Source organism: Urocitellus parryii, chromosome 3, assembly GCF_045843805.1.
Source record: "Urocitellus parryii isolate mUroPar1 chromosome 3, mUroPar1.hap1, whole genome shotgun sequence".
Classification (NCBI taxonomy): domain Eukaryota; kingdom Metazoa; phylum Chordata; class Mammalia; order Rodentia; family Sciuridae; genus Urocitellus; species Urocitellus parryii.
The window spans coordinates 56,265,832-56,371,478 of record NC_135533.1 but is presented as its reverse complement, the minus strand read 5'-3'; the positions used below and the strand labels follow the sequence as shown (position 1 = coordinate 56,371,478).

The 105,647-nt window shown below is 37.3% G+C and overlaps 3 protein-coding genes across 6 annotated transcripts; 1 reads left to right on the top strand and 2 right to left on the bottom strand.

Annotated features, from left to right (window-relative positions):
- Window positions 1-11,885: 11,885 nt before the first annotated feature.
- Window positions 11,886-62,266, bottom strand: Pus7 (pseudouridine synthase 7). Its single transcript, XM_077796719.1, has 16 exons — window positions 62,040-62,266; window positions 55,835-56,267; window positions 53,937-54,021; window positions 53,723-53,824; window positions 48,945-49,089; window positions 41,141-41,252; window positions 39,875-39,952; window positions 32,235-32,363; window positions 31,488-31,613; window positions 24,121-24,182; window positions 22,831-22,991; window positions 21,695-21,821; window positions 20,117-20,218; window positions 15,698-15,827; window positions 14,205-14,296; window positions 11,886-13,032 (listed from the first exon to the last, which is right to left on the bottom strand). The coding sequence occupies exons 1-16, from the start codon at window positions 62,164-62,166 to the stop codon at window positions 12,896-12,898; spliced, it is 2,148 nt and encodes a 715-aa protein (XP_077652845.1). The 5' UTR covers window positions 62,167-62,266; the 3' UTR covers window positions 11,886-12,895.
- Window positions 62,267-69,988: 7,722 nt separating this feature from the next.
- Window positions 69,989-100,359, top strand: Rint1 (RAD50 interactor 1). 2 transcript variants are annotated; one of them, XM_026395765.2, is made up of 15 exons: window positions 69,989-70,176; window positions 70,815-70,860; window positions 75,071-75,255; window positions 76,717-76,958; window positions 79,643-79,816; window positions 79,918-80,067; window positions 80,631-80,787; window positions 82,923-83,033; window positions 83,151-83,376; window positions 84,398-84,535; window positions 86,504-86,703; window positions 93,907-94,121; window positions 95,697-95,877; window positions 96,427-96,545; window positions 97,524-100,359. In XM_026395765.2, exons 1-15 carry the CDS (start codon window positions 70,150-70,152, stop codon window positions 97,714-97,716), a joined length of 2,364 nt encoding a protein of 787 aa, XP_026251550.1. In that variant the 5' UTR covers window positions 69,989-70,149; the 3' UTR covers window positions 97,717-100,359. The 2 variants fall into 2 exon arrangements, with proteins under 2 accessions (XP_026251550.1, XP_026251549.1); XM_026395764.2 differs by having other exon boundaries at window positions 69,989-70,191.
- Efcab10 (EF-hand calcium binding domain 10) lies at window positions 95,822-105,092 on the bottom strand. 3 transcript variants are annotated; one of them, XM_026395766.2, is made up of 4 exons: window positions 104,984-105,092; window positions 99,584-99,748; window positions 99,383-99,469; window positions 95,822-95,868 (listed from the first exon to the last, which is right to left on the bottom strand). In XM_026395766.2, the coding sequence occupies exons 1-4, from the start codon at window positions 105,090-105,092 to the stop codon at window positions 95,822-95,824; spliced, it is 408 nt and encodes a 135-aa protein (XP_026251551.1). The 3 variants fall into 3 exon arrangements, with proteins under 3 accessions (XP_026251551.1, XP_026251552.1, XP_026251554.1); XM_026395767.2 differs by lacking the exon at window positions 95,822-95,868 and adding an exon at window positions 97,849-97,903 and having other exon boundaries at window positions 99,382-99,469; XM_026395769.2 differs by lacking the exons at window positions 95,822-95,868; window positions 99,584-99,748 and adding an exon at window positions 97,849-97,903 and having other exon boundaries at window positions 99,382-99,469.
- Between the last annotated feature and the right edge of the window lie 555 nt (window positions 105,093-105,647).

Here is a 105,647-nt window from a genome sequence, read left to right as displayed (position 1 = left end):
TGGAAACACAGCTTGTCTAATTAAGGTATACCTTAAGTGTAAATTACCCATTAGAGTTTGAGGATTTAGTACAAAAAAAGAGAATGTAAAAAATTTAGTTTTTAATATTAAACTTGAAAAAATATTGAGGGTATACTGGTTTAAATAAAATACTTAAAATTAATTTCACGTGTTTCTTTTCATATTCTTAATGTAGAGATACTAGAAAGATTTTTCAATTATATATAGTAGTCCCCCGTTTGGTTTTGTTCTCTGCAATTTTAGTTACTTGCATTCAACCAATACTGGCAGGGGAGAGAAACCACATCCATGTAACTTTTATTAGAGCATATGGCATAATTGTTCTGTTTTATTATTAATTTTACTGTACATTTATGTTTGTATAAAGAAAAAAAGAGCATCCATAGGGTTGCTACTATTTGAGGTTTAGGTATCCACTGACAGTCTTAGAGTGTAATCCCTACAACTAAAAAATACTGTACATGGCTCACATTGTAGTTCTACTGACAGAACTGCTCTAGAGAAACATGGATAGTTTCTGATGGGACAGTAAATATGTATTAAGAAACAAAGGGAGAGAAGAAGATGGCGGCGAAGGGACTGCATCACCCCAGGGCGCCGCGTTACCAAGTGGGAGAAAGACGATGCAAAACGGCTGAAGGATATCTTTGGGAAGTTCCAGTGAAATTGAGGTGCTCCAGAATCTAGTGGACAGATTTCCATCGTGCGAAGTTCGGCTCTGAGAGCTCCATTTCCCCGCACGGAGGGTCGCACAGCCTGACAGGCGATCGCCCGGAGGCTGGAGTCTGTGGCGCGCGCCGAGGAGCGGCAGGGTGCCGGAGCGGGGGAACAGCGATACGGATCCAGGGGGGCTCCCGCCAGTGGTACATCGGAGCCCTTAGTGCTGAGTTCCAGCTTTGAAACAGAGGAGAGAAGCGGCCCAGTTTGGTTCCAGACACCGGTCGGACCACAGTGGAGAACAGCAGCCGCCATTTCGGAGAGATGATGTAATCATCCCCCTGTTCTACTGATCTCAGCCCATTCAACTACGAACAGGTGATATCAGGCTGGTATTTGCCTGCGTCTAGCAGACAGAGTTCTTGCTCAGGCTCGGGGCGGGGGTTCTTGTGGAGAATACTCCTAGAGGCTCGTGCCGGCAAGGCGTGTGCCGGGCACTGAGCAGCTGGATTCGGGTTCCCGGGGCTAACCTGGCCCAGGTCTGAGGAAACTGCGGAGACTGCCGGCGGAGGCCAGCTCCAAGTGGAGCGTGCGCTGAGCTTGGGGCGACTGGGTTCTAACTCCTGGAACAGTTTTGGCCTGGGGCTGGGGAACCTGTGGGGGTCGCTCCTTGGAGCTAGCTCCCAGCGGAGAGTGTATCAGATCGGAGAGGCGGGGTTCCGGCTACCTAAGCTGCTTTGGCCCAAGGCTAGGGAACCGGCGGAGACTGCTTCTCAATCAGGGTCCGGCAGGGTGTTGTAGGGGCAGAGTGGAACTTCCTCCTGCGCCCAGAGCAGGCCAAGTGACCCGCCGGCGTGGTACCATGACACCCCAAACGCAGCTGGGGCTGAAGAGAGCAGCCGCCCACGCCTAGAATAGGACCAGCGATTCCGCGGCGCAGTAGCCAAGTAACCTCATTTGGAGTAGGGGCTGTGCGGAGCTGCCATCCGAGCAAGCAGGGCAGGCAGACCTGCCGCCAACTGGCAAGACAGGCCAGGTAGCTTGCCAGCGTGGTGGACACGTAACACCGTGGCAGTCGCGTCACACTGGTTGGAGTGGGGGTGGAGCAGGGTCGCCGCCCGGGTCCGGAGGGGGCTCAGCGACCCGTTGGAAAGGTAGTTAGGTATCCCCATTGGGAGTGGGGGCTGTGCAGAACTGCGACCCACCGGCCTAGAGGTCTGCCAGCGCGGTAGACTCGTCACACCAATTGGAGTGGGGGCCCAGCTGAGCCGCCACCCACATCCAGATCAGGACCAACGATCTCAGGGCGTGGTAGTTACGTTACCACAATTGGAGTGGGGGCAGAGCAAAGCCACCACCCGTGCCCGCAGCGGGGGCAGACCTGCGACCGATCAGCGGGGTAGACAGACCACCATAATTAGAGGAGGAGCACAGCCAATACCCGCCCTGCAAGGGAGAATTCCCAACTATACAAGAGCAACATAAATAAATAGGGGGTAAATTTCAAAAACACAACAGTGGCACCAAGCAGAAAGAAACGCCAGCAGTATGAAAAGACAAGGAAAGAAAGGACCACAAGCAATGCAGGTCAACTCAACTTTAGAAGAGGTAATAGCTGCAACAGATGGAATGTCAGATAAAGACATCAGGATTTATATGCTTCAGATGATCTGGAGTCTCAAGGAAGACATGAGACAGCAAAATCAGACAATGAAAGATCACATTGACAAACAAATCCAGGAAGTAAAAGATCAATTTCACAGGGAGATAGAGGTAATAAAAAACAAACAAATAGAAATTCTAGAAATGCAGGAAACTATAAACCAACTTAAAAACTCAATTGAGAATACTACCAGCAGAGTAGATCACTTAGAAGAGAGAACATCAGACAATGAAGACAAAGTATTTCAACTGGAAAAGAACATAGACAGCGCAGCAAGTCTGCTAAGAAACCATGAGCAGAACATCCAAGAATTATGGGATAATATCAAAAGACCAAATTTAAGAGTCATTGGGATACAGGAAGGCACAGAGCTCCAAACCAAAGGAATAAAAAGTCTATTCAGTGAAATAATACGAGAAAACTTCCCAGACTTGAAGAATGAGACAGAATCCCAAATCCTAGAAGCCTACAGGACGCCGAATGTGCAAAATCATAAGAGATCCACACCTAGACACATTATAATGACAATGTCCAACATACAGAATAAGGAGAGAATTTTAAAAGCTACAAGGGAAAGGAAGCAGATTACATTTAGGGGTAAACCAATCAGGATAACAGCTGATCTCTCAACACAGACTCTGAAAGCTAGAAGATCCTGGAATAACATATTTCAAACACTGAAAGAAAATGGGTTCCAACCAAGAATCGTGTATCCGGCGAAATTAAGCTTCAGATTAGAAGATGAAATTAAAACCTTCCACGATAAACAAAAGTTAAAAGAATTCGCAGCTAGAAAACCATCTCTTCAAAAAATCCTTGGCAAAACATTACAGGAAGAGGAAATGGAAAATAACATTGAAAACCAACAATGGGAGATAGGACAGTAAAGGGGGGAAAGTAGTCAAAGAGGATAACAAATCAGAGTTAGTAACATCAATAAACAAATATGGATAGAAGAACAAACCATATCTCAATAATAACCCTAAATGTTAATGGCTTAAACTCACCAATTAAGAGACACAGGCTAGTAGAATGGATCACAAAACAAGACCCAACAATATGCTGTCTACAGGAGACGCATCTGATAGGAAAAGATATTCATAGACTGAAGGTGAAAGGCTGGGAAAAATCATACTACTCATATGGACTGCGGAAACAAGCAGGAGTGTCCATACTCATATCTAATAAAATAGATTTCAAGCCAAAGTTAATCAAAAGGGACAAAGAAGGACACTTCATACTGCTCAAGGGAACCATACACCAACAAGACATAACAATCATAAATATATTTGCCCCAAATAATGGTGCAGCTGTGTTCATCAAGCAAACTCTTCTCAAGTTCAAGAGTCTAATAGACCACCATACAATAATCATGGGAGACTTCAACACACCTCTCTCACCACTGGACAGATCTTCCAAACAAAAGTTAAATAAGGAAACTATAGATCTCAATAACACAATTAACAACCTAGACTTAATTGACATATATAGACTATACCACCCAACATCAAGTAGTTACACTTTTTTCTCAGCAGCACATGGAACCTTCTCAAAAATAGACCATATATTATGTCACAGGGCAACTCTTAGACAATATAAAGGGGTAGAGATAATACCATGCATCTTATCTGATCATAATGGAATGAAACTGAAAATCAATGATAAAAGAAGGAAGGAAAAATCAAGCATCACTTGGAGAATGAACAATAGGTTGCTGAGTGATCAATGGGTTTTAGAAGACATTAAGGAGGAAATTAAAAACTTCCTGGAGTTAAATGAAAACACAGACACAACATATCGGAATCTATGGGACACATTGAAAGCAGTTCTAAGAGGAAAATTCATTGCTTGGAGTTCATTCCTCAAAAAAAGAAAAAACCAACAAATAAATGATCTCATACTTCATCTCAAAATCCTAGAAAAAGAGGAGCAAAACAACAGCAAAAGAAGTAGAAGGCAAGAAATAATTAAAATCAGAGCTGAAATTAATGAAATTGAAACAAAAGAAACAATTGAAAAAATTGACAAAACTAAAAGCTGGTTCTTTGAAAAAATAAATAAAATTGACAGACCCTTAGCCATGCTAATGAAGAGAAGAAGAGAGAGAACCCAAATTACTAGCATACGGGATGAAAAAGGCAATATCACAACAGACACTTCAGAAATACAGAAGATAATCAGAAATTATTTTGAATCCTTATACTCCAATAAAATAGAAGATAGTGAAGGCATAGATAAATTCCTTAAGTCTTATGATCTGCCCAGATTGAGTCAGGAGGATATTGACAACCTAAACAGACCAATAACAATAGAGGAAATAGAAGAAACCATCAAAAGACTACCAACTAAGAAAAGCCCAGGACCGGATGGGTATACAGCAGAGTTTTACAAAACCTTTAAAGAGGAACTAACACCAATACTTTTCAAGCTATTTCAGGAAATAGAAAAAGAGGGAGAACTTCCAAATTCATTCTACGAGGCCAACATCACCCTGATTCCGAAACCAGACAAAGACACTTCAAAGAAAGAAAACTACAGACCAATTTCTCTAATGAACCTTGACGCAAAAATCCTCAATAAAATTCTGGCGAATCGGATTCAAATACATATCAAAAAAATTATACACCATGATCAAGTAGGATTCATCCCTGGGATGCAAGGCTGGTTCAATATACGGAAATCAATAAATGTTATTCACCACATCAATAGACTTAAAAATAAAAACCATATGATCATCTCGATAGATGCAGAAAAAGCATTCGACAAAGTACAGCATCCCTTTATGTTCAAAATTCTAGAAAAATTAGGGATAACAGGATCATACCTCAACATTGTAAAAGCAATCTATGATAAGCCACAGGCCAGCATCATTCTGAATGGAGAAAAATTGAAGGCATTCCCTCTAAGATCTGGTACAAGACAGGGATGCCCTCTCTCACCACTTCTGTTCAACATAGTCCTCGAAACACTGGCCAGAGCAATTAGACAGACGAAGGAAATTAAAGGCATAAAAATAGGAAAAGAAGAACTTAAATTATCACTATTTGCAGATGATATGATTCTATACCTAGCAGATCCAAAAGGGTCTACAAAGAAGCTATTAGAGCTAATAAATGAATTCAGCAAAGTGGCCGGATATAAGATCAACACGCATAAATCAAAGGCATTCCTGTATATCAGCGACAAATCCTCTGAAACGGAAATGAGGAAAACTACTCCGTTCACAATATCCCCCCCAAAAATAAAATACTTGGGAATCAACCTAACAAAAGAGGTGAAAGATTTATACAATGAAAATTACAGAACACTAAAGAAAGATATAGAAGAAGACCTTAGAAGATGGAAAAATATACCCTGCTCATGGATAGGCAGAACCAACATCATCAAAATGGCGATATTACCAAAAGTTCTCTATAAGTTCAATGCAATGCCAATCAAAATCCCAACAGCATTTCTTGTAGAAATAGATAAAAGAATCATGAAATTCATATGGAATAATAAAAGACCCAGAATAGCAAAAACAATGCTAAGCAGGAAGTGTGAATCAGGCGGTATAGCGATACCAGACTTCAAACTATACTACAGAGCAATAGTTACAAAAACAGCATGGTACTGGTACCAAAACAGGCGGGTGGACCAATGGTACAGAATAGAGGACACAGTAACCAATCCACAAAACTACAACTATCTTATATTTGATAAAGGGGCTAAAAGCATGCAATGGAGGAAGGATAGCATCTTCAACAAATGGTGCTGGGAAAACTGGAAATCCATTTGCATCAAAAAGAAGCTGAATCCCTATCTCTCGCCATGCACAAAAGTTAACTCAAAATGGATCAAGGAGCTTGATATTAAATCAGAGACACGGCATCTGATAGAAAAAAAAGTTGGTTATGATCTACATACTGTGGGATCGGGCCCCAAATTCCTCAATAGGACACCCATAGCGCAAGAGTTAACAACTAGAATCAACAAATGGGACTTACTCAAACTAAAAAGTTTCTTCTCAGCAAAAGAAACAATAAGAGAGATAAACAGGGAGCCTACATCCTGGGAACAAATCTTTACTCCACACACTTCAGATAGAGCCCTAATAACCAGAATATACAAAGAACTCAAGAAATTAGACAATAAGATTACAAATAACCCAATCAATAAATGGGCCAAGGACCTGAACAGACACTTCTCAGAGGAGGACATGCAATCAATCAATAAGTACATGAAAAAATGCTCACCATCTCTAGCAGTCAGAGAAATGCAAATCAAAACTACCCTAAGATACCATCTCACTCCAGTAAGACTGGCAGCCATTAGGAAGTCAAACAACAATAAGTGCTGGAGAGGATGCGGGGAAAAGGGCACTCTTGTTCATTGCTGGTGGGACTGCAAAATGGTGCAGCCAATTTGGAAAGCAGTATGGAGATTTCTTGGAAAGCTGGGAATGGAACCACCATTTGATCCAGCTATTCCCCTTCTCGGTCTATTCCCTAAAGACCTAATAAGAGCATGCTACAGGGACACTGCTACATGGATGTTCATAGCAGCACAATTCACGATAGCAAGATTGTGGAATCAGCCTAGATGCCCTTCAATAGATGAATGGATTAAAAAAATGTGGCATTTATACACAATGGAGTATTACTCTGCATTAAAAAATGACAAAATCATAGAATTTGGAGGGAAATGGATGGCATTAGAGCAGATTATCCTAAGTGAAGCTAGTCAATCTATAAAAAACAAATACCAAATGACCCCTTTGATATAAGGGGAGTAAACAAGGACAGGGTAGGGACGAAGAGCTTGAGAAGAAGATGTACATTAAACAGGGATGAGAGGTGGGAGGGAAAGGGAGGGAGAAGGGAAATCGCATGGAAATGGAAGGCGATCCTCAGGATTATACATAAGGACATATAAGAGGAAAGGAGGGGTAAGACAAGATAATACAAATCGAAGAAATGATTTACAGTAGAAGGGGTAGAGAGAGAAAAGGGGAGGGGAGGGGAGGGGAGGGGGGATAGTAGAGAATAGGACAGACAGCAGAATACATCAGACACTAGAAAGGCAATTTGTCAATCAATGGAAGGGTAACTGATGTGATTCAGCAATCTGTATACGGGGTATAATTGGGAGTTCATAACCCACTTGAATCAAATTGTGAAATATGATGTATTAAGAACTATGTAATGTTTTGAACGACCAACAATAAAAAAAAAAAAAGAAACAAAGGTTTTAGATAACTTTTATTACAATTTCCTATGACAACTTTTTACATACTGGTACCTTCTCAGGAGCACAGGTAGAAAAGCTGTTAACACAAACCAACACTGTACTCTTATAGGCAAGTGCTGTACTACTGAGCCACAACAACAGCCCCTCTACCCATTCTTGCTTCTTATAGCTGCTGCTTTCCTAAGAAGTTCTAGCAAAGAACTTGGTTCTAACAGTTAAGACTTTTTAGGGGATAAATTTTCTGAATGGACAAATAAGGTCAGACAGGGCATGTCCAACAGCTGGTTGAGAGCAAGGGTGGAAAAGAAAGAATGGACTACGGTTGATCCTGGAGTGAGTTTAAGGAAGTTTCCTAGAAAGGTATCTATTTCAAGAGTGAACTCCTAATCAGCGTAAGCCCTGAATCTCATTACTTGCACCCATATTCAGTGGGCATTTGCCTCTGGTCATTGGCATCACCAGGTGTCACACCCGATCAAGCAGATTCTTCTCTGTATCTTGGGTGACTCATTTGGTAACTAGGGTACTGTTATGCAGTACAGAGTCACTAACATGTATTTGTGAAGCAGCTGAAATGTGGCTACTGTGGCTAAAGAGATTTCATTAGTTGAATTCAAGTTCAGCCACTTGTAGCCACTACAGGTCTAGAATCTTGCTTGCTACTTCAAGAGTGTAGAGACCAACAGCATGTCTACCCTCTGGGAGTTGGTTAGAAAGTATTTCAGATTCTAAGATTTCCTGAAATATATTCTGCAATTTATGAAAATTGACAAGTGATTCCAAGTTTGGAAAGAACTTATCTATAGTAGGGGATCGTAATCTGAATACACTGAAGCTCCACTTTTTTTTTTTTTTTTTTTTTGGTGCTAGGGATTGAACCCAGGGCCTTGTGCATGCATGGCAAGCACTCTACCAACTGAGCTATATTCCCAGCCCTGAAGCCTCTTAAATTCTAAGGGATCTGTGAGCAAGTGTTGCATACACTCCCCACTTTTCTTCCTCTGGAGACAGTGTCCATATTTCTTTAGTATTCATCATCCAAAATTAAGCAGTCCTATCCTATAGGAATATAGCCCCACAAAGTGAGAAAGCAGATTCCATTGAACAAAGAGCACTTTCTTTTCAAGAAATGAAGTTTAGAATATGAACATACTCATAATCCCTCTACTATGCTTAACTTTTTCATGTCTGAAACAAAAATGGTTTACACTACCAATCTGTTTGTTTTTGTACCAGGGATTGAACCTAAGGGCACTTCACCACTGAGCCACATCCCCCACCCTTTTTATTTTTTATTTTGAGATAGGGTTTGTTTAGGTCAGCTTTTTTACTACTGCAACTAAAAGACCTAACCAGAACAACTGTAGAGAAGAAAGTTTATTTGGGAACTCACAGTTTTAGAGATCTCAATCCATAGACAGAAGGCTCTATTCCTTGGGGCTTGAGGTGAGACAGAACATCATGGCAGAAGAATGTGGCAAAGGGAAGCAGTTCACATGATGATCAGACAGCAGAGAGACTTCTCTACTTCCCAGCTACAAATATATACTCCAAAGCTACATACCCAGTCCCCACTTATTCCAGCCATACCCCACATACCTTCAGTCAGCACTCATTTAATCCTATCAGGTGATTAACTCACTGATTGGGTCGAGACTCTAATAATCCAATCATTTCTCCTCTGAACCTTCTTACATTGCCTCACACATGAGCATTTGGGCAACACATCACATCCAAATCCAAACAGTCTCACTAGGTTGCTTACAGCTTTGCTAAATTGCTGAGGTTGGCTTCAAACCTGTGATCCTCCTGCCTCAGCCTCCTGAGTCACTGGGATTACAGGCGTTCACCACCACACCCAGCTCCTCATCTGTTTTGCTCCAAGAAAGTACATATACATCAGCATAAACTGACATATATACACACATATATTTGCTATATATGTCTGTATATCCGTACATATCTAGATATACATATACACATAGGCATATGTATACAAATACATATACATATACATACACACATTCTTTTAAAAGTACAAATTGGCCACAAAATTAAAAATATATTCCACTAAAAGTATCATTTTGTGCTAATCTATACTACCTGGAGCAAATGGTAAAGTTTCAAGTACTAATATAGTATTGCAGCTACTACCAATTTTTTGGTTGATTCTAAAATCAACCATATATATATATTTTTTTTGGATATGGGGTCTTGTTATGTTGCCCAAGATGGCCTTTAATCCCTGGGCTCAAGTGATCTTCCTGCCTCAGCCTCCTTAGTATCTGGGACTACAGGTGCCTGCCTAGAAATTTATTTATTTATTTCTTAATGAGTACAATAGCTATATATCTAGTTATTACCTATGACATGAAACCATGAAGATTCCAGAATCAACCAAGTTTTTCTTTTTTAATAAGTACAATAGATGTCTAATTAGTACCTATAACATGAAATCACAAATAAAAACATTGCTTGATTATCTACCTAACTTTTCTGTGAGGAAATTTTTATTTGGCGGGAGTGCTGGGGATTGATCCCAGGGGTGCTTAACCACTGAGCCACATTTCCAGCTCTCTTTTAGTATTTTATTTAGAGACAGGGTCTCGCTGAGTTGCTAAGTGCCTTGCTAAATTGCTGAGACTGGTTCTGAATTCGTGATCCTCCTGCCTCAGCCTCCAGAGCTGCTGGAATTATAGGCATGCACCACTGCGCCAAGGAGGAAAGTTTTAATTATGCTAAAAATTAATGCTCCTTTATTATATCCTTTAAGCAAAAATTTAGGCAGCTATAACACTTTTATGTAGGATGAGGCTGCTGTCAGGTTTTGTAAATTTACCTTGGAGAAATTTCCTCCCATTGTTAACAATGAAAAATGTCCTGACTTCTATGCGAAGGTGATGACTTATTCCGTACTAAGTCCCTTGAGTTAGAAAATATGTCCCCAAGGCTCAAAAAGGAATGAAGAATTAACTTCAAATCATAACTTTTCCACTGGTGTTTAAAATAAGACATGCAGAAACGGATAATTTGCTAATGTAGCCAGTAAAATTAACTTATTACATGACACATAGGATTTACCAGATGAAGAAACCACATTTGGCCTCACTTTTTTTTTTTAATGTTGATTTATAAATGCAGGATCTGCTGGATACACTTCGCAATAGGAAGACTTAGATATTCTTCATAAATAATTTTCAATAATCATTCTGACAAAAGATAGGAACTGGATATTACTGGAAAGCACAGACAGAACCACTATACATTTAATAAATTAAGCTTTTTGTAGAACAAGAGTCTCTAGAAATCGGCCAGATAAAAGGATAATTTTACCGTGGCATTTCCAGTCCTTTAACTTTGGCAGTGTGGTGGAGGTCATTAAAAGAAAAGGGCTAAATGAATTGTTTGTTCTCAGTCTTCTTTCCATCACCAGAAAAAGGAGAAATGTCATCACACTGCATGTTCCTGATATGACAGGTCTTCTCTATTCCTTTCTTTTCTATTCCAGAAAGCATATTGGCAGGTGAGGGAGTGATACCACTGGAGGCATAATATTTAGTCCAGTCTAACAGTAAGTCAGTTGGTCATGCCATTTGATGTCTTTTATTTGTTTATTAAACATTTTTTTTTTTTTGGTACTGGGGATTGAACCCACCGGCTCTTAAACACTGAGTCACATCTCTAGCCCCACTTCCTTTTCTTTAATTTTTTTTTTTTTAGTTGTAGATGGACACAATACCTTTGTTTTATTTACTTATTTTATATGGTGCTGAAGATCAAACCCAGTGCCTCACACATGCTAGGCAAGTGCTCTACCACTGAGCCACAACCCCAGCTCCTCTGCCCCAGCCCTTTTTATTTTTAATTGGAGACAGGGTCTTCCTAAGTTGCCTAGGGCCTCACTAAGTTGTGAGGCTGGCTTTGAACTTGCAATTCTCCTGTCTCAGCCTCCCAAGCTGTTGGGATTATAGGCATGTGCCACCGTGCCTGGCTTGATAGTTTTTTATATTATTCTCAAATCTCACACCTGATCAAGACACACTTTTGTGTTAACATCATTTTTAATTTTTTTTTTAGTCATATATGGATTCAATGCCTTTATTTGTTTTTATGTGGTGCTAGGATCGAACCCAGTGCCTCATACTTGCAAGGCAAGTGCTCTACCACTGAGCTAAACTCCAGCCCCCATTTGTTATTTATTTATTTAATTTATTTTTTTAATTGTCGATAGAGCTTTATTTATGTGCAGTGCCTCAACATGCTAGGCAAGCACTCTACCACTGAGCCACAACCCTAGCCCTGTCAACACCATTTCTAAGGCTCTTTCATTCACTTAGTTTCTTACCTTTAGTCAGGGACAAAATTCTCATTTTCATTTAGTTTTATGCATTTATTTATTTACATAATCAGTAAAAAGGAGTTTTCAAAAGTATTTATAACATTTGACTCTAGAAATGACAGGAAAAAAAACTGATACAATTATGCTAAACAAGTTTGGAAAGGCATATTTATCTTTCACACCAGAGAAAAGTTTTATGCAATGCCAGAAATGTAAATACCTAAGCAGTTAATGACAACGGGTAAACGCTGCTGTTAGAAGGAGCCCTTGTAAAATTTAGAAGTTTTCTTCTGTGACATTATTTATTTTTGAGCAAATGCCAATCTGGTGGAAAGAATTCTGAACATAAAAAGGCACCTAGAGTAAAAAGTAGATCTTAACCAATAAAAATGGACACATTTTAAGAAAAAAGGCCCCATTCCTGTAACTCTCCTGCAAGGCATTGATAATAAATGCAAAAGCCATTGCAAACTATAAAGTATATAAATGCTTACCTGAATCCAGCACATGAGATGCATAATGACAATGAGTAGTGTATTTATATTTATAAATGGGGATTCTCAAATTATTTATCCATAGTCAAGATTTGTTTTGTTGCATTTGCTCTTAAAATGCATTGTTGTGCATTCCATTCATGATATGTTAAAAATTCCTGTTATCTTCATGTACTCAGCAAAACCTAAAACTTCTACTTTAAACCAAAATATTATAAAGCCAGTAAAGCTGATATTTTATTATGATTTAAGCACCTAAAGTATATTCTGACTAATTTATAATCTCTGTGCTAAAATTAGGATCCTCAGGATTTGTTCATATGTACAAATATTGCAAATTATTTCTTTAAGCTAATAAAAACTTTAAAAAATACAAAGAATCCTTTACTACAAAGATTCAAAATCCATATCTGGGTCTGTATTAAGAGATAAATGAATAGGAAGTCAGTAAGCAAACAGTTGTCTGCATTTCCTCATCTGTGGATAAGGTACTTAGCGCAGCCAGGTTGTATTCATCTGGGTCTGGTTCTTGATGCTGGTATCCATTTTTAGCACTTCTCGAATAGCCATGGTAGCATAAGTAGAAGGAGGAAGAGAAAAATCCATTTTGAGAGCCCTGTATTTGCCTTCTGAAAGGGAAAAAAGAACAGTCAGAAAATGACAGTAGCTGCAGATAGACTGTATAGAATCAGATAATCTCTCTACAAATACAAAGAATAGTGCTCCTTTCCTTAGGCTTCTACTTCCCATAGGGGCTCAAAGAGAATGAAACCATGGAAGTAAGAGATTTGTAATGGGGCTGGGGCTGGGGCTGAGTGGTAGAGCACTTGCCTGACATGTATGAGCACTAGGTTTGGTTTTCAGCACCACATATAAATAAATGAAATAAATAAATAAACAAATAAATAAATGAACTAGTTGACTATGTGAACTAGTTGAATTTATACAGTAATTCTACCCAGGAACCTTCATTAAAAGGGTAGATTACAGAAGAGCACAAGAGAAAAATGCATGTAAAAAGAACCCCCCAAACAAAACAAAACAAATCCCAATTAGGACTGGAAGAGGAAGAAAGAGGACAGAATACAGAACATAAAGAATTTGACATGATAACCTGTGAACTTTAACTCACTTTATTGCCTCTCTGTGGGAGATGAGGAGGAAAGATTTTATCACCTAATACCATAACAATCTATAACATTCATTCACTTTCAGTGGGATTGACTGTTTTAGTGACTTGCCTCCAATTATAATCACGAAACTAAGATGATGAAACCCAAAACAGAAATCATAGAGTGGACAGGTGGTGTTGATGTTTGTAAGAACAATTTTATTTATTTATTTTTTTAAAGCTCAATTTTTTTCCTCTCACAAAAGTGTTGTGCTTTTTTTTTTTTTTTGAGAGAGAGAGAGAGAGAGAGAGAGAGAGAAAATTTTAATATTTATTTTTTAGTTTTCGGCGGAAACAACATCTTTGTTTGTATGTGGTGCTGAGGATGGAACCCAGGCCGCATGCATGCCAGGCAGCGCGCTACCGCTTGAGCCACATCCCCAGCCCAAGAACAATTTTTTTAAAAAAGATTTTTTTACTTGAAGATGGACACAATACCTTTATTTTATTTATTAGCTTTGATGTGGTGCCAGTATCGAACCCAGAGCCTCGTACATGCTAGGCAAACACTCTACACTGAGCCACAACTCCTGCCCGTAAGAACAATTTATTCAAAAGAATTTACACTTTTATATGACAGACTGAAGTAAAAGTTGGTTGACACAAGAACTGAAGATTGAGTGGACTTACCAGAAGCAAAAACTGGTGGTGGTTTCCCTTCTAGGTTGTCTACGTCTGTGTTGAAAAGTGGAATTTTTGGATCATCATATGCAACTACTTCCCTTTAAAATATATAATTAAAGACAGGAGTGAATATGAACTGTCATAAATGGTACTAAATTGCTTATCATCATTTCTTTTTTGTGGCCCTAGGGATTTAACCTGAGATGCTCTACCACTGAGCCACACTCCCAGCCCTTTTTACTTCATTTTGAGACAAGGTCTTACTAAATTGCCTCTGCCTCAAACTTGTAATCCTCCTGCCTCAGCCTCCTGCATTACAGGCATGCACCACCACAAAGGTGTTCATCATCATTTGTTTAGCAAGAAAAACACATAAAACAACTGGGCATGGTGGCACACGCCTGTAATTCCAGCAGCTCGGGGAAGCTGAAGCAGGAAGATTGTAAATTCAAAGCCAACCTCAGCAACAGTCAGTTGCTAAGCAACTCAGTGAGACCCTGTCTCTAAATAAAAAATACAAAATAGGGCTGGGAATGGGCTCAGTGGTTGAGTACCCCTAAGTTCAAACACCAATACCCTCCCCCAAAAGAAAAACACATAAGTCTATTGTAAATAATTATAAATATATAAATAGAACTATTCAATAATAGAACAAGGCCAGATTTTATACAAGACTATTGTTTCCATATTATTATACAGTAAGATGACAGATAATGTCAACAAATGGAAATGATACAAAATACTTCCCTGGGATAGAAATTATTTTATATGAAGTTGAGACATAGTAAACTTTATTTTGTACAGATGTGACTGAATTAATCATGGCCTTACATTTCCTCCAGAGTGGTTACACTACCATCAATACCTTGGAAAAGATACTCTGTAAACTTCATTGCCCACAGCCAGAGAAAAGGAAGGAGAGAGAATTTCCTGGCAACGGGCAAATAATTCAGGATTTCATTTTAAAATTATCAAATAAAGTTCTAGATAATACTATTAAAGTATTTTAAAATTAATTGACACAAGTATCCTTTTCTCTGTGGAAACACAATATTACAATAACCGGACTATTATTGAAAACTCACAGCTAATTGAGTAATTTGTTCAGGGATAGCTCTGTATAAGAATCTTGGTTTTTTTAGAAATAATGAAAAAAGTTTAATCTTTACACATTTCTTCAATAATTCATTGATGTTAACAACATCTAAGAGTTGTTTTCACTAAATTTCTTTTCCTTTCTTTATAGTGGTAGGGATTGAACCCAGGGCCTTGTGCATGCTAGGCAAGTGCTCTACCACTGAGCCACATCCCTCATCCTTCATTAATCTGATGATTTGAAAAATACCAACTGGTAGCAGTAGTGATAATAGTACTAAGAACAACAATAATATTAAACACTTACATGCTAGGTTCTAAGCACTGAAAAATATATAAATGAAGAAAAAACTTAATACTTTATGTAGTAATTCAGTTCTACTTCATTCCAGACTATTACTCACCAACTGACATTTTGAGGACGAATAATGATCTTTCGGTAAGCCCCTGATAAGGAGTAATCACGTATTTTGTGTCTCATGTTGTCAATATCAAGATTGTCTGCTGTGAGCATTTCCCTGTAGGCTTCGCTAACTAATACAAAATACAAAAAGTTAGTTAAAATGAATTCTGTCAGCAAGTTAGCTTAACGTAGACTAAAACTAGTGTAACATGTAAATTCAATTAGCATCCTTATTTTATAATACTAAGTCTGCTCTCTGGAATCAAAACAGTGGGGCTGGGGTTGTGGCTCAGTGGTAGAGCACATGCCTAGCATGTGTGAGGTTCTGGGTTTAATCCTCAGCACCACATAAAAATAAATAAAATAAAGGTATTGTGTCCAACTACAACTAATAAACAAACAAATAAATAAATAAAACTTAGTGACTTAGTAATGGGGACTAGAAGATATCTTCATCCTTGGCTTGGCCAACTTGTAGGCTATCTTTGCAGCTAGCCATAGTACATGTGGTATAAGGTTCTCAAGCTACCTACCAAAGGTCATTTCACCCAAAGTTGCTAAACCATAATTTTGTGCTCAAAGTCAGAAGAAACCATATACATAGGCTTCAAACACTCTCTGAAGAGGTAGTTATAAATAAATGTATAAAAATAAGAGACCCTGAAAAACCATCTGTCTCACCCTCGCACCTGATGGAAAATCTTTTTTTACACGAGAGACAGTTTTTTAATGTTCACTTACAAGTTGTCATAACAAGTAGAACTACTTCTTTATGAGGCACCCAATTATTAGAAAGTTCTTCCTAATTAGGATAAGATATATCCCATGCTTGTATAACTATATCAAAATGGATCCCACTGTCATATATAACTAAAATGAACCAATTAAAAGGAAAGTTCTTCCTATTCCAAACTGAAATCTATTCCCTGGTAACTTATTTTTTAAATTTATTTTTTAGTTTTAGGTGGATACAATATCTTATTTTATTTTTATGTGGTGCTAAGGATTGAACCCAGTGAATCATGCATGCTAAGCAAGCACTCTACCACTGAGCCACAACCCCAGCCCTGTTCCCTTGTAACTGTTGTTGATTACTTTGGAACACACTGGAACTTTCTTCCACATGTATTCATAAAAGTCGGACCTTTAAGTCACATCTTCATTAGACTAAATAATGGTTCTGTCAATTGCCCTCACTTTACAATTCTGTGTTTTCCACCAAATCCTTTAACAGGCTTATGTTCAACAACTCTAATTGATTGGGCTATCCCAAGTGTATGTGAGGATGTTTCCTGAGGAGCAGCATGAGTCAGAGGACTGACTGGGGAAGATCTGTCTTCACTGTGGACATGACCTGGATGAAATAAAAAGGCAGACTAGCAAATGATTTCCCTCTCTCTCCTAGACTGGGATACCCTTCTTTTCATATCTTTGAACTTCAGAACTTCAGGTTCTCTGGCCTGTGGATTCTAGGACTTATACCAGCACCCCTATCACAACACCCTCAGGTTCTTGGACCTTCAGTCTCTGATTCAGAGTTACACCACTGGCTTCCCTGGTTTTCACGCCTTTGGATTTAGACTGAACCATGCTATGACCACTTAGGTTTCTCTAGCTTGCAGAGAGCCTATTCTGAGACTTCTCAGCCTCCATAATCAAGTGGACCAATTCTCCTAATAAATTCTTTTTCTTATCTCTATATATATCCTACTGGTTCTGTCTCTCCGGAGGACCTTTACTAAAACAAAGGGAAAGTGTGGGTTTTAGCATCTTAAGTGTCTTCCACTAGTTCAAGGTTCTTGGTTCCTGACCAGGACAGACAGATTACACCTCTCCCTTACTCACCTCACTTCCCCCCATCCACTCCTTTCCCTCAGTAAGTCAGCCTGTGCAAGTGTTACAGTACAGCAACGGGGTTGCTTTAATCAAAATACAAATGAAAGAGTCCTATTAAATCCTTGTAGAATATATGCATTAGCCAAGAAGAGCATTAGTTTTAATAATTTTCTAACTCATAAAGTTTCAAGAAATACAACATTTATAAGTAAAATAATTCTGGTCTCTTGAAAGAAAAAATATTTTAATAAGAAGTCACCCAATGGGCTGGGGTCGTAGCTCAGTGGTAAAGTGCTTGTCTACCATGTGTGAGGTACTGCATTTGATTCTCAACACCACATATAAATAAATAAATAAATTAAAGGTCCATTGACATCTAAAAATATATATTAAAAAAAAAGAAGTTATCCCATGGGGCTGGGGTTGTAGTTCATTGGCAGAGAACTTGCGTAGCACGCTTGAGGCACTGGATTCAATCCTCAGCACCACATAAAAATAAACAAACAAAACATAAAGATATTAATAAAAAAGTCACCCCACCCACAGATTAGTCCTGGACAGGAGTAACTTCAAGGGTCATTTCCACTAAATTGGACCCATGGTCAGAGCTGCTTTCTTTTTTCAATTTCTGAATCCCTGTTCCAATGTTCCAATGTCTACTTGCTTAAATGGCATCCATGAAGGTAAAAGAAGGAATTCTTTTTTTTTAATATTTATTTTTTATTTGTAGTTAGACACAATACCTTTATTTTTAAATTTATTTTATGTGGTGCTGAGGATCGAACTCAGGGCCTCACACATGCTAGGTGAGCACTCTACCACTGAGCCACGACCCCAACCCCCAAAAGAATTATCTTATCAGCCTCTGGGGAATAGATATAGAATAAAAGTATAGAATTCTATGTTTTCCTTTCTTTTTTACTAAGGATTGAACCCAGGGGAATTTTACCATTGAGCTACACCTCCCAGTCCTTTTTATGACAGGGTCTCAAAAAATTGCTGAAGGTCTTGTAAAGCTGTTGAGGCTGGCTTTGAACTTTAGATCCTCCTGCCTTAGCCTCCTGAGTTGCTGGGGTTACAGGCATGAACCACCACACCTGGCTAACTTGTCAGTTTATAAACTCCTATATTTATTGACTTTTTAAATACCATTATCATATATTACTTAAATTATGTGTGTGTGTGTGTGTGTGGTGGCGGGGGGGGGGGGGGACGGGACTAGGAATTAAACCAAGAGATGCTCTACCACGGAGTTTACAGTCCCCTAAGTCCTTTTAAATTTTGAGATAGTGTCTCACTAAGTTTAAGACTCACCTTGAACTTTATGACCTTCCTGCCTTAGATTCCTGAATCATTGGGATTACAGGTGTGTTCCACCACACCTGGCTTTACATAATTTGTTCTTCTTTTGCAGTGTTGCAGATCAAACTTAGGGCCTCATGCATGCTATGAGCTTTATCCCAAGTCCCTTCTATTCTTTTTTTTTGGGTACCGGGAATTGAACTTGGGGGCACTCAACCACTAAGCCACATCCCCAGCCCTATTTTGTATTTTATTTAGAGACAGAGTTTCACTGAGTTGCTTAGCACCTCACTGTTGCTGAGGCTGGCTTTGAACTCATTTATGATCCTCCTGCCTCAGCCTCCTGAGCCACTGGGATTACAGGCATGGGCCACTGTGCCAGGACCCTTATATATTTTTGTTTTATTTTGTTACTGAGGATTTAACCCAGGGGTGTTTTCCACTGAGCTACATTCCCAGCCCTATTTATTTATTTATTTATTATTTTGAGACAGGGTCTAAGTTGCTTAGGGCCTTGCTAAATTGCTCTCTTGGCCTCAGGATTTCAGGCATGTGCCACCATGCCTGGCACTTAACAGTTTTTAAAAAGCAATGCTGAGGTAGAATTATCTACCTACTATCTCAATGCAAAACAAGAACAAATTATGTAAAGCCAGGTGTGGTGGAACACACCTGTAATCCTAATGATTCAGGAATCTAAGGCAGAAAGATCATAAAGTTCAAGTTCAGACTCTTCCTATACTTAATATGAATTAATAAATTTTAAAAATTTAAGTAATGCAAATAACAATAATGATAATACAACTGTTACTACTATAACCATCTAGTTTCTTTTTCTTTTTCTTTTGTTTTTTTGAGATAGGGTCTTGCTATGTTGCCCAGGCTGATCTCAAACTTGGGGTTGAAGCAATCTTTTCACCTTAGCCTCCCTAATAGCTAGGACTACAGGTGTGTACCACCATTCCTGACTTTAGTTTCTTTAAATTGTTCATTTGAATGCATCCCTTTTTGGAGACTTTCATAAATAGTCACAGTTTACATATGTTTGAAATCTAAATATCTCTTTAAGTGTGATGGAAATAAATCTTTTAAATTATATTTTAGGTACTGATTTTTTTTTCCCTCTCTTTATTCTTGGCTGCCAGTTGCTTAATTATGTTAGACTACTTTCTCCAAAGATTTTTTTTTTTTTTTTCAGTGCTGGGTATTGAATCCAGGGCCTTGTGCATGTGTGGCAAGCATTCTACAAATTGAGTTATATTCCCCGTGCCAGAGAACTTACTTTTATGCTTTGGGTAGATAACATCAAAACCAGGCAAGGGCATTACCACATCATGAATGGAGTAATTGTCAACATCTTCTTCTTCAATATAGGTGGCTGTGGCTGCAAATGCACAAATAAACAATAAAAAAAGACATTATTTTCATGAATTCAAGCTTCTAAAGTTATATATATGTAAGCAAATCAGAAGTCAACTTTTACAAGTTAAGGGGCCTAGGAAGCTTAAAGATATAAATATACCAATACCATCCATACTCTTTTGTTTTTTTCTACTCTAAGAAATAAAAATTAAAGATTTCATAGAATTTTCAGTGAATAGTTTTAAAACATCTCCCAGCTGTATACTCATCTTCTGGAAATGTCTACTTTTAAAAATCAGCTACTTTATCCTTCATTTTTAAAAATTTTTTTTTATCCTTCTTAAACAATATCACAAAATACTTTTTGGAAAGCTATCATAAAAATATGTACTCTCCTAAAAGAATAAACAATATAAATATCAGTCTGTAGTTAGAGGATGAAATATGTGGCACATGGAACATTAAAATGTATTGGATGTTAGGCTGGAGTTGTGGCTCAGAGGTGGAGCACTTGCCTAGCATGCGTGCAGCACTGGGGTCAATCCTCAGCACCACATAAAAACAAAACAAATAAAATAAAGGAACTCTGTCCATCTACAACTATAAATAAACTAAAAAAAAAAAAAAAGCATTGGATATAACCAGTACTGCATGAGAAAAAAGGTGATACATCAGGGAAAAAACAAGCTAATGCATAGAGGTCAGGTATGCTACTGACCTGGAATATAGACCTTGAAATGAAACAAACTTGATTTTGGAGCCCAGATTTTTCTTTTTTATTAACCAGCTATGAAACAAAAGTGACTAACCTCCATGAAAAGCACTACTTTTTAGAAGTACTGGGAGGGTATAAACTAGAAGATGAAGGTAAAGGGTTTAGGGCAACACCTGGCACACAGTAAGGACTCCACAGCAGAGAGAATGAGTGCTGTCTTATGAATGCTTTGGGCTCAGTATGCCCTAAATGCCCATTCTATCATGGGCCACATGTAAGTTAGCTCCAGTCTGGTATTGATCTGAAGAAACACTTTTAAACTGGCTGACAACAAGATGAGAGGCTCAGACAAATCTAGAAGTATTACATATTTGCTAAACCCAGATTAACCTTTGGAAAGGAATTTTAGCCACCATTGTTCTAAATGCTATTCCACATACTAGTTGAGAAAATGGAGGCCTAGAAAGTCACATGCTTACTTAAACCAGATGTATATTTTTTTCAATAGAGACCCATTCCAAACTTACTAAACATCTTCCTCTCTCTTTTTTTAATGTCCTGGGGATTGAACCCAGGAGTGCTACATCTCCAGCCACCCCATCACCACCTTTTTGTTGAGAAAAGATCTCATTAAGTCACTAAGGCTGGTCGTGAACTTGCAATCCTGCTGTGTACCACCACGCCCAGCTCTTTTTAATTTTTAATTCCAGGCAAGATTTTAAAGCCACTAATGACAAATACCTGACTTCTTGTTTGTTTGAACAATGATATATGCTGTTTTACCTCCTTTAAGAACAAGGTCCCCTGGAACAGGTTTCAGCCCATAATCTTCTATTCTCTTGCTCACCATATTATTCCACACATAGCTCTGATAGCTATGAATATACATTAAACGATTATTTCTTGGTATCTGGAGGGAAGGAAAAAAATAGGAAAGAAAAAGATATTCTGAATATAAAAAGTACTGCAGTTTCCAAAATATCTTGTTTGTTTACTGATGATTCTAGTACAAGAAACTTATACTTTAAATCTCTTATTTTTTAATACCCTGTAGAAACAGTGGCTTTGAAACAGAGCATTGAATATTAGAGATGGAAGACCTCAAACTAAAGGACATTAACAGTCATCAGTAGCAGCTTTTCACATTTTGTATCTATAATGCATACATCCATGCAACTAAAACAAACATTATGGAATTTATACCCTAAATTGAAGATTCAAATCAAATTTCAAACTCAAGGAATCTACATAGAGGTCAGGTATGCTACTGACCCTGAAATATGGACCTTGAAATCAAACAGTCAATTATACAGCAAACAGTAGTTTCTCCTCCATAATTCTACAGAAGGAGAACACCTACAATGATTGAATGACAACAAATTTCAGAAAGAATCCTGTTTTCTCGATACATTTGGATAAAAGTAACTGAGGCTTAAGCTTAAGGGTTAAATTTTAAAGTGTCCTGGATTATACATAAACATCAGTGGTACAGGCTGTACTTGCCAAGATGTTATCCCCTCTTGACCCACCACGATGAAACCAGACTAATATAACTATTTAGATGGCTTACTGTCCAATTCTCTTCCTTAGGCAGTTTACAGTTCTGATGATGATCAAGAAATGACTATACAATGAATTCTGAATTTCTCAAAAACCCACTTAAATTTCCAAAGTAGATCAAGTTCTCCACATTAATACTTTTCTTGTGCCCTCAATGTTAGTAAATACTGCTAAGATTGCCTGCTCATCACCATTCAGGGTCTGAACAAAGATCACTCAGGTAAAATACCTCTTGGAGATCACCAAAGGATCCTTCATTAGTTTCTGCTCTTTTAAAATTTAGTAAAATCTTCCAAGATAAAGTTTAAAAAGCATTAAACCACTTCAAGCCATTGCCTGACTTCACAAATCGCACTCACTATGCCAAATGCAGAGACTATATTCTTCATTCCATATTTTGAAAGTCCTCGAAGCAGCTGCCCTTCCACACACCTTTTGACAGGTAGTTTTCTGAGGGCAGCAGCTGGGTCCTTGGTCTTCGCCCATTCTTCCCTGCATTTCACCAAGTACCCCTTTTCAGCTGTGGGGGAAAAAAACTATGATTTAACTATTTATCCAAAGGACAAACCTTCACAACTTAACATGCTTCCTGGGGAACACAACATTAGATAGAAAAGTCTAATTGTGATGAAGGTGCCATGAAGAGCCTCTGCTCACCTGGGGACAGGCACCAGAAAGGGAAAAAATGAAATGTGCAGCAAGAGTACAGAATTATATGACTCTATTGACATTCCTCCCAGGGCAACAACAAAAGCTATTTATTCATTATCACCATAGCTCATTCAACAGAAGACAAAAACTTGGTAGTCCTTCCTTCCTTCTCCTTTTCCATTGTGCTGTCAAGTTTTTTGAGTTACTTTCCTTAAATTGAGATTTTATTTTTTTTGGCTTAATTACCTAAAATGAATATACTTATTTTGACAATTTAGAAAATTCTACTTAAATCCCTTTTATATAGCATAGCTTTAGAGATACTTTCTTTTCCTTTTTGGGGGGTGGTGGTGGGATGGGGGATCTCAGGGACACTGGACCACTGAGCCACATCCCCAGACCTATTTTGTATTTTATTTAGAGACAGGGTCTCACTGAGTTGCTTAGTTTCTTGCTGTCGCCAAGGCTGGCTTTGAACTTGAGATCTTCCTGCCTCAGCCTCCTGAGCCACTGACATTACAGGCATGTGCTACTGTGCCAGGCTTTTAGAGATACTTCTGAAAATTTTTAGTGCACTCTTTAAAAATTCTTAGGGCATTTTGCCAAGATTTTATATCTCATAATACCATACCTTAACAAAATAGCCACATGTATGTGATCCCAATATATTCAGATATTTAGTAGCGAATGAAGGGAAATAAATTTAATTCTTAAAATATTCATTGATTAAATTAATAAATTAGATAAGTTAAAGAGCTAAAACCAGGATATAAATTTAAAATTGGAAATATATACATAAGATTTGTGAAAAAATATAAAGAAACAAATTGTACATTTATTAATTTTAGTTGTAGATGGACAAAATACTTTTATTTTATTTATTTTTATGTGGTGCTGAGGATCGAACCCAGTGCCTCACAAGTACTAGGCAAATGCTCTACCACTGAGATACAAACCCACCCCCTTATCTATTTTCTTAACATGAATTTTATTCTTACCTCCAGAACGGGGTTTCAGTATTAAATCCATGACTTCTGTCCAGGAATTTTGTAAAATAGCTCTAAAATTAAAAAGTATTTATTTACTTAACTTTGCATTAAGGTGAATCTTCTCTGCCCATATCTTTGAAGAGTTAACAAATCATACTAACTTCATATTATTTTACTAAACATTAGCAGAAAAACTATGATATTGATTTCAAATGTAAATGCAAAAGGACTTTAGAAATAAGGAGAGAATAAAATTAAGGACAATGCTTACTCATAACATTAAAGTTTCAAAAGCTGTAACAATATAAATACAATATAGTTGATTTTAATTCATTATACATGGTATGTTTATGTGAATAAAAGTTTGTTGTTAATTTCTAAAAAAAAAAAACTCTCCATGTTAATAAATACCTTCTTATCCAGGTAAACAGAATAAATACAATTAATCCTTCTTTATTTTTCTTGCCAAAATATAAACATCTTTATTTTTGGGGATTTTAGAATTTATAATTCTTGTAATCATATAATGGATTTCCTATTGTTAACCATTCTTAGTCCTGAAACAAGTCATATTACATCAGTCTTTTTTTTTCTGTTTATTTATTTATTTCTTTATTAGTTGTTCAAAACATTACAAAGCTCTTGATATATCATATTTCATACATTTGAGTCAAGTGGATTATGAACACCCATTTTTACCCTGTATACAGACTGCAGAATCACATCGGTTACACATCCACGTTTTGTACTCCTGGGGTGATAAATTACTCAGCTGGACAGGCTTTTAGCAACATCTTTTTCTCTTTTTTTAAATGGTGCTGGGGATTAAATCCAGGGCCTTGTACACATGAGGCAAGTGTTTGTCCACTAAGCTACACCCAGCGCACTTTCAGCAACATTTCAAGAAAGAGTTTAATACTAACAGTACTTGGCACTGGTCTGCCGGATATAATAGAAAGACTTAAATGATAAAAACCTTTATTCAGCATCAACTGTTATATAAACTATAGCCTGAAGTCAAATTTGGTTGGTCATTGACTGTAAATAAAGTTTTATTGGAAAACAGCTTTGCTCATTCATTTGCATATTGTCTATGGCTACTTAATACTATAACACAGAGCTTATCAGTTGCAACAAACACTAAATGTCACACAAAGCCGAAAATATTTACTACCTGTATAATATAATTCTTAACTGCATGACTTCTCAATATCTTTAAGATGCTACCATATATTGCGAAGATATCAACTTTTATATTAAATATGTACATATCTGATTTATGAAAGGTTATCTGGTATACTACACATGAAGATGTTTTGTCCTTTTCTTCTTCCTTTTTTTTTTTGGTACTGGGGACTGAGCCTAGAGGTGCTTTAATACTGAGTCACATCTCCAGCTCTCTCTCTTGCTTTCTTTTTAAACATTTTTATTTAGAGATAGGGACTTGCTGAATTGCTCTGGGCCTCACTGTTACTGAGGCTGGCCTTGAACTTGTGACCCTCTTGCCTCAGCATGCCAGGTCACTGGGATTATAAGCAAGTGCCACTGTACCCAGGTATCTTTCATTCCTCCACATTGTTTTATTTTACTATGGTAAAATAAACACAAAATTTATGATTTGAGCCATTTTTAAGTGTACAATTCTGTGGCATTTTACACGTTTGCTATTGTGCAACCATCGCTACCATTCATCTCCATAACTTTTGAATCTTTCCTACCTGAAACTCTGTACCTGTTAAACAATAACTCCCTATTCACCTGTCAACCACTATTATATTTTCTATGACTCTTCTCTAGGATCTCATGTGAGCAATCAGCCAGGCATGGTGGCACACTCCTATAATCTCAACAACGCAGGAGACCAAGGCAGGAGGATCATAAGTTCAATACCAGCCTTATTAACTGAGCAACACCGTCTCCAGATAAAAAACAAAAAGGGCTGAGAAGCTGGGGATGTGGCTCAGCAGTAGAGTGCTTGCCTAGTATGCACAAGGTCCCAGGTTAAAAAAAGAAAGGGCTGGGAATGTTGCTCAATGATAGAGCACCTGTAGGTTCAATCTTCAGTAACAGGAGAAGGGGGAAAAAAAGGAATCATACATTATTTGTCTTTCTGTGACTGGCTTATTTCAGTTAGCAATCTGAAAGGTATAGCCATGTTATAGTATATATAAACATTTCCTACCCACTCCTTTTTTTTTTTTTTTTTTTGGTACTGGTGATTGAACCCAGGGGTGCTTTACTTACAGAACTACATTTCTAACTCTTTTTATTTTTTATTTATTTTTTGTGTGTGTGGTGCTGGGGATTGAACCAAGGGTCTTGTGCTTGCAAGGCAAGCACTCTACCAACTGAGCTATATCTCCAGCCTCATCTCTTTTTTTTTTTTTTTTGAGAATTTTAATATTTATTTTTTAGTTTTCGGTAGACACAACATCTTTGTTTGTATGTGGTGCTGAGGATCGAACCCGGGCCACAAGCATGCCAGGCAAGCACGCTACCGCTTGAGCCACATCCGCAGCCCTCTTTTTATTTTTTGAGACACAGTCTCATTGAGTTGCTGAAGCTGGCCTTGAACTTGTGCTACCACACCGCAAAATTTCCTTCAGTTTAAAGGATAAATTATTTTCCTTGAGTGCATGTATCACATTTTGTTTCTTTATCTGTTCACTGACACTTTGGTTACTTCCACCTTTTGTCTATTGTGAATAATGACATTATGAACATAAGTGTATAAACATCAGTTCACTGCTGCTTTTATATAATAATCAGAAGTAGATCTGCTGGATCATATGGTCATTTACATTTTATTTTTTGAGGAACCGCCATCCTTTCCCATAGTGGCTAAACCATTTTATAATTCCACCAGCAATGCATAAGGGTTCCAATTTCTCTACATCCTTACCAACACTTACTTAGCCTAGTGAGTATAAAGTGATATCTCATTGTAATTTTGATCTATATTTCCCTAATGACTAGTGATGCTGGGCATCTTTTAATGTACTTATTGATTATTTTTAATTATTTTTAAATTGTTAAGTTGTGGCCCTTTTTATATTCTAGACACAAGTCTCATCAAATATATGATTTGCAAATATTTTATTCCATTTTGCAGGCTGCCTTTTCTTTCTTTGATAATGTTGTTTAATGCACAAATGCTACATACAACTCCAATCCTTTTTATTTTTTGAGGCCAGAGTTTGCCTAAATTTAAGTTACCCATGCTGGCCTTCAACTTGTGATCCTCTACCTCAGACTCTTACATAGCTGGGTAACAAGTATGTGCCACCACAACTGATTGTTTTAATTTTGGTAAGTACAAACTATCCATTTTTTCTTTTCTTTCCTGACTGTATTTGGTGCATTACCTAAGGAACTACTAACAAATCTAACAGATTTTCTTCTAAGAGTTTTTGTTTTTAAAGAGAGAGAGAATTTTTTAATATTTATTTTTTAGTTTTAGTGGACACAACATCTTTATTTGTACGTGGAGCTGAGGATCAAACCCAGGGCTGCCGCATGCCAGGCAAGCGCGCTACCGCTTGAGCCACATCCCCAGCCCCTTCTAAGAGTTTTGATAGAGCTCTTATGTTTCTTTGATCCATTTAAGTTAACTTTTATATATAAGGGAAAAGTCAACTTTGGTATACGGCATGTGACTTTCCAGTTTTCCCAGCACTATTTTATGATTACAGATAGTCATATCACCCTTGTTTAGAATCATTTACCAAGATATGTGAGGATTTACTCCATCTTTTTAAAAAAAGTTTTATTGAGGTAGACTTTATATACCCTATAATTCACCCATTAAGTGTACAAATTCAATGGCTTTTGCCATTGTGGCCTTTTGTGCCATATCTCACAATTTTAGAAGAGTTTCATCACCCCCAAAGAAATCCTATCTCATTAGCTCCCTATTGGCCCTGCCTCAGCCCTGTTTCTGAAGATTTGCCTATTCCAGACATTTCATACAAATGAATCACAAAATGTGGTATTTTGTGATTGGCTTTCTTCACTTCAGGTTTTCAAAAATAATTCATGTTATAGAATGTGGCAGTAAGTCCTTCCTTTCTGTTGCTGAATGATATTCTATTGTACATCACTTTTCATTTATTAATTCATCAGCTGATGACAGTTGTTTCTACTCTTTTGGATGATAAATTTACATTTGTGAAAATTTTTGTGTGAATGTAATATTTCCAGTTCTTTTTGGTATGTATACCTAGGCATGAAATTGCTAGGTCAGGTGGTGACTCTATTTAACCTTTTTAAAAAAATGTCTTTTATTTTTATGTGGTGCTGAGGATTGAACCTGGTGCTTCACACTTGCTAGGAGAGTACTCCACCACTGAGCCACAACCCCAGCCCTCTATTTAACCTTCTAAGGAACTACTAGGCTGTTTTCCAAATGGCTGTCTCTTTTTATATTTCCATCAACAATGTATGAAGGTTCCAATTTCTATACCCTTGCCAACACTTGTTATTCTTTTTTTAATTTTAGCCATCCTAGTAGGGGATAAAGCAGTATATTATTATGGTTTTGATTTGCATTTATCTAATGATTAGTGATGCTGAGCATCTTTTTATATGCTTATTAAAAGGTATCAATGTTCTGTGGAGAAAGGTCTGTTCAGACTACTTGCTCAGATTTAGAATGGGTTGTCTTTTTACTGCGGCAAATAAGAATTCTTTCTGTATATATTTGGAAGTAATCCTTCCTTCTTAAAACTATGAGCTGAGACTTTGTTTATTCCCTCAGGAGGTCCTATAGTAGTAATAGTAGGTTTCTTTGAAGATAGGGAAACACACACACACACACACACACACACACACACACACACATAATTCTTTTTTGGTGGGGGGGATCTCCCAGATAGATCATATCATAGGCAACCAGACATAGTTTGACTTCTTTTCTGATTTGTGTCCCTTTGATTTCCTGCCTTATTACTCTGGCTAATGTTTTGAGGACTATGTTGAAAAGGTGTAATGAGAGTGGACAGCCTTGTCTTGTTCCTAGAAAAAATGTTTTAGTTTTTCTCTAGTTAGGCTTTGGGTCTGTTATAAATGGTCTTTTACGATGTTGAGAAAACTTCCTTTGATCCCTAGATTCTCCAGTGTTGTTTTTGTTTGTTTGTTTGTTTTTACTAATTTTTAGTTGTATAGATGGATACAGTACCTTTATTTATTTTTGTGTGGTGCTGAGGATCCAACCCAGTGCCTCACACACGCCAGGCAAGTGCTCTACCACTGAGCTACAACCCCAGCCCCTCTCCAGCATTTTTAACATGAAAGGATGTTGGATTTTTATCAAAGTGTGTTTTTGCAAACATTGAGATGATCATGTGATTTTTGTTCTTAATTCTGTTTAAGTGATGAATTACATTTATTGATTTGCTTATGTTGAACCAACCTTGCATCCCTGAAATGAAACCCACTTGATCATGGTGTATTATCATTTTTGGTTTTTTTTAATATTTATTTTTTAGTTGTAGTTGGATATAATACCTTTATTTTTATGTGATGCTGAGGATGGAACCCAAAGCCTCGCATGTGACAGGTGAGCACTCTACCTCTGAGCCACAACCCTAGCCCCTCATTTTTATGTGTTTTTAAGAAGCAGGTTATGGAAATGGCTTGGAATTTTGAACTGACTCTATACTGACCTTTAAGCATGCTATACAATTTTTGATCCTGGATAAATCTGGTCTCATTTAAATTAGCTATTTGTATCAATTATCTTTGGAGAGCAAAAATTACAGAGTCTAATGGCTCTCCTTCTGCTGAATTAATTACAAATGTATAGATTGATACATCCTTCCTAAATGTTTGTCTCATAATATAATTAGTATCTTTACTATGTTTACCCATGTCCTGTAACCATTAGCAAGGTTGATAATGTATTTTTCTCTATAGTTATCATCTTAGTAACATTTTTTTTCTATGGTTAGTAAACTTTAATTTTTTTTTTTTTTAAAGAGACAGGGGCTGGGGATATAGCTCAGTTGGTAAAGTACTTGCTGCTCAAGCACAAGGCCCTGGGTTCGATCCCCAGCAACACACACACAAAAAAAATAATAATAATTAAAATTAAAATTAAAAAAATAAAGTTAAGAGACAGGGTCCATGTAACCCAAGCTGGCCCCAAACTCCTAGGTTCAAACAATCCTTGTCTCAGTTGCTCAAGTAGCAGGAACTATGGGTAAACACCACCATCCTCAGATGCTATAATTTTAACATATTAATATCCATTTACTGAGTACTTACTATATAAAATAAATAGAAATAAGTGTTGCATAAACAACATCTCACTGTCCTGTAAGGTTGGTATTATTTCCTTTTTACAGATGAATAAGGATGATAATCCAAGCTTGACTTCTCAACCTGTACTTTTATCCTCACAACACTGCTTTAAAACTACTTGGGAGGCTGAAGCATGTGGTAGTTGGCAAGTTTGAGACCAGCCTCAACATCTTAGCAAGACCCTGTCTCAAAATAAAATAAAAAGGGATGAAAATATAGTTCAGTGGAAGAGGATCCCTAGGTTCTATCCCCAGAACTAAGGGGGAAAAAGGGTAAAAGAAATACATGATAGAATTCATCATTTTGTGCTTCTAAAATCACACAAACAAATGCAATTTTGTGTAGTTAGTTGCTAAAATAAATGGACCAGAAGTCAAGAAAGATCTATTTCCAGAACTATAGCTATGTAACAAATGAGTTTGGATTGACCTCTCTAAGCCTAAATTTTATCTTTGCTAAGATGAAGGGTTGAGACATAAGGCATGACAACTCTTGGATCACTTCCAACCTGTAACTACAATTTTAACTCACATGAATAATTACTTTATGGAACATAATCTCTGCTGGTTAGCAGGATTCCAAATGTAGGTTTATAATCTAAATATTTATTGATATGATGTCTACCCTACTTTACCCTAGGTAGTATGTCCTCTACCACTTTCTTCAAAGGGTTGGGTGAAGGACAGGTCACAGTTTAACACACTGGGAATCATTTGCTAACAGAGATCATAAAATACATCATTTCAGTTTGGCTATTCTGGGTAAGAGTCACACAACTGCTGTGCCACTTATTTTAAAAATAAAAACAGAATCCCTGAAGGGGCTATTGAGAGTGGGAAAAAACTTACTTCCCAGGTCATGTTCTTTTGAACTCTGAATTTTTTTTTTAACTTGTGTATGCATTATCTTAAAACAGAACAAAAATTAAATTAAAAGAGGCTGTGGATCAGCAATTTAGTCACCCTAAACATGAAGAAATCTAGAAATAATTTAAAACACCAACAACAAAAACCTTACTTTTTTTTTTTTTTATAAGAGATCTCTTTTAGACAAAAGCCACAAAATTAAATACAAACCTCCCAACTTGATATGTAGGGACAGCTGTAGTTCCAAATCTTTGCATTCCATAGTAGTTAATAAATCCAATCTCCTTGAGAGAGTTCATAGCTTGTTGTACTTGGTCATCAGTTCCTGTTATGTTTCTGCAGGGCCCAAAATTATCCAGAGAAAAATATTTACAGCCAAACACATTTAGGGATGTGTATTATAAATGATTGTGACCCATCTATGTATCTCCTTTGCTCCCTTGTACTTTCTCTCTCTCTCCTGAGGGCTCTTTGTTAATTGTGGTAATATATTTTTAATAGTAAATTTATCATTTTAGTCATTTTTAAATGTATGATTCAATAGCTTTGAGTACATTCACAATATTGTGTAATCTTTATTACTATTACTTACTTTTGCATCTTCCCAAACTGAAATTTTGTACCCATTAAAGAATAACTCTCCATTCCTCCCTGCCTCCAGTAACCTCTACTCTACTTTCTGCAGATTTGCCTCTTTCAGGTATCTCAATGAAATGAAACCACAGGCTATCTTTTAACACAGTATTTGAAGAAGACTGTTTTTCCAAAGATTGTGCTAAGCTTTTAAAAGGAGAATGGAGATTATTTTCCAGTATAAATACTATAGAAGCAATTACCTCAGGGCCCCCTCAGGCCCAATACCAGTGAACCCGCACCTGATTAACAACTGTTATGAACAGATTGAAGATGACCAGGCACGATACCTCTGGTCAGCATTCCTTCAGTTCAGTTCTTTACCTGAGAACAACAGTGAAGTGATTCCCTTGAAGCTCTCCCAATTTCAGAGGGTTTTTCTGATAGCTGAAATTTCCTAGCTTAAAGTTCATCAAGCATTTATTCAGGTGGGCAAGTCTTTGTGCAGTTATTCTTTAAAAAAAAAAAAGATGATGCAGAAGGAAAATCATGAGTTATTGTCTAACTGAAATAGCCTAAGATACCTTACTACAGAAAACAAGACTACACCACAGCTGTGACTGCTGGGAAAGACAGGCACTGCAGAAGGTTGGGGTAAAACAATTTTCTTTTCTTTCTGGATTGTTCTGTCAACACAGTAGTGTCTGCTTCTATGGGAATAACATGACCTAGGCCATATTTTACACACTTAAATCCTTTGTAGTTAATACACTAATGAGTAAGAGAACAACAATATTTGTGAAATTTTCTATTTTTTCATGGGGGGAAGTGAGTAAAGGGATGGTGGCATTCCCATATAATTATAAAGAATGGTAAAAAGCATTTGAAAAATGGTCAGTCACATTTTTGTCTATCAGAAAAATACTGTGAATTTATTACAGAAAACTTGGAAAACACAAAAATGCAGCAAGAAAAAATTCATAGGTTCATCCCCTGGAAAAAAATCTGTTCAATCTAACTTTGAATTTCTTCCCATTCTTTTTTTTAAACACATGTTAAAGTTACATATATAGCCGGTACCCTCCCACAAATCTGTACCCTGCTGCTACAATTTAATATAAATGTTTCCTATGCTATTATAAAAATTTCATTAAAAATTCCTTGTTTTCTTCAATAGGAAATCTATGTAGAAAAACAAAAACCTGCATTGAAAAGCCTTTGTCCTATCTCAATCCCCAATGCCCCTCCCCACTGACAGTCAATATTAAGTTTTTTTATATACTTCTCCAGAAATATTTTCTGTATATATTTTTAGTAAGCTTTATATATATATGCATGCTTTCTGTTCAGAAAAAAATAAATCATACAAGTTCAGCTGATAAATTTTCACAAAGTAAGCACACCCATATTAACAAGCACCTATGTACTTTTTAAAAACATTTTTTTCTAGTTGTTGATAGACCTTTTTCTCAGTTATTTATATACAGTGCTGAGAATGGAACACAGTGCCTCACACCTGCCAGGTAAGTGTGCTACCACTGAACCCCAGCCCCAGCCCCAGCCCCTAGGTCCTCTCTTTTAAAAAGCAAATTTGGGTACACAGATATTGGATTGAGGAATATAGCTCAGTGGTAGAATGCTTGCTTAGACTACATAAGGCCCTGGATTCAATTCCTAGCACTGAAACATTTAAAAAAAAAAAAAAAAAAAGCTGAGCATTTTGCCTTAGTCATTTAAAGAATGCCTGTTAGAGGTTTGCTTTATCCACACAGTATTTCTGAAGCTGTCTCATCCTTTGTACAGCTGCACAGTATGTCTGTTGCATTGTCCTTTAATGGACGTTCGAGTGTAGGTAATTTTCCTCTAGTGTTGGGGATCAAACCCAGGGCTTTAAGCATGCAAGGCAAGCACTACTACCACTGAACTATACTGCCAGCCTTTTTTTCCCCTTAGTTGTAGATGGACACAATACCTTTGTTTTATTTATTTATTTTTATGTGGTGTTGAGGATCAAATGCAATGCCTCACACTTGCTAGCAAGTGCTGTATCGTTGAGCTACAACCCTAGCCCCATATTCCTAGCCTTTCTTTCAATGAACATTTAAGCTGCTATCCATCTTTTGCTATTTACAAACAATTCTACAGCAAATATCCTCACGTACATTTCTTTGTGCACCTATACAGGTATTTGTGTGAGATAGAATCTCTAAAAGTAGAAGGGGTGGATTTAAAATTTTAACTCTTATCACCCTCCAGAAGTTGAACCAATTTATGCTCACACCACCAATTTGTAGATACCCATTGCCTCCTCCCTGTTTCTATTTCCTTGCTATGATTTGGATATGGTTTAAGTGTGTCCCCTAAAGATTCATAAGTTGGAAGCTTGGTCCTCAGTGTGAAATTATGGGAGGTGGTGAACCTTTAAGAGGTATAGCCTAGCCGGGAGTCCTTAAGTCATTGTGGGTGTGTTTGTGTGTGCTGTCCTCAAAAGGGACTAATGAAGTTCTCTGGGATCTTTAGAGAGAATCATGACAATAGCATGCCTGACTCCTGAATCACTCTTTAGCTTCCCATTTGGCAATACCCTTTCTCTCTCTTGTATGCGCTCCTACCACTGCCATTATTCCTAAGGTCCTCATCATAGCCAAGCTGATACTGGTGTCATTCCTCTGAACATCCTAAGCATCTTCAACACTTTTTATTTTTTAAATTTTGCAATGGGGTCTTGCTAAGTTGCCCAGACTAACTGGAATTAGCGATCTTCCTGCTTCACCCTCTAGAGTAGCTGGGTTGACAAGTGTGTACCACTGCATCCAGCTGGTTCTGTTTATGTGTTTTGTTTTCTAAGTTGCTTAAATTCAGGATCCAGTAGAGGATCACATATTGTGGTTGTGGTATCTATTTGGACTCCATGGAGCAAATGTTGGATCTAGCTAATGTGCTGTTTTTCATGACTTTTAGAATAATCCAGTCAGCTGTTCTATGTCTTTCAATTTAGATTTTTCTATTTTTTGTGAGTAAAGTCAGGTAAACATACTGGTAGGAATACTACTTAGGTGACATTATGGTCCTGTTCATTATGTGTTCAGTATATGACATATCAAAAACAATGATTCAGCAGGGCACACATGCCTGTAATCTCAGCTACTCAGGATGCTGAGGCACGTGGATCCAAGTTTGAGGCCAATCTAGACAAGGTTGTGAGGCCAGTCTCTATATAAAGTGGGAGCATCTCTGGGTTCAATTCCCAGTACCAAAACCCCAAACAATGATTTAGTTTGCTCATCACTTGATTAGGATGGTGCTTATTAGGTCTTTCCACTGCAAAGGTACTTCTCCCTGTGTTGTTTTTTTTTTTTATTAGTAATCTATAGAGGCACACTTTTGAAATTGTGTAAAAAAATCTGCCCTCACATAGTACCCTTACTTCAGCCAACTGTTTAGGCACCAAAGATATTACAGTGTCCACTGAAAGAGTGTTTTTCTGAATCTTACCATTCCCCCTACAGTTGACAACACTTTTCTGTAAATGAGAACTAAATACAGAAATTTTAGTCAAATTCATGAATTATTTTAAAAAAAAAAAAGTTCTGATTCAAGTCATAGAAAGGGTGTCCCTAGTCAGAGATTACTTTTTAACACCCCAGGTTTTAGTAGAATACTTTCAGTTTTATCTTTATGTTTAAATGTTCAACCCACCTGGAATTTATCTGACATATGAAACTAAGGTAGGTAGTCAACTTTACTTTTTTTTTTTCCAGATGGCAACCCAGTTTTCTCAGCAACAATGAGTCAACGATTTTTTTCTGTTATTTTCAGTGCTACTTTGAATACATACTAAGTCCTTCAATGTATATAGGCCTATAATTTTTCTACCTCATAATTTGCCAATGTTAAAATTGTTTCAGTTGCTATATTTCTACAATATCCTTTAATACTGAGGCAAATCTTCCTCCTTCTTATTTTATTTTTGTAGTTGTATATGGACAATGGGCCTTTATTTTATTTGTTTATTTTTATGTGGTACTGAGGATCGAACCCAGTGCCTCATACACACTAGGCAAGTGTTCTGCTATGGCCCAAGCCCCCCAAATCCTCCTATATTAGTCATTTTTTTCAGAATTTTAAGGCTTATTTTGCATCTTAACATTTCCACACAAATGTTATGCTCAGCTTGATTAATTAGAAAACTTACACTAGTATTTTTATTAGTGGGGGTGTTGTTTATACATTTTTTCAGTAAGAAGACAGGTTTATAAGTATCTAAGAACGGGTTTTATCATTTCTTTACTCATGTTTCAGCACTGCAAACTGTATTTTTAATAGGTATCTTATGCTTTCAAGAAATCTTTGATCCTAATGGTTCTTTTTCATTTTCCTTTATAATAGATTTCATTTTTCCTCTGAATTTTCTAGTTGTATATTCTTATGTATTAATTTTTCTTATCTTGTATAATTTTCAATCAAATCTTGAGTAGATAACAACAATATCATCCATAAAAACTTAAAAATTAGCCACTTTCCTTCTCATTTTTAGCCCTCTTACTTTTTAATTTTGTTTGTTTGCATAAGCTACTATGTCCAGAATAATGATCAATGACAATAGTGAGGTTAGCTTTATCTTCATCTTGCTGTAAATGAAATGTTTCTAATATGTCACTACTAAGACATGGCATTTCATTTTATATATTGTCATGTTAAGACAGCATTCCTTAATCTCTACTTTAATAAAGAGATTTTTTTTCCTAATTAGGAGAAATAATTTAACTTAAGAAAAATAATTCATCCAATTAAGTTTATTTAAGTATTCATTTTATGTAAGAAGAATCAGTTGGAATTATTTCTAATTTTCAACATATGAAATAATGCCACGATATATCACTGTACATAAAAAATTGGCTTTAGGTTTTAATTTTCCTAAATTCAGATTTCCTTTGAAAAGACATCTACTCATACTGCAATCAGCAAAACAAAGGGCGTGTGTGCTTCATTCACTATGCTGAAGAACACACTTCACTCTTCCAGAGTCTGTCAGCCGTTCCCAGTGTTGGTCTTTGAGCTCACTTCTGCTATTAGGAGCCATGTTTCGCTTTGCCTGGGAATACTGACCTGAGGGAAGTCTGGATGCAAATTCAGGCACTGTGCCTGCATGAAAGGCTGAGTTCTGTCCCAAAGTAGCTCATCATAGAATACCTCAACAGAGGAGTGTAGTCTGCCCTGTGGACCTCTCAACTCCCAAAACTAAGAAAAAACTAATGGTAAAAATTTATCCTACTTCCTGGTTATAAATATATTATTCTAAGTTAAATAAAATTGTTAAAAACTCATCTATATCCTACCAACTTGCAATCTGATCTCACAGAATTCTTTCTTTGATGAAATGTCTCATATTTGCTAAAGATAATCCCTTGATACCCTATATACTACCCTATTGCTTCCTGGCTTGATACATGCAGGAGTAGCCTATCAGGTTTCTTGAGGGAAAATAAAAATGTTACTGCCCCATTAATTAACAGAAAGGGTAGGAAGACAGCCAGAGAAATCAGGAAATGGGCCACTCTTGTACTCCATTTTCCCTGTCCTCTGTCCAATTGCAAGTCCACACATAATCCAGGACAAGTTCAAAAAAGGATAAAGCAGGTATAGTCCAACAGTGGGTCAGTTGCTAGGAGGCACCAGGCCCTAGTGTTCAAATGTTTGGGGATGAGAGTAGAACCCAAAGGTGTGAATTAATCCAGGATATGTATCCCCAAGAATTCAGAAAGAAAACAGAAGTTCAGTATGAATAAATTTAGGAACAGGAGGACCAGATTCCTTTTTGGTCAGTCCACTGCAGGAACTGACAGAATAATTCAGATCAAGAACAAAAAGGAATCCAATTGGCAATCTGGCTGTCCTAGAGAGAGAGCTATAGATACTATGCCCCAACAGTTTCTGACAGAAGCTTTTTTTTTTTTTTTTAAAATAAAATTAACATAAAAATTCACCATTTTAACTATTATAAAGAATACATTTCAGTGGTTTTTAGTATACTCACAGTGTTGTGCAAGACTCTTCTAATTCTAAAAACTTTCATGGACATTTTTTTTTTTTTTTGGTACCAGAAGTGTAACCTGGGGTAATTTACCATCCCCAGCACCTTTTAAATTTTTTTTTTCAATATATTTTTTTTTTTTAGTTTTGGGTGGACACAACATCTTTGTTTGTATGTGGTGCTGGGGATCGAACCCGGGCCGCACACATGCCAGGCGAACGCACTACCACTTGAGCCACATCCCCAGCCCCAGAAGAAAAGCTTCCCTGACCGGGAATCGAACCCGGGCAGAGGCGGTGAGGGCGCTGAATCCTAACCACTAGACCACCAGGGAGCGTCCTTTTAAATTTTAACACAGGGTCTCACTGAGTTGCTTACTGCCTCTCCGTGGCTGAGGCTGGCTTTGAACTTGTGATCCTCCTGCCTCAACATCCTGAGCCACTAGGATTACAAGTGTGTGCCATCACACCAGCTTCCATGGATTTATGAACAAAAAACTTCACACCTAGTTAGCAGTCACTCCCATTCCCTCCGTTTCCTCTCCCTGCAGCTCCTGATAACCATTAATCCACTTTCTGTCTATAGATTCCCCTACTTGGGATATTTCATATAAATGAATCATTTTGTGCCTGACTTCTTAGTGCAAGGTTTTTAAGATTTATATTGTAGCAAAATATATCAGTACTTCATTCCTGTTTATGGCTGAATAATATTATTATTTTTTGAACATACAATAGACATCTACTTCTGAATCCCTCAGCAGAGCAAAACCCCATAGCTATACTCAATTTTTGATGGTCATATTGCTGAGAAAATACGGGTGGAGCTGACAATGTCTTCATTATACTGCTCACTGTTTTAATTCTGATGATCTTAGATAAAGTTCTTTGATTATAAATTTCCTGCAATTTAAATGACTAGAGAGTATGACAATCACACTTTTATATAGTAGGAGCCAACTTAACTGACAAGTTGCACAAAAACATTTGTTAACAAAGCCAGGGAAGTATTGGCCCAAGTACTGGCAGGCACAGGCAGGAAAAGAAACAAATCATTCTGAATAGTGCTGTTCCTGCTTGAGATCCTGTAGAAATTACTAGGCGGCTTTAGAGATACATGAAGCTGAAAAGAAATGTTGCTTATCCCCAGAACTGATCAATTCAGCAAAAATTAAAATCCTTGTGTGGCAGAGTGGATGTATCCTGTTCACTAGTTCTCACGGGAAAGACCAATCTGCCTGGCCCCACAGATCCATTAAGCAAACTAAGGGTGTAGCCTGTATCCGTGAGATAAGTGTTATGTGCTTTCAAAAGGCCAAAATTTAAGTGTCTGATATGTTTTTTATGAAATCAACAGGAAAATGATAAAGGCAGCACAATTCTTTGAGGGCAGAGCAGTATCCTGATCAGGTATGACACCTGCTGGCTGACCAAAATGAGAAGTGTCTTCCGTCTTAAAAAAAATCAAGTACTTCACATCAAAAAATGCAGAATAAAATAATGAGATGCCATTTTTTTACTCTCAAATCAATAAGAGACTCCCCACCCCCCATTATAATACTGTGCTGGGGAGGCACTAGAATAAAGGTGGTAAATTGGTGCCACCTTTCTTCAGGGCAATTAGGCTTGCCTATCAAAAACCATTAGCAAGGTTAGGGTGTGGCTCAGTGGTAGAGTGCTTGTCAAGCACCTGTGAGGCACTGGATCCCATCCTCTGCACCACATTAAACAAACAAACAAATAAAATAAAATAAAGGTTAAAAAAACTTATTACTAGCTCATATTCCCTTTTAGTCAATAATGCAATTGCTAGTTTATCTTAAATGAATTTATCATAAATGCATGCCAAAATTTAGCTACAAATAAATCTTGTCATGGAATTGCTTATTTTATGAAGAGAAGATGTAAATCCCATAAAGTAAACTTGAGAACTCAGAAAAGTGATGCTAGGATTTTCGCAGTAGAAATACTGACAAGTAATCTTTACTTACTTAAGAACAGCAATTTCTTGAACCGTTATAGCCCTTTTATCTTTGGTTCCCATATAAGAGAAGATGTTTGGCTTCACTCTGGTAAAACAGAAACACAACAACCCAAAGTCACATATCTTAAGAAATCATATTTCTCATAATTAAGTTTCAAAATAAGTACATTTAAAATAAACAGAAAGTGTAACTGAGGTGATTCTGCAATCTGTATACGGGGTAAAAATGGGAGTTCATAACCCACTTGAATCAAAGTGTGAAACATGATATATTAAGAACTATGTAATGTTTTGAACAACCAACAATAAAAAAAAAAAAAGAACCTAGGATGCACCCACTAAATGCAGGACACTCAAAAATTCAAGTCGGAAATAGGTACTGAATGGTTCTACATGTGAAAACCAAAGAACTATAAATCTTCTTAGTAAATGATTTTGCAAATTTTATAACATTATCATTTTTTTCTCACTACTTCTAGATCACAAATACTTTGGTTCACAAAACTGAGGGAGGTGGGACAGTTAAAGTTTTTCTAAAATAAATTAAGTGTCACAGAAAAAAAATAAAATAAAATAAACAGAGGAAGAGTAAAATAGGGAGAAACTTCTTACAGTGCTTGATTTACAACACTGTGGTTATTAGTAACTGATACTGTTCAAAGACTTGGCTAGACAGTAAAAAAAAAAAAAAAAAAAAAAGCAAACAGTGCACTTCCATTGATCATAAACAATTCACCAGATTACATTAAAACTGTTACCATGTTTAAATTTAAGTAACTTTTCACAGCACACAGATTTGTTGTGGTGCCTACAGCCATTCTATTAAAAACAAAGCAAAACCAAAAAAGCTTTGGCACTTGTCCCAACCTTAAAGACCATAATCTCTGCTACATTTGTACCCTCTGAGAAAACGTGACTGGTTTCCAGGTTCTCCATGTAGTCAGTTTCCAGGAATTGAGAGCTCCCCATTTGGTAAAGCCAATCCCTGCAACCACATCAAACTACGGTTTAAGGGAGAAAGTCAATTTTCATTTCCATCTTATGAATCGATAACTCTCAATATGTGAATTATTTACTTTCAGAATTATCTTCTTGAATTATTGGCACGGGGCTTAAAAAATTAATTTACTGTTGCCTAAGAAAACTGGTAGGTACATTTATTGTCTACTGATCTATGCTCCTGTTCTTTTTCCATTAGCAAGGAATGAAAACAAAACAAAAAACACATTAGTAATGCTCTGATTTTGTAGAGGAACAAGAACAAAATACCAACCTTAAATATTTGGATAGTACATTAATAGCATCCATGGTGTCTTTGTTTTCCTTATACAGAACAAAGTGGCAGTAACTTCCCCTAGATTTTGGCCAAGAATGTTTTCTTGGATCTTAAAAATAAAAAAGTGAATGTTATATATACCATAGTAAAAGTTAAATTAAAAGCTAAAATGTATGTTGTGTAAAAAATAAGTAGGATCAACAAGCAACCTTTACAAGGCACAGACATGGACGAGGCCCACAATTCCTATCAGCACCTGTCTGACAGGGGGCCCAACTGGCTCCACAACACATGCAGTCCAAAGGGAAACAGCAGCTACAATGGAATCTACAACCCTCTTCTAAGAGTGAGGATCAGGTGTTCAAACATATGGGAGCAGGGATGGAAGTTAAGTTTATGACAAATTATCTAAGTAACATGAATAGATTTTTCCAAAGGTCTTTCCATTACAAAAGTTTAGTTTATGTCTACAAATGGTCTAAAAAATCGCCCTGATAAAAGAGAACAGCTAGCATTCAAGACCTGTCACTCCTGGGAAAAGAAAACTCTTTTTTTGTTGTTGTTGTTTTCAGTACTGGGGATTGATCTCGGGAGCACTTAACCTCTAAGCCATATACTCAGCTCTTTTTTTGTATTTTATTTAGAGACAGGGTCTCACTGATTGCTTATTGTTAATATATGCCATATATATTGCTAAATTGCTGAGGCTGGCTTTGAACTCATGATTAGGTCTCAGCCTCCCAAGCAGCTAGGATTACCAGTGTGTACCACCACACCTGGCAGGAAACTCTTAAAAATTAAGCCACATTAGGTGCTAACTTCTGAGCTAGTGTTACTTCAATTGTTTAACTCTTTGGAGACTGATAAATACCACATGACCTAGGAGAGCCTCATTTTTAAGATTGTTCTTTTAATTGAATATTTCAATTACATTGTAATCTAGAAATATATATATTTAAACAATATAAAATTTAGATTTAAGCTGCTTAAAGAGTATTTTAAATAATTGTTACTTTGGGAAAAACACAAGCCACAGCTGCACTTTGCAGACACTGTACAATATTCATGAGTCTTGTGTGACAGAGCTGTAGTTATTTGAAAAACATATCTAGTTCATTTGACTTCTGTAATTACAAGAAAGAAAAACTGAAATAATATTCTGCACAATTAACTAAAAAGAATCCTTTTCTTTTAAGGAATGGTCCTTTGTCTTTGTTCCCCAATTTTTTCACATGAACTCATGGAATCCTTTATCTGCAGAGGCTTATGATATTCCTCATACTGAGGTTAACTGCATAACTGGCTTTATCAAAGCAAAAAACCCTGCTTGATAACAAGTTAGTGATTTCAGCTACAATTAAAAAAGCCATAAACCAATGTAAAGAATCAATAAACCATTTCAGAAAACTGTCATGGTAGGTATGCCTAGAAAATTTAACTTTCCTCCTGGATAAGTAAGTATTTTCTGTCCTGTACAGAAAAGTATTACAACTATCTCTTGATGTGAAGTAGTCACAATTTCCTCGGAAAGTTTTGAGTAGGAATATCATTTGGTTTTCCTTCCAGTTAGTTCACTATCAGTTAAGCAAGGTGATAGCACTTGCAACAAAACCATTGGCATTTCATTTAATCTACATTGAAACACCAACTGCTCTTACCTGCTGCAGTTCTGACCTCTGTCCAAATGCACAGCATAAAGAGCACAAGAGAGCAATGTTTAATTTATAATAATCCTAAAGTAATTTAGAGGTGAACATGCAAATGATCGCATGGTAAGTTTATACTGAGGAACTCCTACAGCACCTAATAGTTATGTGATGGGTCAACAGCCATTCAGACATTAACAATGGGATGGGATGGAGGCAAACAGGGAAAAAGTAGAAAACTCACCTACTACAGCCTCCCTGTCTCGAACTTTTCACAATGGGCATGTTGGTTCATCCTCAAAAGTACACTATCTATTTAACCCGTGGAAATTAGCAAAAGGTTCAAGACTGGATATCAAATGCTTCTCCCATTTAGAGCTTTGTTTTCTTAAATATGGGAAGACATGCCCAATGCAATAGTTAGTTATTGTTTTGCTTTGTGCTTTTTTTTAATAAGCTGCAGTACACTATAAAGATTTTTTAAATTTGAAAATGTTTAATGATTAGTACAGAAAATATCTAAATTCTCCAGTTTACAGATTAAAAGAGATTTAAGAGATGATTTGGGAGACTTATTCATTGAGTGAAGTTTTTTTCTGGAGGGGAGTGGGAGTGGGGACTGGTGATTGAACCCAGGGGTGTTTAACTACTGAGCCACATCCCCATACCTTTTTTATAGTTCATTTAGAGACAGCATCTTGCTGAGTTGGCTTAGGGCTTCGCTAAGTTGCTGAGTCTGGCTTTGAACTCATGATCCTCTTGCTTCAGCCTCCAGAGCTACTGGGATTAGAGGCATGCACCACCGCACCCCTACCTGAGTGAAGTGTTCTGAGTTTGTTTTTATCATTACTTGAAGAAGCTGTGTACATAAGAGGCATTTTTGAGATACTCAGGGAAAAATTAAACATGCACTGGGTATTGGATATTAAGAAATGATTTTGATTTTCCTGGATATGATAATAGTTTGGGTTTTAGCCCTTACTAATAAACACACACTTAAGTATTTATGAGTGGAATGGCAAGTTATGTAGAATTTGCTTTAAAGTGCTCCAATAAGGAAAAAAAGAGAATGTTAACTATCTCTTTTTATTTTATTTTTACTTATTTATTTATTGGCACATTATAATTATACATAATAGTGGATTTTGTTAGAATGTGGATAATCTTGAAGATGGTTGATGGGAACATATAGTTTCCATACACTACTTCCTCTATGTGTGCATATGTTTGAGAATGCACATTCAATAAAAATTTTAAAAACAAGTATAAGAAAGTTGATAAAGTGTAGCTACATTTTTCTTGAAATACTAGCCCTTAAGTATATTCACAATTAAGTATAATGGTAAAAAATAAATTACACCTACAAGATGAAAAACTAAATGCTATTACCCCTTAATGGAAACCATGACAACTAAGTATGAGTATGAATTTGACTCAGAAGCATGCATCCCCTACTAGTAAATCCAAGCACTGAGCATGCATAAAATTATCTCCTCTGACAATAAGAAACATATTTTTTTTCAAAGTGCACTCAATATGCAAAATAGTAAAACACTTCCATTGGTTAACTAGGAATATTTTGAATAACAGAAATTGATGAGTTTCAACTTATTTTGGACAATTTGTTTGACTTTATAAAACTCTAACCCCTTAGAATGCTAAGTACATATACTTAGCTTTATAATTTAAATAAATTTAAGATAACTTTCAAACACTTTTTTTTAGATACTCCAATTTATAATGCAAAGAATTCTTAGGCTAGGTAATATACATCTTATTTCCAGAAGTTTACTTCTACCTTCTGAGGGTCTGCCATGGCAGCCCCAGACGAGCAGAAATAGAAACAAGAAAAAGGGGAAACCATGTTCAGAAAGATTCATGTATTGAGCACAGATGTCCCCATGGATAAAGAAGAAAAAAAATGTAGCTTGAGGAAGATGATAGGATGGGGTAGCATGCAGAACATTCTTTCCTTCTTACTCAAGTCCATTCTTTCCACTGCACCCTGAATACCAACCTTGCTGCTTCTTCAGAGATCCTACTATATCCATTACTTCATTATACTCTTCCCTGAATTTTTGCCCTCCCTTTCCACTGTCTCTTCTCTTCAGTACTTAAATATACTCAGAACTCTTCCATTTTAAGCATGTTCTCTTCCTTTTCCTTTCTCTTTATAGCTTGTTTGAAAAGCCAGTCTGTATAGATTAGACTGTATATACTGCCTTCCATCTCAATCTGCTGTGTAAACTGGTTTCCAACTTCATCCATCATTCCATTAAACCGCTTTGGTAAAAAGACACCAGTGACTTCCATGTTACTAAAGTTACAGATTTGTTTCACAGTTCCCACCTTGTGAGATCTATATGTGCCATTTCACACTGCTAACCATTCTTATTATTGGTATTCCTATTCCTATGGATTATGTAATACCATTCTCTCCCAGAGAGCCTCTTTGTACCTTCCAGGCTCTTCCTCTAAGTCTGTGGATTGCTAGGTCCAAGGATCAATCCTTCCTGAGAACCATTTATTTTTAGAAAGTATAAAAAAAAACTAGTGTATAAATATATCAGAGCAGAATGTCTTTCTTAATCCTAAGTCGTTAAAAACAAGTTTTAGAAACATTTGCAATGTATACTATCTCAAAATGTAAATTAAATGTACTTATTTATGAATGTTATAAGTTATATGGTTTTTTCAGAAAATAAATGTTTTGGTAGATAACGAAATGTACCCTATTGGACAACCTTAACACAAACACAAAAAAATGCCTGAATTTAAATAGTTCATTATTTTTGGTGTTTGGGAACCGAGAATTAGAAGGTACCACTTCTATGTTTTAGGAAGCACTATTATAGTTGAGAAAAGTTAGGTTAAGAATATTGCAAATTAGATACCGCATAACCCATCAATAATAATTTGTATCAGGGCTTGGTAGTAAATGAGCTTTAAATCATAATAAATTGCAAAGCTTTTTTTTTTTTTTTTTTTTTAAAGCTAATACAGTCAAATACAAGGCAAGAAAGCCTAGGAGGACAAGCTGTCATTGGTACTGGGTTCTATTTGTAGGGCCATGAACAACAGTTTCTGGATAACAGCTCTCCCTCCATTCTGAGTGGCATTTACCTTAGGCTACTCTATCAGCTTGTGAATGGGAAAGCTGGACATGGAAAAGGTGAATACAGCCTCCCAAGTAACTATCTGGACAAGAGAACAGCCTTCTGTGGGGTAATGGGAGATCAGCACTCAGAAGATAGAAATTTAGTCCATCTGTTTCTTTTCTTTCTTTGAGATAGGCTGGCCTTGAACTTGAGGGCCTCCTGCCATAGCCTCCCAAGAAGCTGGGATTACAGGTATGTGCCACCATACTCAACTCATGCTTCTTTTTAAGGTGAGAAACTCATATTTTACTAATAATGTATATATAAAGGAAGATGGAAATGGGTGATTCATGTCCTACAGTTTAGCATTTCAGCTGGAAAACCTAAAGAAAATTTTGTATTACAAAAATGAAAGATGTTTTTGGTATAAACACAGAAATTCTGATTTAGACAGAACCTGAGAGATGTAACACAAGTTACTTAGAGGGAGAGAAACTGTAATGGCCACCTTGGCTTGCAAACTCCCTCCTCTTCTCACAAAATCTAGCATCCCTTATGAAATGAAGATCATTTCCAAGAAGCAATCAGTCAAAAATATGTTTTGCCTTTTCCAATCTGCTTCCTTATGACCACAACAAGCAGAACAAGACCTTGTGTTTCCTCTCAGCTCACAGAGGTAGTGGCTGCCTGCTGAGGGCCATTACCAAGTAGGTATGACGCATCGTAATCCTTGCCAGTGTACCCCATGTTAAATGGACTTGCCTTGGAAATTTGCTGCGACCTTGCTTGTGTGTTTGAGAAAGGTGACCCTGCTCAATCACCAGGGTGGATCCAGGATTAGGGTGTATTCCTGCAGGAAGTATCTCCGTTCTTGGGTTTAGGGCGTGACAATAGGAGTTTTAGGGAAGTTGAGGTTGAAGATTATTGATGCTGGGATTAGGGTGTTCCTGCTGCTTGTTCCCGTTGAGTTCTCGTGAGATTCAAATGGGATTTGAAAAAAGCCTCGTGGAGTAGGATTTGGGATCGGACATTTTGGATTGCCCCTGAACGTGTGTGGAGGCTGGTGTGAGATCGGGAATAAAGAATTGCTGTTTGAACCTACAAAGCTGTGTGGTGGCTCGTGATTCTGTGCCAAGCCGAGACATTGGCACTTGGCTTTCGGCAGCTGCCTACCTAAGACCCATTTCCCTAACAGCCTCCTGAACTGCATTCCTTGAAAGAATTAGACCAATGTCCTATGGCACTGTTGTATGTAGTAAATCACCTTCTCCCTTCTTTTTTTTTTTTAGTATTTATTTTTTAGTTGTAGGTGGACACATATCTTTATTTTATTTTTATGTGGTGCTGAGGATCGAACCCAGTGCCTCACGCATGCTAGGCAAGCTCTCTACCATTTAAGCCACATCCCCAGCCCCATACCTTCTCCCTTCTATTTCTAGAATAGTTACTAGCTATACATCATCCTTAGGAGAAATTGAAAAAAAAACAAAAAATCACTGAAGCTATTTCCTATGGAGCTTATTCTCTTGAGCACCCCTGGCTACTAAGGTACTATTTCTTACATGACCCAGACATTAAAGAAACATATGGTAACCAAGCCATTAGTTTGGGAACTAGAATATAATAAACAACTCTTGCTACAAGCAGCTCTAGAACACATGGTCTTACTTTTTTTTTTTTTAATTATTATTATTTTTTTAATATTTATTTTTTAGTTCTCGGCAGACACAACATCTTTGTTTGTATGTGGTGCTGAGGATCAAACCGGGCCGCACGCGTGCCAGGCGAGCAAGCTACCGCTTGAGCCACATCCCCAGCCCTTACTTTTTTTTTTATATCAACTCAGAGTGGCCTCTGATCATCACTTTCTCTTCCCTAATTCCTCGATGATGTTTCTCATTTCTCTACATGATTTTCTTAGGCTTAGTTAACCTTTCTTTTTTTCTTTAAAGAGAGAGTGAGAGAGGGGAGAGAGAGAGAGAGAGAGAGAGAGAGAGAGAGAGAGAGAATTTTTAATATTTATTTTTTAGTTCTCGGCGGACACAACATCTTTGTTGGTATGTGGTGCTGAGGATCAAACCGGGCCGCACGCATGCCAGGCGAGCGCGCTACCGCTTGAGCCACATCCCCAGCCCCTTAGTTAACCTTATCTGCTGCCTTTTTTTCCTTTTTTTATAACATTTCATTTCACTAGAAACATGGTTATACACAATTAAGGCTTCATATATTCATAGTAATCTGTTTTAAGTTAAACTAAGAAAATATTGACAGATCCCTAATGGGTTGATTTTTATACAGTCTTGGGAGTTTTGTTCTAATAAATCTACCTTGAAATAACTGATCACTAATAGGGAATATCACTGGTAGGAGAGAAGGGTGAGGAAATAATTTTTTGCTATTGTCATTTTCATTAAAATTTTATCCACTGAGTTGATAGGAAAGAGAAAAAACACTACCTAATTTTTCTTAAAGTTAATGCAAACAGAAAAATTTCTTGGCTATAGGAGATAGATTAGAACATGAATATCAAAGTAACAACAACAGACCCATTTCAAATAAACAATACACAATGGAAGATAGGTTCAGGTGAAGGGGTCATCTTTCCAAATACCCCATACTTTTTATGTGTGAGTGAAGAAGATAATCTTAATTGGAAAGCCGAAGCACAAAATATGCCCTAGAATAGGTGATGAGCATTTCTGTTCATCTGAAATCTTTTTTTCCTCTATTTAGAATACAGAATGAGCAACAGCCCTTCCATTTACTTCTTTAAATTGCTATTCAGCCCACTCTGCTCTTTGGGGAACATATCAAATTTCTAACAATCTCTTGAGCACCACTATAATTTCCACCAATTTTTACTAACTTATTAGACCAAATGCCCTCTACTTGAGAGGCTGCAGGCTGCTCTGGCATTTGAAGTAACAATATTCACCCTCTCTTAAAGATGTGACATGATCAGTATCTTTCTATGAACAACAGCAAAACAGCCCTTGGCACGAATAAATAACGTAAGCAAAGAGTAGGGTCTAGAAAGTGGTTCACACCCACACTTACTTGCCAAAGCCTTTTTTCCAGCTGCGTGGTAGGCTACAATATATTTCCTCCCTTCTCTATCCTCTGTTTTTGTCTCTAATCCTGGAAACAGAGACTTAATAGCTTGATGGATGATTGTTCTTTTTTCTTTGGTGTCCTCAATAACCTATTAAAAACACAGAGTAACACTACTCCTTTAACAAACATTAAATAAGAAAATAATACAGTGAATTAGTTAAAAACACGGCTCATTAACTATGCAAAATAAGAAAAGGGCCTAAGTACAATTTCAGGAATATTTTAGAGCTCCAAAATATGGCAAATCATAAGGGCCTGCTGATCACATGTGTCCATCTGCCAGGCACTATCCCAAGCTCTTTACATTCACTGTCTTATTTAATCCCATAATCTCACTATCACACCATCATTACATCTATTTCAAGACAAGGAAAATGAGGCTGAGACCTATTATGGAATGTGTCCAAAGCTGTATAGTTGGGAGGGCAGAGAGCTAATGTGAAATTAGGCTACTAGACTCTGGGGCCACTGACCACAGATGCTTCCTATAAGTGTCTTTGCTAGACAAATGCTTTAGGGCCCACAAGTAAATTTGTAGGCAAGTCAGGCCTTTTTGTCCCTTGGACAGTCTAGTCTACAGCTGCCTCAAGTTGAATGTTATTCTATGTGCAATTATTTTATAGTGAGGTTCTAGCACACTGGTTCACAATAAAGAAAATTCTTTATATAAACAAAATGTAAATTTATTGGTTACACAACATTTCAGTTTTTGAGGGCATCTCACACTAAGAAACACATTTTAATTTTACTTAATAGCACAAATGGATGTACAGTACAGGACATATTGAAAAAAAAAAAGCACCAAAAAGTGCCAACATTTTTTTTTTTTGGTACTGAATACAAAGATATTTTCTATTTTATTTATTTCCATTAAAAAAATGCTGATTGTATTCAAACTAAAAAGTTTCTTCTCAGCAAAAATCAATCTGTGAGGTGAATAGAGAGCCTACATCTTGGGAGCAAATCTTTACCCTCACACATCAGATTGAGCACTGATCTCTAGGGTATATAAAGAATTCAAAAAGCTAAGCACCAAAAAAACAAATAACCCAGTCAATAAATGGGCCAAGGACCTGAACAGACACTTCTCAGAAGATGACATACAATCAATCAACAAACATATGAAAATCTCTCTATCTATCTCTCTAATAAAATCTATCTCTCTCCTCAGTCTATATCCAAAGGACTTAAAAACAGCATACTACAGAGACACAGCCACATCAATGTTTATAGCAGCACAATTCACAATAGCTAAACTGTGGAACCAACCTAGATGCCCTTCAATAGATGAATGGATTAAAAAAAGTGGCATATATACACAATGGAATATTACTCAGCAATAAAAGAGAATAAAATCATTCCATTTACAGGTAAATGGATGGAGTTAGATAACGCTAAGTTTAGCCAATCTCAAAAAACCAAATGCCAAATGTTTTCTCTGATATAAGGAGGCTGATTCATAATGGGGTAGGGAGGGGGAACATGGGAGGAATAGACAAACTCTGAATAGGGCAGAGGGATGGGAGGGAAGGGAGGGAGCATGGGTTAGAAATGATGGTGGAATGTGAAGGACATTATTATCCAAAGTACATATATGAAGACATGAATTGGTGTGAATATACTTTGTCTACAACCAGAGATATGAAAAAATTGTGCTCTATATGTGTAATAAGAATTGTAATGCATTTCACTGTCATATATAAATATAAAAAATTAATTAAAAAAATGGTGATTGTAAAGCAGGGCTTGGTGGAGCACGCTTATAATCCTAATGGCTCGGGAGGCTGAGGCTGAGATAGGAGGATCATGAGTTCAAAACCAGCCTCAGCAACAGTGAAGCACTAAAGCAACTCAGTGAGACCCTGTCTCTAAATAAAATACAATATAGGGCTGGGGACGTGGCTTAGTGGTATAGAGTCCTTGAGTTCAATCCCTGGTATCCCCCCACAAAAAAATGTTGATCTCGAGACATACTAACTTGATTTCATGACCAGCTGATCATCTGCAATCTATAAGACAAAAAGACTACAACTGCTACTGACTAAACTTGACAATGCTTTACAAAAAACAAACTGGTTGGGCTCAGTAGCGCATGCCTGTAATTTCAGCTACTTGAGAGGTCGAAGCAGGAAGATTGTTAATTCAAGACCAGTGTGGGCAACTTAGCATGATGAAAATAAAAGATAAAATGTCTCAAATAAAAAAAGTGCCCGGAACATGGTTCTGTGGTAGAATGGTTGCCTAGTATGCATGAGGGCCTGGGTTCAATCTCTAGTACTGCAAACAACAACAGTCTAATTATAGATCAATGAGTTTTCATATCAATAAGTGAGTCTAGATCTGAAACTCTAATAGCAATAAGTTGGAATCATAGTTTGTGATTGTGAATTCATATTTAGACCTCAAAAATTCAGTCTTTCCTCTTCATTTTAGTTGGATTTTTTAAAATACATTTTTTGTAGTCGTAGATGGACAGAATGCCTTTATTTTATTTGTTTATTTTTATGTGGTTCTGAGGATTGGACTCAGTGCCCTACACATGGTAGGCAATTGCTCTGCCACTGAGCTACAGCCCCAGCCTGGATTTCTTTTTTTTTTTTGTACTGGGAGCTGAACCCAGGGTGCTTTCACATCCCTAGCCCTCCACCTCCCCCGTTTTGGTTTTTTTTTTTTTTTGGTGCTGGGTATTGAACTCAGGGGCACTCAACTACTGAGCCACATCCTCAGCACTACTTTGTATTTTATTGAGAAACAGGGTCTCACTGAGTTGCTTAGCGCCTCACTTTTGCTGAGGCTGGCTTTGAACTTGCAATCCTCCTGCCTCAGCTCCCCAAGCAGCGGGGATTACAGGTGTGCGCTATGGCACCTGGCTTTCATTTTCATTTTAGAGATGAGAAAACTTGCCTAAAATTTATGCCCTTTAAAAGTTAAAATTTAGCAGACTGCAAAAACATAGTTTTTTAAATGAGAATTAATTTTGTCATATGTGCAGAAAAATGAGTATTATGAAGCTGATACACCACTGTATTATACAAGTAAGGGAAACGTGGAATATCCTCCTGGATTGTTCTTAAAACCTATTCTAGGGTTGGGGATGCCACTCAACATAGAGTACTAGCAAATATGAGGCCCTTGATTCCCAGAAACATAAAAACTAAAAACCTGTTCCTAGGAATTCTATGTGGGATTGCCAAGGATGTTGTCTATGGGTACATTCAGTAATTGGAAATCCCGAAGTTATAATATCACATACTCTTCGGAATTTTGGTGGGGAGGGACAGGAAAGGTGAGTGTTGGAATTAGATTATGACATGTGAAAAGTTGCAGTAAACTCTTACTAATTGGAAGTGATGGGAGGGGGAATTTCAAACACCCCATATCCAGCAGGTCAATAAAGGGAAAAAAGAAAGGACAGCATCTCTATAATTTTAAAAATATTGATTATATAATGAAATAATATTTTGAATATAATAGGGTAAATTAAATATACCCTTACAGTAAAGACTTCACTTTTTCTTACTTTAAAAAAAGATGTGGCAACTTGGAAAATTTTAAATTAAAAATATGGGGACTGGGATTATAGCTTAATGGTAGAGCACCTGTGAGGTCCTGGCTTTGATCTCCAGTACCACAAAACAACAAAACAAACCAAAAAACTGGCATCATGATTCCACCGGATAGCACTAACTTAGGAGAATAAAATTACCATAAGAAAAAATGCTTTTAAAATGGCATTTACTGGGCTGGGGATGTGGCTCAAGCAGTAGCACGCTCGCCTGGCATGCGTGCGGCCCGGGTTCGATCCTCAGCACCACATGCAGACGAGGATGTTGTGTCTGTCGATAACTAAAAATTAAATATTAAAAAATTCTCTCTCTCTCCTCTCTCACTCTATCTTTAAAAAAAAAAAAAAGAAAAGAAAAGAAACATTTCTTGGGCTGGGATTGTGGCTCAGCAGTAGAGTGCTCATCTCCCATGTATGAGGCCCTGGGATGGGTCCTCAGCACCACATAAAAATAAATAAATAAAATAAAGGTATTGTGTCCAATTACAACTAAAAAATAAATATTTAAAAAAATAAATAAATAAAATAAAATAAAATAAAATGGCATTTACTGGGCTGGGAATGTGGCTCAGTGGTAGAGGGCTTACCTCGCATGTGCGAGACCCTGGATTCGATGCTCAGCACCACATAAAAAAAAATAATAAATGAGTGAAATAGAGGTGTTGTGTCTAACTAAAAATAAATAAAATAAAATGGCATTTACTATTCTATTTAGTAGCTGAACTTTCTTTTTCTCAAATAGCAGAAGCAGACATGGGCTGAAGAAAGTGTGCTCTTACCTCCTTCACCCAGTTACTCCCTCCCCATTTGGAGACCAAGAAGCTGCTGAAGCTAGAGCCACCACAGGGGTGGGTGAGAAGCCCTGTTGCAGCAATATAGCTGTCATTTTCTGGTTCTAAGTAACAGATTTCTTTGTGATTTGTGTTCATATTTTTTTTAACAAAAAGATAACTTTTTTTTTGCGCTATAGTTTATAGCATAATTTAACCCTGAAAAACTATTTATTAGTATAAATGCTCTTTTACATCAAATAGGGCAAGGTCACCCATTTTTAAACATTGTATTGTTTTTCAATTGATGCTTATTAATATCTACCTCAAATATTGAAGCAACCAAAAACCCTTATAACTTTTGCAAGTGTTTCTGTACTACTTACCTCAATGGCAACACTGGTTTCCTTATTTTTAAAAAGCTGGAGCTCTTCTAGTTGCTGCTTTTCTTCAGCTGTCAAAACTGTAAATACATCTTCTGAAGGATCCTATAAAAGAACCACAGAATTCACAATGAATCATAACAGATCATTTTGCTATGATCTCTAGCAAATTCTATTTTAGTATAGAAGGTGACTGTTGCTAGAGAGCTACATCTACCTCCTCATCCACCGGAACAGACAAGTCATCCAAATGGCTGATCTGTCCATCTTTTCCGATTTCATGAACAACAAAGTCGGAGTATCTGATAAAAGATAACACAAATTTTCAAAGACTTAACATTTTAGTTCTTACAATTTTAGAATAAATTTTATAAACAGCAAGTCTTACTACTGTGTAAAAGGGATTTAAAAAAAAAAAAAAAACTTCAGGGGCTGGAGTTGTGGCTTAGTGGTAGAGTGTGGCCTAACATGTGAGGCACTAGATTCAATCCGCCGCACCACATGAAAATGAACAAATAAAATAATGGTATTGTGTCTACCTACAACTACAAAACAAAAACAAAAAACAAAACTTTAGTGTAAAGTTATAGGAAGTTTTGAAATTTGGGGGATTTTTTTTTTTTTTGTAGTCTGGGAATTAAATTCAGGGGTGCTTTGCCTCTAAGTTATACCCAATCTTTTTAAATTTTGAGACACAGTCTCAATAAATTGCCTGGACTGGCCTCAAACTTATGATCCTCCTGCTTCAGCATTGAGTTGCTGGGATACTGAATGTTAAATCACATCGTGCCTTAGGTTTTATCAGAAGCTTCTAGAATATTCTTCCAGAGCAAAATACTGAGAAATGTATAAACAAAAGCTTATTAATGTTAACCTGTGATTTTACAGACAGATCATACTTAACCGAATCATAAAATAAAATGAATGGTTAATTAAATCAGAAGTCAGTAAGTCACCTGGGCAGTGGCACATGCCTGTAAGGCTGAGGCAGGAGGATTTCGAATCCCAAGCTTGCCTCAGCAACTTAGCATAGCTCTAAGCAACTCAGTGAGACCCTGTCTCTAAAATACAAAAAAGGGGTGGGGATGTGGCTCAGTGGTTAAGCACCCCTGGGTTCAACCTGGGACCCTACCCCAAAAAGTAAAAGTCAATAAGTTTACTGGTAAGCCACCCAACATTATCTCTTATGATAAATATCTTACATCTATTATTTATGATCCTCTCAACAACTCCATGGTATCATGATCTGTTTTTTGGAGGATATTGAGGTTAGGGGACTTAAGTATCTATTAAATGGCTGAGGTAGATTCACAACCAGATCCATCTGCTTCCAAATACTGATTTCTTTCTTTCTTTCTTTCTTTTTTTGTTATATTTTTTAGCTTTATGTGGACACAATATCTTTATTTTATTTTTATGTGGTGCTGAGGATCGAACCCAGTGCCTCACGCATGCCAGGCGAGCGCACTACTAACTGAGCCATATCCCCAGCCCCAAGACTGCCTTCTTTCTACGCAGATGTGGTATATTCAGGTGAAAGTGTTTTAAGATTATAAATCAAATTCAAGGGAAAACATGAAATCTTTTAAAACAATTTAACAGGGCTGGGGATGTGGCTCAAGCGGTAGCGCGCTCGCCTGGCATGCGTGCGACCCGGGTTCAATCCTCAGCACCACATACCAACAAAGATGTTGTGTCCGCCGAGAACTAAAAAATAAATATTAAAAAAAAATTCTCTCTCTCCTCTCTCACTCTCTCTTAAAAAAAAAAAAAAAAAATTTAAAAAAAAAAACAATTTAACAAAGTGAACAGCATCTATCCACTGATTAAAAGTGCATATCACTGGGGGAATTACTTATCTTTATTCCAAGAATTCTGGGAAGGATCTTCCTTTGACAAGAATACACCAAGATTTCTCTTTAAATATTAATATTTTAAATATTAGAAAATTCAAGACTATTTACTCATTTAGGAAGCTCTCCTTCATTCTATTCTTTTTTTGACCATAAGCATAAATAATCTTTGGTGTCAGAAAGCTAAGTGGAAGATCATATATATTATTCATTTCTTTCTAAAGAAATAAATTAAAAATAACTATACATAAACTAACCATACCTTTCTTTTAAAATTCCCGAGAATCCTTGATGAGAACTTACAAACTTAGTGATGCCTACATCAAGTTCAGTAAGTCCATGTTTCATCATGTCTGCAAAACTCTCTGCTTCCTCTTCCTCCTCCCCCTCCTCTGAAAGGCCATCTTCCTCCTCTTCTTCCTCTTCCTCCAACTGATCATCAGAAGTCATTTTGCCTCTCTTGGCACTTACAGGTTCTGGTGGCCCAGGCACATTTTCTCTATTGGGTAAGCAGTCATTCTGCAGCCCATCTGGTCTTTTGGTCAGACAACATTCAGAGACCTTCTGTTTTTTTGTCTCTTCAGCTGGGGCCGCACTGTCATCATCTTCCATAGCAAGGCACCCACGTTTCAGAGACATGCCAGTCATTTCTGTCATTTCCATCTTTAAGGCTCCAAGAAAACATTTAAGAGAACCTTTCAGGAAGGAGAAAAGAGTAGAAATTAACAATCACCTATAAAGTTATTTCAGTATACACGTAGTCAACTTTGTTCACAGATCTAAAAACTCATTTATTAAAATAATTTTTCTTGATGTTGGCATATATTTTTGGAGAAATAGAAAACAAGCACATTACTTCTATGCAGAGTCTGACTGTGTGCATCAAAAACCTTAAAAATATATATGTGATCCAGAAAAAATATATGTATATTTTTTTGGCAGTACTGGGAATTGAATGCAGGGCCTCACACATGCCAGGCAAGCATTCAATCACTGTGCTACAGTCCCACCTTTTTTATTTTTTACTTTGAGACAGTTTTCTAGGCTAGTTTTGCTCCCTGCCTCAGCCTCCCAAGTAGCAAGGATCAAGTGTATACCACAATGCCTGAACTAAAATAGTTCTTTGCAAAATTTATCTTTTTTAAATATATTGTTTTAGTTATTGATGGACCTTTTTTAGAAAAATATTTATTTGTTAATGGACCTTTATTTTTGTTATTTATTTGTATGTGGTGCTGGGAATTGAACTCAGTGCCTCACACATACTTAGGCAAACACTCTATTGCTGAGCTATAACCTCAACCCCTGAAGGATTTATCTTAAAATAATTAAGAAAGTGCTTAAAGTTTTAGCCATACAGATTCTCATTTCAGTGCTTTTATATTAACAAAAAATGAAGAACAGTGAAGCCTGGGTACATAAATTAAACAATAAGTTAACAACTGACTAGAAACTGGGGAAGGTGATTACTCCTGGGACAGAATCTAGTTAGATGGGGACAATAGTGTGAAACTTGCTGCTTTTACTGAATACCATTTTGTTTGTGGCATTTTGTTTCAATTGTTTCAAACACATGTATTATCCTTTCAAAAACTGATGAAATAGTGTATTTAAAACAGTATAAAATGCATTTATTGATGAAAGTATATTCATGCCATACCACATTTAATAATAAGGGAAATGGGCTACAGTTGTATAAATGGGCAAAGAGTTTTATTTTACAAGATAAAAAGAGTTCTAGATATCAATCGGAAAATAATGTGAACATATTAACACTATTGAACTGTATACTTAAGAATGGTAAAGGTGTGGGAGTCAGCAGGGTGGTGCATGCCTGTAATCCCAGCAGCTTGGGAGGCTGAGACAGGAGGATCACGAGTTCAAAGTCAGTCTCAGCGAATGTGAGACGCTAAGCAATTCAATGAGACCCTGTCTAATAAAATACAAAATTGGGCTGGGGATGTGGCTCAGTGGTTGAATGCCCCTGAGTTCAATCCCTAGTACCTCCCCCCAAAAAGTATATAGCATCAATGATTATAAATCATTTAATATCTGTTTTGCTAAATTCAATTATGGTCCTAGAAACTGAGAACATATTTTCTAGAACAGTTGTGCAAACTTCTGGATTAGAAGAACTCAAATGAATGTCATTTTCATAAGCAGAAACTATTATAAATGAAAAAAAAAACTAAAATGGGATAAATTTTTAAATTAGGGGGGAGTCATGAAGGAGAGAGGTGATCTTGTGAACAAGGAAGAGACCCAAAAGAATTCAACCAGAAATACTGAACCCTGACTCTACCAAGGTAAGAGACCTAAGGAAATCAATTAGCCACACTCAGGAAAAATCCCAAGATTTTCAACCTTGCAGATGTAAAGTGATTGACTTAAAAAACAAAGAGGGGGGCTTTATAATATTCCCCCCCTTAGGGGATTAAATCCTGGGTCTATGGCAAGCTCTCTACACTGAGCTATATCCCCAGTCCTTTTTATTTTTTATTTTGGAATAAGTTCTTATCAAGTTGCCCAGGCTGGTCTTGAAGTTCCAATCCTGTCTCTCAGACCCACAAGTAGCAGGGATTACAGGGGTATGCCACCATATGTGGCATAATAATATCTTAAACTCTTAATAAAATCTCTACAGACCAGAAGACTGATACTACAACCAGGAAGATGCTGATCCACTGATACTTTCCCATGAACTTAAAGTTTTACACATTTTTTTTTTTAAAAGCTGATTTTTTTTTTTTTTAAGAGAGAGTGAGAGAGGAGAGAGAGAGAGAGAGAGAGAGAGAGAGAGAGAGAGAGAGAGAATTTTTTTTTAATATTTATTTTTTAGTTCTCGGCGGACACAACATCTTTGTTGGTATGTGGTGCTGAGGATCAAACCCGGGCCGCACGCATGCCAGGCAAGCGCGCTACCGCTGAGCCACATCTCCAGCCCATACACATTTTTTTTGTTTTTCAGAAAATTCTAAAATGGAGGCTGGGAGTGTGGCTTAGCGGTAGAGTGAGTGAGGCCCAGGGTTCGTCAGCACCACATGAAAATAAAGGCATTGTGTTGTGTCCATCTACATTTAAAAAATAAATATTAAAAAAAAAGAAAATTCTAAAATGTTTCTCTTTTACTGTAAATGAGCCAAATGAGAATGTAAGTATTGCAATTTTGTGGGTACAGTGGTACATAACTGTAATACCAGCAGTTGGGGGGGGGGCTGAAGCAGAGGATCACAAGTTTGAGGCCAGCCTCAGCAACTTAGCAAGGCCCCAAGCAATTTAGTAAGACCCTGTCTTTAAATGAAAAATAAAAATGGCTTGGGATGTTGCTTAGTGGTAAAGTGCCTCTGGGTTCAATCTCCAGTAACCTCCTCCCCCCAAATAAAAGTATTATAATTTTACCAGTATTTTAATTTAAAAAATCCATACAAATATTAGATTCACCAATTAAATTTTCAACATCTTCTACATCAAAAATCAAGTTCAGGGCTGGGATTGTGGCTCAGTGGTAGAGTGCTCTCCTAGCACCTGCAGGGCCCTGGGTTCGATCCTCAGCACCACATAAAAAAATAAATAAAATAAAGGTATTGTGTCCAACTACAACTAAAAAATAAATATTTGAAAAAAAAATCAAGTTCAGCATTTTCCAATTTTTAATACAACACTGACAAAAGTCCTTTAACATTATTTCTTCCAAAGTGAACATCTGAAAAAGAGTTATACAAGTCTGAATCCTATTTCAAAATCCTCACAACTTCCATTTTTTAAATGCACCTATCCTCTATCCCCTGCAAATTGTCTTTCTAGATTTTACAAGGAGGAACACTTTTTAAGACAGTGCATAAACTACATCTTAATACGCAAAATTGTTAAGTCTACCAAAAGTATTTATTCTACTGATAATTTATTGAGTACATTCTAATGTATAGGATGTAGTATGGTAGGCACTTGAGAAAAATTAAAAAATTTCCTGCCCTTGATGAGCTTACATTCTATTTGAGGACATTAAATTACAAAATAAAAATTAATCTCAGAACAAACAAGCCACAGGGCTGGGGTTGTAGCTCAGTGGTAGAGCACTTGCCTTGCATGTGTGAAGTACTGGGTTCGATTCTCAGCACTGCATATAAAATAATAAAGGTCAATCAACAACTAAAAAAATTTTTTTAAAAAGAACAAACAAGTCACAAATTAAAAAAAAAAGCAAAGCATAGGGACAGAGACTAAAAGGGGTGGTCTTTGGTGAAGTCTAAGAGGGTGAACTTTGGGTAAAGGACTTGAAAGAAAGAGTAGACATGAAAAGATTTTTGTGAGGGTTTTAGGCAGCTGAGTCAATATCTGTTAAGGACCTGAGGCAGGAGCAAACTTAGGTACAGGAAATATAAGCAGGACTGTTAGTTCTTTCCTCCTTGGGGGAAAAGCTGAGTTTCATTAATACCATATAGTCCCATCATTTAAAAAAAGATGTGTTCAGGCTTGATTGGTTGCAAGGGTCAATAACATCAGACACTTGGGAGGCTGAGGCAGGAGGATGGCACATTTAAAGCCCCCCTGGATAACTTAGGGAGATCCTGTCTCAAAATAAAATTTAAAAACAGGACTAGGGATGTAGCTCAATGGTAGAGTACAGGCTCTGGGGTTCAATCCCCAGAACTGGAAAAATGTTTAAAAAGCCAATCCCAAAAAACCAAGGGCCACATGTTTTCTTTGATATGCGGATGGTATTTCATAATGGAAGGGGGGGAACTAGGGAAGAATAGTTACTTTAGATTAAGGAGAGGGGAGTGAAGAAAGGGGAGAGAGTATGGGAGTAGGAAGGACAATAGAATGAATCAGACATTACCCTATGTACATATATAACTATATGATCGGTGGGATTCTACAATCATGTACAACCAGAAGAATGAGAAATTATACTCCATTTATATATGATGTATCAAAGTGTATTCTACTGTCATGTATAACTAATTAAAACAAATAAAAGTTTGTTTAAAAAGACTTGTTCAAAAATTAATTAATTCAGGGGCTGGGATTTTGGCTCAGTGGTAGAGAGCTCACCTAGCAAGCGTGAGGCACTGGGTTCGGTCCTCAGCACCACAAAGAAAAATAAATAAGGGTATTGTGTCCATCTAAAACTGAAAGAATTCTTTTTAAAAATTAACTAATTCAGGGCTGGGGTTGTAGCTCAGTGGTAGAGTACTCGCCTAGCATGCATGAGGCACTGGGTTCGATCCTCAGCATCACATAAATGTAAAATAAAGATATTGTGTCTACCTAAAACTAAAAAATAAATTTTTTTTAAAAATTAACTAATTCAGACGTTTGACTATTTTCTAATGACTGAACATGAATGACCACCCATCCCTTTTCTATACTGGTGTTCAGTGCGATTTTTTTTTATTTATTTTTCTTTAAGAGAGAGTAAGAGAGGAGAGAGAGAGAGAGAGAGAGTTTTTAATATTTATTTATTTTTTAGTTTTCGGCGGACACAACATCTTTGTTGGTATGTGGTGCTGAGGATCGAACCCGGGCCGCACGCATGCCAGGCGAGCGCGCTACCGCTTGAGCCACATCCCCAGCCCCCAGTGCGATTTTTTTGAGAGATCCCTCAATAGTCAAGACACTCCCCCCCCCCGCCTCCCCGCCCCACCCCCGCCTCCCCGCAGTGGGGCATACTATTTCACACACGAATACAGAGGATCTCAGTAACCCTGTGTTTTCGGAATGGAAAAAAAAAAAAAAAGTGGCCAGATATTCGAAAAACTAAGCTCCCTCCAGCCCTTCTTTTTGGCAATGACGATGTACTTTTGAACCCCTCAGTGCAGGACTGGCGGTAAGGACTCTGGGCTAAGTTTCAGTCTGCCTGACAGCACTTCCCTCCACTCACTGAAGAGACGCTGAGCAGGGGGCTGGAGAAAACACTCCTAGCCCGACCGCGCTCGGGAAATGCAGACAGATCGAGTACTCCCCGAATGCCCGCCCGGCATTTAGTGGGCTTAAAACCACGCTGAGGTGTGAATACAGGGACGAAAGCACGTGGGCTGGACCTGTAGAAGCTTGGCCAGGCGATGTGAGGAGCTGTGCCGGCTTTCGCGAAGAGGCCGGTTTTCCCACCGGAGGAAGAACAGTTTAGGGAGTGTTCTGGGCAAGGCAAAGAAAGGGGAGGAGTGGGAAGAGGACCCGCAGGCTAACTGAGCCGCGGCGGGAGGAAAGAGAACGCGCGCGGCGCCCAGACGACTGGCGGGGCCGCTGGGAGCAAGAGGCCGGCGGTCGGGAGCAGCGCCCGTGGGCCCGAGCGCAGAACCCGCTGGGCTCCAGCCGCGCTCCCGCGAGCTCGCCCTTTAATGCAGGCGCTGCGAGCTGAGAACACGGCGGGCCGCCTTCTCAGCCCGCACTGCCTCTCCAGGCGAGGTCGTGGTGCCGGGCCGAGGGCTGGCCGCTGAGCCCAGGCGGGAAGGCCGCGCACTTACCTGGAGCCTGGGAGCGCGGGCGCGGTGCGGGCCGAGAGGAGACGAGGCCGGCGCTCCTCTTCGGGCACAGGAGGGCGGTGGCTGCGAGGGTCACTCGGAGAAGGCAGTGGCAAGGGCAGATCAGCATGTGCAGCAAGGTCCGCGCCGGGTAGGAGGCGCGCGGGAGGACTCACCGGAGGCCGGGCTCGCACACCCGCGGCGCAGCGTCGCTCCGCGGACCGCCGGCCCCTCCCCCGGGTTGGAGCCTGAGCCCTGCCCCTCCCCGGGAGGCCCCGCCCAGAGGCCCCGCCCACCCGGAGCTGGCGGCGCTGGCAAAGGAACTCGCGGGCGCATGGCAGCCAACTCTCAGCCCTTTGACCTGCTGAGTCTCTCCTGCTTGGTACGCGGGTGTGGCGCTGGAGCAAAAAAGGGGCTTTTATAATGCACCAAAGAGCACTTTAGATCTTTAGGACGTCTAAAATGGAGTTTGCCTTATTCATTGTTAGTTGTATTCTAATACCATTTTATTCCACTTAGTTGTCGCTCTTTCTTGTTACACTTGGTCAAGGAGATTACACATAATGAAGACCTTCACTCTAGGGACTCTTTGTTCTATGGGTCCCTCGAATGTTGCGGATCCAAGAAGGCCATTTCCCCACTTTTTACCCTGACTGCTTCCCATAGGATCCGCTTCAAGAAATCTGATGGTAGCTAGTTTATGCTTCTGTTTATTTTTATTTTTTGATACTGCGGATTGAATCCAGGGGCGCTGTATCATTGAGTAGGGATAACTCATTGTTTTGACTTGCAAGCAGCAAGTGTTGGTGAGGTTGTGGAGCAACAGGAAATCTCATTCATTGCTGATGGTTCTGCCACTCTGGAAGACAGTTTGACAGTTTCTTGCAAAACTAAATATGTTGTTACCAGTAATTTTTCTTCGGGTTATTTATCCAAAGGAGTTGGACACTTAGGCACACAAAAATCTGCACGTGGATATTTATAATTGCCAAAACTTGGAACCAAGATATTCTCCATTAGGTGAATGGATAAACTGTGGTGTATACAGACCGTGGAATATTATTTAGTATTAAGAATAAATGAGGGCTGGGGTTGTGGCTCAGCGGAGGAGTGCTTGTCTAGTACGTGAAGGGCCCTGGGTTCAAACCTCAGCACCACATAAAAATAAATAAATAAATAAAGGTAGTTTGTCCAACTACAAATAAAAACTAAAATATTAAAAAAGAAATAAAAAATAAATGAGCCGAGCACGGTGGCGCTCGCCTGTAATCCCAGCAGCTGGGAGACAAAGGCAGGAGGATTGCGAGTTCAAAGCCAGCCTCAGAAATTTAGCAAGGTTCTAAGCAACTCAGTGAGACCCTGTCTCTAATAAAATACAAAATTAGGGCTGGGGATGTGGCTCAGTGGTCGAGTGCCCTTGAGTTCAATCCCTGGTACCAAATAAATAAATAAATGAGGGGGGCTGGAATTGGGCTCAGTGGCAGAGCACCTGCCTAGTATGTGTGAGGCTCTGGGTTCGAGTCTCAGCACCACGTATTAGTAAATAAAATAAAATTCCATTGACAACTAAAAATCTATTTTTTAAAATTAAATGTGGCTGGGTTGTAGCTTAGTGGTAGAGCACTTGCCTCACACACATGAGGCACTGGATTTGATCCTCAGCACCACATAAAAATAAATAAACATAACAAAAAAAATTTTTAAGTATTTTTTAAATAAATAAATAAATAAATAAATGAGGGGCTGGGGTCATGGTTCATTGGTAGAGCACTTGCCTAGCACATGTGAGTTCTGAGTTCTATTATCAGCACCGCATATAAATAAATGAATAAAATAAAGGTCCATCAACGTAAAAAAAAATGTTTAAGGGCTGGAGATGTGGCTCAAGCGGTAGCGCGCTTGCCATGCGTGGGGGCGGCCCTGGTTTGATCCTCAGCACCACATACAAAGATGTTGTGTTTGCCAATAACTAAAAAATAAATATTAAAAAAATTTCCTCTCTCACTCTCTCTTTAAAAAAATGTTTTATTAACTGATTTTTGTTTTTAAAGTGATGGTGCTTTTACTAGGAAATTTTTAAATCACAATGTCTTTCAGTGGTGAAGTACTTGTCCGCCAAAAACTTAAAAAAAATAAATATTAAAAATTCTCTCTCTCTCTCTCTTTCTAAAAAAAAATGTTTAAAAAATAAAAAATTTAATAATCCAGGCCAATGGCGCCTGCCTGTAATCCCAGCAGCTCAGGAGGCCGAGGAAGGAGGATCATGAGTTGGAAGGCAGCCTCAGCAAAAGCACAGTGCTAAGCAACTCAGTGAGACCCTGTCAAAATAAAATACAAAAAAATGGTTGAGGATGTGGCTCAGTGTTAAGTGCCCCTGAGTTCAAACCCGGCCACCCCATACCACTAAAAAAAAAAGCTAGCAAATCATGAATGAAAAGACATGGAGAAACCACCTATGCATAGGACTAATTGAAAGAAACCAATCTGAAGAGGCCACATACTGCATGATTCCAACCATAGGACATTCTAAGAAAGAAAACTATGGAGTCAGTAATTAAAAAAAAAAAAAAAGTGTTTGCCTGGTTTAGGATGCATGAACATGCAGAACACAGAGAATTTTTGTTTTGTTTTGTTTGGGTCTCAGGGATTGAACTCAGGGGCACTTGATCACTGAGCCATATCCCCAGCCCTATTTTGTATTTCATTTAGAGACAGGGTCTCACTGAGTTGCTTAGCACCTCGCTTTTTGCTGAGGCTAGCCTTGAACTCTTGGTCCTCCTGTCTCAGCCTTTCCAGTTTCCGTAATTACAGGCATGCACCACTGTACCTGAACACAGAGAATTTTTAGGATGATGAAAACACTCTATCATAACATAATGATGGATATATGTCATTGTACATTTGTTAGAACTCATAGAACCTACAACACCAAGTGGACCCTAATGTGAACTATGGACTCTGGGTGATAATTATGTATTAATGTAAACTGATCAATTGTAACAAAGGTACCACTTTGGTGAGGGCTGTGGATGGTGGAGGAAGCTATGCATGTGTCAGGGAAGGAGATATATGGGAAATTTCTGCAACTAATTATCAATTGTGCTATAAACTAAAAACTGATCTAAAAATATGAAATTTTTCTAAAAATTTCTGAGATTGTGTGCAAACTCCTCACAAATGTGTTTAGGGGAAAGACCTTTCATATTTCTTTGGCTATTGGCTGGGTCCATGGTTAAAACTTAAAATTTTTTTGCATTTTAGCCAAACCTGACTTACATAGGGTCCAAGTGAAATGTGCATCTTTAATTTTCTGTTTTCCAAAATGGGTGACTCCATTGGCTTTTATGGTTAAAATAATTCAGAAGCATTCAAAGTCTCTCCCCTACTCTAACACACTTTACTAATCATTTAACAGTTAAATGTTCTCAACTTTAAAACTTCGTTTATATTATATACAATATTGAGTATATTGCTCTTAACTCTACACCAGCAGTATATGCATTCCTAAGTGCCTATCATACACGATATATCTTCTTTCAATCTATGATTGCCTAGTATTCTGTCCATCTTAGACGTCTTTCTCCAAACCTCAGATAGCAATTAATCTTTCTCTGCACTCTCTCATTCATTACAAACCTTTCTTTTGTTAAGCTTTATACTCAATCCTAACTTATTTGTTTCCATGTCTATGATTTTTTTCAGAGGCAAAATTTTGAGTTCAGGAAAGTGTCTTTTCTCCTTTGATTCAATCTTTAAATTTTTATCAGACTTATGCATGTCTGTGATTAAGAGGCAAATAATTCTATAGAATGAAACAGCAAAACCTGTATCCTTATCCCTCCCCTCTTCTTACTTGTATCCACCTTCTCAAAGGCAGTCATTTTTCTTCTTTTAACTGATTATTTATCTCCATCTCTATATAACATGCTTGTATTACTATGTTTTAATTTTTCACTTTTATGCATTATCTATTGATAATGGCCCAAAAGCCTTAGTTTTCCTTCCTTCTCATTTCTCCACTATACTTCTTCTTTTTTTTTTTAAGAGAGAGAGAGAGAGAGAGAGAGAGAGAATTTTAATATTTATTTTTTAGTTATCGGCAGACACAACATCTTTGTTTGTATGTGGTGCTGAGGATCGAACCCGGGCCGCACGCATGCCAGGCGAGCACGCTACCGCTTAAGCCACATCCCCAGCCCTCTCCACTATACTTCTCATCCCTCCATTTGCTCAATATAGTTATATTATGCTTTCTTTAGATTGTGTTTACTTCATTATAATGATGAAACTATCACTCTCATCTTGGGCAAGTAGGAAACTATACTTACTTCTCTTTCTCCTGCATAGGCTTCTGTTTTTGCTGTAGTTAATATTCTCTTGGTTTATTTTTTATTACTAAGCCAACCCCCAATTCCTTAATGATTGTTTAAATTTCCCTCTCCAGATGTTTGATTAGGTGAGGTATTCTATCAGTTTCATCTATCTGGAGGAGCTTCTTCTGGAGCCTTCTGACCTGCAAAAATCCATGCCTAGTACACACTTGTTGACAGGAAATCTCACTTCATTTCCCTGTTTCCTACATCTATGTGCTATGGTTTGAATGTTTCAACCAAAACTCATGTTAACATTTAATCCCTATTTGTGAGGTATTAAGAGGTGAGACCAGAGCTGTAGATGTAACTCAGTGGTAGAGAGCTTGCCTAGCATGCAAGAGGCTCTGAATTTGACCCATGGGACCTCAAAAGGGTGAGGGGGGGTGGGAGAAGGTGGGACCAGGAAGGCCTTTGAAAGAGTGGATCTGTGAATAAAGGTCATCTTGTTCTGGCTCTTAGATCTGAGCTGCTTTTACCATCATGTTATGCTCTGTGCTGCCTTGGGACTTTGGCAGAGTCTACACCAGCAAGTCCTTTACCAGATGCTACCCCTTAATCTTGGACTGCTCAGTCTCAGTAACTGTGAGTTGAATGAAACCTTTCTTCCTTTTTTTTTAAAAAAAAAATTAGTTATAGATGGACACAATATCTTTATTTTATTTTTATGCGGTGCTGAGGATCGAACCCAGTACCTCACACGTACTGGGTGAGCACTCTACCCACCGAGCCACAACCCAAGCCTCCAAACCTTTATTCTTTATAAAATATCCAGTCTGTGGTATTATAGAAACAGAAAACAGACTAAGACACTATGTCTTTTCTCATTGATTACTTTCTCATTTTAGGGGAACATAACCTTCAGTAGTTTCCTGTGAAAGAAAAGGTAAATGAAAGGTCAAATTTTGAGATCTTGAATGTCTGAATTCGCCTTTATTCTAATCTCAAACTTGAGTGATGGGTTACTAATCAAATATAGCATTCTAGTTTTAAATAAATTTCCTTTAGATATTTGATGAAATTACTCTTTGGTTCTCTTTGTTGCTCTGAGAAATCCAACAATATTGATTCTTCTTATTATCATCTTTTTTAAAAAATTTAGCCACTGAACTAAATCTCCAGTCCTTTTTATTTTATTTTTTGGTGGTGCTGGGTTCAAACCTAGGGCCTTGAACATGCTAGGCAAACACTTTACTACCATGCTATTGAAGCCAGAATTAAACAGGCAGATAGGCAAGGGTCAGATCCAGAGAATGGGGGAATAGAGATGTTATTTCCTTCAGAGCCCTTCCTCTACCCTTATCAAGATTACCTGCTCCGCTAAGGTATCCAGTTCCAGGGATTGTCCTTCCTTATAAGGAGTTGTTAATTATGCCCCACTTCCTGCCCAGATCACTCCACCTTGGCCCTTCCAGCTCATCTACTTCTCACCTTTTGGCGATCCCACTGAACATCTCTTGGGCCTAGTCACTACACAGGAAGGAGAAAGATGGGGAAAAGAGAGCAGGAGAACAAAGGATGCCTAGGAGATTAAAAAGGCAGAACACCCTCACTTCTTGGGGTACTAGGATACCACCTTTGGCCCCCCCTTCTTCTTCCCAGAAGTCCGTTACCCCTTTTTAAATAAACCCTGATTTATATGCTTGCCTCTGCGTGCTTCTCTAATGTCATACTTCAACACACGAGGAAGCAAAACTCGGCACTGGTAACCAGCAGCATCACTGTAACTCCATTCCCTTATTTTTTAAGACAGGGTCTCACAAAGTTGTTGAGGAACTTGCAATCCTCCTGCCTCAGCCTCCTGAATAACTGAGGTTATAGATGTGGACCTTTTTTTCTGGATTGATTCTTTATTCTTTGTAAATGATCAGTTTTCTTTCTTTCTTCTTCTTCTTTTAATTGGAGCTTTATATTTATACATTGTAGTTGGGTTAGTGAATAGTTTCTCTCTCTGAAAGTCTTTTCCCCAATGTTCTACAATTTCAGAGGGATGAGCCATGGAATGAATCAATTTTTATGAATTGTGCCAGACAGTTGGTGCATTTCAATTTGGAAACACATGATTTCCAGTTTGTGTAACTTTCTTAAATTATTTTGTTCAATGGCTTCCCCCAACCGCCCCCCCCCCAGGATATTTCCCACCATCTATCTTTCAGCCATAGGGCTTTTCATTTCTGTATGTGTGTGTGTGTGTGTGTGTGTATAATTGGTCTCTGAATCCTCCTTTTAAAATACTATCCTATCCTATTCTTATTTTATGTTGGCAGTTGTAACTCATAGCATATCCAATACATATATTTCAATTTTCTCTCACTAAAGAATTTGTTTCCTCCAAGGTTGCTTTTTCTTTTGCTTTGATCTTTATAACTTGAAGGACATGGAAAAACAACCCCCACGAAGTAAAAAAAGATAATGGGTCCTAGGGAGAGAAGAAAAGCAATGGGCTCTGGATTTTCAAAATTTCCCGCGGCTGCTGTTGTTCCCCAGACTTCCCAACCAACACATTCTGCTATGATTCAGTTTCACTGAACCCTGTAAAATTCAGACCCCTATTGTAACCAGTTGCCATTTTCTCTCCTGAAAAATATGCCCCTCCGGTGCTTAATAAAGGATCGTTGATCCGTTGAGGTCTGTCTCCATTCTTTTCTCTTCTTTTATTCATTTTGCTTTCAGTACTTCCACATTAGTTTGTTTATGAAGTTATCAAATCCCGGGTTCCTTTACCAACTGCTAGGAACTCCCATTCCTCCTCCCTGGCAATCAGCAGGTGATGGGGAGCCTCCACTGGGCAAAGTGCGAGTTAGGAGTTGAAAGCTCTTCCTCCATTCAGCTCCCAGGACGCTTACAACCAGAGCCTCATTCTCCAGGTAGGAAACCAGAGAGTTATCCCTAGGAATCTGATCATCCTTAAAAGAAAGATTAAAGATCCTAACTGTAAGGTCCTTGTTTAGCATCTGGATGGCCATCTTAAGTGACAGCTGCATTTTAGGAAAATTTTCGCTTTCCCGCCTAAGGGGGTTCTGAGAAAGGCTCACCACTGACTTCAACCTTCACTGCCCAGTAGGACTCGCCCGGGTCTAATCCCTGAGCCTGCCCCATAAAAGTCCCGAATCCCAAGCCTGTGTTGCCTCTCTCTCCTATGGAGAGATGGCCTTTATTTGTCAGCTCTAAATAAACTCTCGTGTGTATCCCTGCCTGGTCTGCGTCTTTCATTTCCCGCTCGCCCGCCCTGTTTCCTCGCTTTCCTTTCACTAAAATTCTTTGAAAATCTCCTATTAAACCGAACCAAATAACCTACATTTACTTGTAAGTTCTTAGTCAATAAGCTTACTCACACTCTCTAACATAATATTGTCTAAGATATAAATTTAAATGATTTACAGAGAATCTATGGCGTGGAGGAAGCATACCTTCAAGCTAAGAGCAGCTCCCAGCAAGCAAGGGGCTTTACAGTGGCTAAGAGGGATCGCCCCTTTCCCTCCAGAACCTTACGGGCGGGCGCCCGCTTCCTGAGCGGCCATTCCGACCCTCGGCCAGCAGGTGGTGCCACAGCGCGGCCCGGGGCTACGCTGCCATGGCCTCTCTGGGCCTAGAGGAAGGAACCAGAGAGACAGCAAGAGGAAGTCGAGGTGGCGCGTAGTCCTAGGGACACCGAGTCGGAGCTGGTGTCTGTCGCTGGCCGGAGTCGCACTCCACACACCAAGCTGGCAGCGCATGGAGCCGAGGACTCGCGCGGAGGCAGAATGCATCCGACCGACGAGATCTGCGAGGTCCTTGCAGCCCCGGTGAGGCGACCTTGGGAGGGGACGCTGGTGGCCCAGTCAGATGGTACAGATCTCCCAGGGGAGATTGTTTGGGTGAGGTGACCCTAGAAACTAGTGGTACCCGTGGCTGGAGCCGGAGGGTCTTCCAAGACCGAGTTGTGCGGGCCGTGGTGACGCAAGCCTGTAATCCCCATTGACCCCGGAGGCTGAGGCAAGAGGAGCGCAAGTTTTAAGACCAGCCTGGGCAATTTAGCCAGGCCCTAAGCAATTTAGTGAGACCCTGTCTCAAAATAAAATAAAAAGGACTCGAGATGGAGCTCAGTGTTGAGACGCCCCAAGGGACGTAGGTCCAACGAAGTGGGTCTGATGGTCTGGGTGAGATGACAGATCTCATTGGGTGGTAACCTCGGCGACTGGGCAGGTAACTCGGGTCTTAAGTGTCACAGACCTGGGAAGGTGGCAGTGGTGGCACTAAGGAGATAGCTATCTTTCAAACTGATATCTGATTGCTCTGGCCCCTAAGAAGGCCTCAAAGGGAGAGAGACTGGGACTCCTGTCTTCCAGTGGGTGTCGTTTAGGAGCCCTGTATGAGTTCCATCTTACTTCATTCTTAATTTGTTTTGTCACACCTATTTTCCTTCTAGTGTTCCTCTGAAAGTGGCGAGGAAGGGAAGAACATCGAGGAGAAAAGTAAGTAGGCTCCAAATACCTTAGCTCTTTTTTGCCCAGCATTCCTTCCAAATTCACCCTTCCAGGGTCTGCAACAGAAAAGGGTTCTTAGCCTGTTATCTTTCAGATGAACTATTTTCTTTCTGTGGAATATGCTTATATAGTAATAAATACTGATTATCATTATACACATATTGCTGTGTAAAGTTGTAAATGTGGGAGGCTTTGGAGAAGAACACTTCCTGACCCTCTACCTAGAACAGGAACTGGTATGGCTTCATTCAAGGTCTGTCCATCAGATACAACTCAGAATAATTGGGACCTGCTTGTCATGTTAATAATGCATCAATTTAAGCATCAGGAGTTTGGAGAAGCTAATGATTTAGGAAACATGACAAATATCTTAATCAGGTTCAAAGGAAGTAAATGATAATCATTTAGTTGCACTTTTACCCTCAGTGAATTTGCAATTAAAATTTGCTTTGGGAAGAGCACAATGGATAATTTGAGTTCTGGATCTTGGACTGGTCAGGGAAGGGGGAAAAGTTGGTGCCTACATTTCATACCTAGGATAAGAACATATGCCAGGAATGTTGACATTTGTCATTTTATTTTAATGTGATTTTTTTTTCTTTTTAAGTTAATGTAGAATCAACTCTGTAAGAGTAAGTATGGCAGGTTATTGGAAATCAAGGACTCTTCAGGGGCTTTTGAAGTGAATTTTTCTTTTGAGGCGGGGAGTAGAGCATACAATAGCTCTTTTATGGGAATCAGGGATTGATACCACTGAGCCACAATCCCAGCCCCAGTTCATAACTCTTGACAATCAAGGCTGCTACAGCGTAATTCCTTTTCCTTGAAGGATATGAGTGTGCACCATAACTTTTAGTTAAACCCTTCTCCTATGGTTTAGATATGAGGGGTCCCTTGAAAAGCTCATGTTAGGCAATGCAGGAATGTTCAGAGGTGAAATGGTTAGATTATGAGAACTGTAACCTTATCAGTGGATTGATCCCACTTGGATTAATACTTTGAATGGACTTTTGGGTGGTAACTGAAGGCAGGTAGGACATGGCTGGAGGAAGTAGGTCACTGGAGATACGCCTTTGGACTATATCTGTCCTGGCTCCTCTTGCACTCTGCTTCCTAGTTGTCATGAATTGATACCCTTCCTCTGCCATACCCTTCTGCCATGGTATTCTTCATTACCTCAGGGTCAAAGCAATGGAGTTGGCCAACCATGGACAGAACCTATGAAACCGTGAACCCAAAATAAACTTTTCCACCTCTAAATTTTTTTTGTCAGATATTTTGATCACTGAGATGAAAAGCTGAATAACATACCTTTCATTTTCCACATTCAGATGCCTTGGAAGTCTGATGCCTACCAATATATCATTTTAGTAACAGGATAGACACTGATTGTCATATTATGGACTTTGTCCTTGTTCCCAGTGTTCAGTCAACTACTTTGCAATTAGTAGTGCTCTTTACAAAAAACGGAAAAGGAGAGACATAAAAATCTCCTAAATCACCAGTGTGTCATTTTGAAGTATGTAATTTGATTAAGAATGTACTATATGACACATTTGAATTGTTATATACATAAAGAGTGTGATTTTTTTTTCTTTTCTGTTGAGGTAGAACCAACTCCCTAAGATGTAGCAATCTAACTTTTCCCGGAGGATTCCCTGTCTCTATTTATTTGTGGATATACACAACTCACTTATTTATAATAAATAGGAAAAAAAAGAAGAAATTGTGAATATACAATGATATTAATATAATATTCATATATAATGATTAACTTACAGTTGCACTAAAGTATGATATTATGTATTGTGATTAATTATTATATATTAATAAAGTGTGGATGCAGACAGGTCAATCCTGTTCATATTTAAAGGAGAAGAAAATAAATAGTATTGGATTAAGAACAAGAAATGAGGGGCTAGGGATATGGCTCAAGTAGTAGCGTGCTTGCCTGGCATATGTGAGGCACTGGGTTCGATCCTCAGCACCACATAAAAATAAAATAAAGATAGTGTCCACCTAAATCTAAAAAATAATTTTAAAAAACCCAGGAAATGAATTTTAGAAGTTAAATAGAACAAAGGGAAATTTTAATTTTTGATGGTAGAAGGAAGGGTGAGGGAAGAACATACTTGATACCAAACATACTGATATGTATTTTGTTAGTCTTTACATAAATAACTGAATAATAGCTGATATTTACATTTTACATTTAGGAATATATTTGGATGTTAATAGTTAGGATGACTTGTAATGAAGGTGTTTACATGTTGTTCCCCAGGAGGCTCTGTTTCGTTCCCCCCAGCTTTATCCCCCCCACACACACACTTTTTTAAAATTATTTTTAAACTAGGAATTACTCGAATCTAGAAAGGTTAATTCATCAATGTGGAAAAATTCAAATTGTGGAGGGAGTAGAACTGAGTGTGTTTATCAGTGAAATGAAGTATGATTATACTTCAGGTTTTCTAAACTTGCCTGGAAGAAGAAGCTGTGAGTAATGAAAAGAGAATAGCTTATGCATAGAAACAGATTCCTCAGAGAGAAACCTGAACTCAGCACACTGGGGTGGGCTGCGAGGACTGTTTCTGGTTTCCCTTGTGCTCTCTCCCTTTTTCTTTGGTCATGTCACCCCTTAATTCTTTGCCAAGAAACTGCTATGAACCTCCAGGTCCCTGAGGTGCAGGGCACAGTTCAGAAAGCCACCCTGAACCAGGCACAGTGCCACACCTGTAATCCCAGCTACTTGAGAGTGTGTGACAGGAGGATCAAAGTAGTCCAGCCTGGGAACCTTAGTGAGACCCTTTATCAAAATAAAAAGCGCTAGAGATGTAGCTTAGTGGTAGAGCACTTGACTAGCATACAGAAGGCCCTGGGTTCAATTTCTAGTACTGAAAAAAAAAAAAAAAAAAAGAATGCCACACTGGTCAGCAAAGTATAGCAAGAGATACCTGATAAGAAGAGCAATGCTATTGATCCACAAATTTAGGACAATTGAAAATAATTTAGTTGCCTTTGAAATAGACTATTTGCTAAAAATTTGTTTTCTTAAGTATTTTGTTAAGATAAAACTTAAGCTGGGTGAGGTGGTACATGCCTGTAATCCCAGTGGCTCCCTGTAATCTCAGCGGCTCATGAGGCTAAGACAGGAGGATCGAAAGTTCAAAGCCAACCTCAACAAAAAGCGAGGTGCTAAGCAACTCAGTGAGACCCTGTCTCTAAATAAAATACAAAATAGTACTCCTGAGTTTAGTCCCTGGTACCCCCCCCCAAAAAAAAAAAACAACTTGAAAAATTTAAATTTATATATTTGACTTTTGCTTAAAAAGAATTACAGGTAACTTTAATTAGGTCTTAATAAACATCCTGGAGAGTATTTGGGAAATTTCACATTGCTCTTCAACAAGAAATGGCTTCAGGGTTCCAAGTCATCTGCTTTGCCACGTTTTTACTAAGTCCAATATAAATTGGGCTAAATCTGGTTTGTTTGCCATGGAAAGAATCTCATTTTGTACAAAATAGCCATTTTGATTTTTTTCAAGTAATTTTTGTATTTTCTCTCATGTATTCTTTTTTCCTTCTTCCTGTTTCTGATATGGACATCTTTGTAACAATGACATTTTAAGCTTTTAAAACTGTTTTAAGAGAGTTTTTACTTATTGGTCACCTTTTCAAATTTCTTCCATATACTTGAAATATTTCAATAATTTAACATTTTAAAACTAGAGAACTCATTTGTTGTTAGTCTAAATCTACCATTGATTCCTTATAAAATTAGAAAAGGGGTCTGGGGTTGTAGCTCAGTGGTGGAACATTTGCCTAGCATGTGTGAGGCACCAGGTTTGATTCTCAGCACCGCATATAAATAAATAAAAATAAAGTTCTATCAACAACTAAAAAAAAAATTGAAAAGGTATTAGCATTGTCATGACAATGTCTATTGAAACCTCTGGTTACTAGGTCAGACTTTACGAGATTTTTTCTTCACTCTGAATTTCTTCCACTCTTAAGTATTTTGTAGTACTTGCTTGATAGACTGCTTTATAGCTATTCATTTAAATATTATGTGTCTATATATAGTGTATGTATTTTAAAATTATTAGTGTTTAAAGGTAAACACACTGTCTTGTGTATCTTTTATATTTCCTTTAACTCTATAGTGCTTAGTGGTATTGAGTAGTTCCTTTTTAAATTTTAGGTGATATGAACATTGCATCTCTCATGGGAGGTGAAGAGGTCTGCAGAGATACAGATAATGGTGACCTTCCTTCTTATGTGTCTGCATTCATAGAAAAGGAAGTTGGAAATGACCTTAAATCTTTAAAAAAACTTGATAAACTCATAGAACAAATGACAGAAAGTAAAATGCAGTTAGAAGAACAGGTAAGTATTAAAACTCGTTGAAATAATATCACTAATAATGGGGCTGGGGCTGGAGCTCAGTGGTGGAGCACTCGCCTGGCACATGCAAGGCCCTGGGTTCAATCCTCAGCACCACATAAAAATAAATAAAAATAAAAAGGTATTGTGTCCAACTACAACTAAAAAATAAATATAAAAAAATAAATAATATCAATAACATACTCATTATAGGAATAGAATATAAACATAATCACTATTATTTATAGAATTTTAGAGTTTGGATTGTGACAAAAGTCTAATCATTTTAAACTATTTAACAGGTTTTTAAAGACCTACAAAGGTACTACATGTTTTATAGATTATTTAAAAGGCAAAAGTTCCTGCTTATTTATGTCTTGAAAACATAATGATAGCTAACATTTTATATAGCTTTTATAGAATGACTTCTAAAGTGCTTTATGAATAAATAATATTGTGATTTACAAAAATGTTTAGACACTGTCATTCCATTTTTTTTTTAAATAAGTGCACACAGCAAGAAAAACACAAAAAGTATAATATTGTAATAGTGGTTATTGTAGGGTAGTTGGCTGAAAGTGACTTATTATCTTCATATTTTATGTCTTTTTAGGTTCTTTTTTTCTTTTTACAATAAACATTACCTAAAATAATTGGAAAAAAAAAACAATGAAAGTATTCTTGAATCTAAAATAACTGGATCTGTATACCTGGAATAGTCAAAGAAAAAAAAATATTGTTTAACTACTAAATTAGGTTAAGTATAGTCTGTGGGTATGTGGATGTCATCCCTGGGTTGTCAGTTGTCTTATGTTCTCCTATTCTTACCTGTCACCTTGGGCCTCCTCAACTCTCCTCTTTTTATCTTTCTACCACACCTACTGCTAGCCTCTACGCTTAGCCTGGCCCCATCAGTTTGTTTCACTCTTGAAGGGCTCTGTTAGAGGTTATGTGGTAGCTGAGTGGGTTATGCCTATCCATTGTGTGGTCTTCTACCATGCCTCACCTCATCTGCCAGTCCTTCTACAGGAAGGTCAGTTCTGCTGCGACACTAGGCTGCACTTTCACAAATTATATGTAAATAAACATAATGAACATAATGGTTTGTCGAATTCACATCCAGCATTTTATATTTGGATTGATTGGTAGGGTTGAAGAAATCAAATCTTTCTTTTGAAGTTTTTTTTATAATATTTATTTTTTAGTTGTAGTTGGACACAATACCTTTATTTCACTTATTTTTATGTGGTGCTGAGGATCAAACCCAGGGTTTCGCATGTGCGAGGTGAGCACTCTAAGGCTGAGCCACAATCCCAGCCCTCTTTTGAAGTTTTTAATGGATAATTTTCAGTTCTGTCAGAACAAACATGCATTTGGAAGTGAATGAACTAAAAAAAGATTATGAAAATTTTATCTGATTGCTGCTATTTGTCTTGTTTATTTATTTATTTTTGGTATGGTTAGGTACTTACCATTTCATCAGAAATTCCTAAAAGAATTCAGAGTGCCTTAAAAAATGCAGAAGAATCAAAGCAATTCCTTAATCTGTTTCTGGAGCAAGAAACTCAACTCTTCAGTTCCATTAACAGCCATTTGCTGACTGCACAGCCTTGGATGGATGATCTCGGGGCCATGATTAACCAAATTGAAGAGATTGAACGGCATCTCGCTTACCTTAAATGGATTTCGCAAATTGAAGAACTAAGGTAAAATGGGCCTCTTTGTTCTCATAATTATTGTTTTCCTTTGAGGCTCTGTCTTAGAGCATGCATGCTTGCCATTAATAATTGAGTTAATTAAAGATTATAATGATGTAATTTTACCAGTTGTTAGGAAAATAGCATTATGATAATGATTCTTTTCCTTTGTTGTGAATGAACATAAACTTTTCAGGGAGTTTAATTTGCATTTGAAAGAAAGTAACTATGTTAAAATTTTAAGTCTTATAGTTGTGTTATGAACATCTGGTAAAAAGTATTGTTTGTAATATGAAATTAGTAAAACAAACACTCAGTGTAGGTAATAGGTATCCCTGTTTAATTTTTAGAGATAGTCACATGAGATGGATTGCTTCCTCTAGAATTTGAATTTTTTTTTTTTTTTTTGTATTAGAGATTGACCTCAGGGGCACTTAACCACTGAGTCACATCTCCAGCCCTATTTTATATTTTATTTAGTGACAGGGTCTCACTGAGATGCTTAGCCCCCCACCATTGCTGAGGCTGTGTTTGAACTCAGGATCCTCCTGCCTCACCCTCCTGAGCCACTGGGATTACAGGCGTGTGCCACTGCGCCCAGCTTAGAATTTGAATTTTTTTCAGTGTGAATCATTAAATAACTTATTTTAGATGAATAACAAAATTCTACTGAGTAGGGGGGGAAAGAGAAAGAAGTTCTTTTAAATTGAATATATACCCCTGGTGATTATATCTGGTATTGCTTTTTAAACAAGCCAGAGTGACATTTCTACCTAAAGGGGCAACTTATTTGGTTTCATGATATGGTCCCCTGAAATTATATTGTTGCATCCTTGCTTAGTTTTAGCTATTCTTGTTGCATAACTGTCAGTAGCTATTAATGTCTGGAAAACCAAAGGGAGAAAAATCATCCAAGAGTACCCCCTTCCTCACGAGTGAACTAGGGTCTGGTGCATGCTAGGCAGGTGCCCTTCCACTGAGCTATATCACCCTGCCCGCCCCCTGCTGCTCCCCGCCCTTTTTTTTTTTTTTTTTTTGAGACATGGAAGTTACTCAGGCTATTTTTTTTTTTTAAAGGAGAGAGAGAGAGAGAGAGAGAGAGAGAGAGAGAGAGAGAATTTTTTTAATATTTATTTTTTAGTTCTTGGCGGACACAACATCTTTGTTGGTATGTGGTGCTGAGGATCTAACCCGGGCCGCACGCATGCCAGGCGAGCGCGCTACCGCTTGAGCCACATCCCCAGCCCACTCAGGCTATTCTTGAACTTGCCTCAGACTCCTGAGTAGCTGGGATTATAGGTGTGACACCACCATGTCTCCAAAATTTTTAATATTTTCTTAAGATGTACCATAGTTAATATATTTAATGTTATATATGTTATGAATGTAGGGCTGGGGATGTGGCTCAAGCGGTAGCGCGCTTGCCTGGCATGCGTGCGGCCGGGGTTCGATCCTCAACACCACATACAGACAAAAATGTTGTGTCCGCCGAGAACTAAAAAATATTTAAAAAATTCCCTTTAAGATATGTTATGAATGTTATGTATTCTTTTGTCCTGCATGTTTCCTGAGATTATAAAGCATTTTACTTATTAGTTTGGTATGAAAATCCTTATTTTGCATATACGAGTCTTTATTTTTGAAGATTGTGGTGTGATTAGTGATTCCAGAAATTGACTTAAGCTTTTTAGATCATCTCATTCTTGTTTAAATTATTTACAGTGAGGGAATTTTAAACCTTGCTTTATTTTATTTCTTTATTTCTCCTTGCCTCTCTGAAAGAAAATACCAGTAAGAGATAATATTAATAACCTTATTAGGTAAAATAAGTTGTATAAAGGTCTCCCTCTCATTGTACAACATTAAAATTATTAGATTAACTAAAAGTATTAGATTAACTAGAATAGGACTGTGATTATTTATAACCATTTCTGATATCTGAATTATTTAAGAGAAATGTGTCCAAAGAATCATATTAGAAATAAGAAATTTATAATGAAGTACAGAAACAATTGTTTCTCTCTTTAATAATGTGTTCTTTCCCTTAAGTCTTTTGTGGTAACATCTCTATTTCTAGCTTTTTTTTTTTGAGCTTCTGTAATTCTCTCTTTTAATTTAAATAGTTTCTTCTTGTTAGGACTAGCAGCTTTGTTCTGTTTCGTGAATTCTACAGTACATCAGTATCACTCCAAATGGAGACTTTTCTTAGGCTCTAAAATGTCCTTTATGCTTCGATGTTCTGTAGAGATATATATCATCCTAAAAAGCAATCCTTCTATATTCTGTGGTTACTTGTACATTTCAAGTTCTTTTGTAACATTTGTATATATCTTAAGCACAGTAATCTTTATTCTAATATAATGGAACACTTAGTTTGCAATATATTTCTTTGAAGTGGGAAATCAAGATTTGTTAGGCAAAAGCAGTAACAATTGAAGATATTATACTTGACCCTAACAGATGCTATCCTGAACATGGGCTGCTTGCTGCTCTTAGAAGGTTGCTAAGAAATTTAGAGGACTCCAGGATCCAAGAGAGACATGGCGTTAGGTTAAATAGCCACATCAGGGTGGTGCTTCATTCTTCCTTGGATGTAACTTTATATAAAATGTGAGGGAGAATCGTTTTTTCCAAATTTACAATTATTCTGAATAAATTTTCCTTAAGTTTATTTTCTTTCCTTTGTTTTGCAGTGATAACATTCAACAATATCTGATGACCAATAATGTGCCAGAGGCAGCCTCTATTCTGGTGGCTATGACAGAACTTGACATTAAACTTCAGGAATCATCCTGTACTCATCTTCTCAGTTTCATGAGAGCCACAGTTAAATTCTGGCATAAAATTCTCAAGGACAAGCTTACAAGGTAGAGAATTTACCCATATTTCATGGTCATTACTTTCAGTTGGATATTTGGCAATTATTTGATAACCTTGTACTGAAATGTGTATTTGTTTTCTGTTTCAGCGATTTTGAGGAAGTTTTAGCACAGATTCATTGGCCATTCATTGTGCCCCCTCAATCTCAAACTGTTGGCTTAAACCGACCCACCAGTGCCCCTGAGATATACAGTAACCTGGAGACATTGTTTTGTCAGTTATTGAAACTGCAAACCTCGTATCTTTGTCAAAGTGGAAAACTTAACTGAAATTTCTTCTTTATAGAGTGGATTTGTGGCTACAGAGTAAAACTTTTTGAAAGTGGTCAAGAACCAAATGGGAGTCCTGGGTTGGACTTGATGTATCAATGGCCATTGATTTGTGGATTTTTCTTTTGCAAAGTGAACTTTGTGTGGGCCAGAGTATTGCAAGGAAGAGTTCTGAGACAGGGACTGACCCAAGTTTGCATCATATTTGCATCATATATAATAGAATGAATGAACAATTGGGAGGAAACCTTAGTAACAAAGTAATAATCTATCAACGATAAGTTGAATTTCCTAATATTTTTATTTTAGAAAAGATTTACAGATTAATTCTAATAAAAATGTGCATTTTTTACTAGTATATAATGTAAAGTTAGACTTATTATTTGTATCATAATTTTTATTTAGTATTGGTACATTTGTTGGGAAATTGTGTGTATACATATATTGTGTGTGAGTGTATATGTGCATATATATGTGTGTGTGTGTGTCTGTATGTATATTTTATTCTTTTTCCTTGACTTTACTATGTCAGAGATGAATTACTTACTGAGCCAAAAGAACTCCCAGAAAAATATTCTCTTCCACCTTCCCCTTCTGTCATCCTGCCCATCCAGATTATGCTGACTCCCCTTCAAAAGAGGTTCAGGTATCACTTCAGAGGCAACCGACAGACTAATGTTATAAGCAAGGTGTGCTTTGCCAACTCTTACCTTTAATTTTTAGTAATAGCAAATGTTAAATATTTCTGTACTTTTACCAACTTAAAATTTACCTCTATTCACTTTTTTGTTTTTCTTCTAAAGAGCTAAATTCATGTTTTGTCACTGCCATTTACAATAGGGGACTTGGAAGTAGATATGTTGCAGGTGTCAGTTTACTCATTGGCATGTCATATGACCAGTTTCTAGGATTGCTATGGGTGCTGTAGCATTTGCTGTGACGGTTTTTACAATTGGATCCACTGTGTTTCATTGTACAAATTGCTCTTTTGGATTTATAAATATATTGAAAGAAAAAGTGAATTCCCCAAAATAGTAGAGCATTAGTTTTGAATATAGGTGCTTATACTAAAATGCTTTATAGCTGTGCAAAGAGATTATGGGAATAAATGTAAACAGTTTTGAGGACATTATCACCAATATTTTAATTGAGGGAACTTACTGGTGTATACTAGGCATATTGTTGAGATATTTCTTTGATTTGGCTTGAGAAATAAGTCAAATTATAATCTTAGAAATTACTAGGAGGGCTGGGCATGGTGGTTTATGCCTGTAATCCCAGTGACTTGGAAGGTAGAGGCAGGAGGATTGCAACCTTTTTGTTTTTGTTTTTGTTTTTGGTGGTGCTGGGGATTGAACCCAGGACCTTGTGCATTCGAGACAAGCACTCTACCAACTGAGCTATATCCCTAGCCCACCATTGCAAGTTTGAGGGCAACTTCCATAATTTAACACGACCCTGTCTCAAAATAAAAAGGAAAAGGGGCTGGGGATATGGTAAAAGCATTGCTGGGTTTAGTCCCCAGTACCAGAAAAGAAAAAAGGAGTTATTTACTACCTTATCTATTGAGTTTTGCTACCAATTAATGTAGCACATATAGTTAGGGGTTCAGTAAGTATTTTAAATTTTACTAATGCCAAATCACACTAGGCATTGTACATATCATATAAATAAACTTATCAAATTCATAGAATTTTAAAGGAATCACTAGGCATGGTGTGGTACATGCCTGTAATCCCAGCTACTTAGGAGGCTAAAGCAGGAGAATCCCAAATTTGAGCCGGGCAATTTAGCAAGATCCTGTCTCAAAATAAGAATAAGAGTGCTGGGAATGTAGCTTAGTGGTAGAATATCACCGAGTTCAATCCCTACTACATTAAAAATAATTTTTTTTAAAGGAATCCAGGAATATGTAATTATGTTTGTGTGTTTGCACAGGAAGGAGCATAGTGGCTTCACTTTATGGGTCTCCTTTGTTGAATGGGGTAGAAGGAAGGGCAGAACCACTTAGTACTAAATAATAAGACAAAGCAATGAACCTAAAGTTGTAGAGAGGCAGTAATAAGTTGATGTAAGAAGATTGTGAGTTGGTTGGCTTCTTTTGAAAGTATGGTCCTAGTGGACTTAGCACTCTGCCACCAAGCCTAACCTGTGCAACCTTTGAGATTAGATACTGCCCTTATTCATTTTTGTATTCCCAACATCTAGCACACAAGAGAGGTTTACCACTCCGTAAATATTTTTGGATCTTTGTTCAACAAAACTTGGAATGCTTGCAGAGATCATCTCTAAGGAAAATTTAAAATGTTGCGTGTCTTATTCCTTTCTATAATTATACCTGTTTTAAGCCAATTTTTTTCCAATTTTTTCCTTAATCTATCATTTGAAAAGAAAAAGAAGAAGAAAATGATGTTTAAAAATTTAAAAAAACAACTTAAAGTCCATCAGTTCATTTTATCTGTTATTAAAGTGCTAAGTTTTAAATATATATAGTTTTTTTTCCCCCCATGGTGCTGACGATTAAGCCCAGGGCTTGGCACATCCTAGGCAAACACTTTATATCTTTACCCACTCTGGCATTTTAAATTTATGGGTTTATTGGCTTACACCACATTATTGGAATTTGTTGGGAGAATATTGAGAAATATTTGGTTATTAAGCTTTTCATGAGTTTGAAGTTCAGAGTAGAAATTATTTTCTTCTACATAGAAATTTTCAACTAATTTTTAAAAAGTGTTGTGTATTTACAATTAAATATATATTTAATTATGACTGTCTACTCGGAATAAATGAAAAATTTAAATTATTTTACCTTCGTCCTTAGCCGGAATGGTACTTGGCTCAGGTACTTATGTGGATTGGAAACCATACTCAATTTCTGGATGAGAAGATTCAGCCAATATTAGACAATGCAGGCTCTGCAGTAAATGCCAGGGTAAGAGACTCAGTCCTAAGTGTTTCAGTTTTAGAGTTGTACCTATACTTGAATACCTCGTTATCTACTTACCTCATGTATGTTTCTTTTTTTTTTTTTCATGTGTGTTTCTTTTAGCTTGAATTTTCTCGGGGTCTCATGATGCTGGTTCTTGAGAAGTTAGCTTCAGATATTCCTTGTCTGCTCTATGATGACAATCTCTTCTGTCATTTGGTGGATGAGGTGCTGTTGTTTGAAAGGGAGCTACACAATGTTCACTGCTATCCTAGCACTTTTGCTAATTGTATGCATATTCTATCAGAGGAAACCTGTTTTCAGAGATGGTTGACTGTGGAGAGAAAATGTAAGTGCTCATGTGGCCATAGGACAGAGATGCCTGTTTTTTGTTTGTTTTTTTTTCCACTTTAAAAAATTTGTTCTTTTTAGATATACATGACAATAGAGTATATTTTGACATACATACATAGAGTATAACTTGTTCTGATTGGGATCCCATTCTTGTGGTTGTACATGATGTGGAATTTCAATGGTTGTGAATCCGTATATGAGCATAGGAAAGTTATGTCAGATTCACTCTACTGTCTTTCCTATTCCCATTGAGATACCTTTTTTGTTATATAAATTTTGGTGTTTTCCGCCTCTAGTCCTGGTAGGAACTATAGTCATAAAAAATTTTCCTGGTCAGAGTTTACCAAGTTGCTTTCAGAGATAATCTTATTTTCTTTTCTTCCCATGAAACTTTATATTTTTTTCTTGAATTACACTTTACATGCTTCTAGAGTGGAACAGGCAAACTGGTAGAGCATATAGCTATTTTATAGATTTACCACATAGTATTTTTGTTCTCGGTAGAATCTTTTTGGATATAGTCAGTGTAACTATTTTTTTTTTCTTTTGGTGCCTGAGAGTCAATCCAGGGGTGCTTAACCATAGAGCCAGATCCCCAAACCTTTTTTTGTTTTAGTTTTAAGTTGACACAATACCTTTATTTTTATGTGGTGCTGAGGATTGAACCCAGTGCCTCATGCATGCTAGGTGAGCGCTCTACCTCTAAGCCCCAGCCCCCCAGCCCTTTTTATATTTTATTTAGAAAGAGTCTTGTGAAGTTGCTAAGTTGCTGAGGCTGGCTTTGAACTTGAGATCCTCTTTCCTCATCCTCTTGAGCTGCTGGGATTATAGATGTGCACCACCATGCTTTGGCAGTGTAACTATTTTGAAGATTTGAAAATAATATATTATAACTAGTGGAATATTGTGGGTTTATTGTATAGAAGAGTCCCAAATTCCTAAAAAACTATAGGTTGAAAAAATAAGGAATGACTATAATTACTTAATTGACATAATCCTTTTTTTCTTCATATCAGTTGCTCTTCAAAAAATGGACTCAATGCTTTCATCAGAAGCTGCCTGGGTATCCCAATATAAGGATATCACTGATGTAGATGAAATGAAAGTTCCAGACTGTGCAGAAACTTTTATGACTCTACTCTTGGTTATAACTGGTAAGTATAAATGTTTCATGATAGGGCTTTGTTTTAAAAGTATTGACTTTTCACATGATACTTTTTTTAGTAGCTAAAAAATATTAATATTATACAGTGGTTATTATAATTCAGTTTATATTTTAGTTGATATCTAACAAATATTTGAACTTTTGGATTTTTAATAATTTAAGTAAGGACTTAAACATTGGTATACCTAAGGGAAAAATTTTTGAATTGTTTTATTTAAACAATTAAATAAGAATTTAATTTTATTACCTGAACTGTCTTGCCATTTAGCTTTTAAATGCCTTCAGTAATGGCAATTGACCTAAATTAAATTAATTTTTTTCAAGAGATAGAGTCTCACTGTTTTTCTGGACTACCCTTGAGCTCCTAGCTTTTAGCCTCCTGATGGGAGACCATAGGCATGTGCCACCATAAATTTTTTTTTTCTTTTTAATTTTTTTTGGAGTTGTAGATAGACAGAATGCCTTTATTTGTTTATTTTTATGTGGTGCTGAGGATCGAACCCTGTGCCTCATGCATGCTAGGCAAGCGCTCTGCCACTGAGCTACAGCCCCAGCCCCTGAAGATTAGAATAGGAATTCTTATCATGCAAGATTTGTCTGGCTGGAGAGTAACCTAGCAGCTGCTGGCCCTGGTTGGTAGGCATCATCCAAGTCGTCCCACTGTAGGCCTGCTGATTCTCCAGGTTCCAGAAGCCTTCATTGACACCATCCTTAGTTCTCTTTGCCTCCCCGCTCCTTTGGCAATCCATTTCTTGGTCACATAACATGAAGAAGTGTATTCTAGCCCAATCAGTAAATAATTTTGTATTCTTAATTATAAGAAAAAAATATGAAAAACCCTTAAAAACTTAAGAAAAAACTCACGTGACTTTAAAAAAATTTGTATTAGGAACATTTTCAAACAAACACAAAGGCAGGACCCTTTGTTTCCCACTGTCAAGGTTCAAAACAATTGTGTTTTCTGTAACATTTTTCTACCCAACTTTTTCCCCCCTGAAGTATTTTCAAGGACATTTCAACATCATGTCACCTGTAATTCCTTAAATATGTATCTTATTTAATCTCTAGGAGCTTCTTTTTAATTTATTTATTTGTTCTAATCAGTTATACATGACAGCAGAATGGAGGCATTTTTTAAATTTGTTTATGGTACTGGGGATTGAACCCAGGGATGCTCTACTACTGAGCTACATTCCCTGCCCCTCTCCCCCCTTCTTTTTTGGTATTAGGCATTGAACTCAAGGGTGCTTAACTGCTGAGCCACATCTCAGCCCTTTTTTTTAAAATTTTATTTAGAGACACTGAGTTGCTTAGGCCATGCTAAGTTGCTGAGGCTGGCTTTGAACTTGTGATCCTCCTGCTTCAGCCTCCAGAGCTGTGTGTTTGCTAGGCTTCTGTGTGTGCCACCATACCCAGCCCTCAGCCCTTTTTATTTTTTTTGAGACAGGATCTCACTAAGTTGCCCAGATTAGCTCTGAACTCCTCCTCCTCTACTAGCCTTCCAAGTAGCTGGATTATAGGTGTGTGCCACCATGCTCAGCAGCATTTTTTTTTAAATATTTATTTTTTAGTTGTAGTTGCTTACACTGTCGTTAACTAATTTTATTTCTTATTTTTATATGGTGCCTTGCCCATGCTAGACAAGCGCTTTACTGCTGAGCCACAACTCCAGCCCCTCAGCAAAATTTTTTAATGTGATTTTTCTCATGGGTTTTTAAAAAATCAAGGCATGATTTATATACAGTGAAGTGTACTATATGAAAATGTAAAGTGCATTGTCCAGTTTACTGTTCAGTGATTCTTGATAAATACGTATACCTGTGAAACCTGTATTCTTAGAGCATTTAGAAAAAGATAGATCCATACATAAATGATAAATTGACTTTTGGCAAAGTAGCAAAAGCCTATATTATGGATGGTACCAAAACCTTTCATGTCTTACTAACTCTCTCCACAGACAGATATAAAAATCTCCCCACAGCTTCCCGAAAGCTGCAGTTCCTGGAGTTACAGAAGGACTTAGTAGATGATTTTAGGATACGATTAACTCAGGTGATGAAAGAAGAGACTAGAGCCTCCCTTGGCTTTCGGTACTGTGCAATTCTTAATGCTGTGAACTACATCTCAACAGTACTAGCAGACTGGGCTGACAATGTTGTGAGTTAACACACTTTTATATTAAGAAATATATTAGTGGTTTGAACTATTTTGACCTTTTGAAATGTTGAATCTATTGTAAGCAAAGTAACACGTTAGACACAATCACAATGATGCCAAACTTCAGAGATATGATTAAAGTATACTTTTTTCTCAGTCAAATCCCAAATAGATAAATAATCCTGATATTTTAATGAACTTAACCGTTGGAAGACTGAAATATATATGACTTAGTGATAGAATGCTTGCCTACCATGCATGAGACCTTGAGTTCAATCCCCAGTACCACCAAAAACAAAAAACAAAAAATTGAAAAAAAAAAAAACTTTCATGAAATAGTTGTTCATAGAATGAACCTCTTTTCATTTTTCTTTGTCCTCAGAAAATATTCATATATGGTAATTGCCACCATGGAAAAATTGTTATTAAATAATGATGTCAAAAATAAATAAAAGGGCTGGGTTATGGCTCAGTGGTAGAGCATTTGCCTAGCATGGGTGAGGCACTGGGTTGGATTCCTGGTACCATATACAATAAACAAATAAAATAAAGGTATTGTGTCCATCTACAACTACTATATATATATAGATAGATTTATTTATTTTAGTTTTAGGTGGACACAATACCTTTATTTTATTTTTATGTGGTGCTGAGAATCGAACCCAGTGCCTCACGCATGCTAGGTGAGCGCGCTACCACTTGAGGCACATCCCAGCCCTGACAAAAATATTTTTTTAAAAAATAAATAAAATCCAGGACTCTGGTCTAGAGGTATAGTTAGTTACTGGCAGAGTGCTTGTCTAGCTTGCATGAATCTCTGGACTCTGGGTTCAATTCCTGACACCATCAAATCAATCAATCAATCAATCCAGGACTTGAAGGAAAACAAAAGAGTAAATTTGATACTTGAATGTCTTCAAAACATGACAAATTATAAAGAATCATTAAAATAGAAACATTTTTTAAATTTTAATTCTTTCAGACATTAAAAAATTATTTATGGGGCTGGGGTTATAGCTCAGTGGTAGAGCGTTTGCCTTGCATGCATGAAGCCCAGCCTGGGTTAGATCCTCAGCACCACATAAAAATAAATAAATAGGGGCTAGGAATAATTGCTCAGTTGGTAGAGTGCTTGCCTTGCATGCACAAGGCCCTGGGTTCAATCCCCAGCATCACCAAAATCAACAATCACAACAAAAATAAATAAAAAGATATTTAAAAAATTATTAATGGCTGGGATGTGGCTTTGTTGTAGAATGCTTACCTAGTAGAATGCTTACCTAGAATATACAAGACTCTGGATTTGATCCTTAGCACCTCAAATAAATATTTTTAAACAAACAGGAAAATAACCCCATGTGCCACCCAGCTTCTTACCCTACTTCTGTTTCATTTCAACTTCTTCACATCCCCCAACACCATTTAATTATTTTGAAGCAGGCCTCAGACATCATATTTCATGGTAAATACTTTAGTATTTATCTCTAAGAGATAAATACTAAAATAACCCAAGGAATATACTGGCTAACAGGGCTTCTGGTAACCTGATTTTCCAAATGTACTTCTAACCAGAAGTGAAGAAACCCAATTAGCCTTTTATAGCCTTGATATAGACAAATTAATTCCTTTAATTATTTTAGATACAGTATTATAGTAATCTCAGAGGGCTTCCCAGACTTCCTTCTTGGACAAGGTACACTTGCATGGGAACCACTGTTCTGAGATCATCTGAAACACCTATGTGTTTCATAAAGTAAGTTCATGACACAAAACATTTTTAGAGAACTAGGATGACCACAGATGGTAAAATATACATTAAACAGTAAATAAATTATGCTGCACATAAACAGGTTAAAGAATATGAAGATACATTCATTATAAATGTATAATTATGTCATAAAACAAAAATAGGAAAGTAAACAATAAAACAACTATAATTTTACCTATAAACTTAAAGTATTACTCTTAATATGTGATAGGTAAAGTGGGAATTTAAAAATTATGAAGTAGGGGCTGGGGATGTGGCTCAAGCGGTAGCGCGCTTGCCTGGCATGCATGCAGCCCGGGTTCGATTCTCAGCACCACATACAAACAAAGATGTTGTGTCCGCCAAATACTAAAAAATAAATATTTAAAAAAAAATTATGAAGTATATAATTAGAAAGATTGACTAGCTGGGGAAAAACACAATTTTAAAGTGTGTTACAAAGATGGACAAGGTGAATTAATTTAAAATCTGTATATTTTAATTCAGTAAGAAAAAATAAAAGCAGAAAAGAAGCATATTTAAACACGGACATTTAAAAAATATTTAGTGTCTGGATTAGGGCGGAAGTATAGAAATAAGATAAGAATGTATTTTAAATTATGAATTTGAGGCAAAAAATTATAGTGATAATGCATTATGTAGTGTATTTTGTTTTTCATAAAACAAAAAATTATAGTGTACTGCTAGAAGAAAACTTTCTTCACTGTACCTATTTACTATGAAAGAAAAGACAAAACAAAAAAGTATTTTTCTTAAAAACAGGTAATAAGCCAAAATAAAACAGTAATAAGCCAAATGAACCAAAAATGAATTTACCAATAACAGATATAAACAAGATAAAACATTGATAATGATCACAATCAGAGAGCTACATCCTTTTTAATTTTTATTTTGAGACAAGATCTCACTAAGTTGACGAGGCTAACCTTGAACTTGGGATTCTCCTGTTTTACCCTCCCAAACTATTAGATTTACAGGTGTGTGTCACCATGCCTGGCGGTAGTTTATTCTTAATTGAACTCTGGGACTTAGTAATCATTTCAAATTGTTTTTTATAAAAATGTTAACAGAAATCCATGTGCATAATGTCATTCTGCTGAGCGAGGAAAATAAAATATTTTAAAAGTGATTATAGAGTATAATGATCAGTGCATTTCTAAAGTCAACTAATCAGCATACATTCATTCATTTTGCACTTTTGTGTGTCGTGTTTCTAATTTAAGTGAGTATTCTTCCAGCTCCCACACTGCTCCATTTGCTGCTAAAGCTTTTTCAATAGTATGAAACAAATTGTCATTCTTGATTCTTATGCCAGATGATCTAATAAGAGACTCATTCAGGGATAGATTTTTAGCTTCAATGAAATTATTTGTGGAACATCATTAACTAATTTACTTGGTGCCAGGGACTGTTAACAAAGACAAATTAGCCATTTTCCTTACCCTTAGAAAACTTAAAATCTTATGTCGAATTAACTAGGTCTCACCATGGTTTTTACGATGCTAATTCTGTCTTAATATCAAAATGTCCTTCAGTCTGTGAATGCTTTAAATAAAAAATCATTAAAGCTCTTTTTTACGTAATTACATAACTAGAAAAAAGAGAAAAAAAGAATGGAGTTCAATTTCCATTCATTGCATATTCTTTATTGATAACTGTTGGCAGATTATGCCAAGCCTGAAATATCCAGCCATTCAGAATTAGGAATTTTTTACTTTCAAGTGACAGAAACTCGATTTGAACTGGCCTAAGTCATGAGATAGAGTGGGATAAGGAATTTGTGTGACACCTTGCCTGGCTTGGTTTTCATTACTTAGGAATGGCTGTTCTAAAGTTCATTTCTGGTTTCATTCTCAGGTAGGCTCTGGACATGTGGCTCTAGGTGGCTCCAAGCTCACATGTTCCATCCCTAATCTCAAAAGACTGTGTTTCCCCTGATAGTTTCAGCAGATTTACCAAGGTGATCTCTTACTGGTCCAACCCTGAAACATTGGTGTGGCCAGGGCAGGATATTACCATCTTTGGCAACAAAGAGTAGGGATAATGCCACCTGAGTTTAGTTGTCTCGGAGTAGAACATCAGAGTAGAAGAGGTGATTTCCCCAAAGGAAATCAGGGGTACTGGTACTGTTATCAAAAGAAAAGTAAAAGATGCTGGTTAGGTAAAAGTAGCCATGACACATTACCATGTACATGAATATGGAGAGAGAGAGAGAGAGAGACTGAAAGAGACTGAGTAATACTCTATGTTCATGTTGAGTAGTAGTAAATTTTAGTAGTAAATGTTTAGGAAAATTGATCATCAGATTTTTCCTCCAGTGCTGGGAATTGAACCCAGAGCCTATGCACATGCTAGGCAAGCACTTTACCACTGAGTTGTACTCCTAGCCTGATTTTCCTATTTATGTAGTTTGTTTATCATTCATGAAGTCTTTGGGGGAACTCTAAATGGCTTTTAGTTTATTATTGCTATTTGCATTACTATGGATTGAATTTGGGAGCACCTTTTCATTGAGTTACATCTCTATCCCTTTTATTTTTTGAGATAGGGTCTTTGCTAAGTTGCCAAGGCTGTCCTCAAACTTGGGATCCTCCTGTCTCAAGTCCCTGAGTAGCTGGGATTTCAGATATGCATGACCTCACCCGTCTTGAATTTTATTAATTTTTCTTTTTTTGGTGGGGGGTACCAGAGATTGAACTCAGGGGCACTCGACCACTGAGCCATATCCCCAGCCCTATTTTGTATTTTATTTAGAGACAGGGTCTCACTGAATTGCTTAGCATCTCACTTTTGCTGAGGCTGGCTTTGAATTCGAGATATTCCTGCTTCAGCCTCCTGAGCCACTGGGATTACAGGTGTGTGCCCCATGCCCGGCTATCAATTTTTCATGAGTTTCATTTCAATAACTTTTTTGCAGTACTGGGGACTGATCCCAGGGGTACTTTACCACTAAGTTAAATCCCTAGCCATTTTTAGTTTTGGTATTGGGTATTGATTCCAAAGGGGTTCTACCAGTGAGCTATATATCCCAGCCTTTTTTATTTTTTTATTTTGAGACAGGGTTCACAAAGTTGCCCAGACTCTCCTTGAACTTGAGATCCTCCTTCCTCAGTCTCCCAAGTAGCTGGGATTACAGGTGTGTGCCACCACTCCTGGCTCATTTTAAGAACTTTAAAACAAAGGAACCAAAAATTCTTAAGGCAACATTTCAAGGGTAACCAAATATTTGATGCCTTTAACATGGTTCATTATGACATATTTATTGTTTAATACCATTTAGAGTTTTATTTGAAAAAATAACCTTGGAAAAATGGAATACTGAGTATTCTGTAGTTGTATTTTTGAGGAAAGAGATTTCAGATCTTCATGGTTAATCTTACTCTTTTTTTTTTTTTCTGGTATCAGGGATTGAACCTAAGGGTGCTTAGCCACTGAGCCACATCCTCAGCCCTTTTTAATATTTTATGTTGAGATAAGGTTTCATTGAGTTGCTTAGGGCCTCGATAAGTTGCTGGGGCTGGTTTTGAACTTGCAATCCTCCTGCCTCAGTCTCCTGAGATGGTGGGATTATAGGTGTGTACCATTGTGCCCAGTGCTAATCTTACTATTAAATGCTTATTATTAGTGACATTTTTTCTGTTTAGTTAAGTACGTGATTACTGTAGAAAGGAGCAAAAGAGAAAAAAATTTGACTATGTAATCCATGTATGTAATACAAAATTCAAAAGCCACAAGATGGCTTATAGTGAAAATAGGTGGTAATACTGACCCTCTCCAGTTTTATCAATTTCTGTGTAGCCTACCAAAGCTATTCATAAAAACACAGTGTGGAGGGTGGGTGTGGTGGCACAGGTAATCTCTGTGGCTCTGGAGGCTTAGGCAAGAGTATTACAAGTTCAAAGACAGCCTTGGCAACAATAAATTGAGACCCTGTCTTAAAATAAAAAGGGCTAGGGACGTAGCTCAGTGATAGAGTGCCCCAGGGTTTAATCCTCAGTACAACAAAAAAACAAGAGTGTGTGTATATGAATGATAACATACCACGGAACTCTTCTGTTTTGCTTTTTCCATTTAACAAGACATGGTGATTATTCCATTTCAGAACATAAAAGAATTGTCTAATTCTTTTTAATTATAAGCTATATAACATTCCATTGTATGAAGAACACTAACCAGTCCTCAGTCAGTTCCATTTCAGAACATAAAAGAATTGTCTAATTCTTTTTAACTATAAGCTATATATCAATCCATTGTATGAAGAACATTAACCAGTCCTCAGTCAGTGGATATTTAAATTCTTTTTAATCTTTTGCTCATTAGCCACAGCATTTTTTTCCCCTGAAGAGGAAAAAGGATAATATTAATTTCACCTGTAAAAATGTCATTTTAACTCTCTTAAATTTCATGTATTCCAAGTTCCCTACAACTCTCAGTCTATATCAAGAAAAATGAATAAACGGGCATGTTTGCCATCAGGAAAATGCAAAATACCACAAGTAAAAATGACTAGGGCTGGGGCCATAGTTCAGTGGCAGAGTGCTTGCTTAGCATGTGTGAGGCATTAGGTTTGATCCTTAGTATCGCATAAAAATAAACAAGTAAAATAAAGGCAGTCTGTCCATCTACAACTACAAATAAAGAAAGAAAGAAAATGACTAGCCAGGCATGCTGGAACATGCCTGCAATCCCAACAGCTTGGGAAGCTGAGGCAGGAGGACTGAGTTCAAAGCCAGCCTTGGCAATTTAGTGAGGCACTTAGCAACTCAGTGAGACCCTGTCTCTAAATAAAGTATAAAAAAGGGCCCAGGATATGGCTCAGTGGTTAAGCACCTAGCAGTTGCTGTAGGAAACAGCCTGGCAATTCTTTCAACAGTAAATGTAGAAATACCATTTGATCTGGCAATTCCACCCCTATAGTTTTATACCAAGAGAAATGAAAACACTGTCTGCATAAAACTTTGTGCACAATTGTTCAAAGAAGCATTATTCATAATAAAGAGTGGGAATAATCCAAATGTTTATTGGCTAATGAATGCATAAATAAAATTCAGTATGTTCATACATTAACATACATACCATACTAATGTTACAATATTACAAAACTTCAAAGCACTATACTAAATAAAGAAAGACAATCACAAAAAACACACGTTAAAATGCTTAGGGTAGGCAGTTCCATATAAAAAGTAGATTAGTGGTTGCCTAAGGGTTGAAGGGAGTGGGGAGAGAATTGGGGGATAAAGGCTAAGAATGAGAGTTTTGGGGTACCAAGATGTTAATGACAATGTCCTAAAATTGTGATGGATGCACAATTCTAAATTTACTACAACAATTGAACTATATACACTTGAGATGGGTGAATTGTATGATATATAAATTCTATTTCAAGATGTTGAAGTGTATTAATAAATGTGTTAATGTGTTTTTTGTTTCAGTTCTTTCTACAACTTCAGCAGGCAGCCCTAGAAGTTTTTGCAGAGAATAATACTCTCAGTAAATTGCAACTGGGACAGCTAGCCTCTATGGAGAGTTCTGTCTTTGACGACATGATTAACCTCTTAGAGCGTTTAAAGCATGATATGTTGACCCGTCAAGTAGACCATGTTTTTAGAGAAGTTAAAGATGCTGCAAAATTTTATAAGAAAGAAAGGTAGGTACTTTGTATAAGTTAACTCTTTATGCCAGTTTAGTAAAAGTTGAAAGATGGTACATGCAGTCAAATTTTCAGTGTCTAGATAGAAACAGGGTTTGGCCTGTTGGCCTGTTGCACTCAAAACTTTAGTTTTTTGTTGTTGTTTTTGTAATGTTGGGGATCAAATGCAGGGCGTTGTGCATACTAGGCCCAAACTTTAACTGTTTTTGATAGAAATCTTCCTAAAATATATTCTTGGACATTTTTAATCAGAATAAATTTATGCTACTATAATTTAGTCCTCAGCTATTATAAATACAGAGAGCTAGGGTCAAACAGCCCAGCCTGTCACTTGTTTTTCAAAGTAAGGTGCTCCTGCAGCAACCTGTGCATCTTTGCATTGTACAATTTATTCCATTACCATAATTCCCTGAGGGCATCTGTGACCTCCACCAGAACATGAGCTGCTTAAGAACAAGCAATATGTATTTGACATACCACAGTCCCTGCCACACAGAAGACCTCAATCAGTTTGGAAGTGTTGGTTTTTGCTGAAAACTAGAGCATAAAAGTAGCTGATGCCTCAAATGCTAAATATACATTTTAGGGGCTGAGTTTTTTTACTCAGCAGTAGAGTGCTCGCATAGCAATGTGCGGGGCGCTGGGTTCAATCCTCAGCACCACATAAAAATAAAATAAAGGTATTATGTCCAACTACAACTAAAACAAAATTTTTTTAAAAAAATACATTTTAAAAAAATTTTTTTTAGTTATACATGGGCACAGTATCTTTATTTGGTTTATTTATTTTTATGTGGTGCTGAGGATCCAACCCAGGGTCTCAAACATCCGAGGCGAGTGCTGTACTGCTGAGCCACAACCCCAAACCTTAAAAATATACATTTTAATTTTTTTCTCTCAGTACTTGAATTAAATCCAGGGCCTTGCATATGCTAAGCAAGTACTGTACCACTGAGCTACATTTCCACCCCTTTTTATCTTGAGACAGGGTCCACTAAGTTGCCCAGGACAGCCTGGAACTTGTAATCCCTTTGTCTCAGTCTCAAGAGTAGCTTGGTTTGCAGATGTGTGTCACCATACCCAGTTTAATTTTTTAAAAACTTTTATATCAATAAGTCAAATATTAAAATTTTGGGATTTAAAGTATATGTATCATCTTGATAGTAAATAAAGGTATTTCATTGACAGCTAAAATATAAACATAGGTACATTTGCTTTCTGAGAGAACTTTTAATATTGTACCTGTTTTCTCATCCAAAATTCCCCAGGCAATACACGTCTCCAAATATAACATAATTTGTTAAAGAATTAAAAAATACAATGATAAGCCAGATATGGTGGTGCCCACCTGTAATCCTAGTTATTCAAGAGGCTGAGATAAGAGGATCCAAGTTCAAGGTCAGCCTCATAATACAACTTATTAAGATTGTAGTTCAGTGGTAAAGCACCCCTGGGCTAAATCTCCAGTACTAGCCCCACATAAAAAGTGATTAAAAATTTTTAGGGTAAAAATGTAAGCTGTGTTTTGTTTTAATTAATTAATTAATTAATTTATTTATTTATTCTTAACAGATGGTTATCCTTGCCATCTCAATCAGAACAGGCAGTAATGTCCCTATCCAGTTCAGCCTGCCCGTTATTGCTTACATTACGAGACCGTTTACTTCAACTGGAACAGCAGCTTTGTTTCTCCTTATTTAAAATTTTCTGGCAAATGCTTGTGGAAAAGCTGGATGTATACATATATCAAGAAGTAAGTAAGAAAAGAAAATGTGGCATATATACACAAAGAGAATAAAATCATGGCATTTGCAGGTAAACGGATGGAGTTAGAGAAGATAATGCTAAGTGAAGTTAGCCAATCCCAAAAAACAAAATGCCGAGAATATTTTCTCTGATATAAGGAAGCTGATTCATAGTGGAGTAGGGAGGGGGAGCATGGGAGGAATAGACGAACTCTAGATAAGGCAGAGGGGTGGGAGGGGAAAGGAGGGAGCATGGGGTTAGAAATGATGGTGGAATGTGATGGACATTATTATCCAAAGTATGTGTATGAAGACACGAATTGCTGTGAATATATCATAATCAGAGATATGAAAAGTTGTGCTCTATATATGTAATAAGAATTGTAATGCATTCTGCTGTTATATATATAAAAAAGAAAAGTTTGTGTTCAATATGTATAATATGAACTGTAATGCTTATATAAATAAAAAAATTTTTAAAAAGAAGTAAGAGTAGAAAGTTTTTTTGGGCTATGATAATTAAAGGCAGCTGTTACATGAATTATTCTTTGTTTCAGATAATTCTTGCTAATCACTTCAATGAAGGAGGAGCAGCCCAGTTGCAGTTTGATATGACTCGGAACCTTTTCCCTTTGTTTTCTCATTATTGCAAAAGACCAGAAAATTATTTTAAACAGTAAGCTTAATATTTAACAATTAATATTGATGTATCAAATTATTAGAGAAGGTTGATTTGCTTTTAGCAACTTTAAGAATTATACTGATGTTTGGTGGAATAAGAAATTAAAATCTTTTTTTTAATTGGTACTTTTTAGTTATACATGACAAGAGTATTTTGATAAAATTATACATGCATGGAATATATTTTGTTCTACTTAGGAGATCAATTAAAATCTTAAAGCATTGATTGTATAGCTACTGTATGTTCAGAACACAATAGAAAAAGCAAAATTATTTATGAGATATGACCCATGAACTCAGAAAATTGACCAGAAGTAGATTTAAATTATCCAGTTGGACTTTGTTTCCTAAACATTTGGTTTAATGTTCTCAGTTGATTTTTCCTGGGAGAATAAATAGAAAATGAATGCAACTGTGGTTTCTGCTATATTCAGTAAATGTAAGCAAATACACATGTGTTTAATACCTAACAATAAGCCAGGCCAGAAGAAAATTTTTTCTTACACATTTGATATTGTGATTCTAAGTGTAATTATATAAACGTATGTGAGAATAATTCTTAGAAATATATTCAGATTTATTTTAGTATTCTACCTATCTTCTGCTTTCATTTTTAATCTCTTAATTTTCTGTTTTTCTGTACCCTAATGGACCTAAAGTGGTAGCTATATTAATAGACTATTAGTACCAAGTATTGTATTTAGAGAACAAATGGCTACATATTGGAAGCATGATTCTAGTACCTTATGAACTTACAAATTCTAATGAACTTACAAATTTTGTGCACCTCTGTAGTCCCAACATATTTGAAAAGACAAATAATTAGTCCAAAAATAGTTTTGATAGAGAGGATATTTGACCAGCAGCAGCACGGGGAAACTTTAGCTTCTCAAAATGAAATTATTACAATATGGATGACAGAGATAATAAAAAAATTCCGTTTACCTCCTTTCTTTTTTTTCCTCCTAAACAGTGTAAAAGAAGCCTGTATTGTTTTGAATTTGAACATTGGTTCTGCATTACTTCTGAAAGATGTACTGCAGTCAGCTTCCGGGCAGCTTACTGCCACAGCAGCTTTAAATGAAGTTGGAATTTACAAACTGGCTCAACAAGATGTTGAAATTCTACTTAATTTGAGGACAAACTGGCCTAACACTGGAAAATAATCCATCTTTCAGAAAAAGTTGTGGGTTTTTTTTTTTTTTAAACAAAAAGGCAGGCAGTTGGATTTAAAGTTATGAAGATGTTCTGAATTAATGAAACTGGACAAATGACAACTTTACTGAATCATTTATTATCTTGAATTCATGGTATTACCAAAATGATGACCATATTTCCCGATTTCTCTTGTTCCTAAGAAAACCAAAAACAGAAAACTATGGAAACTCAGAATAATTCCATTTACAAATATAAATGCTGAATATATATGTTGAATAAAATACAAAAGCAAAGAAATTATAACTTTCAACTTCGTGTGCTAAAGGAAACTTTTGTGGATAATCAAACATAGCCAATAAATTTTTAAAAAGTCACTTAAGAATGCATGTTTATCATTGAAGTTCCTGTACCCAGTTTGTGAATTCAGTATTTTTCCATGAGAAAACAAATTATGAGATGGTGAATTACCTAGGTTTCTACTTCATGTTCTGTAATTATCTTTCCATTTAAAATACTCTTGGAGCAGGTGAAGGCTGTAGGTTCATTCCCTAGCCACAAAATAAATAAATAAAATATTTAGTTCCATTCTTTGTGACAGTGGAAACCTTTTTTCTCTGGATGAAACATTTTAGGCTAGAGCACGCTGCCTCAGTCTTTCCCCCATGGTAGAAGATGTAATTAAACATTTTTGTTTAATATTTTTGTCACTGATGTGACAAAAATATTGCACTTTCTTTTTTCTTCTGACTTTTCCTTGGCTTTGGGCTATACTAAATAGTGGTTTCTTTCTCTTTTTTTAAAATATTTTTTAGTTGCCAGTGGATCTTTTATTTTATTTATTTATATGTGGTACTGAGGATCGAACCCAGGGCCTCACACATGCCAGGCAGGTGCTCTACCACGAAGCCACAACTCCAGCCCTAAATAATGGTTTCTTGATCAATAAATCTCAGAGAGTAAAACTTGCAAACAAATTAAGCTAAATTAACTAGAGCCTTTCTACAAATATCGAATTTTATTACAATAGTTTTCCTGACAGAGCATTTAGTACTTTCAACACTGGTTATAATATCTCAAATCTAAAACTGTCAGGCTAATGTGTATTACACTATTGATAAACATTTACTTTGCAATAAGTAAGTTTTGAGATAAATTCTATTACTGTGTACAGAAACTTTTCAACTAGTGTGTTGAGCTCAAAGCTTTTCTATTACTTTTAGCAAACTAGGTTTTTGTATCTCATCCTTTGAGAATTGCTGAGGTTTCCTTGAGGAAAGAATGAAGTTGCCTTGGAACATCCTAACTCCAGCATTTCCCAGAAGGGGACATTCCTTGCTTGTCCTTCCTTCCTTCTTTCTTTCTTTTTTTTGGTACCAGGGATTGAACCCAGGGGCACTTAACCACTGAGCCATATCCCAGCCCTTTTTTAATTTTTTGAAACAAGGCCTCGATAAATTTCTGAGGCTGGCTTTGAACTTGGTATCCTCCTGCCTCAGCCTCCCAAGTTGCTGGGAGTATAGGCATGCACCTGTCCTCACTTTCTAGTTGCTTCAAGTTTCAGGGAAATGAAAGGTTTTTCTCAAAAGGGAGGAACTCATTTGCAACAGAATTAATAATAAATACTTGAAAATCATGCTACATTATTAAAATTATTATTTAAAAGATAGACTTACACTTCCTCCTTGAACCTATTCAGATTTATTATATGTCCATCATCCTTTAAATCTTCATCTGCATCACACAGACCCAGGGTTTTTAGTGCTGTAAACATCAGAATGAGAAGAAATGAAAATTTGCAAAATGAGGATTCTTTTCAACTAGAGAAAGTTATGAAATGACCATAAATTATTCCTTCAATTTATAGAAAATACTAACCTTCTTTGTACTGTACAAATGATATGGTGCCTTTGCCTGAATTGTCCAGCATCTCAAACATGGCCGTGATGTTAGAGTTATCCATAAAGTAAGGAAAAGCTACATTTGTTTCTTTAGCAATTTTCATACATTCCAACACAGAGATTAAATATTCTCTTGGGTTTTCTGCAAAAGAATAGTTCCAACTCTTTCTGATATGAAATTTCAATATGTCACAAAAGAAAACAGCCATTTAACAACTATTAAACACCTGTTCAAGGTATTTTACTAGACACCAGGGGATACAGACCTTGCTTTCATGAAACTTACAGTCCAGTAGGAAGCATAAAACATTAAACAATCACATACATAAGTGCTCTACTTTAGATGACTGAATAGAAAAGTCTAGAAACTGAACCTGGTCATTTAAAAAAATAAATAAATTTCCCAGTCAATCTAACTTACCTAAAGAATTGCAAACCGAAAAGAGTGGGAACAGCAAGATGTAAGAAAAGTTGGCTAAAGGGGATGATGTATAGGTAATGAAAGCAGAAACTCAGATATAGTTCTCCAGATAGGAAGCATAAAATATTTATTTCTAACATTTTGAATAAATAAGTTATATTTCATTAAAGCAATTTTAGAAATGAAAAATAAAGGACAACCTACTTTCCAGAAATAATGTAGGGCAATCATGACAAAAAAAATCATAAGCAGCCAGGTGTCTATAATCCCAGCTACTCAGGAGGCTGAGGCAGGAGGATCTCAAGTTCCAGGCCACCTAGGCAACTAACTTAGCAAGATTGTGTCTCAAAAAAAAAAAAAAAAAAAAGAAAGAAAAGAAAAGAAAAAGAAAAAGAAAAGAAAAGAAAAATAAAAAGGACTGGGGATGTAGCTTAGTGACAGATCAACCCTGGGTTCTATCCCTGGTCAGAAGTTAAGAAAAAAAGAAGTAAAGATGGAACAGCTGGTAAAACCCTACTACTGCACCATCATTTAATTTCAATCCCAGCTTTTACCTGTATGTTTATTTAAAAATTCTTTAAAAAGAGCTTTTTATTGTTAAGAATTAAAGGAGTTTTGGCTAGGGTTGTAGATCAGTAGCAGAGTGCTTGCCTAGCATGTATGAGGCACTGGGTTCCATCCTCAGCACCACATAAAAATAAATAAAAAGGGACTCCTTTGATATAAGGGGAGTCAACAAGGACAGGGTAGGGACGAAGAGCTTGAGAAGAAGATTTACATTAAACAGGGATGAGAGGTGGGAGGGAAAGGGAGTGAGAAGGGGAATCGCATGGAAATGGAAGGCGATCCCCAGGGTTATACAAAATGACATATAAGAGGAAAGGAGGGGTAAGACAAGATAATACAAATGGAAGAAATGATTTACAGTAGAAGGGGTAGAGAGAGAAAAGGGAAGGGGAGGGGAGGGGAGGGGGGATAATAGAAAATAGGACAGACAGCAGAATACATCAGACACTAGAAAGGCAATATGTCAATCAATGGAAGGGTAACTGATGTGATTCAGCAATCTGTATACGGGGTAAAATTGGGAGTTCATAACCCACTTGAACCAAACCGTGTAATATGATGTATTAAGAACTATGTAATATTTTGAAAGACCAATAATAAATAAATAAATAAATAAATAAATAAATAAAAAGGTATTGTGTCCATCTACAACTAAATGTGTGTGTGTGTGTGTGTGTGAGTGTGTGTGTATTTAAAAATACAGGAGTTTGTAAAAGTAGAAAAGTATAGTGAACTCACCACCAACTTCAACTGTTAAAACTTGCAGCCAATCTTATTTTACTAGTTACCCACCTATTTCCCCCTTTTTACCTATTATTTCAAAGAAAATTATGTTTCATTGCTATTTGAATTATGCATCTCTAAAAGGACTCCTTTTTCATATCACCACAATATTATCACAATACCATTCACACATTTAAAAAATCTTTTTAGTATCCTCAGATGGTATTCAAGTTTCAGTTGTCTCACAAATGCTATAAATTTTAAACATTTTTTAAAAATCAGTATCCAGGGGCTGGGATTATAGCTCAGTAGTAGAATGCTTGCCTCATAGGTACAAAACCCCAAATTTGATTCCCAGCACTACCAAAAAAGAAAAAAAAGGAAATATTCAAATAGGGTCCCCACATTGTGATAGATTATTTAAATGTATTTATTTATTTAGAATTATGGCTCTATCACTGAGCCATAACCCCAGCCCTTAAATTTTTTTATGTTTAAATTTATTTAAGTAATTTTTTTTAAGTTGTAGATGGACACAATACCTTTACTTGTTTGTTTTTATCTGATGTTAAGGACCAAACCCATTGCCTCACACCTGCTAGGCAAATGTTCTACCATTTAGCCACAACTGCAGCCTCTTAAATTTATTAAAAAAAATTCTTTTAAATTGTAGATAGACACAATACCTTTATTTTATTTATTCACTTGTGGTGTTGGGGATTGAATCCAGGGCCTGTGCATGTGAGGCAAGCACTCTACCAATTGAGCTATGTCCCCAGCCCACTATTTTATTATTTTTATGTGGTTCTGAGGATCAAACCCAGTGCTTCACAGGTGCTAGGCAAGCGATCTACCACAGAGCCATAACCCCAGCCCTTAAATTTATTTTGACAGGTAAAAATTAGATACATTTATAATAAACAACATGATGTATGTATATAGATACATATACATATTATGGAATGGCTTAATCAAAATATTTAACGTGCTATTTCACTTTTTTTGGTGATGAATACACTTAAAATTACTCTCTTCACAATTTTTTAAAAATTATTTTTATTAGTTATTGATGGACCTTTATTTATTTGTTTATATGTGATGCTGAGAATCGAACCCAGTGCGTCACACATGCTAGGCAAGTGCTCCATCACTGAGCCACAACCCCAGCCCAGATACAATATCTTGTTATTAACTGTAGTTGTCATTATGTAGAATATATCTTTTGAACTTATTCTTCATCTAACTTAAATTTTGGGACCAACATTTCCTTAATACCTAAACTCCTAGTCTCTGGGATCCACTATTTTGCTCTATTTCTGTGTTCTGTGTTTTTTTTTTTTCCCTTAAATTCAGCATATTATAGAATATTGTGCTATTATCTTTCTATGCCTGGGTTATTTTACTTAACACATTGACTTTCATATTCATCCAAATGACAGGATTTTCTGCTTTTTAAAAATGAATAGCAGGGCTGGGGTTGTGGCTCAGTGGTAGTGTACTTGGTGAGGCACTGGTTTGATTCAGCATCATATATAAATAAATGAATAAAATAAAAGTTCATCAACAACTAAAAAAAAGACAAATAGTATTCCATTGTAAATATATACCACATTTTCTTATCTGTTAATGGACACAAAGTTGTTTCCTTTTTTTGGCTATTGTTAATAATGCTGTGGTGAACATGGGAGTGTAGGTATCTTTTTGACAGACTGGTTTCATTTCTCTTGGATATACACTCAGTAGTGGGATTGCTGGATCACATAATATATCTATTTTTTAACTTTTTGAGATCCTTCCTCCTTACTGTTTTCCATTATGATCGTACTAATCTGCATTTCCACCAACAGTGTACACATTTCCCTTTTCTCTACATCCTTGACAACACTTGTTATTCAATAATAGCCATTCTAACAACTGTGAGGTGAATATTGGTTTTAATTTGCATTTCTCTGATGATTAGTGATGGAGAGCATTTTTTTTCATATACCCTGTTGTTTATTTGTATGTTTTCTTTTGAGAAATGTCTTTAGATCCTTTGGCTTTTTTCTTTCTTTCCTTTTTGTGTGTGGTGCTGGGGATCAACCTGAGTCCTTTCCCCATTTTAAAAATTGCGCTGTTTTTTTACCACTGTGTTGAGTTCCTTATGTATTTTTTATATTATCTCTTACCAGATGTATAGTTTGCAAATAAATTCTCCCACACCATAGTTGTCTCTTTGCTCACATTATGTTTTTAAATCTATTGGTTTCCTTTTGTCTTTTTTTAAGATATATTTTTATTCTTATTTGACACAGTAATTATACACATTTATGGAGTACAGTGTGATATTTCAATATATGTATACAACAGGGTAAGTGGCATATCTACCACCTCAGATATTTATCATTTCTTTGTGTTGGGAACACTGAAATGCTATCAAGAGTACCAGTTGTGGAGTCAGATATACTGCTGCACTGAACAGCAGAATACTTTTCAATGTTACAGTATCAAGTACCAGCAAGAGACACAGTCACTTTTCCAAAACACACGTTTTAAAAATCAGTTTGAAATCAATTTTACCTCAGAGCATTAAAAGAGAGAGAGAGAGAGAGAGAGAGAGAGAGAGAGAGAGAGAGAGAGAGTGTGTGTGTGTGTGTGTGTTAAGGGCATTCCTTTGTCTTTATTTCTTTTCACTTTCTTATTTGTTACAGTGATATTTTTTGTTTGTTTTTAATGCTTTCTGCTGTAAAACAACTAGAAAGAATTTGATCATACTTAACACGATCATACTGGATGGGTGGTTTTGGCAGTGTTAGGATGTGTAGAATTTAAGGAAATGGACAGTTTTAGCTTTTTGGACACTTCACATGGAAGTTTTGCAACCTGGGGAGGACATATGGTCATTTTTACTTCCCTCTCCCATCCCCCCATACTGTAATTTGAACCCACGGACGATCTACCACTGAGCTACATCCCCTTTTTAATTTTTTATTTCGAGATGGGGGTCTAAGTTGCCCAGGCTGGCCTCAAAGTTGGAATCCTCCTGCCTCAGCCTCTCAAGTAGCTGGGATCACAGGCATGTGCCACTACACCCGATTTAACAAAACTTCTTAATTACACACTACACAAAAATTATGAAATGTTTCAAACCTTTTAAGGGACACAGATGTATAAAAATGTCAGGAAAAGCTGCTCCCCAAGAACACCCTTCTAGCTCACCCTGTCATTTGTTTAGTGCACTTACTGTACGAAAAACTCTTCACAAGCAGGGGTAGCAACGGAAACATCCGTTGTTTGCCAAGCACAGGCTGTTTTATACATGAATCTCCCCCACGAGATCGGTTCTACTATCGTGCCCACTTTTCAGAGCAAGAAACCAGTTCAGAGTCTTGCCTTCAACCACGTAGCACGCACAGGTGGAGCGGGAAGCCTCTCTTCCCAACGACCGCTCCCCTAGCCTAACTCGCCGCACTAGGTTAGCGGCTGGCACCTAGGGGTCGTCCCAGCTGCACGTGTTTACCGAAGACCACGGAGTTAATGGGCAACAGCAGGACTCCGTGGCCTAGAGAGCGTGGAGGGAGGAAAGGAGAGGAAAGGAGGAGGCAGCGAAGCGCCGGCACCCGACTCCCTCGCGTCTCCGCGGGGAGGCGGGCAGCACAGAACGCTATTAGGTGGCAACACCCTTACCTGGCCTGACAAAGAGGAGGACGCTGGTGAGGTGGTTCAGCAGATCCATGATCCGGTGGCTTTTCAAATAATACCCGGCTTCCTGCTCCCTGCTAATTGAAGCCTCCATCGCTTCGCCGGGGGCTGTTGCTAAGCGACCAGGCGGCGTCCAGGCCTCCGACTCCGCCTGCCTCCGCCCGGCGCGGTCACGTGACGCGCTCCCCACGCTGCGAGCTGGGCGTGGCGTTCAGTTCCGGGCCGGGTCTGAGCGTGCGGTGTGCTGGGGGCGGAGGTGGAGGCGTGGTGCCCTCCCTCCCGCTGAGGGCCGGGTCTACGGGTCTTTTCCCGGTTCTGTCTTTAGCCCATAGCCAATTGCTTGAGGTGCTGGTAACACAGGATGAACCAAACAAAATTTGCGTAATTCTGGGGGTGTCTGGTGCAGAGTCCTACATAGCATTTTAGGTGTGAGCCGCCTGCTGACCTCCCGCTGGCTTGACGGGATTGGGGAGCACAAAGCATGCCTGGATCCTGACCAGACTGCCTAAGGTTGTAGAGACCATCTGACAGTGCTAGACGGACACTGAATGATATTGGTTGCAGGTGTCTGAGAGAGTCTCCGCTTATTCAGTGGAGTACCTGAGAAACTAAATTCGCCTGACACTTCTGTCTTTGAGTGCTGAACCTC

Bases quoted from the DNA above. Each gene is read 5' to 3' on its own strand.
- Pus7 (XM_077796719.1), bottom strand. From the start codon at position 62,166: ATGCTGATCTGCCCTTGCCACTGCCTTCTCCGAGTGACCCTCGCAGCC. The intron at 49,090-53,722 runs GTAAGTAGTACA...TGTTTTTAATAG, and splicing joins AAACCAGTGTTGCCATTGAG to GTTATTGAGGACACCAAAGA. The intron at 15,828-20,116 runs GTAAGTTCTCTG...ATTTTGTATTAG, and splicing joins TATCTACCCAAAGCATAAAA to TTAGCGAAGCCTACAGGGAA.
- Rint1 (XM_026395764.2), top strand. From the start codon at position 70,150: ATGCATCCGACCGACGAGATCTGCGAGGTCCTTGCAGCCCCG. The intron at 80,068-80,630 runs GTATCTTTGTCA...TTACTATGTCAG, and splicing joins TTATTGAAACTGCAAACCTC to AGATGAATTACTTACTGAGC. The intron at 80,788-82,922 runs GTGTGCTTTGCC...CTTCGTCCTTAG, and splicing joins AGACTAATGTTATAAGCAAG to CCGGAATGGTACTTGGCTCA.
- Efcab10 (XM_026395766.2), bottom strand. From the start codon at position 105,092: ATGGAGGCTTCAATTAGCAGGGAGCAGGAAGCCGGGTATTATTTGAAA. The intron at 99,749-104,983 runs GTAAGGGTGTTG...ATTCTTTTGCAG, and splicing joins CCTCCTCTTTGTCAGGCCAG to AAAACCCAAGAGAATATTTA. The intron at 99,470-99,583 runs GTTAGTATTTTC...TGATGTTTACAG, and splicing joins ATTTGTACAGTACAAAGAAG to CACTAAAAACCCTGGGTCTG.